Here is a 144,179-nt window from a genome sequence, read left to right as displayed (position 1 = left end):
TGTGATATTGGTGTATGTACAATGTCCATTATGGTTGCAGTGTTAAATATCCGCCTGCTTAGTAGACCAGCCGCGGTGGTAAAGTGGCTAAGGTACTTGGCTGCTGACCCGCAGGTCGCGGGATCGAATCCCAGCTGCGGAGGCTGCATTTTCGATGAATGGAAATATGCTGTAAACTCGGGTGCTCAGAATTTGGTGCACGTTAAAGAACCCCAGGTGGACGAAATTTCCGGAGTCCTCCGCTACGCGTCTCTCATAATCGTATGTTGCATTTGAAACGTTGAAACTCACATCATCATCATCAGCAGGAGCAGCAGCATTATCAACACCATCATCATCATCATTATCATCATCAGTTAAGCTGGATTATTGGCCTTTTCCCGCCTTTCATTATGGAAAACTCTATGTTTTACCTACAACAAGCTGTCCACGTGCTCCTGTAGACACGTTCACTCGTGTTTTCTGGAAGAGTAACGCAGTCTACGTACAATTCAGTATTGTTTCGGTTGAAAGGACCATTTAGTTTCAGCGGTAGGCTTTTTGAGGACGAGAATTCAGTGACTTTCTCATCTTGGACTACCGCAGCTGTCGGTTTTGTATTGGTCTCATCGTCTTCACGCGACCACCCAGATACTGGATAATGATAGAATGATGCTGCTTTTATGAAAAAACAACGAATCAGCTGAAACCCATCACATATTACTCGTCCAAAACCAAAACTCTTCGTTAGTCCGCAAGAAAACACAAAATAATCACTATTTCGGTAGTTGCATACGTGTATTGGGTCACGACGCAATATGCGTGTATTTTGTGACGACGCCTCAGTGGGCATGGCTATGCCGCTAGAAAAATGGGCTAATGAAACGATTATTTTATGCTGTACAGGCCGTTTTGTTCATCCTTGCCGGGCTATCGAAACCTTGCCCTTCCAGTAATGAGGTTTCGCCAACTTCAATTGTCACTGCTGACTGCTGCCAATTGCCCTCATCGAATTGAGACAAGCTGAATACGCCTGCTTTAGAAGAATGCATGTGCATGACGTCATTGTTGGATTGCCTTTTTAAAGACAGGCTGCACAGTTTATCCTTCAGTGGGCGTGGCAAAGCGACTGAAAAGATGCCGCTAACTAAACGTTTCTTTTTTCCTGTACAGGTTAGTGTTCATTTTCAAATAATAGCACTGGAGATGAAATTTTCCATGTAATTGTGCAGTGCCTACTGACATGTCTTAACATTGCGTATGACTGTTATTTTGTTTGAAAGTTATCGCTGTGAGGAGATCTGGAGCGAAATCCCAAAGTAACTGTTGATGAGATGTATAAAGAGCTTTTGAAGATACAAAGTGATATCCGGGCCAAGCTTGTATGCGTTATAGCACGTTTAGAAACAACGGAATCAGTAGTAGGCACCTGTGTAGTAAGTCTGAATATTTTAAAGCAACTGTTAAACAACCACAGACTTGACGGGGCGTGAGTTAATCGATTCAGTATTCTGTAGATTCCATTCAGCAATCAATTATTATTCATCACTCTAAACTGGTTGACATTGAGAATCCAGGTCGACGGATTACTCTTCTTACATTCGGTATTAGCGCCGCTGGCAGTGAATCTGAAACAGAACTATTTGAGAAGTTATTGAAGGGCGTATTTCATGATGGATTCGGGTGAATTGCACGTCAATTGCAAGGATTCACAGATTAGGCAAGCCGGAACCGAGCAGTCGTCCTGGTGTACTTCATTTCCAAGATTATACGGAAAAGCAAGCTGTGTTGCATCAAGCACGAAAGCTGAAGGGAACCATAATCTATCTTTAAAATATTTACTGCCCTAGCACCCTCCGCCCAACAAAGCTACTATGAGCAACCGCTAAGGTGAACAGAGAAAGCGATAGCAAGGTTGCTCATGTTCATGATAAGGTTGCATTGATATCACCTTTTTTGTGGGGGGGGGGGGGGATGAGTCGCCTAATGATAGCAGGAAAGTGTCACATGAGAGTGAAGCTAGCGCTTAGGAGAGCACCAACTTCACTTATTTGGCTTTCCTTCAACGCACGCAATATAGCCAATCAAACTGGACAGCAAGAAAATATTTTACCCGCACGATCCACATGTGTAATAAAAGAGTCTTGGTTGCATGAGCCATTTATGATAGCGAGGTAGTGCCACCTAATTACCAAATTCATCGATGTGGTCAAGGTTCTCGTGGTGATACAGTGGCTGTCATCACCAAGCATGGCATTGATGTAGCCATTGCTGAGCATATTTTAGTTAGAGAAAGTCTGCTTTTGAAATTTTTTTCTTGGTATGTCATTTTTTATCTGTGCTGTTTATCGATGTTCTACTACTGAGGATTCTTCTGTGACTGATTTTCTATTTACAACTAGTATGCCTACCAAGCAAAAATCATATTTCCACAGGTAATTTCAACCTCCCAGCAGTTGAATGGGATGATATAAATTATGGTTTTTCTTCTTCAGCTGACACACGTTCATACGTAATGTTTCTTTTGCCTTGAGCAAATGGTATGACACCCCACAAGGGGGAGTTACATAGTTGATCTGCTATTTACAACAAAATTTTTACAGGAGTGACTACCACATTTGAAACAAGTATTTCTGATTATAGAATAATATTCTTTGTTTAGGATGTATTTATCAACGTAAATCTTTGACAACGCCAGTGGAATGTGTGGTATGAGATTGCAATTGAGCAGATGATGTTGCCGTAATTGTATATTTAGATACGTATCTCAACACATCTCTTAGTAATGCTGGTAGTGCCTGGCAACGGTTTGGTGGTGTTGTGGACTTCTGCACAAAAAACTTTGTACCGCTTAAATGAATATGAAAGCGATCACATAACACATCACTAAACCGTGAAAGTACACAGGTAGAAAAAATAAAAAGGTTGTGAAGAAAACACAAGACTCGTACGCAGTATTTTTCGGAACTCAAAAACTTGTAAAAGAGTTAGCCATGCTAGGCCTTATATTTAATGACACACCACCGTAGTTCACCAAGTCGTACTTTTATAAATTTTGGCGCTGCCTTGAACAAAGCAATGAAGAAGTTTCTGAATTACTAGTTGAGGATATCTCAATAGCTGCTCCGCCACCAATTGCTGATCATTTTAATAAATAGTTTGAAAGGGCCTTTTCACAGAATCACAGAATTATAAACTGGCAACCTAATACCTATAACCCCAGGTGATGTTCTCATAACTTGTGAGGGAGTTCTGCAAAAGTTACTTAAGGTTAATTCTAGGACATCGTCATGGACTGACGGCATTGTTCATTTATTTCTACGTCGCTATGCAGAACAAACTACTGACATTCTTACTGCCCTTTTTAAGGCATCACTCAAATGTGAGGAGACACTGGCTGATTGGACTACAGCTCGTGTTGTGCCAATTTTTATAAAAGGTTACCGCCATTTCTTGTCAAGCTGCCGTCGTGTTTCTATCACTAGTAGCTGCTGTAAAATATTCGAGCATGTTGTTTCCAATTGCGTTAACATGTTTTTCATGAGAAAATGATACTTTGTCGTCATATCAACAAGAATTTCTGAAACTTATGTCTACTGTAACTCAGCTTGTGCCTACAGTGCATAAGTTTGTATTCGTTCTGAATATATATGGGCAACTGATGTGTTTATTTTTAATTTTAGTAAGGCCTTTGACAAGGTGTCTCATGGAAAGTTTTTGTTTAAGCTCGGAAATATTGGGCTTCTTTCGAAAATTGTTAAGTGCATTCACGTGTAAGCAAAAAAAACTGAGAGTCAATTTGTTGAAGTCAGCGGTTGTGCTTCCTCTTCTTTGCGTGTTTCTTTTAGTGGGCCACAAGGTGGAGTGTTATGCTCGTATTATTCCTAATTTTTGTTAATGATTTATTTGATGTGGTACATGAGGACATATCTATTCGATTATTCACAGGCTATTGTGTTATTTCTAAAACAAATATGTTCTGTTAATGACCACATGTACTTCAGCAATCTCTTACAAGTATGGATGAGTGGTTCCAAAACTGGAGTATGGAACCTAATAGTGACAAAACAGTTCTCGTGAGGAAAACAAGAAAGAAAGCTCGCAGCGTTTACACTCATTGTCGCCGCAATAACCCACTCAAAAAGTAGAAAAATACAAGTACCTTGGAGTCATTTTAACGAAAACACTTGCATGGTCAGATCACAATCTAAATATATGTACGGCTGTACATAGAAAACTGTGGTTCATTAGAAGGAAACTTGAATGCTCCACGAAAGAGGCCAGATTATTGGCTCACAACGTTTGTATTAGAAGAAAGCTTCAATACGCTTCAGTTTTTTAGGACCCTCAATGTAAAAAAGATGTTGTCTTGCTTGAAAACGTTCAACGAAAGATTGTCAGATTCATTTTCAGCAACTATAGAAGACATGACTTGCCAACACAAGTTGAGCAACCTAATGGCAATCAAACAATGAAACCTCACAGGAAAATTATTCAGTTAACGTTCCTACACAGAATTGTTTCTGGTAAAGTTACAAAAAGTTTTCCCAACTGTGTAAACATGTATCTTCTAGAAAAACAACACAGACCCATGAATATTTACTTGTGCCAGTTTTTGCTCGTACTACTGCTTTCGGAAATAGTTTTTATCCAGGACTATTGCTGACTGAAATTCCTTACCCATGAAAACTTTTAAATCCAAAGATATTGAAAAACAACTCGAAGCTTTTTTTTGTCTAGTTTAGTTTTGATCGATGTATGAATATGGCGTGTTGGCAGTGCCCTGGTGAATTATTCGTTGACTTTCGCTGTGTATGCTCATTGTTTGTATGTCATAACATTGCTGGCTCTTAGCCAACAGTCGTCTGATTATGTGCTGAGACAGTGTACAGCTTTTTTACTTTTTCTTGTTGTTGCCCATTCTGCTAGGGCCTAATATAGGCATGCAGAACCTGTAAATAAGTAAATAAATCAATAAAGAAAAATGAATAATTTACTCTTTCGCTTATCAAAATTGCACATATCTGCGAAGCTTAGCTTCAGAAGCTTGTTAATATAGCTCCTTAGAGTTGAACGTTGCCGCTTCTTTTTTGTGCTCATAAAGAGGAAAGAGAGAGGCTATCACACGTCACCTTGTGAACATGCGTAACATTCTCGCCTAAACGCAGGTTCCACTTCACGTTTTCTACTAGAATACGCTCCGGCTGCTCCGCCAATGAATGAGAACCAGTACTGTCCTGTGGCACCACGTCGTACCTTCTCCCCTTTTTCTTTAGTCCGTGCACTACCTCCAGGATAAGCATCGGCAGCGCGTCTTGAGGAAAGGTGCGTTGAAAGAGCTAATCTCGGTAGACTAGGTCTGTTCCATGCCAGCCAAACGACTCCTATGTAGGGAAGCCAACTTTAACGTTAAACCTCGTGTTCGCGCAGGCCCTTTCGCTAACACAGCGGAGAGAGGTCAAACGGAACGTCACTCGCTTGCTTGTGCTCATATGTGTTTTGCATTTTCCGGGAGAAAAACATATCTCAGGTTCGAAAAAACCTACCCCCCACCATCCCAGAAAAATTTCTGAGAAAGGAGGGGGGTTAGGTGGAAGTTTGCCCAAAACTACAATTTAGGCACAATGACTGAGAGTATGCTAAGAAACCAGATAGTGTTCCGAATTAAATCAAAGAATTTGCAAATGCAGCTAACGAAAAAATACTTGACACTGAGGAAGGCGGATTTATTGGCGCTGGTCACAGAAGCCGCCAAACAAGATGCCAAAATAATTGCCACGGCGTCAGCAGAGCAAGAAAACACTTCTTTTATAGTAGAGCAACAGCATAAGTCGGCAGCTCGGAAGTTTTAACGTCCCAGTCATGAAAACAGTGAAAATACTGTGTTATACCGAAATACGGCATGCCCGGTTCACAATCTCATGTGCTTTGGATGCCCCTTACAAGGGCATTTGTTACGTACGTGCAAACAGTAGAAAACCACGAACCAAACGACGGGCGTAATAGCGTCGGATACAAGTGGTGAAAGCGATAGGGATACGTCGTAAATTTTGTCCGTAACCACTTTTAACACGCTGTTACTGTCCATTCAAGGAGTTTTCAAGTGAAATAGAATGAAAATAAATATGGACATAGACACCAGTTCTCCAGTCCGTGGTACCGAAGAACAACGTCCACGAAGCTCTCCGTCAGCACTGGCCACCTTCAGACCCTTTTCTAAAAAATCTCATCTTCAGCGTGATTCCAGTACGTTTTTTGCACTGGTACATGCTCGGAAAACTGGTGCACGCTGGTATTTACTGGTAGTTCACTGGCCGCCAGGGGAAAGTACTTCACTGGGCGCCCTGGGTATTTACTGGTACTTCACTGTGCGTCATGGTACTTCACTGGGCGCCATGGGTCGCACTGGTAGGGGCGCTGGCTTAACCACTGTGATACTGCAGTGTGCACACTGGGAAGAACTGAAAGCGCTGGAATTTTCACTGGCAAGCGCTGGTGCATACTTGATGACGCATTGTTTTTACTATCGCAGCTTGCACATTTATGTAACGCTTTCCATGGTATATTTCGGCGTCATTGAATATAAAATGCTTGAATCGACGGCACGGATAGATGCTACGCTAACAGATCCCGGGCATAGTCCTGGCGCTGGACGCAACTTCTAAGAGAAGCATGAAATTGTTTATGCCACCAAGTTGATGAAATGTAAATGAGCTCTCTCAATCGCTTCGCAAGGTTTTTCAGTGAAGGCGAGAGAAACAGCTGTCGTTCGAATCTGCCACACCGCGTAAATAGATGTCTGGTGATGCTTATCTTTCCGCTTACTTAGGGTAACAGTTAGAAATGTCCCAAAGCTCAAATGCAGGAACTTCAACCATCCCAATTCACCGCGTCGAAAGCTGTCTTACTCAGTGCCCGTCCCAGCGAGAATTATAGGCCCATCGTTCTGGCCGTGTTGGTGAATCTGTTACCTGCGCTTCTTGCTTCGTCTACACCCAATTTTACAGTGTAAAAATAACTTTGAAGAATAGTTTAGGCATCCATAAACCTAAATAAAATATGTTGCCTTGTGTCGACGTCAACACAAAAAGCGCTGACGATTGATGCATCGCACTTCCAGCCACGCATGCAGGCCGTCACCGAAAGCAGCCGGTCGCACATAACCAGTTCTTCTCTGACTGATATGTAAGAACACGTCATTTCCAGTTGGTAATTTGGTACGCCTTCGTGAACAGATTTCTGGCACACGTTGTCAGTGTGTCAGCATTAGTATTTCCTTGGATGTTTTTTTTTTAGTTATTGGTGTTGATATAATTGCAAATCTGTACACTGGCACGCCCGTTGTATACTTCTAGCAGAGGCCAGAAACCCAGCTGTCGCTTGGTATTGCCACTATGAAAATACATTTCTGACAATGATTGACGTTCTATTTGCTTCATTTATACAGTTTAAGCAACGGTTAGAAATGCTGCGAAGCACAAATGCAGAAAATTAAAGCATAAAAACTCAGCTGCGTCGAGAGTGGCCTTACCCAGTGCCCTGTCCCAGCGAGCATTAGTCCTATCATTCTGGCCGTGTTGGTGTACATGCTCCCAGCGCTTTTCGCTTTGAGTAGGCACAATTCTAAAGTGTAGGAATTAGTGTAATTGATTGATATGTGGGGTTTAACGTCCCAAAACCACCATATGATTATGAGAGACGCTTTATTGAAGGGCTCCGAAAATTTCGACCACCTGGGCTTCTTTAACGTGCTCCCAAATCTGAGTACACAGGCCTACAGCATTTTTGCCTCCATCGGATATGCAGCCGCCGCAGCCGGGATTCGATCCCGCGACCTGCACGTGAACATCCAAGTACCTTAGCTACTAGACCACCGTAGCGGGGCGTAAGAATGAGTGCAAATGACTGTAAAGTTCAGTTCAGATATCACCGAGCCTTAATCAACCATTTTTGCGCGTGTGCGATGCCCACACAAGGAGCGACGACGATCGATGTGTCGTGCTTTCAGCAACGCAGGCTGGCACTGAAACCTTCTTTCTAAACGCAGTATCCGGTACTTCTCTGACCTGTATGTAAGAACAGAAAATTTCAGTTGGTAATTTGGTACGCCTTAGTAAATTAGCCCGCTGGTATACTCTTTCAGCGGATCGCTTTATTATTTTCTTCAACGATTTCGTAGTTGCAGGTATTGATATAACTGCAAATATGCACACTGGCACGGCAGATGTATACTGCTATAATGTCGCTAGTGCAAAAAAATTACTCAATATTGATTTGTGTGAGCACGTATTAACCGAATAAGGCATTTTAAATCATCTGTACATGTTGACCAGTGGAATGTGCAAGAAGTGACTATCAAAGAAAAAAGAAAAACAATTGGACGCAAAAGCCGACAATATGTGGCTGCTCCTTCAGCCAATTTGAGATTTTTCAGAGTTAAGGTGTAGATTCCTAAAGAAACTTTGCGCTCTTCTTAATATCCACATTTCATTCATTGCCCGGAAGCCATTGTACATTGTCGAATTAACACGCAATTGTTGTTTGAAAAAAAAGCTTGCGTCAGTCTGAACTCTGCTTCTTGTAAACAGGAAGGCGAACTGTGTTTTTTTTTGGATTATCAGTCATTTTAAAACCCAATCACCATGTTCTGGCGTGTCTTAGAGGGTAGAGAATTCGCATGGGAATTCGAAGGTTACGAGTTTGAATTAAGTCTTGGGGGAATTTATTTTTTTCCTATTTTTTGTGTGAACATGAGCAATATCGCTTCTTTTAATTCTCTAATTATTTGTTTATTTATGACAAACGGGCATCCCCCGTTTTAACTCTGGGAAGCCATTTTGCGCAGAATACACAGCGCTTGCCAGCGCTGATACCAGCGTGATACAGTGCTTATAACCAGGCATGGTGCTGAACGATAGGACACGATGGCGCTGGTTTTTGCAATAGAGGAGGCATCAAAAACCAAGCTGTCTCGTTACCACTGAAAGCTTCCAATTCTCAGAGTGCTGCCTCTGCAGGTTTCCTACGAGGCAGCAATTGTTTTGTACAGTTTAGTGATGTTAGGCTGCCATGGGCCTAATCTCCGTGGTCGTGACTTGTTACAGAAGCTGAATGGCGAAGGATACTCCCTCTGTCATGTTGATTCACTCACAGTTACCAAGAGCACGGAAACTACCATCGAAGAATAATTTGCAGACTTTTTCCCAGAAAGCATTGGCCTCGTCAAGAGACCACCTGCGCGTTTCTGCTCGGGCATGGATCACCGCGTAAATTTTGCAGGGCAAGAAATGTTCTATTTGCATTGCGCGAAAATGTTTTGAAAAGTTAGACAGATTGGTGGCCGAAGGAGTTTCATGACCTGTAATGCACTTTGAAGGTGCCACGTCGATAGTCTCATTGCTAAAAAAGAATGAGGCAGTAAGAATTTGTGACCATTTGAAAGTCACGTTCAACACAACGGATAGAACACTACACTACCCACTGTCCATGATAGATGGCATAGTTGCTAATTTGCGTGGTGGTGAGCATTTCAGCATCTTAGACTTGAGATTTGTGTATGACCAACATATGACCAACCAACGCGACATTTGGCCGAAGACTCCGGTAAGTTGACACTTATCCTCCCTCACAAAAGCTTTTTTTGATACAGTATGCTGCCTTTTGGTATTTTTTTTTCGCTCCCGCAATTTTCCAGAAAACACTAGCAGCCCTCTTGTGAGACGTAACTGGAGTGCAGGCACACCTGCACGGCGTTCTCGTGTCGCAGAAGAACGGAGAGCACAACAACCTAAGGTCCGTGTTGCAGTACTTCCTCGAAGACGGTATCAAGCTGCGTTTTAAAAAATGCAGTTTCCTTAAGCCACTCATAGCTCATCTAGGCCATCGTATCGATGTTAAGGGTTCACATTCAATCGAAAAAAAGAAACGTCAAGGCTATCAGGTTAGCTCCGGAGTGGCGGAGCATTAGCGAACGTCGTTCATTCGTAGATTTGGTAACGTTTTATAACAAGTTCATGCCAAACTTGTCCATCATGCAGGCACCATCGTACAAGCCTATGTAAAATGCAGCCAGACGGGTGTGGGGTGTGAAGCAACAAACTGCGTTCTAGAGTGTTAAAGACTCGCTTTTCTCAGCACCTGGGCATGCCCATATCGATCCTGACCGGGAGCTAATGTTAAAACACGACGCGTCACCGTTCGGAAATGGTGCCGTTCTCTTGCATGACATTGATGGTGAGCAGCAGCCTAACGAATACAGATCGTGAACGTTCACAGCTGCCGACGAGAACTAATGTCGAATTGAGTGAGATGCACTCGCTCTTGTAGTTGGTGCCAAAAGGTCTTGAGATTACCCTCTCAGCCGAGAATAAGTTAAACGCTAAGCATTTCTTAGCGAATTTCGGCAACTTTGAGAGTACTATCTATCTAGCTGGTTACGTTTGGGTGCTCTCGTGGTCACCCCCTTTATTTGGCGCGACCCAAAATTCGCATGGAAGGGTAAGACGGTTTGAAGAATGCGACGCACTGGTCAAAACAAGAAAAATGCCACAATCTGCCACAAAATGCCATGGGCAGCTATGTGCTGCTGGTATGCGGGTATGTGCCACAGGTGATTGACACGTAGTATCTACCCGAGAATGATGAGGACATGGGGAAACTTCAACGCGCGAGCAATAAGAAACACGAGCGACATCGGTAGCCTCGACACGACGAATGCAAAGAATAAATATCCGTGTTTCAGCTGGAATCAAACCTGAGTATTCTACGAGGCAATGAAACATTTGACCATAGAGCTACGCCAGGTCTCAGAACTATTTTCAGAAAACGCTTATCTTCGTGAAACGTCAGTAGTGCTTGCAGCGCTGCCTACCCTGTTTTAGAAACATTACACATCTACTCTTTTCATACAGCCGTCACGTCAGGAACGTCAATTGTGGTTAGTTGCTATGCGTTGAAGTCGATCTAAGAAGCAGTGTCCAGGGCCTGTATCTTGGCGAGCATCAGCGCTTCATATCAACTTCTGATGTTGCTAACAGACATGTTCAAGTTCGCATCGTTGCGCATGTGCAAAGAACTGGTTGAAGAAATATCTGTAACTCTTCAACATATGCCTGTGCGTTCAACACTTGTACATAGATTTAGCGTCACTTCATGACGCACCACTCATTAAAATAACTGCCACACGGTCCCCTTCTCTCCACATTCTTTGCATAACGTCCATTCTCAGGTACTTGAGATCTACTGAATTTTCTCGTTACTGATCACCAGTCGCTTCTGGGCTTACTAACATCAGATCGACAAACACCCGCAATGGCTGCAGCAGAATTCAAAGTTGGGTGCTACTCCTAGACGCTTACAAATATCGCGTGCCATACAAGCCGTGTGTACAGCTCGTAATTGCTGATATACTCATTTGCTTCAACCTTTGCTGTACATAGCCGGTGCCGAGGAAGACGCAATGGAGTGCATGCTGCTGCTGCACCAGTTGTATGAACTGGCGGTTCTGGTGAAGGAATTACAAGCCTCAACGGCAGTGAACGTCGCACTTCTCACTTTCAACGGTTTACAGGTATGTCGTCAATGGCTGGCAAAGAATTGTAAGCAACTGTAAGTGAGGCATTGCAGAATATCACAAAAAGTGACTTGTGCTATCGGTTCATCAGGGCGCTAAGGTACATTTTAAAGCGTATATATGAAGCTATATAGGTATAGTAAAGGAGTTTATTTGTAGAGCAGAACGCAGAAGGCGAAGCAGTCAGCAGCGTCCGGCCAGCGCAGCAAGCACGAGCTCATGCTGATGGCGATGCCGCTGAGGCGCCGAGAAATGCCACTGAGGCCCATCTTCTTCACTACAATCACCCTCCGCATACAAAGGCGCCATCCTGGCGTATTAGGGAGAAGAAACGACTAATGGGTCATAGTATGGCTTGAGGCAAAAGACTTGAACAGCGTCGCGGCCGCGACAGCGGAGGTCTGTGGATGGGATGATGGGCTCCACGATGTAGTTGACGAGTGACGTTTCCTCTACAACGCGGTATGGTCCGAGGTATTTGGAAATAATTCTTGTGGAGTGGCCAAATGCAGTAGCAGGTGTACGAAGTTATACCAATGAACTAGGTGGAAAGTTTGGAGCCGAACGGTCTCCCGGTAGGCATGATTGCTGCTGCCACTGGTCCTCGGTAGAAAAAGAGCGGGCAAGTTGGCGGCATTCTTCAGCATGTCAGGCAGCTTCGGACAGAGTTGTAATTTCGGACTAATCAGGTTTATATGAAAGAATAGTGTCTACTGTATTAAGAGGTTCTCGTCCGTAAAGAAGAAAGTAAGGTGAAAACCCAGTGGCAGCTTGTACGGCAGTATTATACGCGTATGTGAGGAACGGGAGAACTCGGTTCCAATTTGAATGATCAAAGACGGCGTACATCGACAGCATAGTGCCAAGAGTATTGTCGAAGCGTTTCGTCATGCCCTTCGTTTGAGGGTGGTACGCTGTACTTGTGCGGTGCACGACTCGGCATTCGTCGAGTAATACCGTCAAGGCGTCGTAAAAGAAGGCATGGCCTCTGTCGCTTAAGAGCTCGCGAGGGGCACCATGACGCAGAACGTAACGTCGCAACTAAAACGTTTCAACGTCCCGGGCTGTGGCAGTCGGCAGCGCGGCTGTTTCAGCATAGCGTGTCAGATGGTCTATATTAACGATAATCCAACGATTACCAGCTAGAGTTGATGGTAGTGGTCCGTAATTGTCAGTGCCGACGTGATCAAAAGGTCGACTAGGACAAGGAAGAGGTTGTGACGGGTAGACGTGCCCGGGAGGTAACCTTCGTCGTTGGCACTGAGCACACGAGTGAATGAATTTTCGCACGTAGTTATACCTGCCACGCCGAAAAAATCTAAGCCAAAGCCTAGCGTATGTCTTGAAGAGGCCTGCGTGGGCGCACTGTGGGTCAGCGTAGAAAGCTTCGCAGATAACACCTCGAAGATGGCGGGGTATCACAAGGAGACACTTACGACCATCGGAAAGGAAGGTGGTCAATAAAGAAGATCATCCCTTAGGCAAAAGTTGCTAGTCTGGCGGCGGAGATCACCAGACGGCGAAGGAGTGAGATGATCAGAAAGAATGATTATGAGGCTACTGATCCAGGGATCTTTTCGCTGTTCCACAGTCATGTTGCGCAAGGTGGATGACGCAAGTGCATGCTCGAGGGAAGAGAGGCAAACACCTTCATCCGATATGGGTGAGCGAGAAAGGGCGTCGGTGTCCATGTGCTTACGACCGGATCTATAAATAACGCAAACGTCGTACTCCTGAAGTTTGAGCGCCTAGCGAGCAAGTCGTCCGGAAGGGTCTTTAAGTAAGGATAGCCAACAAAGGGCATGGTGGTCAGTGACCACGTCGAATGTGGGACCATACAAGTAGGGGTGATAATTTCCAAATGCCCAAAGAATAGCTAAACACTCTTTCTCGGTCAGGAAGTAGTTAGCTTCGGCTTTCGTCGAAGTTAGGGTTGCGTAGGCGACGACGTATTCATCAGACCCCTTCATTCGTTGTGCGAGCACAGCCCCAAACCTAATACCGCTGGCATCAGTATAAACCTTTGTGGGAGCGGCAGGATCGTAGTGGGGGAAGATGGGTGGGAAATTTAGCAGGCGGTGTAATTTGGTGAACGCATCGTCGCATGTTGGTGACCAGGTGGAAAGGTCCTTGTCACCGCCAAGAAGGTCCGTAAGGGTCGCAGGTATGGAAGCAAAATGTCGAATAAAGGGTCGGAAGTATGACGACAAGCCGACAAAACTTCTAAGTTCCTTTAGGTTCGTTGCATCGGTGTTAGTATTCGAGAAAAACAACGACGAAGGTGCGGGACAAGACACGTGCGATTACGAGGCAACTGTGCGCCAATCAGCTGATGACTTGTGGTGGCCCATAGAGGTGGCGTACCACGATTGGGCCACGTGTGACCATTACGTGGCGGCAAGCTTTGTGGCTGGGGATGAGCCGAAGCAGCGGCAGACGGGAGACAGCGGGCCGAAGCGTCGGACGCAGGCGATCCAGGTTCCGGCCAGAGAACGCGGCCGTCCACGCTACTGCCGTCCAACCACCAGCTGCGGTGGCATTGCCGGCACGAGTACTGCATCTCGAGGCGCGGCCTGGCCTGCTGTTCTCTTCCTTGCCGAGGGCATCGCGGATCTCGGCGAGGCATCCCCACGGTCAGCCGTTCGGCACAGCAATAAACGTGGCCTGTCTAATGGTCACGGTTGCGCCGAGCATCGCGTCTCGGCGCACGCTCTTCGCTTGACAGGCTGGCCATTCCCCGCTTGGAGCATCGCGTCTCCGACGCGGGTTGACTGCTTCGTAGCCGCACCCATGCCATCAAGCGCCGGTGTCTCCAGAGCGTCGCACATCGGCAAGGGACGAGCGATACGTTCTGCCGGCGAGACACGGGCGTGTGTACGGAGGACCTGTATACAAGTCTGGCAGCCGCTCGGATCCCTCCAACTATCGTGCCATTTCGCTTACAAGCATTGCCTGCAAACTCCTAGAACATATATTATACTCACAAATAGCATGTCATCTAGGTAATCATTCCTTCTTTTTCCCCAATCAACATGGTTTTCGGCCTAACCTATCATGTGATACTCAGCTCTTTGAGTTTGTTACTGAGCTTCACTTAAACTTAGACTCATCCTTTCAAACTGACGTCATTTATCTTGATTTTGCGAAAGCTTTTGACTGTGTCCCCCACCAGCGACTTCTGACCAAGCTCTCATGCCTACAGCTGGACCCCCTAGCGTTGTCATGGATCCGATGCTTCCTGACCAATCGTCTCCAATACACGGTTGTCGGTAATCACTGTTCAGCCACTACTAACGTGATTTCTGGAGTACCACAGGGATCCGTTCTTGGTCGTCTGCTCTTTCTCATCTTCATAAACGACCTTCCTAATGGCATTTCATCTTCTATTCGACTTTTTGCAGATGACTGCGTTCTTTGTCGTCGCATCGCACACCGAACTGACCATGAAATCATTCGGCGCACGCTTCTCGCTGGACGGGCTGGCCATTTCCCGCATCGAGCATCGCGGTTGCGATGCGGGTTGACTGCTCCGTAGCCGCTCCCATGTCATCAAACGCCGGTGTCTCCAGAGCGTCGCACATCGGCAAGGGACGTGCGAGACGTTCTGCCGGGTGAGACGCGGGCGTGTGTACGGAGGACCACGGAGCCGGGCGAGGTTCAGTGTGGCCGATGATCGAGGTACCAGGGGAGTGCTGGCTGAATCGAGGATCGCTAAGCGGTGCGCTGCTCGAGAGGACGAGTTCCTGGCAGCGTTCCTGGGCCGCACGTGGGACCCGTACGTGTCGGTCAGGTCGAGCTCCGGTGTGTCTGTTCGGGGTCGAGTCCGTCGGCCTGTACAAGGTCTAAGGACGGGGCCTGCTGAACTGCTCCTACCTGGGTGCAGTGGCCGGGAGCAGGTTCGTGGCGAGGCCTACCGGGTGTGGTCCTCGTGAGCCGTGGCGTGATCCTGGACCTCAGGAGTTGCGACCCTGACTGCTGGGTTGGTCACGACGTCCGACTCAACGGCGCTGCACACGGTAGCGCATTCATGTGCCGTCAGCTGTTCCAGCCGTGCCACCTTTGCCCTCGCGCACGTCGACGACCGCATCATGTCGGGACGACGGGGACCCAAACTGTGAGACAGCGGTTTCTTCTTACGAACCGAGAACTATACGCGCTGGACACTGAGTTAGCGTAGCCGAGAACTCTGCGCATATTATTGGCGGTCTGACTCTCGTGCATGTTGCGTGATGCTTTGCGTATGGGGTTGGACATATAGTTTTATTTTCTCCTGTCACTTCCTTCTCTAGTGTACAATAGAAAGCTTCTTTTGTTCGCTTAAATTGTTTATGTTAATCCTTTCTCGTCCGCTATAAACAAACATGGTGACGAACGTCCTTTACCATTACAATTACTGGCGTCCGTGACAGGACTAAGCTTTCGCGGTACATCTGAGAGCCTCACGTTGTTTTTGTGTGGCAGACGAGAATGAACGACAAGAGAATGCTAGTTGAGATAGGGAATGAGATGGGGCTGAGTGGAGAGGCTTTGCTGGCATGGGTGAGCGCCGAGGAAAAAGAAATGAGGGACCAGAGAGCGAAAGATCGAGAGGAGGCACGTCTAGCAGCACAGGTGGAGCATGAATGTGAAATAGCTCGCATGGAGGCTGAAAGGCTCCTGCTCGAGGAGCGACGTCGTGTCGCAGAAGCGCAGCGTCCGAGCACGAGTTCTGCGGACGATAGTATGGATGGCGGTCAGAGTTTCCACAGCCCACACAAAATGATTCCGCCCTACAATGAGAGTAGGGACGAACTGGATGCGTACATCCAGAGATTTGAGAGGGTTGCCACGAGCCAAGGCTGGCCAACCGACAAGTGGGCCCTGTCACTGAGCTTGTGTCTAACGAGTTACGGCTACGGAAGTCTTAAGGACATTGTAAGTGAACAGCGCTTGACATTGTGAGTTGGCGTATGGCGTAGGCGCCTTGCAGTTTCGGAAGTCGTTAGACTTGAGGGCTCGAAAGCGCTGCTTAGTTTCATGCTACGCTTCCAGAAGCATATCGAGTAAGCTTGACTTGATAAACTCAGCCTCTGTGAAGACTGAGTGAAGGCAGCCTATACTAGAAGACTGAGTTGCCGTTGTTTAAGAACTCATGAGTGTATACCAGGAAGTTCTGGTCCCTTGAGTACATAAGAGAATGAAATCTTGTGCAGTGATTGGTTTTTGTTGCCCGTATGCATGTTTAATTTAAAAAGTTATCATTCTTCTGGACTGTATCATTGTAAAGACAGATCGGCGTTTCCATTAGTGTCATCTCCGGATATTGTTGGAAGTTGCATGTTTTTCTGTCCCTCATCACTTTGTTGTGTGAGAAAAGCTGTTTTGTGGAAACAACTTTCTTGTGTGGGGGTTATTGTGACGATTCGAAAAAAACAACGACGAAGGTGCGGGACAAGACACGTGCGATTACGAGGCAACTGTGCGCCAATCAGCTGATGACCTGTGGTGACCCAAAGAGGTGGCGTACCACGATTTGGCCACATGTGACCTTTACGTGGCGGAAAGCTTTTTGGCTGGGGATAAGCCGAAGCAGCGGCAGACGGGAGACAGCGGGCCGAAGCGTCGGACGCAGAAAATTCAGGTTCCGGCCAGGGAACGCGGCCGTCCACGCTGCTGCCGTCCAACCACCAGCTGGGGCGGCATTGCCGGCGCGAGTACTGCATCTCGGGGCGCGGCCTGGCCTCCTGTTCTCTTCCTTGCCGAGCGCATCGCGGATCTCGGCGAGGCATCCCCACGGTCAGCCGTTCGGCACAGCAATAAACGTGGCCTGGTTAATGGTCACGGTTGTGCCGAACATCGCGTCTCGGCGCACGCTCTTCGCTTGACAGGCTGGCCATTCCCCGCTTGGAGCATCGCGTCTCCGATGCGCGTTGACTGCTCCGTAGCCGCACCCATGCCATCAAGCGCCGGTGTCTCCAGAGCGTCGCACATCGGCAAGGGACAAGCGATACGTTCTGCCGGGCGAGACGCGGGCGTGTGTACGGAGGACCTGTATACAAGTCTGGCAGCCGCTCGGATCCCTCCAACTATCGTCCCATTTCGCTTACAAGCATTGCCTGCAAACTCCTAGAACATATAATATACTCACAAATAGCATGTCAACTAGGTAATCATTCCTTCTTTTTCCCCAGTCAACATGGTTTTCGGCCTAACCTATCATGTGATACTCAGCTCTTTGAATTTGTTACTGAGCTTCACTTAAACATAGACTCATCCTTTCAAACTGACGTCATTTATCTTGATTTTGCGAAAGCTTTGGACTGTTTCCCCCACCAGCGACTTCTGGCCAAGCTCTCATGCCTACAGCTGGACCCCCTAGCGTTGTCATGGATCCGATGCTTCCTGACACGGCCGACAACCGTGTCTCCAGTACACGGTTGTCGGTAATCACTGTTCAGCCACTACTAACGTGATTTGTGGAGTACCACAGGGATCCGTTCTTGGTCCTCTGCTCTTTCTCTTCTTCATAAACGACCTTCCTAATGGCATTTCATCTTCTATTCGACTTTTTGCAGATGACTGCGTTCTTTGTCGTCGCATCGCACACCGAACTGACCATGAAATCATTCAAAGCGACTTACATCAAATCGAATCCTGGTGTTCCAATTCATTAATAAAACTCAATATTTCGAAATGTAAAGTTATGCAGATATCCCGTAAGCGCTCTAACAGTAATTACACGTATTCCTTAAACTCGATAGCTTTGTCCCTCATCGAATCTTATCGTTATCTCGGTGTCACAATAAACAAAAAATTGATATGGTCCGATCATATCACCAAATTAGCAGCCGACACTACTAAATCACTTGGTTACATCAGACGTTCCCTTTCCTTGTGTCCCTCATCCACGCGAAAACTGGCTTATGAAACATTTATACGAAGTAAGCTTGAATATGCCTCAGCTATTTGGAGCCCTCATCAAGCATACCTCATTAACACTTTAGAATCTATACAGCACCGTGCGGCCAGATTCATCTCTTCTAGGTACGGCCGTGATGAAAGCACCAGTGCCATAAAGTCATCATTGGGACTCGAGTCATTGTCGTTCCGTCGGAAGATTGCAGGGCTGTGCTTGTTCCATAGGCTTTACTATAACTTCCCACATCTTCACGGTAAACTCTTTATCCCGCCAAGCCGTATATCTCGTCGCCTTTTTAACTCGTGCAGCGTCCAGCGTTTGCACGGTTCTACGTCTTCTTTTAATCAATTTTTTTTGCCAACAGCCATTGCAGAATAGAACACTTTGCCAGACTGTGTTGTCGTTGAGCGAAACCCTATTGCGTTTAAGCAGTTGCTCACTGATCATCTTACGCTGTAAAATTCTTTTACACTGTTCTTTCTTTTCGCCTTTATATGCCTGATTCAAATTGTAACACTTTTTTTGTGCTGTTAAATAAGTCTGCATTTCTATGTGTTATGTTTCAGTATTGTGATCCGATATGTTTTGTAACTCTTTATACAACTTCCCCCCCCCCTCATGTAATACCCCTAGAGGGGCCTTTAAGGGAAAAATAAATGATGATGATGATGATGATGACCACGGAGCCGGGCGAGGTTCAGGGTGGCCGGTGATCCAGGTGCCAGGGGAGTGCTGGCTGAATCGAGGATCGCTAAGCGGTGCGCTGCTCGAGAGAACGAGTTCCGGGCAGCGTTCATGAGCCGGACGTGGGACCCGTACGTGTCGGTCAGGTCGAGCTCCGGTGTGTCTGTTCGGGGTCCAGTCCGTCGGCCTGTACAAGGTTCAAGGATGGGGCCTGCTTAACGGCTCCTACCTGGGTGCAGTGGCCGGGAGCAGGTTCGTGGGCGAGGCCTACCGGGCGTGGTCGTCGTGAGCCGTGGCCTGATCCTGGACCTCAGGAGTTGCGACCCTGATTGCTGGGTTGGCCGCGACGTCTGACTCAACGGCGCTGCACACGGTAGCGCATCCGTGTGCCGTCAGCCGTTCCAACCGTGCCATCTTTGCCCTCGCGCACGTCGACGACCGCATCATGTCGGGACGACGGGGACCCAATTACTGTGAGACAGTGGTTTCTTCTTACGAACCGAGAACTATACGCGCTGGACACTGAGTTAGCGTAGCCGCGAACTCTGCGCATATTAATGGCGGTCTGACTCTTGTGCATGTTGCTTGATGCTTGGCGTATAGGGTTGGACATATAGTTTTATTTTCTCCTGTCACTTCCTTTTCTAGTGTACAATAGAAAGCTTCTTTTGTTCGCGTGAATTATTCATGTTAATCATTTCTCGTCCGCTCTAAACAAACATAGTGACGAACGTCCATAACCATTACATTCGGAAAATCGGCGACTGCTCGAAGCTTGGCGGGTTCGGTAAGTATGCCGTCCCGCTATACGACGTGGCCAAGAATGGTGAGCTGCCGGGGCACCAAAGCAACACGTGTTGAGGTTGAGTTGAATGCCGGCGTCAGTGAGGCGTGTGAGGCTGTGCTCGAGACGATTGAAACGGGTGTCTAAATCAGTGGAAAAGACAGCTACGTCATCTAGGTAGCATAATCAAGTGTTCTGCTTGAGTCCTCGTAAAAAAGTGTCCATCATTCATTTCAAAGTTGCTGGAGCAATACAAAGGCTAAAAGGCATAACGGTAAAGTAGTATATTCCATCGGGTGTGACAAATGCTGTTTTGATCGGCCAGATGCTTCCATTGGAACTTGCCAGTATCCAAAACGTAAATACGTAAGTGAAGTATTCTGCTCCCTGCTCCCTGTCCTTCTTTTTAACAAGAACGACCCGGCACGCCCAAGGATTGTTAGAAGGCTGTACAATACTCCGCTATAGCATGTCAGCAACCTGGTCGCCAATAACATGGCGCTCCAACGCCGAAACTCGGTAGGGACGCTGCTGTAGAGGTGTATGGCTTCCTGTGTCAATCTTATGAGATATGTTTGTTGTACGACTGAGGCCAGAAGCATGGTTTTCAAAAAAAGTGCAAAACATTTGCAGCCGGTCACCCAACTGGCTTCATTTTGAAGAAGACTTTGCGACATCAGGAGTGGTGGAAGGCGTCAGGGAATGACTGGTCAACCACAGAGTCAGAAACGATTGCGCTGAGGTCTGTAGAAAGTAACCTAGATGGAGCGTCAAAAATGTAACAGGCGTTGATTCTATGCACGTGACCGAAATATTCACCATGGTATGAAGGTAAAGGCCCTTCTAGCGGGTTGTACACGAGCCTCTTCGTGACGCCATGGGGGAGAGTAAAGCGAGCAATGGGCAGTTAACATTCACGTTGAATGAACAGGACAGAGGGCCTAAACAGAACATCACCATCAAAGAGAGTTGACCAACGACCTGAGCATGGATGAACTCTTGCATCAATGAGAGAAGAGGGGCATGGTCTTCCCCTATGCCATGGGTGGACAGGCTCCGTCGGGCACCGAGGAAAGAGCCGTCGGGCACCGAGGAACGTGAGGTAGAAAGACGCTGCCTGTGCAACTCGTCAAAACTCTTGCATAGCTTGGTAAGTTCTACGACAGTGCGATGACTCTTGGAAAGCAACATTTGGAAAGCGTCGTCCTCAATGCCCTTCATGATGTGCTTCATCTTAAGCTCTTCGGACATCGACCAGTTGACTCGCTTGCAAAGGTCGAGAACGTCCTCAATATAGCTTATGAAATTGTCACCAAGCTGCTGGAACCGAGTATGCAAGCGTTGTTCATCACGGCGTTTGCGTACCTCAAACCGTCCGAAAACTTGTGTGAGGCTCGTTTTGAAGACAGACCACCTAGGGAGTTCCGCTTCGTGGTTTATGAACCACAGCTTGGCCACGTCTGACAGGTAGAAGGAGACGTAGGCCAACTTGGCCGCGTCATCCCATTTGATATGAGTACTCACTCGCTCGTACATAGAAATCCAGTCATCAACGTCCTTGTCTTCTGTGCCAGTAAAAACAGGGGGATATCGCAGACGCAGAGAACCGGCGCAGAGGACAGTATGCGGTGCCGGTGAAGGAGTTGGAGCGGCGCTTGCGTCGGTAGGCATAATGGACCGTAAAATGCGATTCCGATGAACCAGAGCAATCGAAACACAGCAGACTCCACCATTGCAACGGGTTTTAATTGCAGAGCAGAACGCAAAAGGCGAAGCAGTGAGCAGCGTCCGGCCAAGCGCAGCAAGCATGAGCTTATGCTGTTGGCGATGCCCCTGAGGCGCCGAAAAGTGCCGCTGAGGCTCCGGTTCTTCACTACAGTATATATATGTGTATGTAGGTGTATACATATATGGAGGGAATCTCGGGGGTCGGTGTAGGAGAGGACGAGAGAAGAGTAAACTATATACCAAAAAAACGCAAAGCGACAGGCAGGTGCCACCACCGTGTGGTCTTAGCAAAGCGCTGAAAACACTTGCCTTTTTTAGCATCGCGTTGCGCTGCCAGCGCAGCGCGTTAAGCGCTACGGTCCTTACAATTACATATGTGCACGTTCTCTAGTATAAAGACACTCATACAAAATACTCATGTGTTGTTATGGTGCCTTAAGTATTCGCAATAATTGCTTTTTAATTGAAAATCGCACATGCATGAACGCTGAATTTCGAGCAATATTGGTGGGCGCTGCAGATGGGGTTGGCCGTTTGGGGTATAGCTTGCTGCCATTTGGGATATGGCAACAGTGATCAAACATACAAATGCACAGACAGACAAAAAGAAAGACACACAAACAGACAGACAGACAGACAAAAATATTTTGTGGCCTGGAATACATCGGTCCAGCTGGCAGCACATTATTTGTTGTTTTATTTTCATTTTATCTAGATTAAATTTTGCCCACACAAACCTGTCTGTCATTACAGAGGCCACCATGTTGTAGTACCATCAGTTGTCTATACGAGACCTTCTGAATTGCTGCATGCTGCCCACCAGGGTGTTTCTACCATGAAAGCGTCTGCAAGGTCAAAGTTCTCGAGGCCCAGGCTACATTCAGAGAGTTGCCTCGAGTCGTAAAAGCTGCCTTCAGGCGTTCTCTATGCCACCAGCTGAGAAACCAGTAAGCTGGCCGGGAATGCTAGAGAGATGGTCCAGGCTACATGTCGACTTCACAGCACCTGTTCAGGGCAAGCTGTTGTTGACAAGCATTGAATCTCATAGTAGATGATTAGAGGTCATCTCCTTGGGGCAGCAATCCCCGGAGTACTGTCGACGCGCTGCACACACTGTACAGCCGTTTCAGGTTACCATGAACAGTTGTCTTTGATAACGGTGCGCAATTCGTCGTTTGCGGATTCGTCGAGCCTATGCATTGAAATAACATCATTCACATTGCCACCCGTCCTTACCAACTTCGGAGCAATGAAATGGCCAAAGGCGTGGTGCGTACTATCAAAGACCGTTCGAACAAAGCGGATATGACCGACCTTCCCACATCATTAGCGAGGTTGTTACAAAATTATCGTAACGCACCACAAGAATAGGCTCGTTCCCCTTGCAAAATTTTTCCGGGTTACAAAGTGAGAACAAGGCTTGGTATGTGTTTTCCCCCATCGAGCCACCAACAGCTCGGACGACATTGATAGACTGCGAGCAATGGGCAATCGCGCTAGGCAATGCCGTGTCTGTTCAAAATTATGGAGCTGGTGACAAGTGGACTCGGGCAAGGTCAACTCTACAGAAGCTTCAAGAGTGGTGTCTGTAAAGACACACCGCGGCATCGTGCGGTGGGTATCGTGCACCGTCATGGAGACCAAGTTCGCAAGTGAATACTGGGCATATGCTACAATATCAAGCGAAGATCAAGCTGAAGTTGAATGTAAATAGGTTGTATAGGTCGCAACGAAAAGTGATCTGAAACCTATTGCGACAGACATCAACAACCATGGGACGATTGAAGCGTGACTAGGTGAGGGGGGTGGAGCAGATAGCGACAACAAAAATTAATTAAACGTTTATTTTCAACCGTTTTAGTTTTATCTATTAAAATATTAGATCACTTTAATAAAGCTTCGGTCTTTGGCATGTGATTGAGCATCCCACTTTTTTTCGTTTGGTTTCAGAAACAGTGGGCCAATGCAGGCAGCCTGGTAACATAGGCCAAAGGATTTGAGGCCGTATCTAGGCAATAGCTGTCAGAGCTTGTGCTTAGTTGGGCGTGTTTTTGGTTCGGCGCATTACAAGGAGGCATCGCTCACTTTTCGTGGTGTTTTTGTGCTTAACTTCAGAAGCTTACTTATTTTTTATGAGCATTTCATAGCTCAACTAGCTCACTTAATAGGTATACAGCCGCTCCTGTGGCTGCTGTTTGTTTTCGCTGGCGTACTGCCGGCATGCCCTCGCCATTGGTGACTGTGAACGCGACAGGCTAAGCAACAATAGGCTGCACTCTACTACTGCCAAAGCTATATAATCAAAACTGCTTTCTCATTGCAGTGCTTTTCAAGGTTTGGGCAACGTGAGTTTCTTAACTATTATGCTATTGTGCTCGTGAACAGTTGTCTCGCACTTGCCTCTGCTAACTTTCTTGTGCATATTGTAAGTACGTCACTTGGCTAGTCAAACAACTTTCCTTCCTCAATCTTTGTTATTTTTGTTTTTCTCTCGCATGCAATTAGCGAGACACAATAAGGCGCAATGAAATCACGTAAAAATGCACGTAACAGGTCACCAATTACGAAAATTTCAATTTCGCTTCATGTAGGCCAAATGCGCAAAGTTGCTGCCAAATTCGATTGTGACGTCAAAATTTTTATTTTTGTTGCGGTTAGTTGCCCCCTCCTAACGTAAATGGCGACGGTTCCACCAAGCCACCGAATACTGAATCCATTGGTTTCTATACAAGTCACGCTACCAGTTTAGATATACCTTGCAACGACTACGAGGAAACCGGTGCTCAGCCAAGTGACGGAATGGCAAGTATATGTTAGCAGCGCTGTAGGTCGCACCAATGTTCAACCTCAATTAAGTCGTTCCTACCGTGATTGATTGATTGATATGTGGGGTTTAACGTCCCAAAACCACTATATGATTATGAAAGATGCCGTAGTGGAGGGCTCCGGAAATTTAGACCACCTGGGGTTCTTTAACGTGCACCGAAATCTGAGCACACGGGCCTACAACATTTCCGCCTCCATCGGAAATGCAGCCGCCACAGCCGGGATTCGAACCCGCGCCCTGCAGGTCAGCAGCCGAGTACCTTAGCCACTAGACCACCGCGGCGGGGCGTTCCTACCGTGAAAGAAAACCCATGGAGCATTATAAATTCTAGGAAAAGGTAGATGTTGCAACTTACAAGCAACCAGTTCCTGATGCACAGTCAAACGCTGAACATGACTCGTATCTTTCTATCTTCCTCCTCCACCACCTCGTTTCGTTTAAGTTAGCATGCATCGCGTAAACGCACGACTTTTGATGGTCAATGCCTGTTCCTTCATTGCAGTGTGGCCTAAACAGCCGCGTTCGCAGCAGGCGGGTCCAAAACTTTCACACTGAAAACTTAACGTGCGCATCTCCGAAGCGAATTGTGATTTTGGCAGCAGCGGTTGCAGGTGGCGGAACGCTGACTTATACTCACTTCTTTGTACCCGCAGTGTGAATGGCCCCTTTGTGAACTTCAAGCTCGCGCTGCCTGTTCAACGCATCTGCTCTTTCGTCATATCGATCAAGCGTGGAACCCTTCTGCCGATCAGCGTCCTGTCCGCAAGCGTGGATTACACTTGGATTATCTTCGTGCGTGGACTGCCTGCGCACTGCCTTCAGCATCTCGGACCACTTCAGCATAAAAGCCAACGCAACCTTGGCCGCGGCTTTCATTCGGCAGCAGCGGTTGCAGTTGGCGGAACGCTGACTTATACTCACTTCTTTGTGCCCGCAGGCTAGTTTTTTTTTTGCTCATTGTCACTCTGCTTTTTTATATTTTGCAACTGCTGCTGCCAGCATACCTGCGTTGTTTTTTCTGTGCTTTTGTTGTACATTAGTCGCAATGCCTACTTGTGCTGAGTTGGCCAAAAGGCTAGAAAAAGTTGAGGCTTTATCCGAAAGCAAGCTGGACGAGGTAGCTGAAAGGCTACTTGTAAAGTTTCAAAAAAAGATGCGTTCTTTTGAACCGGATGTAGTGACTCTTAAAGCTGAAATTTAGAGCCTCATATCTAGTGTCACCATGCTGAATTCAGTGATAGAGGCAATCAAATCAGAAAATTCAGCCCTCGTTTCAGCCAACAAGGATCTGGAGCGTAAGAACGAAATTCTGAGCAAAAAAGTTGCCCAAATAGAACAGTATTCCAGGGCGAACAACGTAGAACTGAAGAGAGTTCCTTACTCTCAGGGTGAGGATTGTTCTGTGATCATTAGAACCATTGCCTCGAAAGTTGACTGCACGATTTCTGACTCCGATATCGACATCGTTCATCGAGTGCCCACAAAGGCTGGGTCTACCAAAAACATTGTCGCCAGATTTTGTTCTCGGGCAAAAAAACAAGAATTCATAAACAAAGCGAGGAAGGCTCGGCTCACTTCTCGTGACCTTGGCTTTTCTGGCTCTCATTCAAACGCTGTGTTTGTCAATGACCACCTCACTCCAGAGAACAAGCGGCTTTTCGCAAAGGCTCTATCACTCAAGAAAGAAAAACGTTGGCAACATCTATGGACTGACAATTGCCAGATTAAAGCCAGAAAGTCGAATGAAAGCCATGTTTTCGGTATTTCTTCAGAAGAAGACCTGTCTATTTTCCAGCAGACCGGCTGAACCTTTTTTTATAGCTTATTTACCGAACAGTTCAGCGCATATCTTATAATTTTTTTTCTCTCGTTCCTTTTTCTCTTTTACCGGTTCTTCACAATGTATTTCACCGCGGATCAACTTCAGCAGTTTTGCTGCGATCGATATTTGCCTGTTGTTCACTTTATTGCACGTAGTCTTAAAAAAATTTCGATAGCATACATGCCTTTTTGTCGTCATATCAATTGAACTTTTCTTTCATGTGCGTCTCTAAAACATGGCTATCGCCTCACTACAAAAATATGTTCTGTTTCCCATCATACGTTCCCGAGTATTGTCATCGATTGTCTGGTAGTTTTGGCGATGCAGCTATATTCGTATCTGCATCAATTCCATATCAAAGAAGATATGATCTCGGCCTTTCTGCTGAGAATACCGAGTCCGTATGGATTGAAATTCCTAACCCATCTTTGCCATCTTGCGGTAATAAGACAATCATAGGCTGCATATATCGTTCACCGTCGTCCTCTGTTCCCGATTTCTGTTCATCACTTTCATCCATTTTCAACAAGTTAACTCTTGAAAACAAGAATGTCGTGATCCTAGGTGACATAAACATCAATCTTCTCGATGCAAGCACCTCAGCGTACTCTGATTACACTGCGTGCTTTCTAGGATTTGGCTACGAATCTCTAATCTCGGTTCCTACTAGATGCGTACTTGGTGCGTCCAGTTCTTTAATTGATCACATTTTATCAAATTTCATTCCATCCAACAACTGTGGCGTCCTCGAAGCCAGCTTAACTGACCACTTCCCTGTAGTTTGCCGATTTGAATGTGCCATACCTAATCAGTTAAGCTCTTTTCAAAAAACTATATTGGATAAAACAAATTTCGTCAAGTGTGTAGAAGCCATAGAATGGTCTTTCTTAGAACTGCTTAGTGATCCTGAAGATGCTTTTAATTCTTTTTCATCTGCTGTCAAAAAGTGCTTAGACGATTCTACCAGCTTTGTCAAATGTCGCAAGAACTTTGCAGCCCCTCACAACCCATGACTCACATCTGGCCTAATGAAGAGCTTGCGAAGGAAAAACAATTTATATAAAAAGTTAAAGAAACGGCCTTTCAATGCTGCCCTGCGATCGCGATATAAAAAGTACTGCAACCTACTTAACAAAGTCCTTGAAGAAGCTAAAAGAAATTATTATACGCACAGGATACATAACGCTGGTAATAACAGCAAAGATCAATGGAAAACAATTAATTCATTTCTAAACAGATCAGTAAGTGAGCCAGCTATAACTGAATTACGGTCATCAGGGGGTGTTCTTAGAAATGCAGACGACATTGCGAACGCCTTCAACAAGTACTTCGGTGCTAACACTTCCCTCTTGCCTCATGATTACCAGCCAACAATTAGGAAATGGCTTCAGTCTTTTTACCTCTTTCCAACAGGCCCAGATGAGTTGGTGGAAATAATTAATCACATGAAAATAACAAGTGCTGGTCTCGATAACATTCAGCCTATTCACCTGAAATGCATCTCTCACGTAATCTCGACCCCCTTAGCCTATATCATTAACCTTATGTTTAAAACTGGCATCTTCCCATCACAGCTTAAAAAGGCCAAGATAATTCCAGTCTTTAAAAAAGGTGATAGAACTTCTATTAGTAACTACCGACCCATTGCCATTCTTTCATCATACAGTAAAATCATAGAGAAGTGTATTGAAAAACGATTATCTAAATATCTAAATAGGTTTCGTATTTTATCCACTCAACAATTTGGTTTTCGTGCAGGCTATTCAACAGATTTCGCACTACTCTCCTTTACCGATTATATTAAACACGCACTTGACTCTGGATGTTTTGCAGGAGCACTGTTGATTGACCTCTCTAAGGCATTTGACTTCATAGTTCATAACATACTATTAGGTAAACTCAACTCAATAGGTGTCGTCGGTAGTGCGCAGGAGCTGATTAATAGCTACTTATCTAATAGACAGCAAGCTGTTTGTGTCTCTAACATCCTCTCCACTTTTAAATCTATTGACAAAGGTGTCCCGCAAGGATCCATACTGGGCCTGCTTTTATTCTTAATCTATATTAATGATCTAACCTCGGTTTTAACACACAGTCAACCTTTCTTGTACGCAGATGATACAACTATAGTTAATAAAGACAAGTCCATCGATGCGCTAACTAATAAATTGTCCTCTGACTTCTATAACATTCAGAACTGGTGCACAGCTAATGGTTTAACTATTAATACCAATAAAACACAGTTCATTGTCTTCCATTCTAGTCCTAACCCTCTTTCACCTACACCCGCTATTACTATCAACGGCCACAGACATCTTAGTACTACTAAGTGCAAATTCTTGGGAGTAGTTCTAGATGCTCATCTCAAGTATCACCATCACATTTCACTTATAAGACAGAGGATTGCTCATGGTACCAGAACACTAATTAAAGCACGACCATTCTTCAATTTGCAGACTTTGCTTAAACTGTACTACGCCTTCATCCACAGTCATATCACGTACTGTATCACGTCATGGGCGAATACCTATCCATCTCATATCCTTCCACTCGAACGTCTCTAAAACCAAGCCATTCGCATCCTAACATTCAGTTCACCGATCTCCTGCGCATCCCCACTTTTTCAGCAACATTACGTTCTAACAGTGCGTAATTTATTCAAATATAAATTGGGGATTCTTGTATATAAGTGTCTTAACGGCATAATAGCAGTCAACGTTTTAGAGAAATTTCAATTGTTAAACTCTAATCCTACCAGGTTTGCCTCAAACAACAACTTTTTACTACCACATGCACGCACTAACTACGGCAAGGATACTACCTTATTTGCAGCTATCCAATTTTGGAATTCAGTACCACTAAGCACTAAACAACTGTCATTAGCTGCTTTTAAAAAAGAACTTAAACATCTCATCCCGCAATCATAACTCATCTTCATTTTTATATCGGCGTTCTCTTACATTTACAGCTATTACTGTGTGCGTTATTTTCACATTTATTATCCATGCACATTGGAGTTCTTTTAATAGCTGTATATCATTAATTAACGTCATTCCGTTCCCGATTCTACTGCCATTTTTATTGTATGTTTCGTTGTTTTCGTAGTTATGCACAATTACTGAACATTGTTTTGTTACCATTTTACTGGCATGTTTTATTGCATGTTTGCGTTGTTTTTGTTACTATCAATAATTACTTAATCGCTTTTTTGTTGCCTTTTTGTTGTACCTAACAGCATGTCATTTTCTAACAGGAGGTCCCCTTTCAGCCTTGTGCTGTGGGACCTCCTTCTTTATATACTACCCCAATGCGTGTATATCTTTTGCGACAAATAAAGGTTTGATTTGAAGGACGTTTTGCTATAGACAGCACAAAGACACTGGAATAAGTGAAGGGACCCATATACTTAGGGCAGGTAATGACCGCAGATGTGGTCCATGTAAATAGAGTAAACCGAAGAATAAGGGGGGCTTGAAGCACAGTTAGTAGGTATTTAATGGCCATTCAATTCTTCACATCTAGGAAAAACTGCATAACTGCTGCATGTTGCCGGTAATTATCTAGGGAGAGAAAACTTTATTGTGACGATGAGGAATCTACTTATATTGGGGAATTGCGCTGCGCGCAATGGGGAAAATGTACCTGTAACCTTGAGGGACAAGCAAGAAATAAGCCTGGAAACAAACGAGTTTTGAATATGTCTTAGTCCAAATAACGGAGAAGTGGGCATGAGTAGTGCATGCATCGAGAAGCAACACAACCGCTCTGGTTACAGGTAACAGACTGCATTTCAAGGGAAGGCTAGTTCATGAGAAGGCAGAAAGTGGGGGGGCAAGGGAATAATAATATGTTTTCAGCGATAACCTGGCCACAGCAAGGAGATGAAGAAGAGGACGAAGAACGGTTTATTTTTGAAGAAATTACTTACAAAACGTTCGTGCGAAAACATTCGGATCCGTAGCCGACATGGCTGGTTAAGAGTCCGCTATAGACAAGGCATGTTATTTAATTAGCTAGTACAATCTTTACAGAGATAGCTCATTCACATATCACAAAATCGACTATGGTCGTGTAGGAAAAAACAGAAATACTGTAACATGAACATACATTTCCACTGTAGTAACATGGTAACTCTAGTAACTCTTCGATATAAAGAGTTTTCTGAGTCACTGCGTCTTATTTGGTAGATGTTCGATTAAGGCAGCGATAATGTTCTAAATTTTAGCAGCAACAAAGGAACTTTAGTTCTATAGCCGTAGTCATTGTATACTATTGGCAGATCAAGATTTTGTTCTTTGGCCTGCCTAGTTTGACCTCAGGGTTTTAAGAAGCTGCGTAAAATGGTACGTTCTTATTTATTATTTTTTGTACTAATATTTATTTATTTATTTATTTACAGTACCTACAGCGCCCGCGAGGGGCATTAGTGTAGGGGGGCGATAACGATTTCGAAATGCAGAAAGGCGACAGTCCATTAACACTGAGTCGAACATAAAAGAAATACAGATACATAATAAAGCATACAATGGTGACACTTAATACTTAATACAGCACTTTTTATTTGGCTAAACCCATTAAGAGGTATTATACTGAAATTTCTGAAACGTTGAGCTGATGGTGCATTTTTGGGTGCTGACGCAATTGTTCGTACAGCTCTGTTTCGTCCAAAGGTTTTGACTGAGCAAAGAGGCATATCTGTAGCTCCATGATTCGTTGCAATAGGTTTGGTAAGAATGAAAAACGTTAGAGTACAAAATACAGAGTATGTGTGCGCTAAATTATTTTCTAGTCTTAAATAATGTAAAGCACTTAATGCTGAGTTTTCTGCAAAAATTGTCTATGTGCGATGTCCAGAGGAATAAATAGTCTAATGTCACACCAAGATAAGTATTTGCATTCACTTTATCAATGGGAGTTTCCCTAATGAACAGACCACGCGTTTAAAGTTATTATCTTTAACGTCTACATGCTGTAAATTGATGGAGCACATTGTTGCTCACTACATAACAGACTTTCTTGAACGTAACGGCTTACTTTCTGAATTTCAGCACGGTTTCCGTAAAGGGCTATCGACGCACACACAGCTGATAGCTACGGTGCACGAAATTGCCTCTGCCCTTGATTCGGCCAGCCAGATTGACATAGTATTCCTCGACTTCAGCAAAGCATTCGATCATGTTCCTCATGGTAAGCTTATAGGCAAAGTGCTAAACATTGGTGTACCCGATTTTCCTGTTAACTAAATTAAATCTTACCTTTCCAACATGACTAAATATGTGGAGATCTCTTGGTGCACGTCAGGCGCATTCCCTGTCTTATCGGGTGTTCTACAGGGAAGCGTCTTGGGCCCAATTCTCTTTTTAATTTATGTAAATGCTATAACTTCAATTGTCTCGTCTGGTGGTCAAATACAATTATTTACAGATGATTGCATAATTTTAAAAAAAATTACATGTACTGAGGATCAAATATTCTTAAATGACAGCTTGACACGTGTTGGCCAATGGTGCACGTCGTGGTCGATGAAGTTAAACTCGGACAAGACTGTTCTACTGCGAATCACAAATAAAAGAGAACCGCTTAAGTTTTCTTACTGTATCGATGGAGTGACTGTTAAAGAAAACTCAGAATACAAATATCTAGGGGTGACAATTACCAATACGTTATCGTGGTCTAAGCACATTGAAAATACCTGCGCAGCTGCTATGGGCAGGCTTGGGTTCATAAGGCACAAACTTAAAGCTGCCCCTACAGAAGCAAAACTGTTGGCTTATAAGACCTTAGTGTTACCTAAGCTTGAATACGCCAACATTGTTTGGGACCCTTTTTCTAAGAAAGACAAGCAAAGGTAGAAATGGTTCAGCGCCGGGCAGTGCGTTTTATTTTCAACAAGTACAGATCCACTGATTCCCCATCTTCGTTGATGTTGCAAAATGGAATTTCAACCTTAGAGCAGCGACGTAAACTAGCCCGCCTAAAATTTTTGTTTTCTCTTTTTCATGGCCACCTGAAGCTTAACGCAAACCCTTATGTCAAGCTGTTCTTACCTCGAGCATCGAGACATCGCCACTCACACAATCTTCTTCCTTACAAGGCCCGCACAATTCTATTCAAATACTCTTTCTTCCCGCGGACAATTGCGGATTGTAATGCATTACCGAGTTCGGTTTTCTCTGCGCGAACTGCGGCCGCTTTTTCAGCGATGGTGATTGCTGCCCTAGAATAATTATCATCTTTGTTTCAGAGGTTTGCTGACTGATTGCTGGTGCTTTTCTAGTTTTTGTGTAGCTCTCGAACGGTTGAGGATGTTTTAGTCGTGGGTTTTCATTGTTTGTTGGGAAAAGTGCGTATTTGTCTTTTACGAGCTCTACTGCATAATACGAGCTCTACTGTATAATGGTTTTGTTTTGCTTGACCTAGAGACAGTGTGATAGTTGCAACTTTCTAGTGTACAATGAGTTTTGCACTGTGCAACGTTTTTTTTTTCTTTACCTGAAAATGTGTGTATAAATGTGTGTATGGGTGTATTTGTTTATATATCTATACTGCACGTGTGTATGACCAAAGCATGGTTATTGATATGTATTCACCGCTACCATGCGATACATGTAACTTTCCCATCTGCCCTCCTGCTTGGTCCTTATAGGACTGAAGTATGTAATAAATAAAATAAATAAAATAAAAATAAATAAATAAATAAAGTATCACTTTTTGGTTAGGCAAAAACTATATATCTGTTTTTTGTATTCGAATTAGGTTCTTTTGTTGAAATGACTGAGAAGTCATTTGCAGCCCTTGATTGGCTAAACGGTTCAGTAGGAGCAACATGCAGTGGGAGTAGTCAAACTAACTAACATGATTAGTTACGACTCACGCAAGCTATGTATAGTCCTGTGGTACTCGGGATACGGCAGCAAACGCCAGTTGTTAATCTCGATAAAAGTGACACCTATGTTTTACGGCGAGCACTGCCATAAGGTCATACTTTAAGGCACCCTTTTCACGTATGTGCTCTCGACATGGTTGTTCATTTCGTTATATGTATACAACTACCAGTATAAAACAAAAATATCTAACAGTATATGCACCTCTTCGCACACTGTTTTGGTATGCAACTACTGATTTAAAAACATATGAAGAAGTTCGTATATTCATGCCGCTGTTTGCGCCATATGTCGCAACAAACTGACTACCCCAATGTGGGGTATATGGTTGCTTTTTTTGTTAGGACGTGTATGTACAAGGTCGGGCTCTTTAGGATTTTGTACAGCGCCAATAGATGTTTCCTGGCATTTATTTTATTTCCAATATACGTTGGGACGTTGTGATGTCAATTTGCATTGCGGAAGTGCTGCTTCATATTGTTACGATAAGGAGACCGAACCGGAGTAGTAGACACAGATATACTTAAGACCGGTTGTGTGAGAAGCGCCAGCGATAATGTTTAGCTCACGCAAGTCTATCTTTTTTCTCCTTTTGATTTCAATAGCACTGGTACGTAGGAAGGTCCCCAGTGGCAGAGGCACCATTCAAGAGTTTTACAGGTTGTTAGCTGGCGAACTGTTGTAGGGCTTGATCCGCGAGACGTTGACAATATCACTAGATCACACGGCAGTTTATGATGGAAAGATGGTACTGATGTCATAGGTGACAGGTTTTACTTCACGCCGTAAGGGTAAGTTCCTGTGTAATAAGACAAACGTTTTTCTGACATGCCCACCCGACGACAATGAGACCACAGTAATACAAGAGTACCAGGAGCGAAATGTGCGTCTCCATGTACCGCGTCGTACCGACGTCGTTGGTTGGTCTGTGACACCATCGGACGAATGTGGGTGAGCTGACGGGAATAATCCGTTCACGCTATCACGTCGCGGGCATACTCGCTGGTGCCCCACAGGGCCGTCTGCGCAAGTAGGCGTTTAGTGCGTAGCGACCCCACGAACCCGAGCTAATGGGGGGGTTTCAACTCCCTCCCACGCCTAGCCGTGCGTGGCTGTGCCGTGTCCGGGAAAAAGAGGATCCTAGAGTTTGAGCGGATGCCGGGTGATTAGACCTTTAAGGCCCCCCGGCAGAGGCAACACATCCCTTTGGCCCCGGCTTCACGTAGACGGCACCCCTGGCCGGACCCACCCAAGGGAAATTGGCCGTCGCCTTTTCCTGTCTCTCCCTTCTTACATCTTCGTCTGTCTCTCACATTTTTCATCTCTCTTGTCACCTTCTCTTTTCCTTTTACTTCCAAATTTCTTGGCGGCAAAGGTTGACTGTGTGTGGATGCCCAGTCTTGGCTATTCCATAATAGGTAATAGGAGCGCTGTACAGCTGGCGTCGACAGAACTTGCCCTGCATCTCCTGCCACTTTCCCTGGTTGGGCTCGGTGGTGGGCGGCTGGCACCGCTGCCAAACCCGAACTTTATAGTCTATTTGTGGCAAATGCTTCCCTCCCTCCTGATAACTCCCTGAAAAGGTGGTGCACCGAAGAAACGTTCATGCTCAGTACACCAAAACCAGTCTACAGTAACCAACCATATACATCAAAACCAACAAAATGAAGATGGTCTGTGAAATTTCCCCTTTACTAGTGTCGAAAACACTTAACGAAGCAATAGGTACAGGTTATGAGGTGAGAAAGATGGGAAGTGGGAAAATCCTTCTAGAGATTCGTGGCAAAACTTAATAAGAGAAACTACCCAGAATTGTAACAGTTAGGGACACTCCATTTTCAGTGGGCTTACACAGGTCTATGAACACAGTCCGTGGGGCAATTTCTGATGATGATCTTATCAATCTGAGTAAAGCGTACTGTTAGAGGGATGGCAAGAACAGGGTGTTGTGAAAATACAGAGAATAATAATCAGGCGTGACCACAAACAGACCCCAACAAAACACGAAATATTTACCTTCGGAACCAGTAACGTACAAGCATCAATAGAAACCGGCTATTGAAAGCTCCATTTAGGACCATACATTTCCAAACCTCGTCGATGTTTCAAGTGTCAATGTTTCGGGCATGGATCACAGAATGGTAGAGGGCGCGCCACTTGCGCAAAGTGCGCATCCAAGCAACACATATCCGACAACTGCACCTCAGAAACAACTCATTGCTCGAACTCAGAAGGAGATCACGCAGCCGACTCACGAACATGCCCCACATGAAAAAAAAAGAGAAACAAATAGTGGAATTTAAGTCCAAATTTAATCTATCAATATAACAGGCACGTGAACAGTTCACAATACACAACCAGTCGTTTCCCTCCTCCGCTGATGTCACGTGCCGGGACGCCGCGCCACACGTTTCTCCACCAACGAATGTGACACAGAGTGTGGCCGCAGCAGTGCCACCAGCGCCCCCGGCTAGAGAAGCCTGTACTGCTCCGCCGTCTGACAAGCAGGGTCGGCAGAACCCCGTGTCTACTGGACCTCGGACCACTGCAAGTGCAGTTACGTCCGAAAGTTCTGATAACGTGCCTGCCAAGCAGGCACAATCCGCCACCTCAGAAGAGTTGATGAACACAAGTCCCACTCTTTCGGTGCCTCAGACGCCGAAGGATAGGCGCAACTCTTTGGAGCACGCAAAGAAAGAAAAACCCCGAATCACAGGGCCCCCAAAAGGCCCTATAACCTAACGCAATAGTTTTGTACACACAGCACCACACAACAATAAAATGACACAAAGGCTACACAGGAACGTCAGAGAACTGTTGAGAAACCTCGACGATATTCAAGAACTTTTACGCAAACATGCACCTAAAATGCTGTTTTTAGCACCAATTTTTACACCAATTTTTATATCATTGCGTTATTTTTCGGAAAGACCGGAATTATCTCAATGTGCCACCTTGTGGTGTTGCCATTATAGTAAATCAAGCGATTGCATACACACACTTGCCGCTAAAACATCCCTTGAGGCGGTGGCTGTTTGAGCAGTTCTTTTAAATAAGCTCGTCACTATCTGCTATTTCTATATACCTCCTTAACACCGTCTTGAAAAGTGTGAATTCTAGTCCCTCACAGACGAACTTCCAGAACCCTGCCTTGTCTTAGGGAACTTTAATTCACATGGTAGCCTCTGGCGTGACTCTCGCTGCGATGCGCGAGGTTGCCTGATTCAACAGTTCCTTTTTATTCCGGTGCGTCCCTCCTGAATCGAAAAGAGCCAACATATTACAAGATCGCTAACAATGTGTACTCAACAACAGACCTCAGCGTCACATCCCCATCACTCCTGCCTCCACGTAAATGGGAAATCAATAATACTTCATACGGTAGTGACTATTTTCCTATCGTTGTCAGCATTTCAATAACAAACACATGTGCTGCTCAGGTTCCCGAATGCCTCACCGACAAAGCAGATTGGGAGAACTTTAAAGCAACTTGCTGTATTGACTTGGACTCATGTGGCGGCGTTAAACATAGAGGATGCTGTGTGCTACTTTACAGCCTTATTGGTTGATGCAGCAACAAAATGTATTCCTCAAACATGTGGACCGTCAGGCAAACGATGAGTACCATGGTGAAATAATGAGTGCCGTGATATACTAAAAAAACAAATAACGCATGGAAGGTGCTTAGAGACTCGCCTACAGCCGAGAATCTTGTAAACTTTATAATCATGAAGTCGCAAACAAGCAGGACGCGCCGACAGACGAGAAGGAAAATTTGGCACAAGGTTTTATGATACATTAATTCATACGCAGATGAGGCGAGAGTCTGGAACATGGTTGGTAAGGTGGCAGGACGAAAAGCACATTGACTTCCTCTAGTGAACAGAGAAGGGGAGTGTTTGGATGACCAGGCTAACACTGATGGAGCGCACTTCGAACAGGTCTCCAGCTCATCACACATAGTGAAAAGTTCCGACGATACGAAACCAGAATAGAAAAACAGAGATGAGAGCACGAACTCACAACACAGGAGACATACAATGAACCTTTCTGTTTGGCTGAACTACAAGCCTCACTTCCCTGCTGCAATATATCTACCAAAGGCCTGGACTGTGTGGCATATGAAATGTTAAAACACCTGCTCACTGAAACCCAGACAGCGCTCCTCTTTGTGTATAATGCAATATGGCCTTCTGGCAAGCTACCTTCAGCCTGGAAGGATGCTATTGTTATCCCTATTCTAAAACAATGCAAACACCAGGCCCCAGTTTTCAGCTACAGGCATATAGCGTTAACCAGCTGTCTTTGCAAGGTATGAGAAAATGAGTTTTTCCGATGAAGGCGGAAATGTTGTAAGCCCGTGTGCTTAGAATGGGGTGCACGTTAAAGAACCCCAGGTGGTCAACATTTCCGGAGCCCTCCACTATGGCGTCTCTCATAATCATAAGGTGGTTTTGCGACATTACACCCCACATATTTATCTATCTCTATCTTTGAGAAAATTATTACCAGGCACCTGTTGCACTTCCTCTAAATTGTTGGCCTACTTGACCCGTACCAGAGTGGGTTTCGAGAGGCTCAGTCCACCACTGACCACCTTGTCCGTATTGAGGCACAAATTCGCGACCTTTTTGTTCATAAGCAATTATTTTCTTTCTGTGTTCCTCCATACTTAAGGCATATGACACAACATGGCGCTTCGGCATACTGCGAGACCTGTCACATTTAGGTGTACGTGATAGGATGCTGACTGTCAATTCCTTGTCCGAGTTGGCACTGTCTTTTCTCTAATATTTTTTCAAGAATTAGGAGTGCCACAAGGAGGTGTATTGAGTTGCACACTTTTCATAGTTAAAATGAATTCCTTGCACCTCTCCCTCCCACGTAACATTTTTACTGCATATTTGTCGATGACGTACAGATTGGTTTGAAATCGAGCAACATCTCAATGTGCCAACGTCAAGTTGAACCAGGGTTGAACAAGGAATCTCAATGGACAGATGAGAATGGTTTAATACTCAACGCGCAAAAAAGCACTTGCATCTTGTATTGCCAAAAAAGGGGCCTCCATTCTGACCTCGACATGGAACTGCATTGTCAACTTCTGTCAGTGAGGACAAAGCACAAGATTCTTCAGCTAATATTCGACGCAAAACTAACCTTCGTCCCACACATAAAGTATTTAAAGGCAGGTGCTAAAAACAATGAATATTTTGAAAGTGTTGTCACGCACTACGTGGGACAGTGACAAGAAATATGTGATGAACCTATATGAAAGTCTCGTACGCACACATCTGAATTATGGTGCTCTAAACTAGCAGTCGGTAATACCACCAGTCTTGAAGATTCTCGACCCTGTGCAACATCTAGGCATTCGCCTCTCTACGGGAGCTTTCCGAACTATCCCTGTGGAGAGCCTGTAGGTGGGTTCGAATGAATGGTCACTCCACCTACAAAGATTTTACCTGTCTTTTTTGTACTTACTTAAGGTTAAGGCAGGCAAGAAACACCCCTCTCATTTCACAATTAGTGATTTGTCTTGTTCTTGCTTGTTCAAGAACCGTCATTCATTGAGGCAGCCCTACCCGCTCCGTGTAAGGAGCCTGGCCGAAGAAACAGGTGTGCCTCTTCTCGGACACAGTTTGATGCCTCTAGCAACATATCTGCCCCCGTGGCAGTTGCAGCCTAAAGACTGTGATGTCACTTTGGTTAAAGTCACAAAGCCCGCACCACTTGCACACATACATAGATACTTCCTAGAACTACGATATAAATACACATACCCTGAGTTCTTTACCGATGCGTCAAAGTCCAAACACTTCTGTGTCATTTGCAGCGGTAGGCCAATGCTTTTCTGAGGCCAGCGTTTTTCATTTTGATGCAATCATTTTTACTGGAGAAGCTTATGCAATACTGGTAGTCGTAAAACACAAAAAGATAAAATACAAAAGACGGTATTATACGCAGATTCTGAAAGTGTGGTTGAAGCCCTGAAAACTCGTGAAAACACAGAAACCCTGTGCTGATCTCACTTTCCTCACTTTTGCGCACACTGTACACATCAAAACAGCATGCTGTTGTCTGTTGGGTGGCAGGGTACCGTTATATACAACAGAACGTTTTGGAAAACATGTTGGCTGTTTCCGCCAACGACACCACTTCCAATGCATCAATACCTATCCCTAAATTTGAAACTTTTTCTAAAACGAAAGCTTAGGTAGTATTGGCAGAGCACGTGCGATAGACACAAACAATAAACTCCGTGCTATCGAGCCGGAACTGGGTGATTGGCCGCCACTATCAAAATCATGGCACACAGAAGTACCACTTATAAGGCAAAGAACAGGACATACACACTCTACACATTCATTTCTTCTGCCTACTGCCTGGCTCTCGGCTGATGATTTTGCTGCTTATGGCAGTTGGCATTACTTCTTGGTTACCCGGCGGTGGTGCACAGTCCCAGAGGAGGTGTCTCTGGGTGGCTCGCGCCTTCTTGCAGTGTTGGCATACATCAGTAGTGTAAACCTCCGGGCAAACGTGCCTTGCCCAGACGGGGGTCCATATGGCTTGTACTTGCAACTGCCGTAGTGTGGCTGCTTCTCTGTGTTGTAGGCCTCGATGAGGCGGTGGGTAGATGCGTCTGCTCGTTCTGTACCACTGCAGAACGTCGGCGTAGGTTGTCATAAAATACTCTCCGTCGTCAGAGACGTGGTCCAGCACGTACTTAGCATCCTGGAACGCCAGTGGCCGAGAGCGGCGCCCCCACGGGTTTGACGCGAGTAGGTTGCTGCTCTGGGACGTCCGAGCACGCTAGTGTCTCGCTTTAATCCCTCTACCCCTTCCCCCTTTATGCCGGATCGTCAATAAAGTTGTTTCACTCCCTCACTTCTGTCTACTGCCGATCGATCATGGTGTGAGAGATGTGGAGAACCACATACGGTTCTCCACATTTTCGTACAGTGCAATGAGTTAGATGCTCTAAGAAAAAAGCACTTTTTACTGCTCTACCAACAGCAGCTTCCACTACACCCTGGTACGCTCATCGACAGCGATCCGCTTTTTAAAGGGCAAACTTTTCACGTTTTTAAATGTTGTTCACAGCTTTCACCCCATGTATCAAGGTGATCCGTAGCACGACCTCTATATCGCGGTCGTGGCTGCGGTGACTACATCTCCGTCATGGTTTTATTATCATGACATTTTGCCATTCACTTTCACTGCACACATTTCACGCCACTGTGATTTTCTTACTTCTATGTTTTCAACCATGTTAGCGCGAAGAATTTTAAGGTCCCTTTACAGCCATGCATCATATCATTGTTCATATCTTTAGTCTATTGAAATGGCGCTCTTTCGCCATAAATTGGCCTTTGTGCCATTAAATACCACTCATCATCTTCATCATACTCGCTGGTGGACGAGGTATCAGCTGAGATGCTTGTGCATAGTGGTAAAGTGGGCTCTCTTCAGTATAAAAGGTATAACGGCGAAGAGCCCGCTGTGCTACGACGAGCATAGTTGTGAGAGTACGAGCATATTTGTGACGAGAAGAGCCCGCTGTGCAATGGGGAGCATACTTAGTAGAGTACGTTTAATGCTTTCTGTGACGCCGTTGGTTTCAGAGTGGTAAGCGGTGGTCAGTGCATGTTGCATGGTAAAAGAACACAGGATGTCGGCGGTGACTTGGGATAGAAATGTGCGGCCATGGTCTGCGAGGAGTGTTCTCGGGGCGCTGTGAACCAATGTAACATCCCATAACAAAAAGTCAGCGACGTCGGTTGCACAGCTTGTTGGTAGAGCTCGCGTATTAGCGTAGTATATTCTGTAATCACCGCTATTCATTTGTTTCCCTAGGCTGATGAGGAAAAAGGATCAAGCAGGTCTAACCCAACACGGTAAAATCGTGCCGTGGGTATTTCGATTGGTTGAAGATGGCCAGCGGGTGGCAGCGATGGTGTTTTACGATGTTGGTATATACCTCACAAGAAACGACGTATGGGCGTACTCAGCTAGCAAAGCCTGGTCAAAAGAAACAGCCCCTAACGCGCTCGTACGTGCGAGATACATCAAGCTGTGAAAGCGTCGTGAAGTTCGGTGAGGACGCAGCGCCACAAGAGCTTAGGCCTAACAATGAGAGGGGGAGGCCCATCAGGTCGGAATTTTCGGTGGTATAGGACAGCCTTTTTAAGGAGAAAGTGGCGGTTTGAAGCGTCATTTGGGGAAGATTCGGTACAGCTGACTTTGCCAAGAAGTAGTGAATCCCGCTTCTGTTCTGCGCCAATGTTAAGGAATTCGGACACTGACAAGATGGAGTGCTCTGCGGGCGCGTCGGTGTCCTTAGGATCATCTACAGGATACCGGGAAAGACAGTCGGCATCATGATGCGGGTGGCCACATTTGTTGACGACCGAATGAGAAAACTCTTGCAGGTGCAAAGCCCAGTGACTAAGGCGCCCTGAGGCGTCTTTCAGAGAGTTCAGCTGGCAGAGCGCGTTGTGGTCAGTAACTACTCAAAAGGGGGCATTCTTATAGATAAAGCCCAAGTTTTGCCACCGCCCAAACGAGAGTCAAGCACTCATGCTCTGTAATTGAATGATTACGTTCAGGGGTGGATAGGGGGTGGCTGGTGTATGAAATAACGTAATCATGGCCACTTCATAATTGTACTAGCACTGTACCAAAACCAGGTGCCTCTACACGGATTTGTGTAGGGGCAGCAGGGTTAGAGCGTGCCAGAATCGGTGAAGGAGTGTAAGAGCCACGAGACTCGAGAATGCAGAACCCTCTTCAGAACCCCGAGAAAACGGTACGTCTTGCCTGAGAAGCAGCGTTAGAGGCCTTGCTATGTGCGCGAAAATTTTTACGAAGCGTCGGACGTACGAATATAGGATGATAATGCTGCATACTTCCATCGCAGATTGTAGGACAGAAACGTTTGTGAAGGCACAGATTTTTGCAGGGTCTGGTTGTACACCATTTGCGTCTACTAAATGGCCAAGTACTGTGATTGAGTGGTGTTAAACTAACATTTGGGCAAGTTGAGCAGGAGGTCAGTGTGACGGAAGATGCCTGAAACAGCTCAGAGGTGCTCTATATGAGTTTAAATTGTCGAAAAAACGACGGTGTCATCCGAGTAGCACAAATATGTAGACCACCTAAACTCTCTGAGCAGGGAGTCCACCATTCGTTAAAAGGTGGCTAGAGCTGTATAAAGGTCAAAGGTTATAACCTGGAACTGATGTAGGTCATCGGTGGGGATGAACGCAGCCTCTTTATGGTCTATTGCATGTACCTCCACCTGCGAGTAGCGTGAACAAAGGTCTATGGAAGAAAATTTGCGGAACAAATGAAGGCAATCAAGGGCATCCTGTATTCATGGCAGAGGGTCCACGTACTTTTTTGGTAATTGCGTTTGTGTGTCAATATTCTACACAAAAACCCCATGCGCAGTCTTTCTTGCCGAGTAGATCTACAGGAGAAAGCCAAGCATGGCAGGATGGCTCAATGATGTCCTTGGCGAGTATTTTGTTGACCTCACTTTGAATAATGTGAAGCTCAGCTGCCGACACCTTATATGAACGCCTGTGAATAGGATGTACATTGCCAATGATTATACGGTGGGTCACACCAGTATTTGTCCCCAATGTACGGACGCTGAGGTCGAAAACGCTAATGTAGGACAGCAGAACCCGGTGGAGCTCGTCAGAAGACGAGACGAGCTACAATGCCCAGGAAATTCGAACCCTGAGTGGCGCAGGAACTGGGGAGTTATGGAGTCGCCCTCTGTCGGGCGCGCCTCGAGTGCACACTTCGCAAGACGCCACTGACGCGCCAACATTGAATTTGCTGTCGGCGCTCAACAAGAACAGAAATAAGAACACCGCGCAGAAGCTCTCCACTACATTTCTGAGAGTAGTGTCAAAATATGAAGTGTTATAACTGCGAAAATGAAAATGTTTGACAAACAGAAGGCACACAGAGTTTTAGTGACTGTCTTTGCTGAAAACGGAGCGCCCTCGTCATGAAGTCACCGCAATGAAGACCTCTGAGTTGGATTCTTACGTGAAAAGTAGCCAGTCGCTGCGTGCGAAGAATATTAATTATCTCGGTAGAGGAAACTGCCAGGCTGTATGACTAAATGGACCATAACAAAAGAAGCCCCAAGCCAGTGATCGCACGTGTTCGCGACATTCGACGGTGCTTGTGAGTGTATACATGAGCGTCTTGCATGTGGGTGTGTTTCTACTGATAGTTTCCCTTTCGCTGAGAGTGTGCTTTCAAGCCGTGCCGTGAAGGCTAGGCTGCGAAACATGAGTTTGGGGGTAGACAACTATCGTTGCGTGGAGACTATCGGAGCAGTTTGAAAACAATTTTCTTACAACTACGCATCTGGCGCCCCAATTTCTGATAATTCAACGTTTTTTTTTCATAATTCGTCATTGTTTGAGTATCATTTGGCGTTCTGCAGTGCAGTACATAATAATCGGTTTTCAAAGCGAGCACTTGACACTGCATCATATACTTTAGTGCATTCGTTTGGTCACATAATGCTTAAGCGAATACGACGCGCTTTTGAAAATGCTTCCAATATATCTTTCATTTTGCATTCCAATGAACTTGTCACTGTCTGCGATAAAAAGTTTTCAGAGGAAATCTTCATGAGTTCGAGATTACTCGTGGAAGGAGAAGTAGTCCCCGAGGTCATTTAGTAGCAAAAACGCTAAGAAAACATAACAGTAACGTTCGTCGAACATGTTTTACAAACGTCGGCAGTGAACCAGAACCCACACAAAATCAAAATAGCGGTGAAAACAAGATAATTTTATCGCAGCAACCTACAGCTGCAAGACAGGGTAACAACAACGTGTAAAGAGCAAAATTCAAACTTTTAGTGCGCAGCATTATTTGGCGAGTTGTCCAATAATTATGACAGTGTGCCGTGTATAACGCAACCAGTGCAGCATTGTTTTCTCCCTTTATTAAATAAGGCTCTAAGAAAACGCATGGCAATGAAGTATGTGAACATCACTTTGAGACTAGCAGATACAAACTTGGGCCATTTGAGCACGTACTGTTTATCTTTTTTTAAACATTTATTGGCCAAATTTTGTCAGCCTTTCACAGGCCGTTACAAGAAGTGGGTCGAGAGATACACAGGGGAAGTGCACGTACAAAAAGTCAAACTATACGGTGATAATAGGCAAAACAACAAAGTGTGGTACGCCTCACAGTCATGGAGGAAATGATTACAATGTACACTAAATCAAACTAGACATTTATACCAACAACCAAAGTAACAATCAATCTGTAGGCCTTGTAGTCAAAATAGCAAAAAAAGGAAGTAAAGGAACGCCACTATGGTATAGTGTACCAAAGTACTCCACCACTTTTTGCACAAAACTTACCACGCTATCCATGCCAACAATATCTTAAGGTAACCTGTTCTATACTTAAACAGAAGCCAAGAACTCAAAATTTGAATGGGTCGCAGCGTGTGACGTATGCCTGAGGTGCTCTTCATGACAATTTCTACGGGAATGACGATGCCGCAGTTTAAAGTGTTCGGGCTTGTCTATAGTGATGCAATTCTTATAGAGCAAGAAAAAAAATTATACTCGCTGCTGGCAAGCAAGCGTAAAAATTCCTGCGGCATTTCAAAGAGCAGTGAATCGATGATTACGGCAATAATTTTAAAAGATACAAGAGTGCTTTATTTTTCATTCTTTCGAGTCACTCTGCAAGGTATACTGGCAGAGGGTTCCAAACTATACGGCCATATTCAAGAACCGAACGCGCTAGAGTTTAGACGTTATAAATGTCACGGATGCAGGAGCCGCAGATAACTTTCTGCGCAGAAACCTGAGTGTTTTCAATGGTTTTGAGCGTGTGTTTTCAATATGACCACTCCGCTTTATGTTGCTTGGAATGGTTATACCAGAATATTCCTAGAGTCTGTTCGTGTGATATCAGAGCCCGCTATTTTGTAAGTGACTGTACGAGGTATATTTTCATGGCTAATAGTCATAAACGTTTTTGTTCAAGTTTACTTCCGTAACTCAGATAACATACCATTCAGTTATTTTATCTAGAGATGCATTTAGAAGCATCTGATCGACCACACCACGCACACAGGTGTACACAACCAGGACATTGACGAATAAACGCACTTTCATGCCTTCTTCAACACTATGAACAACGTCATTGGTAAAAATATGGAACAATAGTGGTCCTAGCACTGATTCGGTGGTACTGCAGAGTATACGTCAAGTAAATGAGGCTTAGTTTTATTATTTGAGATATATTGTGCATGGCTTTACATTTCGGCAGTAATCCAGGCTCAACACTAATTAGCTTAAAATGTATCAAGCGGCCATATATGTTTGAGAAATCCATGCATATGACGTCAATTTGGGACCTATTGCAAGGTGCTGAAATGAAGATATTAGTTATCTCTAAAAGTTGTGTTACAACAGACAATCCTTTTCTAAAGACATGCCGCGTTGGAATCAATACATTATTATGTATCAAGTATGTCACGATTTGGTTGGTTACTAAGTGTTCGAGTAATTTGCAGCAGCGACTTGTTGGTGATATCAGCCGGTATTTATCTACAATCGTTTTCTCGTCTGTGTGAATGGGGCTAACCTTTGCGCGTAACTAGTGCATAGATAGCATTGTTTCGCTAAGACTTTCAGTATATATGCCGTGCAAGAAGGCCATTAACTGCTCTGCATATAGGGCACTTTCTTTGTATGAATTTCCAAGAGCAAGCTGAGCCAATCGGACTTTGTAAGCATAATTTCTGGCACAAATATTAAAGGCTCAGCCAAAAGTGAGCCTATCATGGGTAAACAAACAGGTAAGCGCGGACTGAAAATATTTAACGTATTTGCAATAATAGTTTTATTTGTTACTACTGAGCCAGTAATTTCTCATTTACCTGACTGATCCTCTGGTTTCGATAGATACCTCCGCAACTTCTGGGGACGGTTCTTCATAAAATTCACTATGGAATTTGAAGAAAAGTTGTCTCTTGCAGTTCTGACTTCCAACTCTGGAGTTCCGACTCATAAGCCCGAACTATCACGGACTCATGAGTCCGTGATTGTTCACGTTTGTCTTCATAGGTCACAGGTTCACGTATCTGTTCACATTACGTCTGGGCAATGCATGATTGACTGAAAGAATGTTATTGCCAACATAAATGCCGCACACACTTGCCGCATATCACTTGCTCGCTATCACTTGCCCGCACAAGCAAATATTTTCGGGCAGCATAAGAGCCACTATGGGGTGTTTAAAACCATGTATCTATATATTTGCTACTAAAAGAACCCTACCTAATAATTAGGTACAGATGTCATGCCTCAGGTAGGCGTAATATTTGCCTTTTGGTTGACACTGCTCCCAAGTGTGAACGCAGCCGCCAGTTCAAGATGGATGGGCGTTAAGCAACTGCTTATTATGTGGCTGGGTGGCAGAATAATGTGACCGACAGACAGATATGACTGGGTTCAAGGTGTTTAGGTTTCGATTTGTAACATGTAGGCACTGTTTTTACTTGTTTTCTTTGTTTCGTTTCTCTATGTACATGTTACAAGTACAATAAAACTTCCCTTCTTCAAGTGTCCAAAGAAAGAATACAATCTTCCGAAACCTTATAGTACACACTACTTGTGGGTTCTAAAGTGAACTGTTGTGTGTTATTCTTCGGCTGTGCCGTACGTGCTTGCGCTGCGCTAGCGGGGATGCCTTCCCCTCTAATAAAATACCTTGATTCGCCACGCCATAAGTTCCCTTTTACTGTTAGATTTGAGACACACGCTAACGCCAACGCAAGCGCTTTCCGCTAAACTAAAAGTTGCTTTTCTCAAACTCTCCTGCTCTTCTTGTCACTCGTCAAACACCACTCGTGTAAGTCACGAACAACTGTTTCACTGTACGCTGCCATGTAATGCAGTTGAGATTGTGGCTACCAATTATCCATTGTTCATAACCACACAACAAATCATTCGAAACTGCGCGGCGACGACGCAAAACCCACGACAGCCAACCCAGACAATCGAATTGATGCAGTTTCCAGGCATCGCCGCTATTAGGCACCACTATGACATCCGTAAAATCGTTGCCGTTATGGTTACTAGCGCATTGTCACTCCACGTCTGGAGCATGGCGTCAGGGCCCACGGAACACTTGATAATACTGCCAATAGAGCAGAGTGAAACATCGGCAGTATATTGACGACCAGTTGAGCTTTCGTACGCCTGTTTGTCATTGAAATAAAATAACTTCCACGCCTTTCACACTTGACGAAAGAAAAAGAAACTTCTACATACACAGCCCTTAAGTGAATGAAACATCTTTAGTATAAAATTTTATGTCATTGCTCCTTTGACGTCGAGGAATGCAGCCATTCAGAGCTACGGCGCTTCCCTAAGGCACAGGCGCATTGTTTTCAACACGCTATTGATTTGTTTACACTCGGGATTTGTGAGTTTCATAATATTGCCTCGACAGTTAACTTCGTCGCATACCTAAAAGGAACCAACACTCCCTAATGAAAGTCAACCGTCTACTTTCAAGCCGACACCAATTCAGACAATCTTGCAAAACGTTGTAAGCGATTTCTGTGTCCTTTCAAACGAGGTTTTCCATCGTGCTCTTGCAGTGTTATTGTTACAATGCCTTAAATTTAGCACGATGAACTTATTTTACTTACTGGCAAAGTTTCTCGATTGTGAACGCTAATTGGCTGGTGAATTATCTCTAGGTATACACCAGGCTGTTGAAGTCTAAGTGCATGCCAACACGGTCGACTCACCGATTACGTCGGCCGGAGCTGTCCACCGCAGTCCGCGTTCGCATTGGAGAACGAGGAGCTGGCAAGTGGACTGCAAGTCAAGCTTTTTTAACCGACGCCTATCAGCGTTGGGCCCAAAGATCGCATGGCACCCCCCGTGGCGCCCGTTGGTCGATGGCGCCGTAGCGGCAGGGGTGCGGTTCGCCGTCGACGAGAGGTCACTGGCCCTAGAGCAACACACTTGGAGCCATGCGAAAAGTACAGAACACGAAACACGAGGAAAGAGTTCGCTTCCAGACTACTTCAGTGACTTGTTCAGCGGTGTTCTGGCCATTCACAACTGAGCCGTGGTTGTTGCAAAAAGAAATGTGATGACGTGTGGTGAAGATAATGGAATGGCTCGGTAGTGGTCTTTTTGGTAAAGCTACTCTCAGAAAAGAGAAACGCTTGTAGAGCACTTTGAATAAGAGATTTAGGGAGCAAATGCATGACCCAAGTTACTTCTATGATTGCGGGCGTATCATGAGCGAACATGTTTCTTGCGACGCTGTCGGAAGCCATGAAAGTGTCGCCGAAATAAAAACGATACTCTGCTTGTGCATAAGCAAAGCAAGTGAGCCAGTAACTTATGCAGCTTCTTACCAAATGAAGCAGCATGGCTGCTATGATGATGGTACAATGATTGTACCTTTGATGGTACACTGTAAGGCGTCCACGCTAGTTCACAGCAAATCATTGCAACAATTAAGGTGATTTATTGCAGTAATGAAAAGCTGTAGCGCCAATGACGACAATTTTTTGTATAACTACGCGTAGAGTGTGCTTGGAAATGTAGGCACTGCGCCCAAACTACATCATTTGCACTTAAGGTATGATGATGGAAATGTTGCTGGCCAGGTAAATATATGACGGAGGTGGGGCAGCGTGCCTATTAGGTATATAACACGACATAGAGCCACCTTGAAAGGCTCGCTTAGATTATTCATGTATAAAAGATTGGCAGATCCCACACACAGTGCGAATCGATGATATGCGAAGCACAAATGAGAAAGGTTGGTATATGTCACTTTAAAATCAGCACACGTTAAAAGGTGGAGGTAAACAATGCCGTAAATGACTTTCTTTTCATATGATCGTGCTTGGATGTGTCGCTTACTTTCCTAATCTATTCACGTTATATGATACCAAATTTAGTATATGTGGAGTTAGCGAAACTGCCATGAGCACGCTATGAGCATGGTATGTTGTCATGTTCTTACATGACACGTGTGTCAAGATTATCATGTTTGCACCAGCCATATATATTGACGTCACGTAACACCAAATTCGATATATGTGGAGCTTGCCAAACGGCCACGAGCACATCATGAAGGGCCTAATATACTTTATTGTAGCGTTGACGCGCGCGAACACTGGACACATTAGCCGAATGCGAGCACTCTATAGTCTGACGCCAGACGCGACCAGCGCGACCAGCGTCCGTCAGCGCGGCCACCGGTTCGCGTTGCGTCATACCAAATTTGGTATAAGGGAAGCTAGCGAAATCATCGGCAGCCCATCATGAGCGTAGAATGTAGTCATGCTGTTACATGACACGCATCTCCTGATTATCATGTTGCACCAGTCACATACCTTCTTTATACATTCACGTACTGTAATACCAAATTTGGTATATGTGACGCTAGCAAAAATGCCGCGAGCGCATCATGAGCGTTGCATGTAGTCATGTTGTTACATGACACGCATGTCATGACATTTATGTCAGGGTCTGTCACTTGTGTTCACCATGCAATTCTGTCATACCATACCACTTTTGTGACAGGCCAAATGAACGGAACCACTGCAAGAGCTGCAGGACCCTGAAATGTAAATCATGATATTTATGAGATACATATGACGATTTTGATGTTATGACTAGTCAAATACGTTCTTCATACAGTCATGTTATTCCATACTAAGTTTGGTATCGATACCGATATCGAAAGGCCAGGAGCTAAAAGTCGTAGGCGGCTGATAGATAGATAGATAGATAGATAGATAGATAGATAGATAGATAGATTAATAGATAGATAGATAGATACGCTCAAAGTTGCCCCGCCGCGGTGGTCCAGTGGCTAAGGTACTCGGCTGCTGACCCGCAGGGCGCGGGTTCGAATCCCGGCTGCGGCGGCTGCATTTCCGATGGAGGCGGAAATGTTGTAGGCCCGTGTGCTCAGATTTGGGTGCACGTTAAAGAACCCCAGGTGGTCTAAATTTCCGGCGCCCTCCACTATGGCGTCTCTCATAATCATATAGTGGTTTTGGGACGTTAAACCCCACATATCAATCAATCAAAGTTGCCGAACTTCGATAAGAAATGCTTCACATTTAAAATGTTGCGTCATTTATACATTTTCAGACCTCACGTAATCTGGCAGCGCTGTGCTCCATGTTAAGATAGCCGGGACGCGGTTTTGTACTCATTCCTAGGCGCATGCGTGCTCCATGACTGCATTGATGCCATAGCCTCTGTTTATTAAAGCCATTTTCGCCTTATCGCTGCCTTGTCTACGTTGGCGAGCTTTCAGAATATATACCCGTGTAATTATGAAATCCTAGAATTCGTCCAATTCATTATTCTAATAAACCGCACTCACTTTTTGTAGCAACCATACCGCACCTTGTCTGGTACGGTGGCTTCTAGATCAATAGCTTTCTGAGCGCCAATCGTTGTAGTCCTGTCTCGTAACAATCCGATGTCATCACTGATTTTTTCAGCGTTGAAAGTACCGCTGGCTCAGGGGTTGGCCAACCTTTCTAGGTGGTGGCTGAATTGCGTAATAGCGACAAAGCCTGACCTCAAAGTAAATCAGAAAGCTGTGTTGTGGAAGGGGGAGGGATTTCTTATAAAAAAGTCGAACTAACAGCAATATGTCTAATTGCAATAGAAATAGCACCTGCAAGCAGAGATCAGCAGTGAAAACGCAATTAAAGGTGAAAAGTGTCGTTTCTGCCTTCGTATATTCTGTGGCAATGAGGGAGACTTCCGATATCCTGCCAAAGGCAGCATGTGACCCAGGACTCGCAGTTTTCCGACCCTTTTGTTAGCTGGTGCACCTACATGTTACTCATTGGACCTTTAGTGGAAGTCTAACACTCGCTATCGGAGGGAAGTTGAGCTTTGCTGAAGCGCTTCGAGCACTTAACGTGCCAACGTAAAGCATACCACACAACAATTCCACAGGTTTTGTTGAGGATTGGGATAAATTTTTACAAAAGTTATAGTGAAAAGTGGCTGTGAGGACAATAGTGATTAATACTTTACGTCTGGAGAATTTGTTTTCGCGTTGTTCATGTCTGGCGATTCCGTATAAAAAGCCGCAAACACTAAATGCGTTGTCGAAGCTGGAACAAATCAATACACAGTCACGGATGTTAGAAGTGTTGTCGCGCATCAGAAAACGTGCCAAAGTTGCTACCAAAATTCTTGCTGACCACATGACCAGCACATAATTTCATATGTTTGCCGAATGGCTATGGGTCCAAACAAATTTTTGATCTATCTTGTTGGAATTGAAAACAAAGCGAAATGAAATGAAAATTGAAAAGAAAATGAAATGAGCTAACTAAGCACCGGTAGCAAAGGCAAGGCACATTCTTGTTAAATGTTCTTGTTCTTGTTCTTGTTAAATGTTCTTGTTCTTGTTAAAATTGGTCATAACCCACGTTTTCGAGCGTAGCAGCGCCTCAACGTACCTAATCAGCTACCACTGCAAGTTCGTAAGCAAAGATGAGGTACGAGAATGTGCATCTGTTTTCCATGTATTCAATATCCCGTGTACAGTGCGCGGACCACCGCCATTCCTTGAGCCACCTCTCATATAGACTCCCAGCCCGAACAGGTGTCCTTCTCAGTGTTAAAGAGAACCTTAAACACCGAGAAAGAGTGAGCCCCCTCCCCCCCCCCCCACACACACACAATTAGAGGGCGGACGAGCTCATGCACACGCATACACATTCACAGGCGCACACACATACACGTATACACACATACGGCCACACACATGCGACCGAAACGTACAAATGCATGGGCGTGTGCATGTGCACAGGCACGCTTAACACAAACACGGACTCACACATACACGCGCACATGCACGAACACATACACTAGCTCACACATACAAGCACACACATACTGATTGTTATATTCGGGCAAACATTATATGTGTGTATATAATCCATAGCAAACATGTAGCTTATATTCATCGAAAGCTTTCGTAACATGGATTGCAGTAAATTGCCATTATAGATGAAACGCGATTTGCTTCTGCTGTCAATCTGCTGTATTCGAAGAACACCTTCACACATTCTAAGTCAATTAGGCCGTCAATTAAAGCAAGGTCCAAATATTCGTGCAGTAGCTACGCTGCTTGGCCGCCAATCCGAAGGTCGCGGGTTTGATGCCGGCCGTACGTGGCAGTCGAACTAAGACGGAGGCGAAAAGGTACACAGGGCAAAAGCCTGTGCACTGTGCGACATCAGCGCTCTATAAAGAACACCAACTGGTCAAAATATCTGGAGTTGTTCACTACGGGCACCCGCATAATCAAATCGTGGTTTTCGGGACGTAAAACCCTAGATATTATAATTCCGTGTTCTACTTTTGCTGCATATTCTATCTAATCAATCGTCACCTACACGTTAATCAGGCACAGAAGCACCCATAGAGTCAATTTTAGGGTGCTATCAAGGCAAGCATCCAAATAAAAGGCTGCTTTTTTAATTCATCATTTATGCGTGGTAAATGTTGTTGGAAAGTTGCTTCACCGTAAAAGCACCCCTTTTACTCCCTTTTGAGTGTAAACATTTTACTGTACAGGAGAGGCCCCAACCAGCTAGCTGTTCACTCTGAAAAGAGAGTGAGTAAAAAGGGTGTCTTTTTGTCCCACAACAATAATCATCATCTATATTGCGTTCCATCGTTGCGCTATCGCCCCGCGCCCGGTACATTCCGGTCATGATAGGGCACGGCACCTGGCCGCAAAGGCACGTGGATAACCCGTTTGTGTTCATTGCGCAGATAATCACAACCCAACTGCTGATAACCGCAGGCCACGGCTCCGGTGAGCTACAAAGCCTACGGATGAATGACGCGCATGCTGCGCATCTAATTCCAGTCCACCACTTCACCGAGGCAGTCCTGCTGACATCGCACAGCACCAGCACATTTCATCATCAGCTGCCCTCGTCGACCACATCGAGCGCCTGTTCGGACTTGGATTCGGCGATGGTGGCGCACCGAGCCGTTCGTGCTATAAGAAGAGACGACACATTTCCGTGACCATAGGGCACGGCACCTGGCCGCAAAGGCACATGAATAACCTGTTTGTGTTCATTGCGCAGATAATCGCAACCCTGCTGCTGATAACCGCAGGCCACGGCCCCGGTGAGCTACAAAGCTTACGGATGAATGACGCGCATGCTGCGCATCTACTTCCAGTCCACCACTTCACCGAGGCAGTCCTGCTGACATCACACAGCACCAGCACATTTCTTCATCAGCTGCCATCGTCGACCACACCGAGCGCCTCTTGGGACTTGAATTCGGCGATGGTGGCGCATCGAGACCTTCGTGCTATAAGAAGAGACGACACATTTCCATGGGCCATAGGGCACGGCACTTGGCCGCAAAGGCAAATGGATAACCAGTTTGTGTTCACTGCGCAGGTGAGAAAACGCTTTCAGCATTGCATGCGTTCAAACGAGCCTTGTTTAATTGTGCTGCCGTGCCCTGGGCTGCTGTGTGAACTTTGCTTTGACATAGCGCATCTTGCCAAATTATTGCTACTAGCCGGTGATGTAGAATCCAACCCGGGTCCCGACGCACCGGAAATTTCACGGCAACTTCAACAAATCCTAAAGGAGTTAAAAGAAATTAAGGAACAATGCTTAAATGCAATAGACAAGAAACTGGAACAGCTTACAACCCTGGATAAAAAGACTTCGTCTTGCGCATAAATGGTCACTAACCTACAGAAAGTCGTTTCAACACTAGAACTAAGGCTGGACGATCTCAAAAATTGCTCCAGACGATCAAATTTATCAGTATATGGTATGTCAGAAGAAGCCAAAGAAAGCGAAGACACGTTAGAATTTGCAGTAAATTAAAAGGTTTTCAAAAACACCCTCAAGCTTGATGCTGTAAGTATCGAACGTATTCACAGACTAGGCAGGCCAGATGCTTCTAAAACAAGAACAGTAATTCTCAAACTTCTCGATTTTAGGGACAAAACAAAAATCTTGAAAAATTGTTTCAAGTTGAAGGGGTCAGGATTTTCTATTTACGAAGACTTTTCACCACGCGTACGGGATTTGCGAAAAAGATTGTGGAATTTAGCCTAATCAAGGAAAGAATCTGGCGACAAAGTGGGTCTAATTTATGATAAACTGCGAATAAACGGAGATATGTTCTAATGAGACGAGGAGAATAATGTAGTTTCCTTGAAATCTGCTTCTGTCAATCCTGACACAAAAAACCAGCAGCGAAGCTATCGAAACCTTCGCTCCCGCCGAAACTAACATCCCACATGTCCTTTTTGAACATAAATGCCCGTAGCATATTGAAAAAAGCAGACTCCCTTGAAGCCTTGCTTCTTACTTTTGAGCCCGATTTTCTAACACTAACGGAAACCTGGCTAACAGGAGATATTAAAGATGATGAGATAGCTCCTGCCAACTACGCTATCATCCGGAAAGACCGGACGACACGAGGCGGAGGTGTGGTCATTCTAGTCAAAAAAGATGTTCCGTTTTTAGTGTTACCCGATGTTGCGAGCACTGAGGCTATCTTTCGTAAGCTGAGCTATGATGTGTGCACTGTAGTTGTTGGTTGCGTATATCGCAGTCTTTCTTCCGACTTTGAGAATATACGCCGATTGCATGAGACCACAGAACAACATGCGCCGTCATCAAGATTAATAATCGCAGGTGATTTTAACGCGCCTGATGTTGACTGACACACAATGCAGCATCATTCATCCTGTGCGGATGTGTTATTTGATTTTATGTTATCGTTCAACCTCTCACAAATAGTAACTGAACCTACACGTATGCAGGGATCCAGCTCTTTCATATTAAACCTAATATTTCTCAGCCATCACTTCATAAGCGAAGAAACTAATTTATGTCTTCAAGATGGTATTTCCGATCACAAGATCACATCTTGCACCGTACCCCTTTATGACACCGTTACCCCTCAAGAAATAGTCGCGTGCCCTGACTACAGTAAAGCTAAGGACACTAATATACTTGATCACCTCGCTGATGAATATGAATCGTTTGTTGAACTTTCCCGCAACAGCAGTACCGACATCGATGCCTTGTGGCTCGCGCTAAAAGCGATCAATTCTCATTGTTTAAATAAGTACGTGCCGATTATGAATAAGCAGCCTAATAAGCGTAATCCATGGATTACACGCGATGTTATACACGCCAAACGTAAAGTAAAGAGGATCAGAAAACTGCTGAAAACCAACCCAATAAAATACACACAGCACGATCTCAGCACGGCTATTGAATACATGAAATCAAAAATTAAGGCAGCTAAGCAATTCTACTTCACAAATACACTCACTAACTTTTTGAAATCAGCCCCAACGAAGTTCTGGAACTACATAAACCGGAAAACTCGCAATGATGACGGAACGATGGATGTGGACAACCGAAGGCCTGCTAACCCGCTTAATGACTACTTCTGCTCTATCTTCACGGAGGATGACGGCACACTACCACAGACACGTCCGTCGGAATTAAAGCCTCTAGATCAGCTATTAATAGCCGAAGCAGGCATACTTAATTTACTGCTCAAACTAGATTATGAGAAATCATCAGGACCTGACAATATATCAAATGCATTCCTTCGCAGATACGCTGAGTGGATGGCCAAGTACCCATTAATAATCTTTAACAAATCATTGTCATCAGGGACCCTCCCTAACGACTGGAAAACAGCTAAAGTAAAACCTATTCATAAATCAGGAAGTAGAACCGAACCCTCTAACTACAGACCCAGCTCGCTGACATGCACATCCTGCAAACTGTTCGAACACATCATCTTAAACCACATAACCAAACACCTTGAAAAAGAACAAATACTAACACCCTGTCAGCATTCATTTCGAAAAGGTGTCTCCACAGTCACGCAACTACCTAAACTTGTACACGATGTATCGCTGAGTGTCGGCCTACCGAAACAAATCGATCTTATCTTTTTAGACTTTTCAAAAGCTTTCGACCGGGTATCACATGACAAACTAATTCATAAACTCGAACTAACCTTGGGGAAAGGGCCCATTGTCGATTGGATAAAAGATTATCTTAGTGACCGCAGCCAGTTTGTAGAAGTCAGCCGGGAACAATCCCATAAATCTAGCGTAAGATCTGGAGTTCCACAAGGAAGCGTTCTGGCTCCATTTTTATTTCTTATATAGATAAATGATCTGCCTTGTAATATTCCTGTCAGCGTCAGACTTTTCGGTGATGACTGCGTCTTATACAAAGTAATTGACTGTTATAGTGACCATCTTGCATTAAACAACGCTTTATCTTTAGTATTCAAATGGTTTAAAGAACGGCAAATGACACTGAACGTAAAAAAATCTGCTGTCCTATCAATAACGAGACAAAAACACACATCTGATTTTAACTACACTATGGGCAGTGCCACACTCAGCGCAGTGAAAGAGTATAAATACCTTGGCTTAACACCAACCCATGACTTTAGATGGGAACGCCACTTAAGCAACGTCACCTCATCTGCACTGAAAAAAATTGTTTTTTTAAATAGACGTCTGAGACTAGCCCCCCTACCAAAAAGCTATTAGCATACCAAACTTTTGTCAGATCAACTTTGGAGTACGCTAACGTTGTTAAGTTTCCTTCCACTAAAGAACTCATTTAAAAACTCGAAGCAGTCCAAAGGAAGGCACTAAGATGCTTTTATAATAAATATAAGCTAAAAGATTCACCCAGAAAATTGCTAAAACAGGCCGGCATCCTCGCCTGACAAAACCGAGCCAAGCTTGCGCGATTAAAAATGATGTACCACCTAATTCACAAAGACATAAAGATTGACAGTTCCAAATACTTATATTTAACCCAAACACGACAAACGTGGCACAAACACGCATTATCATTACATGAGCATGTCATCCATACGGAAAGTCATAAATATTCATTTTTTCCTTTAATGACACGTAAATGGAACAGGCTGGATCCTAGCGTAACAACAAGCGCGACGTTATCTTCCTTTTTAACATTGCTTGAAGATCAGCTACATGCTGCACAGTTATGAGCCTCCTGTATCATCCTTACTTCTGTATAACTTTTTTTTTACATCAGTGCGTTTTTGCTCCTGTTTTCCCTTTGTATGCCTCTTTGTTCACTTTTTTTCGCTGTTACACTGTACGCATAATTTCGTTTATCCTACATACGGTTACTTCGTTTATTTTCACCATTTTTACATAAATGTATTTTTTACTTCAGTTTTGCCATTATACACCTCTTTGATCACCCCTTTTTTTACGAATTAGGATGTACTATTATTATGATGTACTATTACGTCTTCTCGTCTGCCTTTGTTAACCGCCAATATTTTTTATGTATAAGTGAATATTTGATATTTGTATTGTCATATTGTAACAATTCAATACGCCTTTCCTGTAAAGATCCCTGATGGGATCGACTGTATGAATAAATAAATAAATTAATAATGATTGACATGTCCTTTATCCGGGTTACATGGCATTCTCGATAGAAAAGTTGCCAACGTCGAGTTTTCAAGAAAGGAAGTGCACGCAAGCCTGATGACGATTATTGTTGTGGGACAAAAAGACACCCTTTTTACTCGATCGTTTTTTAGAGTGTAGTTCTTTTATTGAGCGGTACGCTAGCACATGTTACAAAATCATAAACGCACATGTTCGATAGTCGCATATGTCCTATAGAGCAGTCCTGAGTTCCGCAACAATAATAAAAGTCACAATTTCGCTACTAGGGTGAAGCCATAAAAGGGTTAGCAACAAATTAGAGTATGCCATAAAGAACCACAAGCAGCTCGATACTTTTAGCACGTCTCCACAGCACAAAGAAGGGCACTCAAAAAAACGCATATCTATACGCCGGAAAAGTATGAACTCTACTCGGTAACAAGTTTTTGTGACAGCACGGCCAAAGCTACGTAGGCAGAGCTGATGCACATGTGTTACTGCACCAAGTAGCCCTCTTGTGTCCACCGGGTGCTTCGGTTTTGATTTTACCAGCGCATTCCGCCTCATCGTGTTCTCGCAACAGTACCATGAGAGCCAAGTTAGACCTCCTTGCATGTAAGAATGCTGCTAATTATCATTTGTGCGCCAGCCGCGTGTAGGTTATTAAAGCGTTAACGACATTCATTGAAAAGATAAGCATATGTATATTTGATCTGCCAGAGTTGTATGTTCTTTGAGCCGTAAAATTTATACGATTTGTGAGAGCAGTACGACTTTGGTGGTGGTAACAGCTTCATTGAAAACTGTCAAACTTGTGGCCTGGGCCAAGGCCACTCCCGAGGAGGACCGGAGACCATGTCTCTTTGCTATCTCACAGGCTTGCTGGATGGCCCACGGTTCATCCTAGAGAATGGAACTGCGCAGCGCGGCCATGCACCGCCCGACACTTTCATCTGGGTGTGGGGTGGTGCATTGCATATTCTCAGAGAATGGGCCTAAGTGATGTTGGAATGCAGCCGCACCATTTGGTGGTATCATCTGGATATCATCTGGATCTCCATCTGATTGATCTAATTGTAGGCTTTAACGTCCCAAATTTATCATATGGTGGGTATATACTACTAAAATAAATGGGAATGAGAGAAGTCTCGGTTTGTTATTGCCTCCCATCTACTGCTTCGTATCTATCCATTGTGGGGCTTGGTGGTGGATCAATACAGCGAGATTTTTTGTAAAAGTTCATCAAGTAACAGTATCCCGTCACTCTGTTCCTCTCCGTCGAGCCCTCCCCTGGATATTCATCGCCTGAAAAGGGCCTTTCTACGCGGACGCGGAACGTGAGACCTTGTAATACGCGATTAATTTCCCCATTTTGGTACAACGAACTTGCGCAGGGACGTGTGAGCTGGAAACCGTACAATATGTTACTCTTCCGTCTCTTCGAAGTACATAGTTTGCGTTGGCATTAAATTTAGCCGTGGCCTCTACCGAAACTCTGCCTTTTGCATAATGTCTGACCACCGTCTTCGAATCACTTATTACATAGCGGATACTAGGGCGAACGCTGGCTAGGGCTGTTGCCACTTCTTCCGCTACCTAAAAGTTAGCTCCACGTAAACTACATAAGCTCGGTCACTAATTGTTCACTAGGTTGACGTCATAAAAAGTGCTTAGGCGTCCTCGAGATTTTTCAGTGCTGCCATAAAGGTCTCAAGCACTATAAGGTGTGAGAAGAACTATATTTTGGTTTCGTTCATCATAACTTTGCAACGTAATGTTCAGAGCTATATTAGTGGTCTGCCGTCTACTTTCAAAACTCGAATTGTGACTGGATGGCTCCCTAAATGGTTGACTCTAAACGAAGTGAGATAAGAGAACGGGTGCGGCGCCACGCCTTTTTCTCTTGAAAGAAGAAAACGTGGGCTTCGTTCGGTGCTTGGGTTTTCTGCAGGAAATGGGAAGGCACTGCCGTGACCGTGGTTATTCGTAGGCTTTTTTGCTTCAGGCGGTTTCAGGAACCAATTATTTCAAGAGTTTATTCTCTCCCTTTGTCTGCATGAAGGGGGATCACATACAATTCATCGTGTACGACTGTGTGCTGCACTGACCTGAAGACCTTCGCCAACAGAGTTTTGGGCGAAGGCACTCATGTGTCGGAACAGGGGAGACAGTATGGCAAAAGTGGTGGAGGGGGAGGGTTACGAGGTGATATTGCAGTGAACAGAAGCATCGCGCCATCGTTAATACACAGAAAAACTGAGAGAAGCGTTTTGTCGAACATGCTTCCGAGTTGGCCGAAGGTTACAGAAGTTAGCACAAAGACGTGAAGGGTGTGAAGATAGCAGACGGCTGGAAAGTGTAGCTCCGTAGTTCCGCTTAACAGCGGCTACATGAAAAGCAGCGAAAAACTTGCTCTAATTTCGGTAAAAGGCATAATTTCATTTCCATTTCATTTCGGCTATATGTGCCCGATTGCATTCTCATTCGATTCATCCAAGCACTTTCCCCATTCCATTCCGAGGTCGCAAAAATGTAGAATGATTCCGGAATCATTCTAGTTTCAGGGTTGACACTCCACAACACTGCTGTAGAGTATTTTCCCGCATTTACAAGTAATGCTGCAGTTAAGTGCATACCTGAAGTAAGTGTAGGGGGACAGGCAAACGTCGAGTCCTCTGGCTGAATGATAACTGGGGCAATGCTGAAAAAACTAACGCGCGAAGTCTTTCACGCGACTCTCCCTCAGCATAGAATCTTATAAATAAATAAAAAAATTAATCACAAGGCAACAGAATTCACCGCGACGCCAGAATAGAAATCTGGCAGATTTTGATGTCGGGCGTAAACTCTTATAGCGATGATGCCAAAGTATGAAATTGTCTGAGGAAAGTACAAGGTCAATCAGTTTTTTTAGTGCGTTAGTGGACACCAAGGGCGAAAGCATGAAAGATGAAGCTGACGCTCTCAGATCACATTTCGAACACGTATCCAGCTCTACACATTATTCCATAGCCTTCCAAAGACACAAAATGAGAGTGGAACGAGAGAGGATTAAGAGAAAATCTACAGCAATCGGATAGAATAAAGCGTTCCGCTTAGCAGAGCCACAGGCACTACTGAACTCCTGCAGCAATTCTGCCCAGGTTGGCATCGTATTATATACAATATGCTGACACTTATCCAAAAAAACACTAAAAATACTGCTTTCCCTCTTTAATATAATGTAGTTTTCCACAATCTTCTTGGAACGAAGCCGTCACAGCGCCTGTTTCAAAATAGAGAAACGATCCCTAGTTGCAGGCCCATAAGGCTAACAAGTTGTATGTAAAGTTTTTGAAAAAGCTAATAACACTCGTTTAATACAATTCCTCGAAACAGGCAAATTACTAGACCTGTACCAGCGTGAATTTAGAGAGGGTCGATCTACAACCAACCACTTTTTACGCATTGTGGCTGAAATTTGCGAAGCATTTGTACATAGTGTTTTTTCTCTCTGTATTCTTGGACATGGAAAAACCATGCAACACAACATAGCGTTTCGGAAGACTGATGTAGCTATCACACTTGGTTGTGCGAGCTAGGAGACTAATCATAGTTAAATTTATTTATCCGATCACACACCTTGTGTTCGAGTAGGCAACGTCCTCTCCCGACCATTTGTTCACGAAACGGGAGCAACACAGGGTGTGGTCCTGAGTTTCACCGTTTTAGCTATTAAGCTGAATTTTCTACGTATCTGCATCCCACACAACATGTTCTATTGCACATATGTGGACGATGTCCAAGTAGCTTTTAGGTCATTTAACCTCGCAATATGTGAGGGCAATCTTAAGTTCTGTTTGAACAAAGTGTCTAGGTTGGCACACTAAATCGGGTTCACACTGAATCCACCAAAGAGCACGTGTGTGCTTTTTCGCTAGAAAGAGGGTTCCACCCCCGTCTCGAAATTCACTTGCACGGCTAGCACTCACCTGCAGCGGCAAAACATGAACTTCTAGGCCTTGTTCTGAACTGTACACTCCCCTTTATATGACACATCAGATATGGTAAACACAATTCATAATTTATGTTTTTTCATGCGCCGCATGGTAGGAACAGAAAACGCCTGAATAATCTGTATAAAATCCTCATACGGACGCTCCTGAACTATGGAGCAATAATATACCAGTCTGCAACGTCAAGAGCTTTAAAAATACTTGATTCGGTTCAACGTTTCGGAATTCATCAATGTACAAGTGCTTATTGCACTAGCCCCGTGGAAAGCTTGTACATTGAATATGAGGAGGGGTTGCTAAACCTGCAAAGCTCTTATATGTAGCTTCTATACATCTCAAAGTTAAAGCAGACAACGAGCACCCCTCCCACTCTACCGTCAGTAATCTGTTTAGTACTGCGCTGTTTGAAAACCATCCTTCGTTTCGAGAATCCTACTCGCGTCGTGTGAGGGGTCATACCTGACGCAGTTGCAGATTATATATTGCGATGTGCCTTAGAGCTTGCAAAACATGTGCCTAGTGCACATATCCACACACACTTCCTGGAACTGCTGCAAAAATACACATGTCCCGATTTGTTTCTTCACAGATGCCTCAAAGTCTAATATTTTTGTGTCCTACACTGCGTTCACTCCGCCGTTTTCGCAGGCTGCTGTTCTGCATACCGATACAATAGTCTTCACTGCAGAAGCATTTGCTATACTTGCGGCCGTCAAACACATCGGACTCAAAATACAAAAAGCAGTAATTTACACGGATCCCCGAGCGTGGTAAAAGCTTTGAAACTCTTAAACATGAAAACCCCTTTGTCACTCTTATACATAATTTGCACGCTGTCACAGAACGAGCGCTAAACAAGAGCGCGCCGCCAAACCCTTGCGACAACGGGTGGCAGAAACGCCGCGAGGTAAAAAGAAAAAAAGAAGAAAGCAAACATCCAGGGCTCCCGGGCGCGCGCTCTCCCCGCAGAAGCACGGCTTCGCAGACGATCCTCCTCACCCCACATCGGCGGCCCAGCAAGGCCGCGATTTTTCTAGAACGAAGGAGGCGGGGTCAGACCGAGTGAATCATCCTCCGGAGAGGGCAGTCGAATCGTCTCGCACCTCTCCCCAGCCTTCGTTGCGTATCGCGCCGACGAAATGACGAGAAATTTCTGGAAGGTGGCGCGGAATGTATTTAATCGAGCGGCCGAGACGAGAAAGCAGGAGAAGACGGAAAGTTAGCGCCGGAGCGCGTAGGAATTCCGCCGTGTAGTCGGCGAAGGTTCTGCCCGTAGTGACAGAATAGGAGGAGACGGAAGTGAGCGCCAGAGTGCGTAGAGATTCCGCCGTGTAGTCGGCGAAGTTTTTGCTCCGTAGGGACGGCTCGAGCTACAGGCAAGAGCGTCGGTTTACCGCTATCGAGCGAAGACGCGGGCAACAGCTGCGTGTGTGAAGCCGACGGATTTCCGGCGAAGAAGTTTGAAGCTTGGAGAGTGGCCATTTGAGGACGCGAGGTTTCCTGGAAGAGAAACTTCGAGGGCTGCGGAACGACAACAACGCTGAATTTTGAGTGAGTGATTCTCGGAAGAGTATCATCTCGACTTTGGTTCCAAGAACTTTGGACTGAATAGGTTTTCTATCTCTTTAGTCCTTAAGTGTCTTGGTTGTTCAATGCATGCGACTGCATTGTAGTGCGTATTGTTGTCTGTGTCCGTTGTTTTGAGTGTGGCTGATTGTACTGTGTAGTACTTTGTTTGATTGGTGACGTATTGTATGTAACTATTGTGGAGAGTGCATTTTTGTGTATTATTTTCGATCTGCCAATTCCGAGAATATAATATTTGTTTTGTTTATCAACTCTCGACTCTGACTTGTTCTTTGGGCCACAGCCGGCGTCCGCTGGCGCACCAATAAGGACCACTTCTAAATTGTCCACGCTTTCGTGGTGCGGTTCGGGGGGCCGATACTTCGGCTCTTGGAACTAGCCCGGCGATCGCCTCCCTAATAAACGGGACATGTGTGACACACGCACGACCAGCACGTCGTAGACTGCTGTGTTTTAGGGTACCATGAGATCTAAGACAATCTGACGGCGGACAGCTAGATGCATCCGCCCACGAAAGCGCTGTAAATACGTGCACATCTATCCATGTGCTTGACCCAACACCCTTTTTTAAACGAAAGCTTTGAGCTTAGCGGCTGAGCACCTGGGATAGGCGCACCCAAAATAAGCTGCTCGTTATCAAGCCGTATATCGGCAATTGGTCGTTGGTATTGAAATCACGCCGCGCACAAGTAACACAAACAAGACTGCTAAAAGGACACACACATACCACACATGCGTACCTTCTGTCCGGGGATGATCCACCCAGTTGTGAAAGATGTGGAGAACTACTTACTGTGCTTTACATACTGATCCAGTGCAAGGAATTGGACGATATTGCAAAGAAGGATTTTATTTCACCCACTAGCAGCTATTTTCAATGAATCCTGCCACGTTCATCAACAGGAACTCGCTTTTGACATAGAAGTCGCGTTCTTTTTTTTTTTGAAAAATATACATAGTTTTTATGTCATGTACCCAGGGTTTCTATAGAACGACTTTTGAGCAGAGGTCACAGTTGTGGTGACTGCTATAAAGAAAGCACCTACCTCGTGACCCTGGAATTCAAAGGCATTGACGAGGCATTTTTTCGAACTCCTCGTTTCTATGGTTTTGCTACCACTACCAAATTTTAGTGATACTGACAGCGCACAAGTCAAGTTGCTTCCCAAAGTTTTTAAATATACGTTTTACCTGTTCTTAGACGAAGAGATTTAGGTCCCACGCAGCCACTTACCATCACCACCATTGCTCACGCACATTTCCCTGAATTTGATTGTATCTAAAGAATCATTGCTATTGTCACATCATCTTTCATGGCGCTTTTTGGCCTAGCATAGCCCTTGCGCCACTAAAAACCCCATATAATCATGATCAAACGCGTTCTATTCAGCTGTTTTAGGGGCGAAGCTTCTTATAGCAGCACCCGCTCGTCCCTCGTGGCTGGGCCTTCGTAGTAGTGTGTAACAAGTATTACATTTTGACCTCCAAGGTGTTGCCTGTGAGCGATTCCTTCTGTGCGTTGTTGAACAGTAAAAGATAGGGCTCAATGTACATGCCAATGGCTGCTAAGGGGCAATGAGAGACAGGAGAATACGGCTTTTAGTTAACGCCACACTGCGATTTTTTTTATTGTTCAACAACTCACAAAACACAAGAAAGGGTTGCTACGTTATAATCGGTGGGCGTAACCTCGGGTTTTTAAATTGTTTAGCGAGCGTTAGGCCGCAGTGCCATGAATAGAGTGAACTAGTATATACCATGAACTCGAGGTGGTTAAAGGAGGGAAGTAGACACGAAGCGCAAGCCGTAAGAAAGTGTGCGTGTGCCGCAACTCGTTCAGTCCTTGAAATGTCCGCTGGATGGCGGTGCTTCTTTATGAGAAATATTTGATGAAAAGATGCGAGATGGTTGTACTTGGAGTGTTAAATACGTGGACGAACGGACAAACAGACAGATGCATCGATGGACGCACGAATGGCTGCACGCACAGATGGACGCATGGACGGACGCAGGAGCGAATACATGGACGAATTAGAGACGGACGCACAGAAAAACGTGCGGACTCATGAACAGACGCACGCACGGACGAGAAGATGGATGCATGGGCGGCCACAAAGACGCACGCATAGATGAACGGAAGCAAGAACGAATGAACGGAGGAATGCTTCGCCCCACTATCCATCGTTCACTTGGATATACTGCCATTTCTTTTCACCTGAAGTCGACGTCGGTTTTTGTGAGGTGAGGTAGCGGCTGGGCGATCTTTGAGAATTCCTAGACAAAATACCTTTAATGAGCGCACCGTCCGAGGAATCGATATATTGTCTTCTTGTCGGTGGACAGTAGGAAACCGGTGCTCGTGGCCCCTCTGCCACTTGCACCCACCCTGCTCTGGCGCCAGACCCTTTGCTAGAATTCAGGTGCTGAACCATGAAATGTAGTTGGTTCCACGGTTTGCCAGAGGAATATTGGTGCAGGTGGCACAGGGGCTCTCATCATCGTGCTGGTCGAGGTCAGGCTTTTAGCCTTCCGGGTAGGGTCTGATAGAGGCCCGAACTCCGGTGGGAGCCCTTGCTTCCAGGGTCTGGCTCGCTGCCCAGCGCTGGCGCCGTGTCCCCTTCACGGAGTGGGCTCGGCTCACCGTTGGAGGGGGTTGTTGGATCATAGGCCAGAAACCACTTTCACCAGATGTCATGACGCAGACGAAAGGAACAGTCTGGATGGTCAGATTACTTTATTTATTAGATTTGAAGCAGCTCTCTTATTGGCCTGTGTAACAATGTCCTTCCGTTCATACAACTCTCCTCGCCGTAGATGTGGGTGCCGCGCCAAATAGGTCACGCCCTCCTTGCAGTGCGTGGTGACGTCTCTCTTCCTCAACTGCTGTACGCTTGCCGGGTGTCAGCTCTCTGCCCCGCACCCTCTCAACCACTCGCAATTTTTAGGCCTATTCCTCACGAGCGCATCATCTTCCACGCGCCAATTTTCTCCTTCTGTCGGCAAAAAGCCAAGAACCGGCAGGTGCACACGCTGCGCACACCTCGAGAATCTCGCGCTGCGGACATGTGGACAACGCGCTGCTGCTTGCCACGTGATCGCATAGACGGGCGGGACAGCGTCAAGGCATACTTCCTGCTTGTGTGCGCGCACCTTTCCCGGCTGTGGTCTGCGTTGCGAGGGTTAGCGAACCGATGACGTTCGCTAATGGCGACGTCAACAACGACGAGGCGCGAGCCAGAGTGGCCATACGCAAGCGTCGGCAGTAGAAGACCAGCGACACTGACGAGGTGTGAGTAAAGAACACCGGTCACGTTCTAGAATACAGATGGCGTGCGGGTAACACAGACAAAAAGCGAGCCAAGGAAGCTGAGCGCACACGTCTTCAACGTGTCCCGCCTACCGTGTCTTTGCGTTTCAAACACGTGTTTTGTCGAGGAAACGCTACACCGAGTTTTGCTTCAGACCTTTCTTCCAGCACCCGTGCCTACCAACGTTTCAATTGGGTAAACGCCATGCACACCACTACTTCTTCGCATCCCGTCAAGTTTCCCTTCAGGGAAATGGTCTAAAGTTTTTAGCCGAACTAGTAGCCACGTTAAAGGGCAGTTAGAATACGGCAAGACGATTGCACTGATTGCGGCGAACAGAACGTTGTCATTTAGGGCAAAGCACCTTGTGGTCTCGGTTGCTGGCCTGCATCCTCGTTTGCTGCTGCCTTGACAGCGATGCTTGGGGGCAAGAGAGGGCGCTGTTGCTTCAGCGCTGGCCGAGTGGCGAAAGAAAGCGAATGGTGCGTTGACTAAGAAAACGCTCTTGACTCACCGGAAATACCAGCATGAGAAGGACGCGAGCGCACCCCATCTGTGAGTACAGTTCACTATATCTTTGAGAGACAATGCCGACAAACGCAGCGTCTGCTATCAAGTTTCTTGGATAAGAAAATTTGACTGGTCGTGCTGCACGACCATTTATCGGTCAATACGTAGGCATAGGCACTAAATAATGACCTGCAATGTAGTGAGGGCGTGAGATTTTTCTCGTTCATAAATATATATAGTCGAACAATAAAGATTCTCAGCTTGCGGGGTGAGTAAAAGTAGAGTGTGAATCACGGTATCTAAGGGGAGCCTGGTCTGCACTTTGAGCAGTGGAGCCCTATAGGATCCGGCGTTTTCACCCCCACCACACTACTACCCAGCAAACAACCGAGGGCGTTAGTGGAGCCGAAACAACCTGCTTTGGATGTCGTTCGAAATTGAAACCAACCAGATAAGCAGAGAAGAAAAAAATAACAGCTTTCCCAGAAAGTCGAAGCAATTATTGTAATAGCGAAAAAATTAGAATGTCACTGAAAGAATGACAACGGAGTCTAAGCAGCGAGTGTTGCGTCCTTTGTGTACACGGTAACTTCAAAACATAATCGTTCCGGTGAAAGATCAATGCGTGCGATTTTCCCACCCCCCTTGAGATAAGCACGCGCACGTGTGAGCCTTTACCCCTTCCCCTCCGCAGGTAAACCACGGGTGGGAGATGAATGCATGAGCATGCGTCACCGCGTCGTGACAATCTGGCCACGCGCGCTTATTGTGCCATCTCTATGGTAAGGCTGAACATAGGATACATCCACCGAGATCGTCATCACCAGCGGTAAGTGGTATATATGAATGGCTTGGTGTTTTAATGTAGGAGGAGGTGTTTTATCGTAGCTCAGTGGCTAACGCTACACATGCACAAGCATGAGGTCGGACGTTCGATTAAACGCGCTGGAGTCTTTTTTTCTGAATAATATTTCTTGATTGATTTGTGGGGTTTAACGTCACAAAACCACCATTTGATTATAAGAGACGCCGTAGTGGAGAGCTCCGGAAATTTTGACCACCTGGGGTTCTTTAACGTGCACCCAAATCCGAGTACACGGGACTACAACGTTTCCGCCTCCATCGAAAATGCAGCCGCCGCAGCCGGGAGAAGAATAATATTTCTTGCATTTTTCTATATACATACGTATACATACATGGTGAATTACAGCCGACGTCGACGCCGAAGCCAGTGGGCCAGCAATAAAAAAAGGAAAGCAATCCCTTTCCTCGTTTTACATTAGGAGCTCAAGCGTCCTTTCCAACATATTTCACTTTTTTGTTTTAGGGGCGAAGCTGCATTGTTGATACTTGTTCATTGGCACTAGGCGCCGTATCCACCTCTGATGATGGTGTGTAAGGAGGCCCTGCTGCACGTTTTGAACAGGGTAAGAAAACTCTGCCGATCAGTAGCAAAAGGTCTTGAAAACACGAGAGCTAAATATTATAGCATGGTCCGCGGCTTGGAGTAAAAATGATTAAAATATTAGTCAGCTGAAAATTGCTTCTCTTCTCTCGACAAACGCGAAATACACTCAGAAATCACTCGTTAATACCCCATCCATCATTTATTGGCTGATGTGAACATGGCACGCTCGGCCGTTACAGAGATTGCCGTGGGAGGCCGCGACTTGTCCACGATTGCGTGCGCGAACACTGAGAAAGCCAAGCATTCGAAGAAAAAACAGAAAAAAGTGCACGCTTGACGTTTTTCTTTGTCCCTTCCACACCTCCCTGCTTAGCTTCCAGCGCGTTTGTCACGACAAGAGAAGACAAAATTCAATTGCAACATGCGACAAATCTTTGTATTTTTAGTAACCCTGGGCGGATACTTATTTTTTTTTGTGCCATTAAAGTCGTCGTGAGGCAATAAGCTCTTTCAGTGAATTCATTTTATGGTTTCCTGTAAAGAGTGTTTCAGGGCTTCTTTAAAACGGTGAGGAACAAGAGTGTTGCAGACCACACTTTTTTTCTGCGATCATGGCACAGCACATGTAGGTTAACGAGTTCCCGTCATGACGCCGACAATCACACTCATGCCAACGATTACAAGTGCGTTCCAGAACACACATTGTTTTGCTGCGATCACAGCACAGCACACAGTACACACTGTGTGGCGTGACTATGGCGAGAAAGGTCATTAAGATAATAGTAATCAGAAACGACAGACGCTAAATTGGAAAAGCCACATAGACGAGGTTGGCTGTAAAGCGTCACGTGCCTTAGGGTGGTTACGAAAATTGGGAAACAGAAAAGGAGAATTGTGAAGGAGCTCATTGATAATGGTTTAAAATATGTATGTGCCACCTCATATGGAATTTGGGTGTGTATTATTTTCTGGCAGCGCGGCATACAAGATGAGACAGTTAATATTATAAGAAGACAAGCTTTGCGCTTGTGTCTTGGACTCCCCAAATTCCTTGCAAGTAATGTTTTGTATGTGAAAGCGCGCCTTCCACCTTTGTTAACTTGGTTTAGAATACTTACTGTTCAAACTTTCTAAAAAATACACGATTCGCCTCTGAGACGCGAGTCTTACGTTTGTACTCAATAACCAAGTGCCTTTTGTGGAACGCTATGGTCTAGACTACACTCGCCTCAGATTAGGTTCGTCCAAGCGCTGATAGAACCTCTCATTGTAAATATCTATCATATTAACTCAACAAAGACGCCTAATTCAAAACTTGATATGAAATTTGATGATATTTTCCCCTCTGATACAAAACTAATGCCCCTTTGATATTTAATTATTCAGTTACAAGATTACTTGACTCATCTGTCCATAAACAACGTTATTGCGATGGATGCATTCATATTAAACGAAAAGGCTTGAGTAGGCATATTCCGCACTTCTCTGTACTGATGTTTTCAGTTCGATTACTAAATTTTACGCCTGTATTCATCGCTGAATTATTTGCTATAATTGTAGCACTTCATAAACTTCCTGCAGGCGAATCAGAAGCGGTCATACTTACTGATTCTCTCTCAGTATGCACTGCACAATCTGCAGCAAAAAAATTGACATTATTGGGCATGATTGTAGTTCGTTACCAGCAAACCTGAGAGACTTCCACTTGCTATGCGTACCTGGCCACTGCGGAATCCATCTAAATAAGATGGCAGACTCGTTTGCCAAAGCAACTTCAAGCGGAGCACTCTTACCTATTTTACCTAAGTTCACCTATGTAACAGAACTCAGATATAGAAATGCTTGCTCGCACAATGAAATAGAAAAAAATTTTCATTGGATAAAGTCAGAGACTTCGTACATCCAAGATTTTGCTGGAACAAACTGTGGTGTGTATCTTGGCAGTTAGAAATTACAATCACCAGATTACAATAGAGAATTCCGCACCTGAATTATTACCTACATAAAGCTAGCCTCACAGCATCTCCATTTTGTCTTTTCTTTGCTAGGAATTGGAATCAATAGATCATTTCTTTTTATTCTGACACCAATATTCTTATCAAAGGAAAAGATACCTGATCAGACCAACTGAGAAGCTAGGTTCGAAATCAAACATGGGAGTAATTTTATCCTTCGGAGGGATTACATTAGGTTATAGCCGCAGGAAGGTTTCCTCTGTTGTGTGTGCGTACATAATGGCAACAAAAATATTACCTTGTTAGTCTATTGTTATTAATAATTTCGGCTCCGATACTACCAGGATGCCTGACTTCTAGCTCTTGTAGCATTTTCATACATTTTTTACGATTTCTTTTTGCTTTACACTGAAATTCTCTCTAATGAGTTTAAGTACATAACTAACTCACTTATTGATCCTGCCACCCGGTTCTTGGCCAATCCCTCTTTGTGAGCAAATGCCAGCAAAACAAAAGGCTCATCATTCCAATCATCATCAGACAAAGTGCCCAATCCCCCTTGAAGATATGAGCCAAGATCTGCTAGACAATACAGGCTTGTCCAGTAGATGACGTCTCTTTATGCTCTACGATGCATTTTGTATGACTTGAAACAACCAACCACCAGGTGAACGTGACTAGCCCTCGTGTTTGTTAACTTTGGGCTATATTAGATACAACAAATTACTAATAATGACTACAAAATGAAATTCACAACTCAAAACCACTTACCATTTATGACCAGGAAACATTGTCTCTAACTGCATCTGCCTTGTCAATCGTTTACATGCGTGAGTGGTCAATCTCATGACTGATTTACGGTAATGACGCATGATTCAACGACTTCACCTACAACTCATTGTTAACTTCATGGCTATGCGGTGAACATTTTTAAGCTCATTCCAGAGTTTGTGAGAATTATTAATAGATTAGCAAGTCTGGTGCACTGACGCTGTCAGAGCATTTTGGAAACAATTTTGTGACAAATATATGACATAGACGCGCTTATGGAGAGCTCCGACGTGTCATCCCGACTGGTCTGTGTCTTTTTCATTCATTTCGTGTACGTTTTAATGGCATTTGACAAATTGCCGCTCAATGCACACTTGTCGGCAACGCCAGTCATCAACTGCCGCTGCTTCTGTTACTCATTTCAATGCATTTGTTGTATTTCATGGTCTAGCAAAGCGTGAGTGTACTTTTTTTCAATAGCCTTCCTATTTAGAGTTCTCTTTGCACTGCAAAGAATTTCGTGCATTCTGCAATCAATAACTTTATGCACCAAAGCTTCAAGACTTTGAGATAGCTGATGGTAGGAGAAGCGGTCTGCGCGTCCAAGCTTTTAATTGTATGCAACACTGAAGGAGAAGTACGAAATACCGTAATGTTCACCGGGCTTTTCTGCATACGTATTTGAGTAGAAGAGCCCACATAAACTTAAGTTAGTGGTGAAACAAGGGAAGTTATTGCAACAACCTGCAAATTTGAACTACATTAACAATACTACGAATGAAATGTTAACAAGCAACATTGCTTGGCGAGTTTTGAGGGATTTTGGCAGCAGTAACACATGTAAGGCAAAGTACATAGATAATTCTCTCATAAATAAATAAGTCTGAAAGACAACACATGGTTGCGGGGAGGTCAAACTTCAGTTTCAGTGAAGTACAAATTAATTTGGGTTTTCGGCACTTATAGTGGCTCAGTCGGATGAACAGATGAAATTTCCATGGCCGGAATGATATTCATAGACCTGTGGATTATCATTCGAGCCCCGTAACAACTAGACCACCGTCGCATGTTCAGCCACAGTGTCAGACTCGTACATTCACATTATGTGCTCCAGTTGCGGCCCCAATCTCGACCATGCTGCTCAGCTGATGTATTGAGTGCCCCCTCCTCTTTTTCTGGTGGTTCCACCATGGTGGTATGTAGGTTAAGGTACTCGGCTTCTAATCTGTAAGTCGCGAGATTGAATCTCTGCTGCGGCAGCTGCATTTTGCATGGAGGCGAGAATGTGGTATGCCCGTGTACTCAAATTTGAGTGCGCGTTAATGACCGTCAGGTGGTCTAAATTTCAGGAGCCCAACACTATGGCGTTAAATCCCACATATCAATAATATCAATCTCTAATTGGTGGGTGGTGCACTGAGACTGCAAGACATCGAATTCACGGAAGCGGCTGACATCACTCCCGTTGTTACCAATTTCAGCAGATAGGGACCTATATAAGTCTTAGACTTTCGTACAAACGCCCTCTCTCTGGTAACCATGTGACTAAACCTGTGTTCTCTTTTATTCACGCACATTCCTCTCGGAAAACGATGTGTTAGGGTTCCATAGGTGGTTCATAAGACCTGTAGTCACACAGGTCTTATGGACCTGTGCGCGGGTCACACACGTTCACAAGGCCTGTGTGATTCAAGCCCTAACATGGCACTGACACTTGCAACGAGTTATCGCACCATTCTGTTTTATTGGTGGATTTTGGCTAGATTTTGCCGCCGGCTTCGACATTGGTGACCGGCGTCGTTCACCGTGCATGTGTACGTATCTGTATATGTGAAAACGCAACAAAGGAACGCCATTCTCAAAAAGAGTTTGGTGTGAGGAATTGAATATCCGATCTGTTTCTTGTGAGTGCATGGCGTTTGCCACTAAGCTAATAGGGACGTGATATCCCAATGTACAAATGGCAAACTATTTTTAGTGGCGCGTTCTCCCTGGTGACACCGATCTCGGGAGAACTAAGATGTTTTTCAGCATTATCAGTGAGATGGCGAAAGAGTACATACGTCACTAGATCTTCACGACGTGGTGACGAGCGCTGATGCGTTTATCTTTCCACGGGTACTTTGCCCCGGTGAAGGTGAGGGTGGGGTAGAAACTGACGCACTCACGCTCTTATCTCGCGGTGGGGAGAGTCGTACGCGTTGTGCTTTATCCTGAACAATAGAGTTGCAGTTGCCGGGCGCAAAAAGGTCACTGCACAGTCTTCATTTGCGAAAAAGCTGCGCTTCTCAGGCACAGCGAAGTAACAATTGAGACACCTAAACTAATTATCATGTATGTGTGAATCAGTTTTGTGCGCCATTTGTGCGTGGTCAAAGTGTGGCACATTTTGTTCTGCTTGCCATTGTTCATGTGAAATTCCAACTTCTTGCTATCGCATTCATTGCTACGCCTGTGTGGCAAAGCTGTGACTTCTTTCTCGAACTTTCATAGAAAGACTTGTAATAAGCACCTCCAGGGTAGCCACGACTATATGGCTGTATTCGTTACGGCACTCATAACTATAAAAAATTAAGAATTTCATTGTTAAAAGTGATATATTGTTATATCCTGTGCAGGTGTAAGTGCATTACACTCATTTTCTTCTCTTCCACATTCCACTCTCCAGCAATTCCATTCTTGTGAATTAAAGTTGGGTTTCCAACGCAGAACTACGTTCTAGTAGGGAGGACAAACAGCACTCCTGGTTTTGTTGGGAATTTAAACATAACCTTCTTTTCCACAAGTTTAAGTACACCAAAATCCAGCCAGTATGACTAATATCAATAGAAGGATTTGTGCAAACGAATGTGCTACATCACTGTAACAATTCTGTGGCAGTGCTGCAAAGTATATGATAAAAGAGATGGAACATGTAGAGCAAACGCGGAAAAAGTGCCTTTCGCGTTGAACACGGCTCCTGCTGCGATAAAGAGTGTTCTTATAGAATCCCGTTTTTGCTTCCTCGCCAAAGAAAGCGACACGAAGTGTTGCATGAAGAAAAAGCTTGTTCGCTGCAGTGGTCGGGTTCCGACTTTCAGCCAATCAGCGGCCGAAGAGTGAGGCTGTCGTTTTCTTGTATCTTACTTATCGTTGCCCGCTCCTAAAGAAGAGGCACCGCGGAACTCCTGCTTCCACAACTCTTAAAGCCACGAACCAGAGAAGAAAGCTCTGCTTCTCTGCTATTATAAAAGCCTGTTCTTTCGTTCAGGCGTGTTAAGAATCTGTCTCTGTCTCTGCAGAAAGATCAAGGCACATGGATCGAGTACAATTGCTATCAGTTTAGCGGCTGTGTCGATTAGAAAAAAGGTACAATTTAAGCAGCTCGCCGAGAAGGCTTCGTATCGTGTTTTTGTAAATATCACGAGCTGACGCTGCGACATAATACGTCGAAAATCCTTTGTGCCTGCCCCACCACTGCAAGGTGAGCCGTTGCAATCACTTACTTTACTTCTAGAGTTGCATTTTCGTTTGAAGGTATCAAAGCGGCAAAATAAGGAACAAACAGCCTGTCAAAACTGTGTTTCAGTGTAAACACTAAAATTATATAATATTCACATATTAGGTCACAATAGGTCTGTTGATATATTTCACGTCACAGATGACACAATACGAGAGAACGCAGTATAAATATTGCAAAAAAATGACAAAGCTTTCACTAAGTCACAGATCAAATGAAAGTAGCTTCTGCTATTTCAGCATTGCGCAACACCACTTGTGGTATCGATAACGTATCTGCCTACTCTGCCAAACTTAATAAAGACAGTATTGTCCCGCCGTGGTGGTGTTGTGGCTAAAGTACTCGGCTGCTGACCCGCAGGTCGTGGGATCAAATCCCGGCTGTGGCAGCTGCAATTCCGATGGAGGCGGAAATGTTGTAGGCCCGTGTGCTCAGATTTTTGTGCCCAGTAAATAACCCCAGGTGGTAGTTATTTCCGAAGCCCTCCACTACGGCGTCTCTCATAATCATATGGTGTTTTTGGGACGTTAAACGCCACATATCAATCAATTGTTAAATGGAGAATTCCACCAATGCTAGCACACTTGACAAATGTCACATTCACAACTGGCATGATTCCCACTAAGATGAAACTCGCTAAGCTTACTCCGCTGTACCAATCAAATGAAAAGACGGTAGAAAATTATCGACCAATCTCGGCACTTCAATTATTCAGTAAAGTTCCTGAAAAATGACTTGCATTCAGATGACAAGTTACTTAAAAAAATTTAATGGTCCTTCTCGTCATTAGTTTGGTTTCAGAAAAAAAATGCTCAAGAACAGCGATTTCAACGTTTGATGATAGCATTAGGAAAGCGACAGATTCCGGTTGGTTAATAGAAGTTTTTATTGACTGTGCAAAGGCGGTTGACTCATTAAATCATGCTATCTTTAAACGTAAACCTGATCAATTTGGCACTACGCGAACACCTCTAGAACTCCTCAGCAGGCACTTAAAAGAAAGCAGACAAGTCGTTCATATGGGCACACTCAAAATCTCTGCTAAGTTAGTTAATTGGGGTGCCACAGGACACCATACTGGGACCGCTACTTTTCCTCCTATTTGTAAATGATTTACTCTGACAACTAGACAAAGCAACTGCACGGCATAATGAGGATGACATTAAACTGCTGATTTCTAATTAGAACAAAACTTCGTTAAATACCAAAGTTACTGCTGAACTTTATAATCTTCACCGCTGGTACACAACTAAAGTGGTCACATTTTATCCTACAAAAACTGTATTAATCATTTTCACTTCGATATCTGGCAAATCATAGCACGCAATGACATTATTATAATAGCACCTAAAATTTTACTTACATGCTCGCAAGGTTGTACTGTGTCATTTATGTTTTGATGGTTTAATTACAATTACCATTTACTACTGAACTAATAAGTGTTACTTTATTTCTTGTATTCTGATATTATTACTATTTAGAGTCTTTTCAATGAAGTTGCTGTTAAGTGTTTTTCTGTTAAAATTTTGTTAGAGACCCTATACTAAATTTGCTGGGTGCCTAAATGTGTAAATACACGTGCCATTGAAACGACCAAATGAACATCAAACTTCAAAATTCAAAAAAATGTCACGCAAAGCTTCAAATACTAATTGGACACTTCCCTAGACTAATCTGGTTAGTTTTAGGTTGCTTCTAGGCGTTTGATATGTGACGGAGATTGTTTCTAGATTTGCCTATGCATTGTTTTAGCTAGGTGACCGTGATGCTCGGTTTTCGTTCTGTAGATTCTCAGTGCACACAGTTTTGAGTACCAGTTAAACCGCGTACAATAGACACAAGGCCGGACAAACTCTTCAAACAGAAACTTAAGCTCAAATCAAGCGTTTGCACTTATCGCAGATCTAAGAGTATGTCGTCACATGTGTAAGCCTTCCATCGCCTCGGGGTCTTCGGGCAGCTGCCGTTGCTTTTCCCGTTCCCAAGTGTTCTCTCACTGTACGTACGCGGGGTCTTCGGCTCGACGAAGGCACGGCGAAAGAGCAGCTGAGAAAGGGCGACATATTATTTAATGAACGAGTTGAAAACACATGCAATGGAATTCAATTATACTTATTAGAATGAAAGCTTTCAATCCTATAAATGCAACAAAGCAGTTTACAAGTGTGTTCAAGTCCGCTATTTCTAAAGCGAAATTTGATTTTACACCACTGCCCTGCCGCTGTAGATATTCCTGTGAGTTGTTCTCTTTAGCTTCTTAGTGAAAGCTCATGATTCTCTTGAAAACAAAACAAAAAGAATGCTTCACCATCAGACCAAGAAGCTCTAAACTTGTGTGTATGGTTAAGCTGGCTCTCATCGCCATGCTTTTCACCTGCCCCCTCCTCCTCAGCTTTTTTCAGCCTTCAGAATGATCATTTGTACCACAACAAGAATACCTTCTTTTACCTCGCAGTGCTGGGTCATCAAGATCGGCTCAACAATGACACGACATTCGCTGTCTTCATCGGCACTGACCGTTGCCCTATGGTTCACCACGGCGGTTGTCAGTGCCACTTGGGTATCCGCTTCATCCCTTGACAATACCGGAGGTGGTGTAGCCAGCTGCCGGCTGCAGGAGACCAGCATCCGCATCACGCGCGATCATAGCGACGATCAAGGAAGCCCCGTACGCACCTGTGAGGGCACTGTGCTCGTGAGTCGCTGCGAGGGCACCTGCGTGTCTCAGGTCCAGCCGTCCATCACGCTACCACATGGTTTTCTCAAGGTCAGTCCAGTGCATACGCAATGATCGTCTCAGGAACGTATAACACGAGAATGTGGAAGCATAGCCCCCTGAATAGCATATAAACTTACGTGCTGCCTATGCAATCGTTTGAAACGACATAAAGGCGAAAGTGAGGTCTCAGATAGTGTACGGATCTTGCCTCCACCTCTGGAATCTTTTTTAACCCTAGCGCCGTATGAACGCGACAGCGTTGAAGAGATGGTTTCACACAGATTCCAGCACTAGTTTCAGCGTCAGCGTCATTATATGTGAGCAAAAACTCATTGTTGTGCATAAGGCGTTATTCGAGTTAGGCACACGTGCAAATAAAAAAAAGAAATCTTCGAGTTGGAATGCTTCCCAAAATTTCTGTGTGAAATTCGGGCTTCCAAATGCAAAGCTATGCCCGAACTAGAAACTGGCTCAAAAGAACACTCGATGTGAACTTCGTCTAGTGCGAGAAGTGTCATTAACACGTACAATATTGCATTGAAAGATGTTCATGCACTCGCACCATGCATCAAAACAATTACATTGTGGAACTAAATCTTAATTGATCGTCATCAGCATCAAAAAGATCAAGAAAATGTGCAGCTGCGAGGGTGTGTGTGCTGTATTACGCTCATGGGTTAGATAGTTTTCGATGGAGGAGAAATGGCAGAGACGATTATGTACTGTGCGATGGATTTTCACGTTCAATAATTAGCAAATACACAAAATTTTCGTAGCCCTCCACTACGGCCTCTCTCACACATATATAATGGTTTTGCGGCGTCCACCACCAGACAATATTATTATTTTATTATCATATTACTATACTATACTAATTTATACATTACATTATTATACATTATAATTATTATTTATCTATACATTACTAAATTGTGTGTAACATATTACCTGGTTGTTTTTTGTCAAAAAAAACCGAACACTCGTGGAGAAATCCAAATACAGTGAGTTGACAAATGACGCCTCGAAGCCCCCGGGAATTCACGGTTAGAGTAATGGTAAACGTGATGGCTTTAGTTTAAACTTCAATAAAGACATGTAGCACGCATTCATAACTTTCCGGTATAATTACACGTGTCCTACGTATTGCATGTTGCGCCTCCCTAATGTGCCGCCAGTGCTCCTCTATTTTTTTCAATGTAATCCGGATGCGCCCGATCCTGCCGTTCACCTCCCTCTCCTATAGCTCTTCTCTGTTCTCGCCCGTTGCCAAGCCTTCGTGTGTGCTTTGTGGCCATGGCAGAGAGAACCCGTTTTTGAGTGCCTCTCGGCGGGAATCATATTGCCACCAGCACGTAGTGGGTCGACCGCAAGAGCGGCTCTAAATGTGGAGGAAAAAAGAAGATCGCGTGTTTTTTCTCTGCTCGAGAGCCAGCCACGACTGACGCATCCTTCTAGAGCTAGCTGCTCGGTGGTTTAATAAATCGTCCTGTACTTGTGTCTCATCGTGACAAACTGGTGGAGTTGCTGGGTAGTCTCATGAATACTGCAGAACCCCCCCCTCCCCCAGGGAACCGTGATACGAGTCCAGAGCCAGTCAATACTCCCCTGCATCGGACGAGCCACTGAATCAGGGGATTCCCTGCGGAACTCGACGATACTGCTCCCACCACGTCGACAAATATGACAAGCGCTTCGGTGCAAACCTCATCACCCAGCACGGGAAGCACGACGTCGAACCGCTATACGCCGGAAAGCGCACGGGCACCAGTGACGTTCAATGGCACCGAGTGCGAGGACGTTGATGACTGGTTGGCGGACTTTAAGCCCGCAGCCACCTTAAATCCGTGGGACGACGCGGTGAAACTGGGTCGTGTCTATTTCTATCTCGAAGACGGGGCACGTACATGGTATAAAAATTGAGAGGAGCAGCTGGCGACGTGGCCGAAATTCTCTCGTAGGCATCTGCAGACCTATGCCAGTGCTGATTGCCGAGAACGAGCTGAACGAGCTATTCTGGCCCGCGTCCAGTTGCCAAATGAAACTGTGACCACGTACGTCGAAGACATGACGCGCCTCTTCCGACGGGCCGATTGAAGAATGATGGAGGACAAGAAGTTGCGTCACTTCATGCGTGGTGTCAAGGACTAGCTTTTTGCCGGCCTCGTGCGAAGCCCTCCGACGACGGTCGCGGAGTTCTTGTCCGAGGCCGTGACAATGAAAAAAATGCTGCAACAGCGATTCAACCAATACGACAGGCAAGTCAGTGGCATGTCCGCTGCCGACATTTTTACCGCCACTAGAACCAGCAACGACAGTCAACGTGAACTCATCCGTAATATAGTGAATGAAGAGTTGTAAAAGGCTGGTGTAACACCTCATCCTACGGTTAGCTCTATCGCAACTGTGATCAAGGATGAGCTGCACCAGGCCCTTCGGGACACTTTGCCTCCTGATACAGCTGCGCCCGCTCCTGCTGAATACCGCCGTAAGACAACCTACGCGGAAACCTTGAAACGCTCGCTGCATCGCCGCCATTATTCGTTCATCAGGTTCCTGCTGTTACGCTTCAGTCAGCGCAGCACATACCATACCACGAAACCACGTACACACCACCGTCCCTAGTGCTTCTGTCGCCCATCGTTCGGTGCAACCAGTTCAGTACATCGACGATCGGCACACGTCTCCTCAGAAGTCTGATGTTTGGCACACACCTGATCGCCGGCCTCTGTGCTTTCACTGCGGAGAAGCTGATCACTTGTACCACCGGTGCTTATATCGCCGTCTTGGGCTTCGCGGCTTCTCTGCGTACTCACCGCCACCCCGTTACGGCCATAGACCACAAGGATTCCAAAACTACCTCTCCCAGCAGCATGCACCACCATCGGCCGGACTCCAGTCTCGCTCGCCATCACCGAGGCGATTTTCATCAACGCCCCAGCGGTATTTTGCCACATGGTCTCCCAGCCCCCGAAGGAAAAACTTCCCGAAGCGACCTCTGGGGGCGGGGTCACTGAACGTCGAAGCGCTGAAGACCTCCTATTAACGCAGAACCGTACAGACACCGGTCTGACATCACCTGCTGCTGCAAAGGATAGCCGACTTTCACTCGACATAGCAGTGACAATTGATGGTTGTACAGTTCATGCGTTAATGGACACCGGTGCGGACTATTCCATACTGAGCAGTAAACTGACAACGAAGCTGAAGAAATTCATCACGCCGTGGCATAACTCGCAGATTAGGACAGCTGGTGGCCATGTCATTACTCCACTGGGCGCCTGCACAATTAGAGTACAGATTCAAGGGTATACATTCGTAGCAAGCTGCCTTAATTGTTCTACGCGAATGCTCCCATGACGTCATTCTGGGAGTTTACTTTTTACAGAAAAATGAAGCTATCATTAATCTGCTAGAGCGCCGCGTCACGTTCTCAGCCCAGCGAGCAATTAACGTGCAAGATGACGGAAGGCGTGTCGACGTACTCCATATTTCTGAACAGAGCGTGACGCTTCCTCAACGAGCAAGTGTTCTAGTCGACGTAACATGCTGCGGTGTGGGCGATGGTGATGTGGTGGCCAAAACGAATTTAGAACGTCTCCTGCAGCAAGGCATCCGTGTAGCTAGAAGTGTAATACGCCTTGGGGATGGCCGATCTGAATTGCCCGTAACTAACTTTAGCAACGAGCATCGACATATCTTCTGTGACACTTTGATAGCATTTGCCCACGAAGTAGCAAACGTCACCAACTGTCTCACGTGAGAACTAGTGGATACCGCAGACACGTCAATGAGTAATATGGGCATCAATCCTGATCTGTCCACCGATAACCAGACTGCGCAACGAGCGCTCCTGTTCGAGTTAAGGTCTTGCTTCTCAAGTTGCTCAAAGATCCGCCAGACGTCCATCACTCAACACAGGATCATCACGTACGAGGACGCACGCCCGATACACCAGAGCCCCTACCGCGTGTCGGCTAAAGAACGTGAAGCGATATGTACGCAAGTCAGCGAGATGCTTGACGATGGCGTTATTGAACCATCTAACAACCTGTGTTAATCTCCAGTCGTACTTGTCAAAAAGAAGGACAAGTCGCTACGTTTCTGCGTCGACTACCGAAAGCTTAACAACGGTACCAAAAAGGATCCGCTGCCGCGTATCGACAATTCGCTGGATAGACTTCGTCGCGCCCAATATTTCACTTCTCTCAATATCTAAAGCGGGTACTGAAAATCGAGGTAGATCAGCGAGACCACGAGACGAGAAGACAGCCTTCGTGACTCCAGATGGCCTATACCAATTTCCAGTACTCCCTTTTGGCTTGTGTTCAGCGCCGGCAACTTTCCGGCGAATGATGGACACTGTCTTCACAGGGCTCAAGTGGCAGACTTGGCTTGTCTACATTGATGATGTGGTGTTCTTCACTGCCACGTTCGAGCAGCACCTTCACCGCCTGCGCAGCGTGCTGGAGGCTATCCGATCGGCGGACCTCACACTAAAGCCACAGAAGTGCCACTTCGGCTATAAAGAACTAAAATTTCTTGTGCATGTAGTTAGCGCCGCAGGAGTCTGACCCGATCCGGACAAGCTTTCCGCTATTGCCGAGTTACCAGCTCCTGTCGATAAGAAAGCCGTCCGGCGCTTTCTTGGTTTGTGCGCCTTCTATCGCCGGTTCATTCATGGCTTTTCACACATAGCGAAACCTCTGACTCGTCTCACAAGGGACGACACGCCGTTTGTCTGGGAAAACGAGCAACAAGCAGCTTATGATCAGCTGCGACAGCGCATGCAATCAGCGCCCGTTCTCACTTCTTTCGACGTTGATGCTGACACGGAGGTCCATACCAACGCTAGTAACATTGGGCTCGGTGCAGTGCTCGTTCAGCGTCAAGAGGACACCGAAAGAGTGATAGCCTACGCCAGCCGCTCTCTATCTCGTGCCGAGGCGAATTATTTCACTACGGAGAAAGAGTGCCTCGCAGTCGTATGGGCAATCACCAAGTTTCGCCCGTACCTTTATGGTCATCCCTTCAAGATAGTGACGGACCACCACGTCCTCTGTTGGTTGGCAAGCTTGCGCGGCCCTTCAGGACGACTAGCATGGTGGAGTTAGCGGCTGCAGGAATTGGACGTCACCATCGTCCATAAGTCCGGCCGTAAGCATGAAGACGCTGACACACTGTCACGCGCACCCCTTCATGTCGTCAGTCAGGAAGCAGAGGTAGACGAAGGCTTCCTGGGCGCCGTTAGTGCATCAGACATAAGCAAACGGCAGTGAGATGACGCAAAGATTCGTCCAGTTATTGATCATTTAGAGGGCCAGGACCCAATCATACCACGTCATTTATCCCACTCGTTGACGTCGTTTTAACTGCGATACGGTGCGCTATACAAGAAGAACGCTCATTCGAACAACCGTGCCTACCTCTTGGTGGTTCCTTCAGACATGCGAGACGACGTCCTCTTCGCTTGCCATGACGAACCCACATCCGGTCATCTGGGCTACTCAAGGACACTTGCCAGAGTGAGCGAGAGGTACTATTGGCCAGAACTTTCGGCCAGCGTCAAGAAGTACGTCAAGAGCTGTCAGGAATGTCAGCACCGAAAGCAAGGATCTGTTAAACCAGCTGGTTTGCTTCAGCCCATTGAAGCACCCTGCATGCCGTTCGAACAAGTCGGTATGTACATTCTCGGGCCATTTCCCCTGTCTGCGGACAGCGACGAATGGGTGATCGTCGTGACCGACTATTTGACACGCTACGCTGAGAAGCAGGCGATCCCACGAGCCACGGCTTCTGAGGTAGCACCATTTTTCATGCATCACATCGTGTTACGACACGGTGCTCCTTCCTGTATAATAACGGACAGAGAGACGGCATTAACAGTGCACGTTACGGACGAAGTTTTCAAACAGAGCAACACCAGACACCGAAAGACAACTGCGTACCACCCGCCAACCAACGGACTTACTGAGCGTCTAAATAAGACCCTCGCAGACATGATCTCAATGTACATCGACGTACAGCACAAAACATGGGACCGGATCTTGCCTTACGTGACCTACGCGCATATTACCACCGTGCAAGAGACCGCGCGATTCAGGTCATTTCGGCTTCTCTACGGCCGCGAAGTGCAGACCATGCTAGGCTCTATGCTATCGTGTCAAGACGAAGACGAGTTGGAAACTGACGCCGAAGAATTCGCAGAGCGTGCTGAGAAATCCCGGCAGCTCGCGCCGCTGCACATCGGCCAGCAACAGCAGGCAGACACACGACGCTATAGCACCCACCACAGAGAGGTGTTTTACAACCCCGAAGACCAAGTTTAGGTGTGGACGCCCGTCCGCCACCGTGGCCTTACTGAAAAGTTACTGAGCTGGTACTTTGACCCATATAAAGTTTTACGCCGCGTCAGTGACGTCAACTACGAAGTGGTCTCGGACTCAACACCGCATGCACGGAGCAGGACACGATCGAGGCCGGACGTCGTTCATGTGTTGTGCATGAAACCATTTATTGCGCATTGTTCATAACATTTTCTTTACCATACAGCGTTCTTTGGGTTTTTTGTTTATTTTTGTGAACTTGCTTTCTCGTTCATTGACTTTTCCTATATTGGCACGCTCTTCAATTTCTATTTCACGTTATCTGAATTTCTAATTTCTTTTTTTTCACATGCCTATGTCGTAGCATCACACTACTGCTATGTACTTTTCCTTGCTCTTTTAGGACTTCTTTTTTTTGGAAGGGGGGATAATGCCACCAGCACGTAATGGGTCGACAACAAGAGCGGCTCTAAATGTGGAGGAAAAAAGAAGATCGAGTGCTTCTCATCTGCTCGAGAGGCAGCCACGACTGACGCATCCTCCTAGAGCTAGCTACTCGGTGGTTTATTGAATCGCCCAGTACTTGTGACTCATCGTGACAATATGAACTAATGATTTATTCCGTTCCGTGGAAATCCATGCGGTGGCGTCTTTTATAGCTCGTGTTCACAATGTTGGTGGTCCCGCTGGCTCTTTAAAGGAAGCGGTGTTTAAACATGGCATGTCACCGTTCATGGCGCTGTGCGGGCAACCTATGGGGAAGCGTCACTGGAGCGCTATTGCATGCGCTGACCTTAAAGAGGCTCTGATGTAGCGTCGTCATTGCTGCCGCCCACCAAGACGGAGCACGAAGGAACAAATCAGACAGACGTATGCCATTTGAATGGGAAAGACGTCTATTACATCTAAGGGGGAACTTGCTCCGACGCAAGCAACTATACTCATCATGTATGGTATTGCATCACGACCACTCTGTAAACTAAGGAAGACCGAAGGCTCTCATTGAAAAGTGTGCGTTTGTAAGGCCATTGAAATAAAGAAAGGAGGCCTTGGTGCCGACATTTTACTAATAATCACGCAGGCAGCCGTTTTTACTTCGCAATTGGAGAAGCCAATGCAACGCTAGCACGTAAATGCAATTGTTTTCAACGCTTTGCTAAGACGATACGGTGGTCGTACCTACCCATCGTCTTGCGTTCTACACATTCCTTATCACTTCCGAGATGGGCGCGCACACCACACGCTTCGTTTTCTAAGATAACTGCCAGATAGTGCTCATGCATCACGTGTGACGTGACTTGATGCACTCGTTCGCCTCCTCTGCATGCTCGGGGCACTCTAACGCAGTGCCTCCAGAATACCATTCACCGATTTTCTTGCGCAAAACAAAAATTAACGTTTTCTTCGCTCTCTCCATACTCAAGACTATCGTCTTTCGATGACATTTGCAGTGTAACAAGAAAATAAAGGGCCAATTTTTTTCTAACGAGTATTTCACACGGAGTAATTGGCCGCGGAATTCATTGGAAGGGACATTCGCCACCCATGCATCGTAGCTGCTAAGCACTTGGACAGAACTCGCTCAAGCCACGACCTTACGTAACAACTACACCTTTGCGATTCTTCATACGCGTTTGACAGTTAGGCGCTCAGACATGACATTCCTGCTGCCTGATCAGTTTGGCTGGGTATCTGTTACCAACAAGGTTCTTTTGTACGTTGGTTGATTTGATTTATATGTGGGGTTTAACGTCCTAAAACCACTCTATGATTATGAGAGACGCCGTAGTGGAGGGCTCCGGAAATTTAGACCACCTGGGGTTCTTGAACGTGCACCCAAATCTGAGCACACGGGCCTACAACATTTCCGCCTCCATCGGAAATGCATTGTACGTTGGTCAGTTGTGCTCTGAACCTTGAAGAAATCAAAGACTGAATGCATGGTTTACTTGAGCTGAAACGACTATACGTTTCTTACATGTAGGGTGAGCGTGAACAAAATTAAGGCATTGTTCCACGTGTGTGTACTTCCAATAGCCGGGCTTTGCAATGCTACTATCTTTGTGATCAAAGAGAGCACCACAAAAAACAGTGTGGTTGTTCGCTACGTACTCTGCCGTAAACTGTAGGCTCGGCTTCAATGAATTAAGGTAGACAATGGCCACTGAAAGTTACACCGGCGAATGATACAAAAACAATCATCTACAGCTTGCAAAAACTATTTGGGTGCAGGGTTAAAAGACGACAATGCAGAATCCTCGAGGACTTCTAGAGCGAAGTTCGTGCACACGACCGAGACAGCTGCTTCCGCGGCTGTCCCAAAGATTTGACATGACTGCTCACTGAAGTTGAAGTGAGTGTTACTGAGGCAGAAATGGAAATTACGGCACAAATTATGGGCTTGGATCAGTGTACAAGGGGGCAGCGAGTAGGCTTGTTCCAGAAACTTCCCAAAACATTGAACCATACAATCGACAGGTACGCACTGAAACATATACTTAGCGTTGCACGAGAATATTATGTCATTCCCCTTACCGTACTTGCTGTACTGTGTATATTAACGTGGTGCCAAGTATAGATGCCTCCTCAACAAGAACCAATATGAAACATGCACTGCTTGTGGATAAATCGGACATCGGGTGGATCTTTGCCTACAGCTTGACAGCAAGAAATGTCTTGGCTGGGTGCTTCTGAATCCAACTGAAAACCACCAGTGTGACCCAAGGTGTCGCCTTGGCGGGAAAGGTAATTTACAGGAGACAAAAACTACAAAGAACGGTTGAGGACCCCGTATCTTTTGAAGAAAAGTTGGTGAGAGAAACAACATTTACAAGGCAGTGAACAGGAAGAATTGAATGCTTTGTCAAACACTGGTGTAACACAGACCTAGAGGGAACAGCACACATCAGAACATTCAACGGAGGATAACGGCAATGCCACCCAGGGCACAGGAGCATGATGCAGAGAACGTTCCTGCTCCTTTCCGCGACTCACCCAAGGGAAAAATGAAAAGATGCAAAACACGGGCCCAGATTTATATCCAGATCAAGGTCCACACATCAACACAAATCCAGGTCACGGGCCAAATAGAAAAGAAGGGCAACGACGTCACCTCAAGGAGAGTATCACGAGGGTCTGGCGGTGGTGTCGCAGCCGACCGACGGTGAGCTGAGTGGGCAAGTTATCCGGGGAGTCCCTCCCGTCTGGAAGTTTTCATGAGGCAGTGGCAGAAGGGTCCACCCTAGGTGAAGAGCTAAACCGTGTTAGGTCAACTTTAGAGCAACTCACCCGCGATAACGCAAAACACAGGGACGAAATAAAACAAATAAAGAAATATAACACTAGACTCAGGCAGAATCAACTCCACGAGTGAACTAGCCTATAGCATCGTTTAGTCGAATTTTTAGTCCTTTGTCTACAAATGAGCCAGGAGCACATGCAGCAGAACAAAGAGCAGAGGAAATATCTCCCGTAGAAGATGAAGACCTCTCAAAACGCCTAGAACAGAAAGTCGAGAACGTGCCCAGAGAACTAAATAAAAGTAATGCAACAACGATTCGCAGGAGGATTGCAGTTGCAGCTCAGAGAAATAAAGGAAAGAATAGATAGCATAGAAAATCGACAAACGGTGGTGGGGAACACGCAAACTAACTTTAGGTTTATAGAAGCAGGAATGATTAAAAGTGCTAATAAACCCTAGACTGGCCGACTATGACCGAGGTAATCAAAGTCGCATAGAAAGGAACCCTTCCTAAATATGGCATGACCTAATCCGAATAAAATTCGGTAGTGAAACTGTCATGGGTGTCGCTGAAAGCGGGGTAAGTTACAATTGTTCCTCAACAGAAAAGATGCGCCAAACTTCGTCGCCCTGAAAGAAAGAGGAGAAATGGCTACATTGTCGAATTACAAATTTTATGGTACTTTTGACAAAAAACGCCTTGGAAACCTTCATGCGAAAAAATCTCATGGTGATAGAACATGATCCAGAAATCTGCGATTTCGATCATGTTCTTGTTGAGTTGGTTTCATTGCAGAAGAATGGTGAGAGTGTATTCATATTAAACCTCTATGGCAGTCCTAGACAAAAGACCAAATTTAGGTCGCTCTTCAGGAAACTGATCAGCACTACAAACAACCGAGCAGTTATTATAATAGATTTCAGTGTATCACATGCAGTGTGTGGTTATGCCAAAAAATCTCCAAAGAAGAAATCTCTGTATTGACTCTAAACAGGAGGGCCCTGCGTTAATAACTGATCTTTTTCGCTAACTAGGATTCAAAATAGCGTATTTAGAGACACGTCTCCGGAACCCACGTTTACCAAGCATATAATTAAACGTCATTGGATCAACAAACAAGAAAATGTGGACAGTGACCACTTCATAATTCCGACCATGTTTAAAATGGGTCCACGTAAAAGAGAAGACAAATAATTAAAAATGGTTGAATGGAATAATTTTTAAAAAGTCAGAGAGACAGAACCATGTGATGTCATCGAAGGCTTAGATGAATAACTGGGAAGTTTTCAGCAAAATATTCTACTGGCAACTCAGACCATACCAAAAACTGAAAGACTAGAAAACACGGACAGTATGCTCCTACTTATGTAGGAGGAAAATTGAGTCTAAAAAAGAGTGAGAAACGCAAAAACACAACAAATGCATCAAGAAAAGATAGCCACTCTCAGTAGACATTGAAAACTACGCCGATTAACTATACAGAAAGCAATGAGAGGAAAATTGTGATGCGATGAAAAAAATAGGTTTCTCCAAAACCTGGCCCTGTTAAGATGTCTGAGAGAATCGGAAGAGAGCAAGACAGTACAACGACCAAACTTTGTTAGACTTGCACATAAATATGAAGGTACGGAGAATGACTGATTGAGAAAGTCAGGCAAAGATATTATGATGATACAACCAAAGAGCGATTAGGCTCGTACAAAGGGAACAAAAATAATTCCCGAGACCGACTCTTAATAAGAGGGTGAGGTACGTTCAGAAATAACGAAACTGAACACAACATCCGCACTGGTCTCCGATGAGATCACGAATAATACGCTCAGGAATTTAGATGATAAATCCATCACAGCCCTAACTGAATATATGAACATGAGATAGGAAAAAGGTAAGCTACCCAAACAATGGAAAACGGCAGTAATCATAATGATTCCGAAGCCATGCAAAATATTTGATCTTGATAAGCTTTAACATATTTTCCTGACATGCTGTATAGGAAAGTTGTTAGAGCATGTCAGTCTCCCCTGCCTGTAAAATTATATCGACGACATTGAGCTCGTCCCGCATACGATGGTAGGCTTTAGGGCAAAACTGTGCACACGGGACATTATGCTCAAGCTTAAACATCAAACAATTGATTGGCGTCTCAATAGACACAATACAGAGGTCATCGTTTTCTTGGATATTAAACAGGCCTTCCACGTGACATCACATGAAGGAATGAAGGGAAGAAAATGGATAGGAGAGAAGGAAGAAAGATGCGCACAATCCCGAGCATACTTGGGGGAGCAAACGCAATCCACAGGCGGTCGCTCAGCTTTGTTGTGTTCAAGTACTGTAGTAGCACTTCAGTCGCTTTCTGCGCAACAGATGACCACTACAAGAGCGAGGGATTATCGGATGCACCGTCTTCTGCCGGCTTTCGATTCAAGGAGAGTAGACGATGGTGAACCGCTTCACCGTAATCCTCGATATATTCGGGATTTGCAGGCGTGGTCGCGTGTTTATATTCGTCCTGCTAAAACATGGTTGGCTGTTCAGCCGTTGGCTACTCTAACTCTAGCGTGAAAGGCAAACGTATGTATTGGTTCCCATAGAATGAAAAACAAAATGAGATGGGCCGTGGCTGTGAAGAGAGCCACAGCGACAGCAAGCCTTTGGGTGCCTAACGTTGGAGCTAGAGTGTGCGAAGACCACTTCTTCACGAGTACGTGTGTATTCCGCAAAAAAAAAACCTTACGCGAAAATTCGCTGCGAATACTATATTGAAAAATAAATTTTCCTGGAGGCATGGCTAGCTAAAATATCATTGGAACTCTTGGGCAAAACTCTACCTGCCATACAAGATGAGCGCGGACCATTGTACCCATATATATATGTCAACAAACGCGAAAACTTCACTCAAGAGTAAGCTTACAAAAAGCTCTGGACGAGTCCATTTGCGTTTTCCTTGGTCAAACTGTGCGCCAGAGTGGCACACAAAGGAAGAAGTGCGTTAAACAAGCGCAGGGTTTCGATTCTTTCGCACAATCTATGTCTAACTGTATTGTTTATGTGCCACCGTGCAGCGCAGCTTGACTAGGATCAGCGTTGAAACAAGCATCTGGCTTCGACTAAAAAATAATTCTTTCAGCACTCTGAAGGCTAGAAAAAAAAGAAGATATCCGAATGCACTCGATAAGGTATTCGCTCCATGCCGATCGACCGATAATAACGGCCGCATCTGTGATCCCGAAATGAACTCTTAGCTCACTGCTACAGTTAACCCCATCCCCTGAGATCTTTAAAATGGTGCTTTTTTATCGGCAGTAGCGTATCATACAATGAAAACTGCCTTTTGTATCAACTGGTCCGCAGGCCGAACCGACAGTACTCTCGAGCACCATAATACCATTGTAGATCATTTTGGTGCGATAAAAAAGTTTCCTTCCCGTTCATTGCTTTCGTACCTTGTCATCGTCGTAGTCACAATTAGCAGAAAGAAAACACCTGCTTGTAAAGCATGTATACGTTGCACGGAGAGGTGCTGCTTTCAATGAAGAGGTACAGAAATGCACTTCCAAGCTGTGTGGCGTGTCGAAGCGGAATCAGTCGTATCCAATAGTTCCCTGTGATTGCCTATATCACCAGTTGCCTATTGAGACACACGCCCAAGGTCCGAGAATCTTCTGCATTGAGAATGGTGTAGAGTTTAGGTGGTTCAAAACCATCTTGAGCTCGCATCGTTGGGTATCGTAACAAGTGCAGCTCCACAGGACGTGTTCGATGGCCTCTATAGCTCAGCAGGAGTCGCATGTAGAGGTGTCTGCATTACCGATGCAAAAGAAGTACGACTTCGTATATGCAACACCTAACAAAAGGTAGCATAACAGTGATGCATCTGAGCGGGAAAGTTGCGATGGTAGCTTTAGCTTGAGCGAAGGATCGAGTTCATATAAATTACACCTTTGAATGTGGGTAGATGATCAGAGCGTGTGTGTAGGATCTCGAGTCATCAAGTAAAGTTGTCTTGCCGCATCGGTCCTTCACAGAGGAATTGGGACCACACGTGTTCTTTTATGGGCTGAGCAGGCTGCATCATCAGCTAGGTGAGTTAGAGTAATACAGATATGCCCAGGCAGTCGCTGATATATAATATTATGCCCTCGTGGTGGAGTTTGATGAAAGCAAAGTAAAACTCAACCTTCTGCCCACTCTCTTTGTTCGCTTGAGCAGAGCTCTCTCAGCTGTGTAGCGGCTTTTGCTGTAGAAGGGAGTGGAAGGTTGGTTGGATAGTGTCCGCCTTGTCTTGTCATAGCTGCTACTGCTTGTCAAGGATGGAGACCTGCACCTTTCGATACGTTGCAACTCGACTTTATGTACGGGAACTTATGAACATATTTACAAGACTCTTCCAGCGTATGAACCGTCGCATGTTGCCTCGGCAGAGCCGATAGTGCAGAACACTTTTTGCTGCGACCAGAACGTCCATGAGGAAACGGGAGCCAAGTTTTAACCCCTCGGTTGCCCCTCCCGATTTTCCTCACGACCAACCAAAGCAATTCAGTCCGTTTATTGGACAGACTAAACACTTGTTGCCATCCTCTTCTCTCGCTCCCCTATTCAAGCACTCGACTGCTCGGTCGGAGAGAGAGAAACGAAAGAATTGGCCTGCACACTACGTTCCGCAAATTGTGGGAACGCACACAATGGTGGCGCCGTTCGGCTGTAGGCCTCCTACTATTACTGCGAGTTGACTACGCTCTCCAGCGTGAGAGCCATCCCGCGGACTGTAATCCTGATACATGGGTGTCTATACACTGACTTCACTTCGCCCGCCGGCAATCCGCTGGCCGGGGACCACCTAGCTGGTTGTTAAAATCGGCGACCGACCACGGTCTTCTTGCCCGAACGGGCGTCATTACTCCGGGATTATGATCTCCTGAGAATCGGCTGTTTAAGAAGCGCGCCCTTTTGCGACAAAGAAGACTCACCTCCTGGCCTGAGACGCCAGACCTTACAAGCCCTTCCCAAGATTCGCACAAGCGCTCAAATGCAGCTATGCGAATACCCACAACATAAAGGAATGGCGCTGAATGTGTTCAACCCTGCAGCCACAATCTGCAATTCCTTGAATGACAGAGACGTTTCTGCAACGCGTGCAATATTCTCTCTGCCTATACCTCGGGGCCCCAAAAAACGGGTGCCACCACAAAGCAACGACAAAAAGAAGAAAAATAAAACGAAATGAGGTCGCAGTGTACACAAGTACAATCGTTCAACTCCTGCATGCTTCTAGTTATACAAGCACACAATAAACACTTCCCCAAAGTACACACACCCTTTCGCACATGACACTGATATGTGGGGTTTCACGTCCCAAAACCACCATTTGATAATGAGAGACGCCATAATGGAGGGCTCCGGAAATTTCGACCACCTGGGGTTTTTTAACGTGCACACAAATCTGGGCACACGGGCCTACAACATTTCCGCCTCCATCGGAGATACAGCCGCCGCAGCCGGGATTCAATCCCGCGACCTGCGGGTCAGCAGCCGAGTACCTTAGCCACTAGACCACCACGGTGGGGCACCGTTTCGCGCATGGTGCTGTTCAAGTTAAATACCAGACACCATAACTCCTTATTGCTTACACAAACACAAGAAAAAAGACACTTCACTGAGACACACACATCTAAATTTACGTGCATGGTGATGTTCAGACGTCTCCAGGTTCGCGCACGTCACTTTTAACTAATAAAGTGTCCACCACGTGCGTAGTTCTCTAGTGTTTCAACGGCCCATAAGGAACTGCTGCCATTTCTTGAGCGACCATTACGTGCCTTCGACAGTGGGCATGCGGCGGAAAACATAGTGGGTAGTGGCCAAAGATCATGGTCTTCAGTGCGCTGAAAGGCCAGAAATCGAACGCTTCCGAATTCCAGCTGACTGACAAGGATTTGCGGCATTGAGTTGGAGAAAACCAGTGTCGTGCAAACTTGATCGTCACCTGATCGTCGCTCTTCGGCTGCCGTGATCGATAGACCTCAGAGGTGGGCATGGACAAGTTCACTACGAGCCAATAAGGCTGTTTGAGATTTACTCTTATCTATGGCGCTGCCTCGCACAGTGTACCTCCCTGCCGCCGAGACGCCCCATCCGCCCACACAATCTTTTCCGCGACCCGCTCTACCGCTAGTCCAGAAAACGGCCGAGCTACCTCCGCGTAATTGACCCCGTAGCTTAGGTAGTGTCCATACGGTGCCTTAAATTCTATCAGATTCATCCCTACGGTTGGCAGAATCAAACCCTTGTTTACCGCAAGCTCCTCACTATCAGGCGCCCGACAAGGGGAACCTGCAACACGCCCTAAGTAGCTCTCGGAATGAAACTCCACGCAACACTGTTCTCACACGAGAAGTCTCCCCACTTCCCCCATTATGATCCTATGGGTACGCATGTTCTTTCGGGTTAGCTTCTCTTCTTTAAGAACCTCTAGTTGCCGCCCTGAACTCGCATTAGGTTGGCCGTCGTACTGCACCCTGTGCCGACTAATACTTTCAGGGTCTCGTTTTCCGGCATCGGCCGACCGATCGGAACCCGGGCAAGTACCTGCAGCACACGCTGCAGCCGGCCGCGGTTCATACTCAGCATCGCTCAATTCCACGCCTTGCTCGAACGATACGTCAACTTACCTAACTTTTCGGCAACAAAAGCGCAATTCTTTCGCGTCTTCCAGCTCTCGAGGTTCCGCCGGCCTCTGTGTCATGAACAAACACTCGTGTTGTCATTCAACAGTGCCTTCCACTTCCGCGTCCTCATCGACTATCTGCGGTGTTACCTTGGCATGCTCCTTTTCGCGGAACTCCTCGGGTGCGCCTGTACCTTTCCTACCCACCGCTTGCGATCTGTAAGGCGACGCGCGGCTGCCCTGGGGTTTGTCGGCATTCCTGCTCCTTACAGCATCAGCAATCATACCCTCTATAATCGCGGCTTCCCCCTGGCTTTCAGTGCTCCCGGCTTCGAACTGCCGCTCTTTGCCCGTGTTTACCGGGCCACTCTTCGGCGTGAGTCGTGTGCCGCCTGTCTCCTCCGCGCCTTTCGACATGCTCTCGAAAGTGCATTCATTTTAAAGCGATTTTCACGCTTTTTCTGACAGCAGGTATTCCGCTCGTGCTGTAAGCCGGTCCGCTATCGCGCAAAGCGCGGAAACCGTCCCCTTTGGGTCAGTGCTGATGCTGCTTTCGCTAGAAATCGTAAACGGCACCACCGCGAGCTTCACTTTCACTCTATCACCGAACGCAGATTTTAAGGTAATAGTGCCTTGCTGCTTCACCATCTCCAGTGCGATCACGCTTTCTCGCAACACAGCGATCTCCGCCCCCGTGTTCAAAACCACTCTGATATGCCTATTCTTACAATCAAGTGACACTGTGATAGGGTCACCATGCTCTACCACCGGTTCTCCCATCGAAACGCGCGCCAATAAGCTCTCGCTCTCAGCGCCCAGAACCCTTTCGTCGGCTATTTCTGGCTCTGAGGGCAATTCCATTTTTTGGTGCCCTGCACTACCGCAACTGCAGCATGCCCTGGACTTACGTTTTCCTTCTGCGCCAAGGTATTCTCCGGCACCGCTATTTTTTGCTGTCTCAATCTGAGCTCTAGCTTTGCTCGCGCCCTGCAATTCCGCTGGCTTTTGACTCGCCTGTCTCACAGCGCTGGCCGAATCCTGCACTTCCTCAAACGTTCGCAGCAACGCGGATATCTCTGGAGTGCACATCCACTTTCTCCCTTCTTGGAGTGTGACACACCACATGGCCTCCTCCGACAAATTTTTCTTTAATTGGTCGGCAACCAAAAGCTTCACCACGCCCTCGAATGTCGACGCCCCCCTCGCATTAAGGTATAAGTCGAGGCAGCTCTCTGAACATGTCGAAAAAGGTCTCAACCCTTCGTTCGCACGCTTCCCTGACCCCGAGAATCTTCTTAGATATTCCCCTGCCAAAAGTTTGAGCTCGTCTAGCACCATTTGCTTGATTGCTTGGTAATCTTTATGTTCTGTTGGGCTTAGCCGTGTGGACCAAATTAGGACTGTCTCCGCTACCAACCGGCAAACCAAACGTCCCCGAAACTCTCCCGGTACATCGTACACTTCTAGGACACTCTCCACGGGCTCAATGCACACTAGTGCTTCAGCCTCGGCTGTAATTTTGGGTAACACTTCAGTGAGAAACTTTGAGTAGCGTCTCAGTTCCCTACCCCAATCTCGTCTGCCGAGCTCAGGTCCGCTCCACCAAGAGCTTCCAACCATCATCTGCGACAGCTTCGCCATCTCCAACCGCAATTCCTGCAGTCTACCCTCTGGCGTGAGATTTCCGAAATGGTCATCTCTCTGGCACTCCCGCGCACTACCCTCTCCCTGGTTTGCCGAATCGCTCTCATCTCCCGACTCACAACTCATGGCCTGCGCTAGTCTTTCCGGGTTTACGTGGGCAAACCTCGTGTCCATAGGACGCCTTAAAACTCAAGAAAGGCAGCGGCACCCCTGAGATGTAAGAACACCAGAGGACTCACCACTTGTAGAGTCGCTGCTCACTGCTCTCTTGCCTTGTCCGCCTTCAGATGCTCGTCATCGCCCGATATTGCCAGGGTTGTCGCCGGACTGATGAATTGATTATGACAGTTTCTAGCCCGCTGACTTCCTCGGGTCGATGGTTGCCACGCCGCAGCCTACTCAAGTTGGTGGCTTGCTTTTTTGTTGGACTAGCCGCTGTCTTGGCTTTCGTCTTCCGTGTTCTCCGCAACACGACGAAATCCTTGGAACGCAGAGCATTACTTGTCGTTGTTGTCTCGATCTTGTCTGACTGCGCTAGTAAAACTCAACCTTCTGCCCACTCCCTCTGTTCTCTTGAGCAGAGCTCTTTTATCTGCGTAGTGTCTGTTGCTGTAAAAGAGAGTGAAAGGTTGGTTGCTTAGTGTCCGTATTGTCTTGTTGTAGCTGCTGCTTGTAAAGGATGGACACCAGCGCCTTTCGATACGTTGCAACAACTTGATTTATGTATAGGAACTTATGTACATATTTACAAAACATTTTCACCGATGGAACCGTCGCATGTTGCCTCGGCAGAGCCGATAGTGCTGCAGAACACATCTTTACTGTGACCAGAACGACCGTGAAGAAACGGGAGCCAGGTTTTAACCCCTCGGTTGCCCCTCCCGATTCTCCTCACGGCCAACCAAAGCAATTCAGTCGGTGTATTGTACAGACTAAACACTTGTTGTTGTCGCTCTCCTATTCAAGCACTCGACCGCTCGGTCGAAGTGAGAGGGACGAAAGGACCGGCCTGCACACTACGTTCCTCGAACTGTGCGAACGCACACAATGGTGGTGCCATTCGACTGTAGGCCTCCTGCCATCGTTGCGAGATGACTACGCTGTCCAGCGTGACAGCCGTCCCACGTACTAATCCCCGGATGAATAGGTGCCGATATACAAGCTGTCCTCACGTCACCCGCCGGCACTTCGCTGGCTGGGGATCACCTCGCTGGTTTTCAAAAGCTGCGATCGACCATAGCCTTCTTGCCCGAATGGGCGTCCTTACGCCGGGATTATTGTCTCCTGACAATCAGCTCTTTGGGAAGCGTGCCCTTTTGCGACAAAAAAGACTCACCTCCCTGGCCATAGACGTCAGACCTTACAGGCAATATCTTATTTTGTACACGCATTGCTAGTGATTCCTCTTACGCATGGTGAATTGCAAACTCTGAATTGCTACTTTCGAATTGTGGATTGCGACCCACTTTCCTGGATGCTCTTGAACGAGGTATGGTAAAGCGGTTCTTATAGCAGCAACCTCAAATGCCGTAGACGTAGCCATATGCGACAACTTAAATTTCATTGTCCGCCGGAATCACAGGGGTACCTGATAAGCACCTGGATGAGACCGACCCATCAGTATATATCTGCCTTCGGTGCAAGTACAGCTTATGTAATTATAGCAGTGTTGCTTGCTTCAACGCTACTCTGAAGTGATCGCTTTTCTTTCTGATATACGGAATTTCAAGGCGTACCTGTGGCTCATCGATACGCCATAAGAGACCTACAACTCTCGTAGCTGGCGTATATCCTGACGAAATGCGGTTTAGGTGCTTGGTTATGATGTCTGAAAACGTAGCAAGTGGTTTTTCGGATGGTAGAAGGGCGACGTGGTGGTCGGGGACACGGCAAACATGTCAAATGTGTGCTCTGAGGCAATCAACAACGTTTATGTCCTGACCGGGTGGTTCTCGAAAAGCATGATTGTGGCATAGGTAGAAGCGCATCTCGGCAGTCCTAGACAGATACGCTATGCCTGGCTCTGCAAACTCTCCAGTGAATTAAGATATTATTCAAGCATTTGTCAGTACCGGCAAACTGTAGGGCGATAAACCCAGAAATAAGGCCCTGTACATATGTAGCATGAAGGCCACACATGTTGACGATGCTTTCCCGTACATGAATTTGAATATATGCACAATACGTGGCCATCTCTTCTTCAAGTACGCGCAATGCTGGCTCCACGAAAGACTCATGTCGATTATTATGCCCAGGAAACGATGCGTCCATGCATATTTACCACTCTGCCCGTTTATTTTTTTATTTATTGTTTTATTCAACAATACTGTCAATCCCGTCAGGGATTTTTACAATAGTGGTTTGGAAAGTGTCAACAAACATTTTATATTCTTATACTTATACAATTGTATGGTACAAAAAATTATGGTATAAAATGATAACAATTATGGACCTACATTATTAACGAGGCACATATATCAGTCACATGTGCACACTCTGAAAAAAAAAACACGACAAAGAAAGAAAAAGGTAAGCACGCAACATAAAAAGTTGGTACCGAGTTCCATCATTCTAAACCACAAAGGTACTGGCAGGGAGGACAATTATCAGTACAATCCTGATAACGTCGCTATCATGTAGCTGATAGAACGGCTTGGCCAGCAAGTTCGTAAAATTTGTTGACAGTGGGCTGCACAACCACCGTCTCGGGTAAAGCATTCCACTCTCGCACTGCCCGCGGGAAAAACGAAGAACTAAAGGTATTGTTGGTGCATAAATATTCTTGCCGTGTAAGGTGATGCTTGTGACGGGTTTCTCTAGAAGTGTTGAAATAAATGTATGTGTTCGCATCAACTTTAAGTTTGTTGTGTAGGATTAGGTACATAAATTTGAGGCGGGATAGCATCGCACGACTGGCTAGCGTGTGAAGGCCAATATCTGTCAGCATTTGCGTAGGCGAGTTGGTGTGCCTATATCTGTTACAGATAAAACGCGCGGCTTTGCGCTGGATGGCCTCAATAGTGGCTATTTGTTTTTGGGTATACGGGAATTATGCCACGCTCGCATATTCTAAGATAGGGCGTATAATCGTCGCATAGGCCAAGAGCATGTTTTCTGTTGTCGAGTATCGCAAGGCACGCTTTAAAAACATTAGCTTCCGCATCGCTTTGCCAGTCACGTGATCTACATGCGCCGACCATCCGAGATCCGACGATATGACGACGCCCAAGTTCTTGTACTGAGTGACTTTTTTAAGGATGATGCTATCATGATTGATTGATATGTGAGGTCTAACGTCCCAAAACCACCATACGATTATGAGAGGCGCCGTAGTGTAGGGCTCCGAAAATTTCGACCACCTGGGGTTCTTTAACGTGCACCCAAATCTGAGCACACGGGCCTACAACATTTCTGCCTCCATCGGAAACGCAGCCGCCGCAGCCGGGTTTCGAACCCACGACCTGTGAGTCAGTAGCCGAGTACCTTAGCCACTAGACCACCGCGGCGGGGTGATGATGCTATCATAGCCATACGGGAAAGTAAGTTTGGATTTCTTCTTTGTTACTTTCATTGCAACTGTTTTATCGAAGATGATGACCATTTGCCAACTCTCGCACCATTGTGCTAACAAGGCGAAATCATTGTTCAAACTTATCTGATCTTGCTGGCTTTGTATTTCTTTATACGGGACGCAGTCATCTGCAAATAACCTAATTTTAGATTGAACCCTACAAGTTATGTCGTTTATAAACAAAAGAAACAGGATAGGAGCCAAAACTGAACCCTGAGGTACTCCAGAAAGCACCGGCATAACTTCAGAAGTGCTGGCGCCTATCTGGACAAATTGGCGGCGGTCAGTTAAATAGCACTTAATTCACCGGAAGATTAGTCCATCCCCTAGAATATGTCTGAGTTTTTGAAGAAGCTTGGCATGGCAGACACGGTCAAATGCCTTTGAAAAGTCTAGTCGAATTATGTCTATTTGCGTCTGGTCGTTTATTGCTTTAGCGAGATCATGCAGGATTTCTACAAGTTCGCTAACGGTAGACAGACCAGTTCCGAAGCCATGTTGATGGGGATAGAGACCATTGTTTTCCTCGACAAACTGGGTAATATATTTTAGTATAATATGCTCTAAAATTTTGCAGCAAGTACATGTGGGAGAAATAGGCCTATAATTAGACGGAGAAGAAGGATTACCAGATTTGTAGACAGGCACTATTTTTGCCAATTTCCATTCGGCTGGCAGGCATTGTTCTGAAACAGACTTGTTGTAAAGAAGACATAAGTATTTGCTTACGGGTTAAGCGTAGCGTTTCAGGAAGAAGTTCGGGATTCCGTCTGGGCCGGTGGACTTCTTATCGTCTAACTTCAATAGGAGTGAAAGCACGCTTCTTCGGTTATGACTGGTGCACTTAGCGTCTCATTTCTCTCTATATTTCTGGCCTGTAGGCATGCGCAAGGCCATTCTCAGGAACATATACGGAATTGAAAAAAACGTTAAACGTTTCTGCTTGTTGTTTTTCTTCCTTGGGAGACAGTGGTTTTGCACTGCTTTCTTTACATCTAATATATCGCCAGAAAGTTAGGGGTGAATGTTGGATAAAGTTGCCAAGCGTTGTACAGCAGTATTGCTGCCTTGCTAACTTTGTTTCTTCTTTTAGTAGCCTGTTTAATGAATTTACTTTTTCATGAAAGTCCGGGTCCGGGAGGACCCTGTTAGATTTCCTCAGTCTTTTTATTCTTCGTTTTATGTGAATTACATCGCGCGTGATCCATGGGTTGTACTAGTTAGTGTTCTTTTGATTTTGTGGGATATATTGCCTCAAGTAGTGCATAACATGTGCTTTGAACAAGAGCCAAATCTCATCTAAGCCAGCCGAGCCATCATGACCAGTTCATGGAAGTTGTAGTACTCATGGGCTAGGTAGGTCATAATGGCATCGTCATCTGCTCTGTTAAAGACGTACACGGACTTTCTAGTACAACGTTCAGCAACGTTTTCTGGAAGTGTTAGTGTACACAAAACCATATCACGGTCAGATATTCCTTCAAGGACTTCGACGTTGTATTTCCCTTTCAAAAAGAAATCACTCAAAAAAACGAGGTTTAAGATGGAGCTTGAAGTGCCCTGCACACGAGTAGGCTGAGAAACAACTTGGGTAAAGTTGAAAGTGAACAAAAGACTTAGCAATATATTGTTTGTTACACTTGATGGGCATAGAGAGTTCCTATTAATGTCGGGGAGATTGAAATCTCCTCCCATTATTATGCCGCTCCCCGCCATGTGATCTTGCATATAATCTAGAAGCTGATCAAGATATGACACCTCGGCTTGGATGTCTATATACCGTACCAACACAGACTTTATTCTGGCCTAGCTGAATCCTACACCAGACCGCCTCTACACCCGCAGCGTGTGGCATCAATGTGTAACTTTTGCCTTGTTTTAGGAGCAAGGCGACACCACCGCCTCTAGCTGGTCTATCTTTTCGGATAATGAAATAGCCCGGTGGAGCCACCTCACAGTTTCCAATATTATAACGTAACCGAGTCTCAGTCACACAAATAATGTCGGGTTCGAGTGCAATCAGGCTTGCTTCAAAGTTTTCGTTTTTAATGATAAGGCTGCACGCATTAAGGTTAAGCACAACTAGCGTCGAGGGCGGTTTCGAGGTCGCCCGGCTTGTTCAATGTCCCTGCTTTCGTTTTTTTTTGCGACTTCCACTGTATCGTTACTCTGGTCATTTCAGGTGTACAGGCGAATATTATATTTAACTTTATCGGAAGTCAAAAAACTTTGTCTTTCTGGTCTCGGTGTTCCTTTGTTCTTTTCCAGTGCTTTCTTTTAATTTCTCTGACTACGGGCGTGAAATCCTCGCTAATTTAGAATTCCGTTCCCTTTAGCTTTTTGCAATTTTTAAGTATATTGTGTTTATCCCGATAGTCAAGTAACTTTAAGATTACAGGTCTGTTTTTAGGACTGCCAGTAGCGTTCCGTCGCCCAAGACCGTGAATTCTTTCTATGCCATCCCTTTTTATTCTAATCTTATCTTCAAAGATTCCTTTTTCAACAGCATCAAGCAGACCCTGGTGCCTTTCAGTTTCAAGTTCCTTGACACCATACACAACGAGGTTAGACCTACGGCCTCTGCTATATAAGTCGTCAATTTTTTTGGTCAAAGATACAACCATAATTTCAAGTTTATCAATTCTTTCCACGCATTCAAGTACCTGCTATTCCATTTTGCGTATTTTTTCTAACTTTTTATCTATAGCTGCAAGGTTTTGGTTGGTCACCATTTTTTCATTGTTTATCTCCTGGATATTCTTTGCAAATATTTTGAGCTGTTCTTCAAGCACATTGTCACGAGGCCCAGGATTAGTCTTGACGTTCCCCGCCAGCAGCAGCAACAAACGCAAGGAAGACTATAAATTACAGAACCATTCAAGCAAGAGGTGTGGGCACGGCAGCAAAACCAGGAATACATAACAGCTACGAAAGCATTTGCCAAATCGCTTTCTCACCTGGACGGAAAACAAGAAGGGGTTTGAGCGATGCATTTTGTCATTGCTGCCGCGCCCACTGAAAGATCCCTCGCCAAGACAGTCTCTTAAGTAGCAGCTCCGTGACGTCATGGTCTCGGACGATGTTGCACCGTTCGCTGGGAAGTGACCGCCAACGCCATCCGGTGCCCGATGATAAGGCCCGGTATGTCTAGTGTTCGTGGGTAGGCGTTGAAAATCCATTGATGAGTTGCCCGATGTCGGTCCAGCTGAAGAAAGCAGCATGTAAAGCATAAACTGGACGGCAAACAAGAAGGGGTTTGAGTGATGCATTTTGTCATTGCCGCCGCGCTTACTCACAATACGTGGCCATCTCTTCTTCAAGTACGCGCAATGCTGGCTCCACGATAGACTCATGTGGATTATTATGCCCTGGAAACGATGCGTGCGTGCATATTTACCACTCTGCCCGTTGATGTAAACAGCATATGGCTTCATTGATTTGCGTGTGAACGCACTCAAAGTGTGCACTTTACAGTTTATATAGTCGAGCCTTATTTTTCAAAGACTGTTGTGAGGATCGCTGCCCGGTGTATTCGCGAACGCATCTGAGGACGAGTAACTGCCGCACTCCAGAGGCAAATATCATCGACGTATATGGATGGGCACACTAACTTTGTCAGAACGTCAACCAGACCAATGAGGGCGACATTGAACAAGGTGAAGCTTAAGAAAACTCTCTGAGGTACGCCACAGTAGGTGTGATGTTCGGTCGTATTGCCATCATCTATTTGCACAAAAAAAGCACCTGGCAGTTATATAGTCTTTTGTCCATTGAAAAATTCGTGCACCGATGTCCATTGCTTCGAGGGAAGTGAGGATTACATCGTGAGCTACATTATCATTTGCGCCCTTCATGTCAAAAGACAGTGTCACTAATATACACTTGCTACTTTTTTTCTTGCTGAACAAGTGTCGATAAGTCAAAGACACAGTCGGTGGAGGAGTGGCCCCGATAGAAGCCTGCCATGCAGGATTGTTAGTTGGTGTACCGTTCCAAGCACCACTCAAGACGAAACAAAACCATTCTTTCCATCGCTTTTCCGAGGCACCTTGCAAGGGCAATAGGGCGATACGCTGTCAAATCCAATGGGGATTTTCTGGTTTCAGAAGTGGTAAAAATTGATTTCTTTTCCACTCTCAGGGAACACTGCCTCTGAGCTATGAGTTATTAAAGCATGGTAAAAGTTCTCGTCTAAGATGTCCCTACGCACTATAAGTAATAACACCAGGACCTGCCAATGACGTGCTCTTGTAAGTAACTAAAGCACCTTTGAGTTCTTCAATGGTAAATGGAATGTTCATTTCTGGTAATCGAGTCTCAGAAACGGTTGCGGTGCCGATGCTCTCGTTCATAATAATCCCGGCAACTCTCGTGCAAAATTCCTCAGCCAGCTCGAGTTCTGTTCTTCTATGATAGATTGTCCAAAAGTTAAAATGGTGCCGTTGCTGTGGTGAGTAGCGAAGACCACAGAATGTTCTCCTTATATAAAACGGCGGCTTATGGGGTACAGAGATTCGCGGGCTGCTTTCCAGCGTTTGCTCTCCAGCTTGTCAATGCGTCATTGAGTCCTTTCCTGGAGCTGCCTTGTACTCTCAGGTCGTAAATTTATTTTGTGCGTCAGTATCGTCATTCAGCGCGCCAGAGTGTAGCTCGTAATCTTTCCAGTTCAGTGTCAAACTCCGTTATCCTAGACCACAATGATAATTTGCATTTGAATGTTTGCATAGCTTCCACTGTGGTATTTTCTAGGCTGCAGGCAACGTCTTCTTGGCAAGCGTCTTCAACACTTGACGTAAACATTGCCCAGTCAGTGCCAATTACTACACCGAAAGGAACCAACGGTTGAATATAGGCATGCGTTTCCCGCGCGATTCGCAGAATTCAGTCTTCAATTTTATAATGTAGCATTTCGAGCCGAGTGTGCACCGTTCAATCAACACTCTCCGGCGTCCATTTTGTTTCGTCGTGGCTGGGAAGGGCAACACAAGAGCAAATAACTAGACCACTGATACCCCAAAAGAGAGTGATGCCAGATCTAATTCTCCCCTGTCGGTGGACCGCTTAGAGGGCTCCTCACTACTTTTGGGAATTTCGAGCTGACAACTGTAATGAATGCATTGAGTACTCTGGATTATCTATATTAAGATTTTACACGCTACATGTCAAGAAAAAGTACAAAATTTCTACTGAATGCCACTTGCCTTCTCGTGGGCGTGCGCCCCGAGAAGGGCAAGTGACGAGTGACGTACCGAAAGGAATGCTCCTGGTTTTACGTCACTCCTTTCGTTGACATTGGTGTTCTGACGTCGCTCACCAAGTAATCTTCATCAGAACTTTATTAAGTGCTAGCTATATTTACAAAAATAGATGCAAAATGTTCCGTCTCCCTATGATGTCCTGCAGTGTAAACGCTACGTATTAGGAGTATTGCACATGACAATATTCTAGTTGGAATGTGTAATTTGTGTCTTCTGTTGTGTAGCATGGATGAGGAGTCCTTTGAGTTGGCCTAGCTGCTTCATATCATTTTGAAAGGGAAGCGCGGAGAGAGAGGAAAAACAACGACATCGTTCTTGGTCACTATGTCTTTCTTTTATACGTGTCTTTGCGCTACCTTTTCAAAGTGAATATTACGAATGAAAGCTGAGAAAAGTGAAAAACCCGCAAATAGATTGTCAGCTTGTTAATATTTTATTTTGTTTTCAATGGCCGCGAGATGCTATACACTGATCGGCCCTCATTTCGCGCGCATCTCGGTAGACCACATACAAAGGTGCTCCGCTGCTGACTCGATTGTCGCGGGTTCGATCCCGGCCGGGACGATCGCATCTAGATAGAGGCAAAAAAGTAGATGCCTGGGTACTGCGCGATGTTGGTGCACGGTAAACAGCACCAGATGGCCAAATTTCGAGAGACGTCCACTACTGCATCTGTCACAATCATATCGTGGTTATTTTCACGTAAAGCTACACATACAACCGAGAGTACTAATGCCACTATGTACTACAACTACTACTACATAATAATATTACTACGACTACTACCCCACTTTGTTTGCGTTGCTCTTCTCTTCGCTGCTGCATCATGCCTTCGCCAGTCCTCACAATGCCTGGCTTGTGTTTCGTGCGTTGTCTCTGCCCGACGCTTCAGCGGAGTGACGTCGTGCATTATGGTCACGCTACATTATGCATGCCGACCTCTCCAAAAGAAAGTGCACTGACTGATCCATCCCACAGAAACGGGTAATACACCACAGAGAACGCCGAAACGACACAACATCGATGGCGTATGTGTGCGACTAGGCTGGGAAACGTTATGCGCGCGTGACGTTTCTTACGCCTGCTGTTCTTGGTGCCTATGCATCATGTGATCTTCCAGCCACGATACCAAAAAGAGCAAGGAAAACATAGCCTCGCGATAGCTGCATGGAGCGAGATGCAAGAGATTCAAGCTAGCATTCAAGCGTCATGGTTTCACCGCTCTTAGAGAAGTAATTTAAAAATTCATAGTGGTAGAACGCTTATTATTGCGCACGCGAGAACTTCTAGTGCCTAACTACCGCTTCTTTGACTCCCAGACAGGGATGCCTAAAGAAATAAATTACATACAAAACAAAAGCCGCGTGCACATCACAATTTTTTACTTGAAGGTGCTGGAGCAGATAGGTTACGATGTCATAAAAAACACGCCTTTATTGATACAGCAGACTCGTTTTCTTAGAAACCATTTTGTTCTGTCATAAAACGAACAAAAACAAATTATTGTAAAAATTAGGTGTGATACGATATATGAAAGTCTTAATTATCATTGCAGGAATAGAAGTGTTTAGGTACAATCATGTTGGAATGCAAATTTTACTATGAAATGCTTGACATAGGATCTTTAACCGCAAGTTAATTCGACGCGTTGATAGTTTTTTCATCCTAGTTATTTTTTTTGTATTGCTGCAGCTGTCATTTTTTTGAGTAAAGGCTTATTAAGAAAAACCTTGCCGTACTGTTCTGTATTTTGTCATTTTTCTCGCTAAAAGACATTAGAAAGGATCTCCTACGCCACAAGCGTATTCAGGCATAAAGTGAGTGTATGCCATATGAGCCCGAAACAGCCCGGTGCCTGTCTCCGGTTTCGCTGTGTAAAGTATAACCATTTGGCTGCCTTCGCCACCACTGAATGAACATTAGCATTACATGAGTGGCCGTTCATAGTTTTTTATTTGTTCTCTAGCCACCCGCGGCTTCACAGATAAACCTACTGTTCTACCCAACCAACGCACACACGTTTTCAGGGCAGTTCCTCAGTTCGTGAAGGACACAGGACAGCTGTCTGTAGAAAGCCGACGTCACGTCTTCGGCCATAGACGCCACTCTTATTTTCTTATGAATTTTTTTTAATTCTCTCTCCTCATTCTCCTGCAGACATTGACACGTGCTTTTACTTATGGCCGTAGAAATAGCGTCTTTCGCACTCCTCATGCTCATCCTTCAATCGCTACCAGCATGTTAGCTCTGTCGCGCATGTTGGCCAGCAAGCGCCTTTTCACTGTGGTGAACGGTTGTTTTGCGGAAGTTGCTAGAACAAGAGGACCTATTTGAAACTCATAGAGTTCGAAATATCAATGTCGCATTTTTTACATAAACAACAGTTTCAAACCGCACTCGAAAACAAAATTAGGGCTTAAATGACGCTCATATAAGCGCTAATTTGGGAAATAGGCATTTAGGGGCACTCATAGGCATTTGGGCAGGCACCCCGAAAATAGGCGTTTATAGGCACTATAAAAACAGTGTAAAAGACCTTCTTAACCTCTAATTTATCCTCCTATATCAAATAGCACGATAGGAACGCAAAGAACAAAATAAAAATTGCCTGCTATCAGGTCTCTAATGATCACTCCCATGAGTCTCAATGTCGCGCAACTATTTAACTTTGTGAAAGAAGCGCTGTGACATCAATGTCAGGTTCAGGCAGCTGCCATACGAGGGATCCCGTAATTATGTTGGGTTACCATAGTTATGAGGCAATGGTCGTAGTCGGAAGCGAATGTAACAATAGTCCTGCCCCTCGCATTCATTCTTGTGCTTCCCCAAAGCATGTGATAGGCGCTAAAGACAGCGTTGTTGATCAAAGGCCCATTGGTCTTCATTAAAATGTCTTTTAACCTCTCGCAATCAAATCTAGCAGATGTACATACATATCCACAATTAACTGTAAATAAAACAGCATTCTTCTTTACACAAAGACACACGTACTGTTTTTCGTAATTTGAATATACTGAAAGTGAAACGTAATTAAGCCAAGTCCATGCGTATGTAAACAGTTACTTTGCTTCATTCTTTCAAGTAGCTGAAGAAAACGCTTCATAACCGGACAATGTAAAATGGCGTGGATACGTTTGGTCCACATGAGACAAGTATAGAGAATCTATTGCTCCGAACGAATTGACGGAAGTCCACAATATGGAACTTCATGCCTCTGTCACATGATTGTGAAATCAACGCACATTTAAGTTCAGTGCAGAAGAAACAATTTGCTTGAGCCGCTGTATTTATACAACGTTAGCAAGCACTGAATTAAGGCATCCAGAATTTGCAGTGCAATCTTAGCAGGCAGAGACTGTATGCTGATCAGTAGTGTGCGAATCGTGGCAAATAATAATTACAGTGACTTGCGTTCCTTGGTTGGAAAGATCCTAACCGGGATCTCGAGCTGACCATCACGAAACTCCTTTGGTTTTTTAGTTCCGCGTCCCTTTGAAGTGCAGGCCAGTCTGTCGCAGTATGCTCACTGGCCTTGTCCTAGACAGCCTTTCCCGTAAGCCCCGCCACGGTGGTCTAGTGGCTAAGGTACACGGCTGCTGACCCACAGGTTGCGGATTTGGACCCCGGCTGCGGCGGCTGCATTTCCGATGGAGGCGATGGAGGCGGCAATGTTGTAGGCCCGTGTGCTGAGATTTGGGTGCACGTTAAGGAACCCCAGGTGGTCGAAGTTTCCGGAGCCCTCCAGTTTGGCGTCTCATAATCATATGGTGGTTTTGGGACGTTAAACCCCACTTATCTATTAATCAATCTTTCCGTAACACGTGGTCAGGAAGTAAAGGATGTGGTAATGAGGAGAGAGGCGGCCAACGCGTCAAAGAGGTAGCGGGCGTCATTGAAGACCGGCGTCGACGTGAACGACGCCCCCTGACTATAGGTGCGGCTTCTCGATGAGTTGAGTGATCAAGCACCATCTCCTTCAACATGGCAATATCCTTCTGGGTACGTGGGCAATGTTTTGATGCGGCTTCATGGGATCCATTGCAATTCGAGCATTTCTTGAGAGTAGGGACACACTTTTCCGCATCATGGGGATCAGCGCAGTGGAGGCATACCGGTAAATTTTCGAAGATGCTGCTCACATGTCCATGTTTCATACAGTTAAGGCACTGGAGAAACTTTGGATTGGAAAGTCACACAGGATGTCTGAAGTACTCCACCCTAAAAAAGGAGACCAGGGATGTGCTCCTAAATGCAATCTTCAAAAAGCGAGACATGCCCAGCTGTGTGACATTAACAATAGGAACATCAGTTGTTGACTTGACAAGAACTAGTGATTCGTTTTTTTTTTTTGAAATAGCCACATATATGTCGCAGATTACGTCGGTTACTACACAATTTCCAAAGAAACACGAGAGCACACCTGTTTGCCGTCTATGTTCATCGCACTGCGCAGAGCACCCAAAGCACTTGCACGCAGGATGTCAACAGCCAGTATATTCTTTCTGGCGTTCATTGGTACGTTCGCGTTCTCATTTGACACGACCACTTCCAGAGACTGTCTCAACTGCCTCGACACAGAGTGTCTGTTAAGGCGTTTCATGCTGACGGCAGGACGCGCAGGCAGAGACAGGATGCTATAAGTGTTTGACTTTGGTGTTTCACTTACACTTTGAGTACTAGAGGCTGAGAATATCCTCGTGTTCCTCCACTTCGCTTTGCGGTTCCGTACAGGTCGTAAACGGTCATCTGAAAGATCAACACTACTGAGCGAGTAGATATTGGTATCTTCACTGTCGCTGTCACTTGCTTGCCCAATCCGCATCCTGGAGGCAGCCGCCGCTGACGCCGCTGGTGTCGACAGGCGTTCGGCTCGGTGTACAATCATCCCCTTCAAAGGAGTAGCGAAAGCCAATCAACAGACATGAATTTCCACAGAATTAGGCGGGAGTTAGCAGAAGGAGCACTTATTCAAAACACACACAGATCAGAAAATGGTTAGTAACCTTACCGATGCCAAAAAACATATCCCGCGACCATGATCAGGCAGGGAGAGCTGAAAGAGCGAAAATTACACATAACAACGTAAAAGATTTACTTAAAAGAACATGTCTAGACGTGGCCAGATGCACAAGAAATGACAAGATGACTTAAGCAGTACTGGACTACAAAAGAATGATAATATGTGTGGTGTTACGTCCCAGATTCTCCATATGATCATGAGAGATGCCCTAGTGGAGGGTCCCGAAAATTTTGACCACCTGGGGTTCTTCAACTTGCACCCAATTCTGAGCACATGGGTCAACACCATTTCCGCCTCCACCGGAAATGCAGCCACCGCTGCCGGGATTTGATCCCTCGACCTGCGGGTAAGCAGCCAACTACCTTAGCCACTAGACCATCGCGGCGTGGTAGGACTACAAAAGAAATCATAGGGTCAGCGGCTCGGTGAGAACGAGCTTTGCAGCATGAAGAGGCGGAGGAAGCTGCTATTGCACTGGCCATAGCATCCACAACGAATTAACTAAACGTTAGCGACTCGCAGACAGCTGTGAGAAACTTTCAACGAACGCTGACATCCCAAATAGCGTTAGAATATTGGTTGGACACAAAGACCAACGAACAATATATATAGTCTGGGCACCCACTCACTCCTTCTGAATCAGAAATAAGGCTGCATACCAGACACCTCGAGGACTCGCTGACCGCGCCTGAGAATTTCCCTGCATGTCGAGCTGAGAGGACGACGAGAGAATTGAGCAGGTTACTACTTACAGAGGTACCACGCAGTATTACAGGCTAAGAAGGAAAATTTATCCTCCCGCACACTAGTCATAGAACAAAGGATAGGCAGTAGCGTGGCGCCTACTTCAGGCATATATTCCCATTCTGTTAACAATGAACCGCTGGGTGCCCAAACTTCATTCGAACAATTGTAAATTTTGCTACAACACGGTGGACTTTAGCCACATTTTACGGGCATGCCCGCAGTCCCTCATGAGAGGCGAATTCACAGACGGAAGTGAATAGAATACCGCGCTCCTAAGCTCTGACTCTCGATTACAAGCCTGCCTAACACGACAAGCCGAAGACACCGCCAAGGCCCACGGGATCATGGGTGTCGTCTAAGATTGCACCCCCCCCCCCCCCCCGTGTGCCTGAAAGGAGAGGAAGATCTTTCTGCTAATTGAATAAAGTTTGTTCATTGTCATCACCATTCGAAATAAAAGCTTTTGCTTGGAGTTTTTTGTGCCTTCATTGCTGTTACCGCATGAAGAAAGAAGTGTGATAATATGTTGCCAACTGCAAATACAACAAAATCATCGACATACATTTTAGTTCTGATTTGGGCCACCGCGATTCTCAAGAAGACGTGACGTACGTTCTGTCCACGACTGACGACCAGCTTTTCAGCGCTTTCAACTGCTCGAAGCTGAATCTCCAAGCTGACGTTACAGAGCATGTTGCTCTTCCATGCCTTGCGTGAGCGAACCAAACGGACATTGTTCGGTCAGGGAGGGTGCGTGGGAGTTCGGCTTGCTGTCTGACGGAAAATGTGTGATGTATAAAAGTGCCACGCATATCGTACAGTGCTTGCCGAAGACGTCATATATATATGCAGCAATAAGAAAACTTACGTCATGTATGCCGTTTCGCTCTGTCGCAAATAACCAGGCCTGCGCTTGCTTCGTGGTTTTCTCAAAATTACGCAAGTTGTCTCTCGCACGCAGCTTCTTTGTGTGCGATTGGGCTCTAAAGCCAATTGCATCGCTGTACTTGCTTTTTTGCAACACTAAAGTATAATCAAGTGCCTGCTTTGACTTTCAACAATAAGCACTGCGCAAAGTATTACTCCGCTGATTCATATGTAATTGAGCATCACTGCCTGTCAACACAACCATACGGTAAAAGCACGTGCAATGCAAGTGGTCATTGAAACTAACAATATGTTGAAGCGGTGTGGTCAATGTGGCCTGCATGTTTGGTGCGGCCGAAAGTCGCATATTGCTTATTTGGGTATCTCTGCATGCAAGCCGCATTGTCCGCTAGTTTCAGTGCTTTTCGGCAATTTGTTGATTACGCTAGCATTGGTTCAACAAGAATAATAATTACGCTGTCTGACTCCACTTTCAGCTATCACTTACACCATTTTAGGTCTGCTCTATCCCAAGTGTGGAGTTGTAAAGACAGGTAGTAAACGTCACATCTTTACAGAAGTTATTAACAAAATGGTAAACGTCACACAATACCCGCAGACGAATATATGGATACATTTAAAAAGAAAATGCATAACAACGGATAAATGCTTTCATTTCAGAATAAATTCTGAGGTACTCAGTAAATTACATGCTTTCAGGTCAGTATATGAGAAGTGGCATAGTGGCGCGGAGCAACTTTTGAATGTCGTTGTTGCTACTGGTTTCTTTTTTGGAATTTCTTTCCACAAAGCAAGAACCAATGTAGTCATGCAGGAAGCAAACAGCAGCTTGTTTTAGCTAATTGTTTCTACCTTCAATTCACGCAAAACTTGAAATATTCCTGCTTTCCCGTTGCAAACACGGAGAAATACACAAGCTTTAAAATATAAGGACAATGTTGAGGCCTGCCTATAGCAGTCTTGCCACGCTCCCATAAAAGTTTCTTTGCTTTCCGATCATGTCGCCATAACATTCTAAAAATGCAGATAAAATACCATGCATCGAAACACTTCAAGTCGTACTCTTTTTGAATGTAGGACAGATCACTAGATGCAAATCAACAACAAAACATTGCAATGCCTATGCTTACTGCCTCAATGCTTTATCGTCATTGCATGGAGTGCACGATAAAAAATGCTTTCTATCTGTTTTTAAGAGAGTAACTACTGTTTTATTTATTTCAGGCTTCATCTCCCCACTTTGGAACATCGGTAAGGGTGTCTATCCACGACTGCCGGGGCGAGTCATGCATTACATGTACTGATTCGTTTGACGGACAAAAAATGAAATTCAAATATTTGGCCCGTGTGAAATTCAGCTCGTATTTTGAGGCCGTATTTAAGAATAAACATGACAGAGCGTTAAAAAATAGAAATCACGCAAAAAATGCTTGCCTACTGACTTTGCTCCTATCCCACATGCTGACATACACTTTTGCGCTAGAACACACTATTATAGCTTTCTAATCATCAAGTTGTTTAAAATGGTATGCGTTATTTTAACTGTATAGTTGTTTGCCCAAAATAAGAATGCGTCACAAGCTTCCAGCCTTTGCGTAAATGTAATGTGCTGACGCCTACCTATATTTCACATAATGAAAAAATAGAGAAGGCTTAGCTAACAAAAACAATTACTGCCATTTTAAAGTAACATGATTGGAAGCACTCACAGCATATTTGTTTTTGTTCGTATCGCAACGGGGCAAGGTGCTCACCTACAATCTTAGCATGCATGTCAGAGCAACATAATAAAAGCAGAACACGTTCCTTGGACCAGCCAGGGTTTGCGGCCTTTGCTTCGTATCCCACTACTTTGCTTAATGTCCAAAATTTTGTGTTGACGAGTAATCTTAAAGGAATTTGAAATATGTATATAAACAAAGCATTGACAAGAGACATTGAAGTTTGCCAATAGAAACAACACATAACACTAAGTCAAGGGGCATTAGGTTAAGGACAAAATAAGCTTGAAGAGTGACCTAGTTGTTTGAAAAATAATACCCGAATGCGCGACTTAGACACATGAAGACGAATAAACATCAAAAGTTTCAGAAAGTTGCCTTTGAAAGCAATGTGCATTGCGCAGAAAGGTGCATACTGACTTGACGTATTTGAATGTGTGAGTTATTTTATGATATAGAAGTGCGAATAAATGCATGAAAATTCAGGAAGGTAATGCAACGCAAAATAGAAGGGTAAGTTGAACAGAATTTCTGTTGCCTACACTTAAACCAAGGAACAAAGATTAGATTGTCCCGCCGCGGTGGTCTATTGGCTAAGGTACTCGGCTGCTGACCCGCACGGCGCGGGTTCAGATCCCGGCTGCGGCGGCTGCATTTCCGATGGAGGCGAAAATGTTGTAGGCCCGTGTGCTCAGATTTGGGTGCACGTTAAAGAACCCCAGGTGGTCTAAATTTCCGGAGCCCTCCACTACGGCGTCTCTCATAATCATATAGTGGTTTAGGGACGTTAAACCCCACACATCAATCAATCAATCAATCAATCAATCAATCAATCAAGATTAGATTAGTACGAAAAGTTGTTCACTGGGAGGCATTTGTGGCGCTGCATCAGAATTAACACACTGGGTCATTGTGGCCTCACCAATACGTCACGCAATTTCTTATGGTTTAAGTAATGTTGAGCCGTGTTATATTGAGTTCACAATAAACCACCACAGGCAGTCAGTATTAAATGGAAATTCATGCAACCAATGTAGATGACTGAAACTGAAGCTTTTTTTACGATAAAACTTTTATCTTGACGCTACTTTGTCTCATGGCAGCGTTCTACTGCGATGCAAAACTTAATAATAGGAAGTCAACGTACGTCAGTTTATGATAACCAGCTTTATTAGTTTAATTCAATGCAGTGTTTCGCTTCGGTGTCTTTCAGTAAAAAATTTCAAAGATAATTGCAGTAATCATACAAGGCAGAATAAAGTGGTGGAAAGTTTTCAGAAACAATAGGCTTATTTTAGGCAAAGCCTTCACCTAAGCAAATTAGTAAAATTGCAAGGCAAAATGAACAAGACATAGCAGTTAAAATTTTCTAACACATTGAGTTAGATTGTTCTATGCTTCTGACAAATTAGTTGTTCCCTGTCAAAACAGAGAGGTATTCAAACACTGTGTTGGGTTTCACCGCTTATTTACACTGTATTTTCGAAAACAAAGGCATTCGACTTTTTTACTGAACCCAGGTTGAAGGATGTTAGAGGGTAGGGCTAAGTCGATCAGTGACTGAAATATTTAGGAGCATCATAATTTTTTATCCAAGACGGGCAGTTACGCGCGCATTGACAAACCAACAGTGTCGTTATGTTTTCTTTCAGTTTATTACACTCCACGTGCATTATAAGGGCACCAAGATTGTAACAGGGTGTGATATGTTTACGAGATTTATTTGTGAATACTGACCTACTTCGCTTAGTAAACAAATCGAAAGCACAGAAAGGGTCAGAAAAGCTCGTGGAATAACGAGGTTTGTTAATGAATACACATCAGCGTAATTTTATAGCCAGCAATAAACAACATCGTCATTCACCCAACGCTAGGCGTACGATTCATAAGCACGTGAGCGAGGGGGCAGGAGGGAGGCAGAGGGGGCGCCAAGTCTGCTCCCTCCCTTCACTCAACATTATTTGTCCCGCGATCTTTTAAATGTGCAAGGCTATGAGCAAGTTGGTTTTTCACAATATTAGCGGCCGTGTGCTGACGATGCTGTTTGCTCTTCATCCTCACCTTTGAAAGTTAGTGACCGAAGACATAGTGCTGTGGGCAGCTCGTCATTTCTTCATTTCGAATTTATCCACATCAAAGATTATTTTCGAAATAGACACACCGTGGGAGGAAGGGTGGTGGTGTGTTTAGGCTGCCTTCATCCACTCGCAAACGCCCATGGTGAAAGCTATGTCTATCAGACGCGAGAAATGTGAAAAGAAGGCTTACTGTCATTCATAGTAAAGGTAGGTTTCGTAGGGGAGCAAGAAACGCATTTGAACAATGAAAGGACGAGTGAGGTAAAGCTGATACACCGGAACACTAACGCGATAGAGTTGCAAAGGTTGAAAAAAGGTGAGGGAAAGAATCCAAGCAAGCAAGATGACAACGTGGTGACGATGAAAGAAAACTGTTAAGATGGGCAGTCATTGTATTAGCAACGATTTCAGAACATTATTATTTGACAATTATTCTGGCAGTACGACTGTCTAATTCAGAAAAAAACAGTCTTGAAATATAATACCCAGTGAAAAAAAGCAGATGAAAGAGAGCCAAGATGACACGAGTCTTAAAAAAAACCACGTCAGAGATTCGCGCTCGCATGTATATTTTTCGTTAATAACATATGTACTTCGTTCAACATGTGACTTCAATGACTACGCTGCGCCCTGTCTATCCCGTTTTAATGAATGTGTTCATCGATAAGTAATATTAGGTGGTGTAGAGTACCGTACTTCCACGGAAGCGTTCATGCTGCCCGTGCAAAGAGGACGCTGTTAATTATAGTATCAAGGGCTGAAAGCAAGTCAAAACGAATGCATGAGAGCAAGAATTTTAGTATTTTGTTTGTAGAGCAAAGGTCTCGTGCTGTGACTTCTGCTTCTTTTGTTGCATGGTTTCCAAACGTCTCTAGCGATATCGTCAATTTTAATGAATGATAAAAAAGTGCCTCCACTTGGCAGCAAGCATAATTGGTGCAACCATAAATTCTCTGCGTAAGCTATCCGTCGTCTAATGTAACAACATATGCATACTTCAATTCTCGCGGCAACAACATAATGCCAACTGCCTTTTAATGAACGAGTGCAAACGATTGCAACAGAGAGGTAATGTATGAACTATTAAGAAGATATTTTGGTAACAAATAACTGGTGGTCAAAATAGCCTTGGTGTGGCGCATCAGTACACATCTGACGACGTCGCATAGTTTCTACAGCACGGATCAGCCAGTATAATAAGTATAGGTCAAATTGTATGGGTAAATACTATGCTCCGTGGAGTGTATAGCGAGTATAAGACTAAAGAGGTAACATGGTGAAGTGCTGTCAGAGGTATGTGCCCAACATTGTGAGTGGTCATGCACGCCGCTGACTTCATAGTGAATGTTCTGTTTTTTTTTTGGTTGGAGTTTTCATTGGAACGATCCTTGGATTTCGCAGTTTTTACTGCGGGCCCCTGTCATCATGTACACAATGATGATGAAATAAACGTATTATTATTATTATTATTATTATTATTATTATTATCATACACATCTTAATCTGAATCAACGATTAGAGATCAATAATTTGTCGGCGCTACGTCAACAACCGCCGAGCATACTCCTTCGATGCCTCTTTTTGCAGGAGTGCAACTGCTGCCGCGAGACATACATGAACCGACGCGAGATTCAGCTGCAAGATTGCTTTGACCCCAATGGACAGAAGCTCTATGGAGCTGACGGCAGCATGACTATATTTCTTGAAGAGCCCCAAGACTGTTCCTGTCACAAATGCGGAGGTTGATGCAAGAAAAGCGTGGTTTCCCGAAGCGCACTTCAAATGATCGAATAACGCGCGATATAGTGCTTAACGCAGTCACTGTTAGCACAAGCTTGCTACGTGCTTAGTGTCACATACTGATGCTAGCCGCCCTGATTGCAATGACATGATAGAACGAATATGATCACTTTTTTATTGATTCAAAAAAGTGATGCTCATCGCAATGTAGTGGTTTTTATTTAGCTCAAGATATCTTTCATTGATGTTCAGTGACTTCTCAACTTGACATAATCCATGTAGCTTGCCAGTAAAAGTAAGAAAGAAACATCCAGACTCGCATCACCTACGTCTCGATATAATATGCTCAGTACCACTGCACATTAAAAATTGCTTACGGTGCAGTGAGCCTCAAATATTGCCAGACAGTCCACCTGATTTCAAGTGTCTAGTTGTCAGCAGCATGCTACCGTGATGTACTTTCATTTGTCAATGCGCGAAAAATAAACTTGTGATCTTTGAAATGATCTGTTGAGTTGTCCACAATCTCCCTGTGTACGTGCGATTAGGCTTAGGATCGCCTTGTCATCACACGGACGCTTTTGATGCCGTGCGGAGGAGGCCACGCGAAAGCCAACAGAAAAACAAGAAAAGAAAGTTGTGTGTGCTGATGACAACAAGGTAGCACGCGAAGCGTCTAACATCGAGAGTATGCGATGATAGCGACTAATTCGCTGCATCTCCTCGTCCAGTTCCACGGGTGTCTGTTACAACGCTTACGCGCTGCCGTGTCTGAACAGACATCGGGTGCCCTGTGAGAAGTGAAACGCTCGCGTTTTGTCAATGACCGTAGCTAGAAAAATAAACGTAATCTATTCATGGCTGTAAGCGATAATTCGTGTGCTATCTTTCCAAGTACAAGTAAACAACACTCCAGGTGCACCACATTCATGAAACTACGCAAAAAAATGATGCATGAAGTGTTTGACGGTGTGCCACCAATGTCTTCCACTGTTTACGGCGAGCAGATAACTTACACTTTAATGATGCTGTGCTGCTGCACTCCGGCATATTCCAGATTATAGTGGTGACCCTAAGACTGGATTGTAAAGCTAGACGCATGTTCCTTTCTTTAGAATAATCTTATTACAAAAACCAGGAGCTGTTGCTATGACTGCAGAAGTATTCAGCAGAATTATACAAGAGCAGTGATAAAATGGTATTGTGAGAGCTACGTCGCATGTTCCATGCATTACGGTATTTTGATAAAACCGTAATGCGATAACAATCATACGCTTACGCTAAGATGTGTGACCATGTAATAAAACGAGAGAAATTCACCGGGTGGGGTTTCCGTGCTATAGTGCTTCTCAGGAAACACGGGGCAGTTATTTAGTTCTGCGGTGTTTGCGTGAGCTAACATAAAATGAGTTTTAGCATGACGTAACATCACCACACGTGCAAAACAAACAGAAAAATAGAGAGATGGTTTTAGCGCGACCCTCATTTTGTCTTCGCGAAATCCTGAAATCAAAGTGAGCTAGGTGACGATAAAGACGACCCTCTGGCGTAGCAGACGTCCATGGAAAGCTTCTGCAAAGCAGCTTTGAATACTTGGAGAGTATAAAAAAAAGGAGCACGCGTTTGATGGAAGTGACAGTACAGTGTCTAGAAATATACTGCCTAGTGTGCTGAGCGCGCGCATTTTGTACGGGAGAAGGTGGCCCCGCATGTGATGACTGCACTCAGATGCCACAGGCGGCGCTGCGTGTCAAGAGGGTGCATGATTGCACGAAATTCCTGTCGTCCTGTTGCTGCCGGAGCCTCGCAACGCTTAAAATCAGTGTGTGATAGCTGCCATCTTATTTACTATGACGTTCGACGGCGCCGTATGTACACTGCAACACCCTGAGATGTTAAAAGCTAAGCGGCAATGCAAAGAAAAGACGTGTATTGTGCCACTGTGTCAAAAAAGTTATCTGTCACACAAGAAAAAGGTTCCTTGTTCCCCGCACTAACAAATCCAGCACGGTTTCCTGAATGAAAAAGTAGGATCAAAAGGCAAACAGAAGGCATACTCCGAAGGCTATCGTGTGAGAAAAGCATTCTGAGAGTGACTCCATCGAACTATCTTTTCGGACTAGGGTGCACGGTGTCGGGAACGAAATCGCCGTTTAAGCATTATTCAAAATATTAATGTTTATTTTAAAAAAATGAAAAGCACCTTTTCGAATTTCATTCACACACTTTATCTCCCTTTTCAACGTCGGACTCTCTTTCCAATGACGTTTTGAGTATCATATGCGGCGAGTGTCAGATTGTTTATTTACATGTTATCATTCTTTGTTTTCACTTGAATCCTAATGAAATGCAGGCTAAGATGCAAAAGTTTTTGGGTCTTCTGTCAAAATTCTTGCTCTCAAGAACCAAGCACATTTTAAAAACAACTCTTGTGTTTATATTGTGCATGGTATTTAAAATTATTTCTCATGTGTACTGCAACCACTTTGAGCACCTATCTACCTATCTATATGTTTATCTATCTATCTATCTACCTATCTATCTATCTATATATCTATCTATCTATCAAATCGCCCACGTTTGGGTGCCCTCACAATCACCCCCACCCCCTTAACGTAAGGTAAACCAAAATTAGTGTGGGTGGGTAAGATGGTTTGATGATTATGACTAGCTAGTCCTGACATGAACAATTTCACAATCCCGTCACGTACGCTACAAAACCCTTCTCGCCACATCTTTTTAAAGCGTGAGCGTTAAGGTGGCATTGACAACGTTGGCCCTACAAATGCAAATAATAAACGTTTGTGTCCTAGCAGAGGTATCGAAGCCAAGCAATCTGTGTGGAAACCAAGTATTCTACTACAGAGCCACACCAAGTCTTCGAAATACTTTGTAAGAAGAGCCAAATGTTTGTGAAACGCCGATGATGGTTCTATTGTTTACTATCCGATTTCTCGCATATATTTAGCGTGACTTCGTAATGTTTCACCTAATAAAAATTTACTACAGAGTCACCTTGCATAGCATTGGTTTCTAAGTTACGTGGGATCTGCCTCTTTTTTTTTTGCGGGCAGTAGCGGATGGCGAAACGTATGCCACAAAATCACCTTCATTTGCTATTTAAAAGCGCTAGTACAGTGAAAGCAATCGAGTAGTTCTTATACAATAAAGCATTATGTAAAAAACACTCCGAAAATGCTGGAAAATTGTTGGCCTTGCGCGTCTCGGCCTCCTGAAAGCTTCCCAGCGCTTGCGGGCGCAAGGATTGAACGCAAATGCACCTACTCGCACAGCAGCGCACCATGCGGGCGTTGGCGGCAGTCATCAGCTGCGGGGCCATCTCTTAGCCCGCGGTCAGTACACTAGGCAGTTTATTTCTAGGCACTGTAGTGACAGCCAGACACAAAACAAGATAATGTGCCTGTCCATTTCTGTCGTGCCGTGTTTGCGCACTTTTTTCGTGATTGTTCGTGATTCCTGGTCTGTACTTCTTAGGCTTGTCACAAGTGATGATGTCGAGTTAAGTTCAGGCCCGAGCTCGACTTCAGATGACAAACTTGAGCAGATTTTACAAACTTTGAAAGAGCACTTGAAGACGTCAGCTGATATGGAACGAGACGACAGATCAGTCCAAAAGGAAGTAAAAGAAAATAGCACTGCCATACAAAATATCGAAGACCGCCTAGCTAAACTCGACACCGATTGATTGATTGATTGATATGTGGGGTTTGACGTCCCAAAACCACCATATGATTATGAGAGACGCCGTAGTGGAGGGCTCCGGAAAGTTTGACCACCTGGGGTTCTTTAACGTGCACGCAAATCTGAGCACACGGGCCTACATCACTTCCGCCTCCATTGGAAATGCAGCCGCCGCAGCCAGGAGTCGAACCCGGAATCTGCGGGTCAGCAGCCGAGTACCTTAGCCACTAGACCACCGCGGCGGGGCTAAACTCGATTCCTCTCTTTCTAAAATTGATGACGCACACTATAGAGCAACCAAAATAAACGAGGTTTTTGCGGCACTATCTGGAATGGTTAACAAAATGGAAAATCAGCAGCGCATCAATATTCTTCGTATTTTAGGCCTGCATGAGCAAGATAAGGAAACGCAAGAAGACCTGGCCAAAGTGGTACGTGACAACGTTTTTTCAGTAATCGTTTTTTTTTTTTGCCTAACAGCGTAGAGCGCATGCGCCGAAATGGAAAAAGACAGTCGAGGGCGCGACTGGTTATTCCTCAATTATACGACTTCGAAAAAACTGCAAATTATGTGAAACTACAAATTTAAAGGCATACGCGTCTCAATCAGTGATGACTTTTCAAAGCACGTACTAGGTCGTAGAAAGAGCTATAGAGAAAGCGCCAGAGAAGACGAGTGGAATGTGGGTCCACCTGGTTTACGATAAGCTTTACGAAATATTTCGAATGATTGACGAGCCCACAAGCGCTCTAGGTTGCTGATTGGTTAAAAAAACGGTGGCCTGTGCTGTCATCACACGATCCGGTCGCTGGTCGTGAAACATGGCGCTCGGCTGAAACGACAAAGTGAGTGGCAAGACCTAGTCAACAGCCGCGTAAAAGAAGCTTATTTGGACTTTATTGCAATTAGCACTAGACTGAATGAGCATCGGCGGATATATTCATCTAAAGGCAGTAAGCCGGCGCAACCTTCCAGCCCTCCTCACTGGCTGCGATCGCCGAAGGAACCTGGCGGAAAGTTGTGTTTACGCGAAGTTCGGAGACCACTGATTTCGTGTGTTTCGTGCCATCGTTCGCTTCGATTTGGGAACCGGAACGTCAACATCTGCAGGTGTCATCTTCGGATGACACATACTTATCGCCAAACGTGTTCGATCGCTGCAAACAGCATTTGTGATTTGTATGCGTTCCGTGTTCGTGGTTCATTCGCGAGAAGTACTGGGTGATGACACAATCTGAGGTGATAAACTTTATTGCCGTTATTCGACATGTTCTGCGACGTGTACGCTGCGTTGCCGCTGGGAATATACTGTGGTGACCGTGTCGCATCCGAACGGCTTGATCGTAACCACAGTTGATGAAGTTTGCTCAGGAGATACCGGTCGGGGTATGAGCCTGCGGGGTATGAGTTATTTGCGGCGTGTGTGTGCTCTGAATCGTGCCGTACATGGGTGCTGTCACTGCAGCTTTAATGTTTATCTGGCATCTCGACACAAAAATTTCATGAAACTTTAATTTGCTGTCTAGGCCACATATGGGTTGTTTCAAGTTCTTTCTGCACTTTGCACGCTTTGCTATCATACAGTGTATTAGATATGTGCAAGATTGTTGGAGTCATAAATGACAACTTCAGGTAGCTTTTATGTCTAGCGCGTGAAAATAATACGCACAGAAAATTTCTAATAAGGGAATTTGTGAGGCGAAGCACTTGTCGATGGTCTTCAACCACAGAGAAGGCTTATGAATAGCCAAGTGAAAAAAAAAATCGGTGCAGTTCCTTAGGAATTTTTATGGTATAATCGAACGCTATATTGTCACAGGCTAAGTAGATGCCTGAGGATGACGACGACGAAGTGCTCAACGTGAACGTGCTCGGACTGCAGCAGCGCTGTACGCATTAGCTCGCCAGTATATTCGCTAGTACGCATTTGCTCGCCTGTGTATACTTTATTCCCCGTAACATCATTGGTGGAAGGTGCGGGGTACCACTCGCTATACAGCCCAACGAGCTGGATCTTCGCAGCGGATGGCGCATTGCAGTACCACGATGACTGACCAGGCTACTCAATGTCAACAAGATCCGTCTGCCCCGCAGCCAATCGTTGTGGTGCAACCTCGTGACCCAGGCCCATTCAACGGCACAAGTGGCATAGACGTCGATGACTGGCTGGTTCAATATGAGCGCGTCAGCAGCAGCAACCATTGGGATCCGGCGCTTATGTTGGCGAACATCACCTCCTACTTGCATGGCAAGGCAAAACTCTGGCTAGCTGGGACGTCTGTAAGCAGAAATTGCGCTATCTATTTGGGAAACCCATCGGACGTCAAGTGGCCGCAAAGAAAGAGCTTGCGACTCGTGCCAAGACATCCCCAGAGCCGTAAATCGCGTACATCCAGGACGTGTTGGCTTTGTGCCGCAAGGTCGACAAAGACATGCTCGACGAGGACAAAGTCGGACACATCCTGAAAGGAATTGCGGATGACGCCTTCAATTTTCTTCTGTGCAAGGACTGCTCGACGGTGGAGTCGGTCATCGAAGCATGTCGTCGCTTCGAACAGGCAAAAAGTAGGCGCATAGTTCACCGATTTGACCGCCTTCTTAACACGGCGGCTACGTCCTCTTGCGAAGATTTGCCCACACTGCACCAACCACCAGCGCCAGAAAACGTCACCAGAATAGTCCGTCGGGAACTCGAGGCTATGGCTCCCGCTATGTCTAGCGTCAGCGCGCCAGGACACAACCTCGATGCTGTTTCAATGATACAGGCCGTGGTTCGCCAAGAGATCGCGAACATGGGCATTTTGCCACCGCATCGAAATGCCCCTGCTACTTCCAGCTCGGCTCCAGTCCTTGCGGCTGCCACTCCGAACCATACGTTCGCGCCATGACGAAACCCAGCTGAATGGCGCACTCATGATGATCGGCCCATATGTTTTACGTGCCATCTGATAGGACACATCACTCGCCATTGCCGCAGCCGTTAGACCTCATCACCTCGACCGAGCTTCTATGATTGGCGGCCTCGCTCTGAACGTGCACCTTATGCCCCGTCCTACCGTGCTGAGACAGGTGCAGAGCATAATCCAGAACGTCGGACCAGCCGCTCGCCATCGCCCGTGCGTCGCCAGTCCCGGACACCTCAACCCCACCGTTCTCGGTCTCCCTAAGACCTTCGCTCGGAAAACTAGCCGGTGTAGCCCGCGGAGGTGAAGCAGCTTACACGACTCGGACTGCAAATCCTCTGATCACTCCCGACGAGCGGTGCAACCTTCTTACAATTCTCGTTGACGGTTTACCTATAACTGCTCCTATTGATACCGATGCACAAATATCTGTGATGAGCTCAGACCTCCGCCACCGCCTTCAAAAAGTTCTGACGCCTGCGATTGCACAACCGTTCGTACAGCGGATGGGAGTACTCCTGCTGTGCCTGGAATGTGCACTGCGCGATTAACAATTTCTGAGCATCAAACTTCAGTTCTGTTCGCTGTACTGGAAAATTGCCCTCATGACCTGATCCTTAGACTCGACTTTCTGACTTCACACGCTGCGCTGATTGACTGTTCCAAAGGTCTTCTTCGGCTCGAACTACCATCCTTTTCGGAGACCGTCTCTACCAGCCCACCTCCTCTACGCTCTGTCGATTTCCTCAGACTTCCGCCGCAAGCCGCAGTCCAAGTCCCACTCTCGCCATATCCTGCAGTGCCCGATGGTGAATATGTTGCTGCCCCAATTTCTGACGTCGCCATGACACGCAATGTTGCACTCCCCAACACGGTGGTTACCGTTAAGGACAACCGAACTTCATTTCCCGTCCTCAATTTTGGCTTTTCAGCGCAAGTTATTCCTCGCGGCATGTCACTTGCGCATCTGACACCATTGGTCGACCACACAGTTTCCGCCCTAACCACCGATTCGCCACCACATTTTTCATCAACGTCGTTCTCGTCACGTTCCTGTTCCAACCTTTTCAAGCCAATGCTATCTGACAAGCTCACCTCTGAACAAGTCTCTGCTTTCTGCCGTGTGCTTGCTTCTTATCAGGACATCTTTGACTTCGGCGACCGCAATTTGGGCCAGACATCCGTGGTAACCCATCGCATTGACACCGGTGACGCTCGACCCATTCGCCGACGACCCTACCGTGTGTCAGCCCCGGAGCGTGCTATTATACAGCGAAAAGTCGATAAAATGCTTGATAAGGGCATAATCGAACCCTCATCTAGTCCCTGGTCCTCACCCGTTGTACTTGTTAAAAAAAAGGACAATAGCTGGAGATTCTGTGTTGATTACCGCCATCTCAACCATATTACCAAGAAAGATGTCTATCCCCTACCGCGCATAGATGATGCACTCGATTGCTTGCACGGCGCCAAATATTTCCCTTCAATAGACCTTCGCTCAGGCTACTGGCAGATCGCTGTGGACGACAAAGACAGAGTGAAGACGGCCTTCGTGACTCCTGATGGACTTTATCAGTTCAAGATGATGCCTTTTGGATTATGCAATGCCCCCGCGACATTTGAGCGCATAATGGACTCTCTCCTTCGAGGCATGAAGTGGACCATCTGCCTCTGCTATCTTGACGACGTTATTGTTTTTTCGACTACTTTAGATGACCATCTTACCCGTCTGTCCACAGTGCTTCATGTTTTTCGACGTGCCAACTTACAGCTTAACTCGTCCAAATGTCGCTTTGGGCAACGCCAAATATGCGTACTCGGCCATCTTGTTGACGCTGCGGGCGTTCAACCAGACCCTGCGAAAGTCCGAGCAGTTCGCGACTTCCCCACACTCGCTCAGCCTAGGACGTTCGAAGTTTTCTGGGACTGTGCTCCTATTTCCGTCGTTTTGTCGAGAAGTTTGCTGAAGTAGCCCGTCCTCTAACCTGCCTCCTCAAAACGGATGTCGCATTCACCTGGGGCCAACAGCAAGCAAACGCCTTGTCGTCGCTCGTTGACATTCTCACCTATCCACCAGTCCTAGCACACTTCGATCCATCTGCCGCCACGGAGCTTCGTACTGACGCTAGTGGCCACAGCATAAGCGCAGTGCTGGCGCAGCGGCAACAAGGCATGCACCGCGTCGTCGCGTATGCAAGCCGACTGTTGTCGTGCTCGGAACAAAATTATTCAATCACAGAACGCGAGTGCTTAGCTCTCGTCTGGGCCATTGCGAAATTCTGACCGTACCTGTATGGCCGACCATTCTCAGTTATTACGGACCACCATGCGCTTTGCTGGCTCTCCTCACTCAAGGACCCTACGGGACGTCTGGTCGCTGGGCACTGCGCTTACAAGAGTACACTTTTTCCGTATCCTATAAATCCGGACAACTTCAAAAGGATGCCGACTGCTTGTCCCGTTACCCAGTCGATCCCCCTGACGCGAGGGAAGATGAGCAAGAGGCCCTCGTTCTTTCAAACACCTACTTCACCGACATAGCTGCTGAACAACGCCGCGACCCCTCTTTGCGTGCTATTGTCAATGGTCTACACTCTCCCCACCCTGACCACTCTTTACAACTGTCCGTTCTTCACAACGACATTTTGCACCACCACAACGCCCGCCCTGATGGTGCTGAGCTTTCACTCGTTGTTCCTGTGCATCTTCGCTCAGACGTTTTGGCCCAGCTGCATGATGCCCCCTCCGCTGGACACCTAGGGGTGTCACGCAAGTATGACCGCATTCGCCGCCGATTCTTTTGGCCTGGCCTCTACCATTCTGTGCTGCAGTACGTTGCGGCATGCGACCTCTGCCAGCGCCGCTAGACGCCTGCTCTGAGACCTGCTGGTACCCTCCAGCCCATTGAAGTACCAGATGAGTCATTTTTCCGTGTCAGCCTCGATCTTCTAGGACCCTTTCCCGTGTCGGCCACCGGTAATAAGTGGATTGCTATTGCTACCGACTACACAACGCGGTATGCCGTTACACGCACCCTCCTCACCAGCTGCGCTACTGATGTAGCCGATTTCATTCTTCATGACATCAATCTGCGTCATGGTGCTCCTCGTCAGTTGATCACCGACCGCGGCAGCTGTTTTCTAACTAAAGTAGTCGACGAGCTCCTGCGATCCTGCTCTACCCACCACAAGTTCACTACAGCATACAATCCGCAAACCAATGGCCTCACGGAACGCCTCAACTGCACCCTGACGAATATGTTAGCGATGTACGTCTCCAAGGATCACAAAGATTGGGACATCCACTTACCTTTCGTTGTCTTCGCATACAACAGTTCACGTCATGATACAGCTGGATTTTCCCCTTTTTACCTACTGTTTGGTAGGTAAACTATGACGCCCCCTCATCGACTGCTTATGCTCGAGATGCCCTGGCCCGAGCTGTCATTGCCCGCCAAGTCGCCCGGGATCGTTTATGTGCCTCGCAGCTTAACCAAAAGAGTGCTTACGATCGCCGCCACCACGACGTACAGTACTCTCCGGGCTCACTCGTTTTGCTGTGGTTACCATCACGTCGTGTTGGTCTCTGCGAAAAACTAATGTCCCGTTACGTTGGCCCCTACCGCGTCATACGCAGGGTCACCAGTGTGACCTATGAGATAGCTCCACTCCATACCACGTCAGTACCAGCTTCAGTCCCGACCGATATAGTGCACGTCTCACGGCTTAAATCTTACTACTCACGCCTCGAGACTTGATCGCACCGGGACGGTGCTTCTGCCGCCGGCGGGTAATGTCACGGGCTAAGTAGATGCCTGAGGATGACGACGACGAAGTGCTGAACGTGAACGTGCTCGGACAGCAGCAGCGTTGTACGCATTAGCTCGCCAGTATACTCACCAGTACGCATTTGCTCGCCAGTGTATACTTTATTCCCCGTAACAATATGAATACAGTAAACATTTAGCGTATCTAACCAAAATTATGAGTACAATTTAAAGTCTGCTAACATACAACTGTCAAAACAACTTCTGTCAAACTTTCATGGCAGAAGGGTTTCTTGAAGGGCCAGTTAATACATGAGGCATAAGGGAACAGCGCGAAAATCAGGACGAAAAAAGAATGAACACACGACCAAGCACTTGTGTCATGCGTTCATTCTTTCTCCGTCTGGTTTTTTGCACGGTTTTCTTCAGTTATGCTGATAGTTAGTTATGGTGCTAAAGGCAACCGAGTTAGCCAAATTGAAGCTTTTCAGTACCTTGCAGACAGGCTTTTGCTCCTTCTGTTGTTATTGGCATACCTTATACCCATGAACCTTTCATTTATTGCAAGCAAAATTGACCCCTATAAACCAAACACATTTTTGGAGGCTCCTCCCAGTACTTTTTGATTGCCAATTTTGTTTGCACGTGGTGCTGGGTACTCTGTCCTTAAACTACTCATACGAGCAAAATATTCTCATGAGCAATTTTGCGCTGCCGCTAATAGGCTGAAATAAGGGCACTGGCAATAGACGTCTTCAAGTGTGCTCGACTTGAAACATGACGCACAAAAGTGGTGACTGAGCATGAGCTGGGGCCTAATCACTATCTGCATAAAAGATTGTAATATAATTGTTATTGTGATTTGAGGGCGAGAGTTTATCAGGATTTGTGAAATTATCTATCGAAACACAGCAAGGCAGTGCCAGGTTTTGGTTGTAATAAGAAACATGCAAAGGCACAAAGTGTGCCTTGTACGTGAGTGTCATGTGCTGTCGATTGCGCGTGTTTCATGACATTGTTAACTTCAAAAGTAATTCCATACAGGTGTAATCTACATATGACTCATGTTAAATGAACACAAACGTGGAACATGTTGAATTGCTGTGTTCAGCTTATTCCATTTTTTGTGCGTTCGGTGTCCAGAGTACACAGGAAAATTCAATAGTTTCATTGCCTCTTCATCGCGGCCATGCATGTTTTATTGTTTGTGAGCTAATTTGCTGTTCGTTTTGCCCTAAGGTGAGGGCATAGTTTTCGAGGAACCGATATTGTCTTTTGACGTATATTTGCAGTGGTTTGCAGCAGCTTTAGGTGTTGTTTTATATGTTGTGCATCGTGAAATGTGTTTATCTTACTAATTAAACATGCAAGCATACGTCACGTGTTGTTGAACAAGCCATAACAGCGGGATTTATCTGCTTCTCTCACGTACTATCTGTTTGAAAAGTTAGCTACCTGTTTGGTTCTTCAGGTATATCTTTTAATGACGGGAAACTACAAAGTGGCTTGAATTGCGTATGCTGACAGGTCTACACACTACTTGTAGGTGTGTTTTATATTGAATCTTGGACACCTTCATTTTTATTTGTGGACGCCAATTTGAACTGCACGATATGCATGCGTATGGTTTTGTGTTCAGAGTGGAATCATAACTTCTCGGTTCTTGCAGGTGCATAATTTGAGTACAGGCATTTGTGATAGCAGATGGCTTGTGAACACATATTTGGTGAGGAATGTGATGTTTATTTTGATGTTTCACATTTCTTTGTGTTCTGATAGAAAGCCATGTTTATGTAAGCATTCAATTAGGTCATTCGAATAGCTGGGCTACAACCCTTATTTTGAGAACACAATCAGGCATGTTCGGATGATTGCAGTCATAAAGAGCCCAACCTAGACAGTCGTTTCATGGAAATTTTGTACATTTATTAGCTATTGATTGCGGATAATGCAGCAGCTGAACTCGTAAAGTATAAATGAAGAGTTTGTTGTACAAATGTGAGCCCGCAATATAACATATAATGTGGGACATTATGCGCGAACCCCACAGTATATTTATAATGCACTGTAAGGGGATATTGTGGATTAGTCTTTTTGTGTTCTTTACCATAAACAAAACATTAACCTAAATTAGGTGCTATAGTGAGCGCTATGGCAGAGAACGTGGAAATGTGTGGCAATAGCCTCAAACACGCTGCTGCGTGGTTGAGGCTATTGCATGCACGCTGTTGCATGGAAACAATGAAAAGGGTGTAAAATCTGAAGACTTCGTTCGTAGCTGAACGGGCTTTTAGAATAAATGCGCCTGGAGAAATCAAGCAGTGCGTCACAACGCTGCCGTTTATTCCAGTGAAAAGGTGCCAAGATTCTTGTGCCACGCCCCTTCTTAGTTTTTCTGTTCTTGTAGCGCACGTTGTGTTCACTGTTTTAACAAAGGACACCATGGCTCCACTAAACGTAGCCACTGCCGCCTTGCTAATGCTGAAACAAAACAGCAGCTGATTGTATCACTAGCTGCTCGTGACTTTAATAGAATAGTCAAGCATACGGCAAAAACAGCTATTTCTCTGTTTATCCACTCGTGTTCTCTCTCATACTGTTCACAATAGTATACTGGCGCTCTCGCTCTCTGTCCTCATTAAATTGCAGGCGCAATCAGCAGGAATCAGACCCGTTCCCTTATGCTTAGGAGCACAACACTTTGCCTTCCAAGCTACCAAGACACCCACATTGGAGTGATGAGTACATTTGTCAAGAACCTGATGCGGCAAACAATTATTCTAGGTTTTCATTATTGCCTCACTGCACATTCCAGAACTACTTAAGTGTTTAAATACGTACTGTGCTTTATTCATCAAGCTTGTAGTCGGTGTCACCCCTTTTCCAACCACACTGGCAGAATACAAAAATAGCTATTTTTCCTTATTTCCACATTTGATTTCATAAGTATTTATACAACAAGCAAAATGATTTTGCTGAACGTGCAGAAGATTGATTTCACTACACTGCCCCACAGAGAGTGCCCCTACGTCTCCAGCCTTCAGTGCAGAAGATGTCCAGCTCAAATAAAAAAAATACGCCGGGACAAGCGAGCCAGTTCATAAAGTCAGTGGGGGTTTGCTTATATCTACCGCATGCACTGCCGGTAAACGTTAAAAATCAATGATAACCTTAATGAAAAAATTTAGAAAAAAAGGCTTTTTTGTGTAGATGGAGCCACATTATGAGCAGAACTGAAATTCGTCATTACACAAAGCTCTGCCATGCATGCATTTTCCTCTTCTCTTTATATACAGAGCTGAGGCCATTTTTTAATTTACAGTGGCCGGAATCCAGTCGTATCTCTATCAAAAACCACGCTTTGAGCGTATTTTAAAAAAAAATTTAGTGCACTATTTTGAACGTCAAAAAACTGGTATAGCTTATTCAAACTATCTTAAATGCGGCGTCCTAAACACTTCTTTCAGTGTGAATGAGGCCTTCTTGTTTTTCCTAGAAGATGTATAACTGTGTCGATGAGCTTAGCTCGTCATTGATAGGAAGTGGTGCTAAGTTCACTTGGGATCAAGTTTCTCAGCAGCTATTATTCTGAAGAGAGTTTTTCATCACATCCGTTTCTGTAGTACGGGATAAAATTAACTTTTATTGAAATGGCTTCATACCTACTCCCACTTCACAGTATTCGCTTACACTCGTACTCGTGTCTACATACTCACTCTTCACGCACTCATACTGACTCATGTCTTTTGAATGAGTGTGACTGAGCATACTGACCAGTCAGTATACAAAGTATAATGTAAATGCAAGGTCAAAAGCGGTATCAGTGTCGGTACAGAAGCAGCAAGAGCTAGCCGGATGTACGGGAAGCGTCGCAGCAGCAATCAGGCAGTCCTAGCTCGTGCTTCGCGCCCACGAGTCGATGTCGCTGCAGTAGTGGGCATTCCTCTTCACTACACTTCGTCCCCCGTCGGGAAAAGGAGCCATCCTGGTGACTCACGGTGAACAGAGTACGAGCGTGTCGTAATAAGGTTTCAGCCGCTGTACGTGAACAATTTCACGTCCCCGAAAGCGCCGGTCTGTGGATGGCGTAACGGGTTCGACGATGTAGTTAACTGGTGAAGTCTGCGAGACAATGCGGTAGGGTCCCTGGTATTTTGAAAAAAACTTCGAGGAAAGGCCTGTGGGCACAGCGGGAACCCAAAGCCACACATGAGTGTCCGGAACAAAGTTAGGGTACGGGTGGTTATCGTCACGCCGAGATTTTTGTCTCCATTGGTCGGTGGTTGTGAACGACTGGGCGAGCTTACGGCATTCTTCGGCGCGGCGGGCAGCTTCAGAGATGGGCGTAGACTCGGAGGAATCGGGGTGGTAGGGCAGAATGGTATCTAGTGAGGTGGAAGGGTCTCGGCCATATAACAGGAAAAATGGTGAAAAGCCCGTAGTCGCCTGTGGAGCAGTATTGTAGACGTATGTCACAAAAGGCAGAATGAGGTCCCAGTCGGAGTGGTCTGAGGCAACATACTTTGATATCATATCCCCCAGGATACGGTTGAATCTTTCCGTCAATCCATTCGTCTGCGGATGGTAGGCGGTGGTAGTCCGGTGAATAATACGGCATTCAGCAAGGAGTGCGTTGACGACTTCAGAGAGGAACACACGTCCTCTGTCGCTGAGAAGTTCGCGCGGTGCGCCGTGATTGAGAATGAAGTGCCGCAAAAGAAAAGAAGATACGTCACGTGCTGTGGCAGCAGGCAAAGCGGCTGTTTCTGCGTATCGCGTCAGATAGTCGACCGCGACAACAATTCAACGGTTTCCGGAAGCCGTTCCGGAAGCCGTGAATGGAAGAGGCCCGTATAGATCGATCCCAATGCGGTCAAAAGGCCTGGCTGGGCAAGGGATTGGCTGGATCGGACTAGAGGTATGATGAGGCAGAGCTTTCCGTCGTTGGCACTGTGGGCATGACTGAATGTACTTGCGCAAAAAGGTGTACATGCCTCGCCAATAAAACCGGGAGGAAATCCGAGCGTATGTTTTGAAGATGCCCGCATGTGCGCACTGAGGGTCAGCGTGGAAAGCTCAACATATTGCAGCACGAAAATGGCGAGGTATGACAAGTAGCCACTTTCGGCCCTCAGACTTGTAATTCCTGCGATAAAGGAGGCCATCGCGGACCTCAAAGTGAGCCGCTTGACGGCGCAACGTTCGAGAAGATGGAGAAGTCGACGGATCTGAAAGGAATCGCAGAACAGAGCTGATCCAGTCATTCTTGCGTTGCTCAGACGCCATGTCACAGTTATCTGGTAACGCAACCATTTCGTCCACGGCAGATAAACATGCAGAGCTTTCAGCGGACATAGGTGAGCGTGATAAAGCGTCGGCATCAGTGTGACGTCGGCCAGACCTGTAGACAACACGCATGTCAAACTCTTGCAACCGCAAAGCCCAGCGAGCTAAACGGCCGGAGGGGTCCTTCAACGAGGATAACCAAGAAAGCGCATGGTGATCGGTGACTACGTCGAATGGGCGACCATATAGGTATGGTCTAAATTTACGTAGAGCCCATATAATTGCCAGACACTCCTTCTCTGTCTAAGAATAGTTCTTCTCCGCTTTGGTGAGGGTACGGCTTGCGTATGCGACTACGTACTCCTGGAATCCCGATTTACGCTGCGCGAGCACGGCGCCGAGTCCAACACCGCTGACATCGGTGTGTACCTCCGTCGAAGTAGTCGGGTCGAAATGACGCAAGATTGGTGGCGAGGTTAACAGACGGCGCCACTTTTCGAAAGCATCGTCACAGGCGGGTGACCAAGCGTAACTTTTCGAGTCACTGCCTAGACGTTCAGTCAAGGGGGCAGTGATCATAGCGAAATTCCGAATAAATCGGCGGAAATACCAGCAGAGGCCAAGAAAGCTGCGCAGATCCTTCAGAGACGCAGGTTTAGGGAACTCTGCCACTGCCCGAAGCTTGGCTGTGTCAGGAAGAATACCCTCTTTAGATACCACATGACCGAGGATGGTGAGCTGACTTGCGCCGAAGCGGCATTTCTTAAGGTTGAGCTGAAGGCCGGCGTCAGTTACGCACTGCAGCACTTCATTTAGCCTGCGGAGATGCGTTGGTAAATCTGGTGAGAATATAATCACGTCATCCAAGTAGCACAGGCATGTTTTCCACTTCAGGTCACGCAAAAGATTGTCCATCATCCGCTCGGGTGTTGCGGGTGCGTTGCAAAGAGCAAAAGGCATGACACAGAATTCGTAAAGGCTATCAGGTGTGACAAAGGCCGTCTCAGGCTGATCTTCAGGTGCCAGAGGGACTTGCCAGTAGCCACTCCGTAAGTCAATAGAAGATAAGAACTCCGCACCTTGGAGGCAGTCAAGGGCATCGTCAATTCTCGGTAACGGGTAAACGTCCTTTTGAGTTATTTTGTTAAGACGACGGTAGTCAACACAGAAGCAAATTGACCCGTCCTTCTTCTTACCGAGGACGACTGGAGATGCCCAGGGGCTGTTCGATGGCTGGATGACGCCACGCTTGAGCATGTCAGCTACTTGGTTGTCGATAACCTGGTGCTCAGCTGCGGACACGCGATAGGGTCTTTGACTCAATGGCGCATTGGTACCCGTGTTGATGCGGTGACACACTGCTGACGTGCGGCCGAGGGGAGTATGTTGGCAGTCGAAGGAATAACGGAACTTGTTCAGTAGTCGTAGAAGCTGAGCACGTTGCGAAACGGTTAACGTGTCGGCGATGGAGCTGCTCAGTACGTCCGGCCTAGTAATCTGCGGCGAAGAGGCACAGGTCACTCCGGCGACTTCAAGTTCGGCGGAAGGACCAGCCGGCATGTCGATAATTGCAGAAGGGTCGAGACTGTAAACACGCCCGACGCACTCACCCCTAAGTAGTGTTACAGGACATGACAACAGGTTCGAGTTGAGTAGTCTGCTGACGCCGTCATAAAGTTCTGGAAGGGCATAAGGTAGCGGCGAACACTTGCGACGAACGAAAAGAGCAGATGGCGTGAAAAGGGCACTAGACACGGCGAGAGAGTTGCAAGACACCATGGTAAGGGCAAAAGAATGCGGCGGTATGATGACGTCTTCAGCAACAAATAGTTTGTCCCCGGTTTCATGAGCATCATATAATGGAGCGTCGTCAAACACTTCAAATGCCACCTCAGCGCGAGAGCAGTCGATGACGGCCTTAGAAGTGCATTTACCTCGGCACAGGCAACAGGGCTCGGCAAGGGTGAAGTGTCACGGGCAGATGGCAGAGCCGCGCAATCTTGCTCCTGGATGACCTGGCGAATGTTTGCTGGCAGAGGTGACGCTGGTTGGCCGGCTGTTGATAGCAGCGATAGCTGACGAGTGACCTCAACACGAACAAACTCCTTAATCTGCGATAGCAGCGACTGAAGGTCAGATGTGGTGGTCAGGCTGGAGAGGGTGCCATTCGGGACGTCAGGGCATCGCGTGAGAAGACGCTGTCGTCGCAGCTCGTCGAAACTCTGACACAACTCAATGACCTCAGAGACAGTGACAGGGTTCTTGGAGAGCAGCATTTGAAAGGCGTCGTCGGAAATGCCTTTCATGATATGTCGCACCTTGTCAGTTTCTGCCATCGACCGGTCGACACGCCGGCAGAGGTCGAGGATGTCGTCTATGTAGCTGGTGAATGTCTCACCAGTTTGTTGGGACCGGCCTCGTAGGGCGTTGTTCTGCGCGAAGTTTGCGCACACCAGGGCGTCCAAAAACATCTGCGATGCAGGTTTTGAAGGTAGTCCAGGTGGGGATATCCGCCTCATCGTTTCTGTACCGCAACTTGGCAACATCCGTTAAATAAAACATCACGGTGCCAAGCTTTGTGGGATCGTCCCATTTGTTAGTAGCGCTGGCTCGTTTATACGATTCCAGCCAATCCTCAACGTCTTTCTCGTCGGTTCCGCTGAAGATGTCGGCTTCTCGCAAGAGCTGTGCACCGGGACAGCTCCTGCGTGGCGAAGCCGGTGGGGGTGTGAAGACAGCGTCGTCAGGCATGACGGACGGCAGCTTTCGGCTCCGCAGTTCCAGGACTGGGGAAGACCGCAGCACATCCACCAAATTATAATGTAAATGCAAGGTCAAAAGCGGTTTCAGTGTCGGTACAGAAGCAGCAAGAGCTAGCCGGATGTACGGGCAGCGTCGCAGCAGCAACCAGGCAGTCCTAGCTCGTGCCTCGCGCCCACGAGTCGATGTCGCTGCAGTAGTGGGCATTCCTCTTCACTACAAAAGCTATGCTCTAAAGAAACGAGTTGTAAATTATACAACAGCTCCAGCAGCCTGAAGTGTCTATATGATACACAGTCTTGTGTTTTTAAACAGGTCAATAAATAGGTCGATAACTTCATGCTTTAAGGCTTGTCTCTTCCCACTACGATTGTTAACTAACAAAAAAGATGATCGAATTTGTTGCTGTTCGCCACGTTAACCCAAAGAAACCCAGGTGACCATGGTTTAGCCAATTATGTTGTGTTTTCATGCTGTGAATCAATAGACGAAGTACTGATTAAAGTTCCGCAACCTACATGTCACTCATATTTTGTTTACCCTGAACAATCTGGAGATCATGCAATGGCAGAATATTTATGTATTTTGTGAGCATCCACTACGACAATCAACAACGTATCAATGTGTATTTTGTGTTTATTATCATTTGGACGCTATGTTTTTTTTTGAAATGGTCAAGGATATTCAGACCATTTATTATGTTTCAGAAAAATGTGTTTGAAATTGTAAGACTAAGATTGTAAGCACTGTTTCCCTTCATGCAACTCATATGTTATTGTTGCAATAACCCTCTTTCTGCATTACTATCGGGTGAAATGCAGGCAACAAATTGAGGAATAAATCAGTAAATGCTAGTGCATCAGTAAGGTCGCTCAATGACATTCATTACACTGCATTTCTACTAATTCAGTGAAGTACTCGCAGATATTTGCGCTATTTTGACTGACAAGCCGAATATAGAGCACAAAGGGAGGGAGGGGGGTTGCAAGTGACGTAAACTTCCACTATTAATTATTACTTACTATGTGGCCCTTACCTTTCAGGTCAATCGAAGGCATGCCTTTCAAATATTCATGGTTACTGTACTTGTTTATTACATTCTTCATATTTGTATCAATAATGGCCTGGGTAACAGTAATAATAAACCACCTGATTTAAGCAATATTGGTTTAAAGGAGGTACCAGGTTCCCACTGCCTGAATAGCAATTATGAGATGCATAGTGCTATATATTGGCCTCTTCCCAGTCTGTAGCAGTGTACGTGTCCCACAACGTATGTGTGCAGTTTCCTCTTGAGCCTAGAAGAACACCTTAGTGGGTCGTTATGTATTATTGCTCAAGTCATGACACGAGCAATCTCCTTTCTGGGAAGATGTAGTGTACATGTGCCTGATTATTATACAAAATTTCAGTTTTTCAGCAAAATTCACCCCTGGAAAAGTTGCAGGGTGAAGGTGTGGGTCACCAGTTACGTATCTGACACAACCACAATGAAAACCACTGAAGAAATAAAACGGGCACTCGCCGCGTCCCGCGAAAAATAAAGATCTATGACATTTTGGAGCCACTATGGATCTCTCCTTCACAATGAAGAGACAATGACTTATTAAGTGTAGGGTGGTGCAGAGTGCTCGTCTTTATCTCGGGGAGATTAGCTTCCGTCAGACTAATTGCATTTTAGTTGTTTGGATGTGCACAGAATTTAAAAGCGGCTTTGTCAATAGGTGCTTCTTTGTCACAAATATGCCTCTAGAATCACAGCTGATGATGTCATTAAGGTTAATTTATTGATCCGTTATGGCATGCAGGCTTGCCTTGCCCTTGATGAAATCATTCGGGTGCTGCGGCATTCGTCTTTAAAAATTTCATTATCTCACTTAAGTGGGATAATGAAAACCAGTAAATAATGAAGCCAAGCAATTGTACAAGGGACCTAAATTGCACTGTCGCAAATAAATAATTGTGATATGAGAAAGACAGACTGAGAATTTGTTAGAAGGCAAAGAGGTCGGCCTGAGCTAGTGATATGAATATAAATAAATCAAAGTGGACGGAAAGACAACTTGCCCCTAACAGGGACTGAACCAGCCACTTTTGGATAATGTGGCAATGCTATACAACTTGAGCTACAGCACAGCCTAAGGTGCACCATTTCAGTGTTACAGGTTTGGTTCTTGCCAGTACAAATGGTCTTTTTGTCCACTTTGTTGTTATTCACATCTGCATCACTATTGCTATGATACACCTAAACAGTATAGTTAACACTTTTCATACCTTTATTGACTTACTTCTGGTTTTCATTAGGGTGAGGTAAACAGAAAAACGAGCCTTTTAAATTCCCTTCGTTTATTGATTATATACTTGGCTCGTATAAAAACCAAGAAAACGGGCAATCCATCATCTCCCTTGGTGCTTTCAGCTCACATTTCGTATTTAATCGATCGACGTCCGTTACAATGGGCCCATATCGAAGAGCTATGCACACGTGGGTTGTAAATACCTATGAAAAGGACAGCGAGCTTTTTTCATCACACTCAGACCTTGATTTCAAAACAATTATGCTAGTATGGCTCTTGAATAGATCACGGATGACACTGATTGCTTGTCATTGCCATCCTGGCTACAACCGTAAAAAGAAATGGTAAACACTTGAGAATACAGACGCCAGATTACTCGTCCTTCTTTCTATCTCCACTGTACACTGTCATATATGATTGCTGTATTTGCTTGTGTCATTTTAGGTGAATCTTTCTAGGTAAGGGAGCCTCGAAACATGTCTACGCACATTATAGGAATGTTTGCCATTAGGCTGTCTGACGCTGTGCACTTTTTGTTTTGTCAAGTTTATTAAGTGTGTGCAAGCCCACTGGTTGATTGATTGATTTGTGGGGTTTAACGTCCCAAAACCACCATATGATTATGAGAGACACCGTAGTGGAGGGCTCCGGAAATTTTGACCACCTGTGGTTCTTTAACGTGCACCCAAATCTGAGTACACGGGCCTACAACATTTCCGCCTCCATCGGAAATGCAGCCGCCACAGCCGGGATTTGATCCCGCGACCTGCGGGTCAGCAGCCGAGTACCTTAGCCACTAGACCACCGTGGCGGGGCAAGCCCACTGGTCTGTGTGTGAGTCCTAATATTGCACTACCTGTATGGTCTACTCTGGAATTCCCAGTTTGATAGGGTGAGGAATCCAGCAAAGGGAAAGGAATAGTGAATAGAGAACAATGCAAAAAAAACTGGGATAGATCTGTAGAAGCTGCGGGTACTTTTAGTACAAACGTCACAAAGCTGCAGTTCAGAAAGAAAACTTGCAAGCGAAAATATACTTCACGTTAAAACTGCTATGTTCACCTGCAGATAAAAGGTCACAAGGGAAGAGGGAGGGAAAGTTGGACATCATGTTTAGGCGCGCAAATGAGACCCGGCCACAGCAGGTTGCCGATCTCTGGTTTGTGGCACTGTCTCTTCGTGCCGGCGCTGTGCGTTTCATCGGAGCGGCTCGCGGCGCTGCTCTAAAGCAGTAGCGTTTCTCGGGAGAGAGAGGGGAAAGGAGCAAATTAAGTTCTGTGTCTGTCTGTCTCAACCTTCATGTCTGTAACATCGCGGTGGATGACATGATTGTCGTCAGCGTGCCTCGCTGTTGCCGACACGCTCCCTACCTGAATCATCAGGTGTGAAACGTGTGCGGAAACGTTGAGTTCTAACAAGTGGGAGTGCAGGCACGTTTCAGCACTGTAATTTCACGCCGGACGCAAACTAGTGCAGATAGGCTGATTACATGCTAGATACGGTAGCTGAAATGAATATCAACAATCGCGCAGGTTGAAGCCCCTCTGCGCCTACCTCTTTAAGTCTCACGACAATAAAGTTGTGTTATCTCTCTCTAGCGTTTCTAGCGTCCACGACCGCAACCATGCAAATCATGCCACTGTAGAACAGAACGTAACAGTGCACGTTCTTTGTTTAAATTGAATTCGTACGGGCAACATTTTGCGTCGTCTGCCACTGAGCACCTCTGCTTCGCCGAATGTTTGCCAGCACTTCGCGAACATCGCGTTGGCCAATCAGCGTGCGCATGCATTCCGCTCATGCGGGCTCACCGTGACAGCCTCCGTCTTCAGACCAGCTGAAAACCAACACGGTCTCAAAAAGACGGAGCGGAACTGGCCGTGCTGGCGTACCGTGGTTTGGCCTTAGCACCTCACTCTCCCGTCCGCTCGCTCCTCACGACCGCTAATGGGCTGGGAACCTCTCAAGGCGATGACAGAAGTTGGTGAAGGCGATGTCTCATGGCAACAGTGCCCTCTGTCAGCGCAAGAAATGCCTGTGCATTTTCTTACGATTTCCATAGGGGAGGTGATGGCCTTTTTTTTCGTTCAGGCATCTTGCTTCGACCGAACAATAACTAACATTACTCATGTTTTCAAAAAATGTGGTCTGGGCTTGAAATTCATGCATGAGTAAGCATGCATAAATTTTTAGACATACAAGAGTTTTTAGACATATGTCAAGAATGACAAGATGAAGAAAAAATGAAGAGAAAGAAGTTGTCTTATTTGGCAAAACCAGCTGTCTGGTCGGCTCCAAAAATCAAGTTGTAGCTATTAGTGTCTACTTTGTTGTTGATTCTTTTTTCTCCCAATCTAAATCTTTGGTTTCTTTCTTTTTTTTAACAATTCACTATACAACTCTCCTTCCCACCGTTTTTTTTTCTTTGTAAGCTATAATGCAGTTACCGTCCATATGACACTATATGTTCTCTTGGCCAATCCCCCAGAGTGGGTACAAGCCATGGATTAGAGGATACAAACAAACAAACAAACAAACAAACAAACAAATAGGTAATTTAACATGCTGCAATGAGTGAGAAGAAGAGAAAAAAAGAAGAGGGCGCGGGGCAAGTGAGGAACGTGAGAGCCGAGACGTGGCGTTCGAGGGGCCCAGGGCTGTGAATGTTCGGATTGGGTCTCGCTCCAGGCTCCCGCCCGAGCACTTGACTCGGCGAGCAGCGCAAGGAAGTACCGCTGCCCCTGGACGGCAATGGTTCTAGCCAGAGCACCTGACTCGGTGAGCAGCTCACGGAACAAGCGCTGATCCTGGACGGCAGTTTCCCGCCCGATGATGATGATGATGAAAAACATTTATTGTAAAAGAGAGAGGTGCGGGGCCAAAGCATGACCTCGCTACATGGTCGGCGTCCTTAGTCCGGGACACCGCATGACGAGGCCCCTACTCGCGCCCATCTCACCAGAGCCCGTTGAGACTCAAGTGATGACCAGTTGAGAAGGGCAGTCTCCCATGCCTCTCGGGAAGGGGTAGGGGAAGGGCGTAGGTGGGGATTTTTTGGACATGCCCACACCATGTGGAAGATATCACACGTCTCCCCACAGTGTGGGCACCGCCCATCTGTGTTCGCATCGAAATGTTTTAGGATTTCAGGACAGAGTAGAGTACCTGTCTGCAGGCGCCTTAGAGTTCGCTCTTCCGCCTTACTCAGCCCCTTTGCAGGAGCCGGGTAAAGGCGGCGAGTGTCGCGATAATAGGTCAGAATTTCTTTGAACCGCAGCAGCGGTGTACTGGCCTCCGAGTCATAAGAGCCAAGGTGAGGAGCCCGGTGGGTAAGCGCTCGGGCGGCCACGTCAGCGGCCTCATTACCTCGTAAGCCCTGATGGCCAGGAGCCCATACGATGCGTTTCGAGGCTGGATCAGCGAGAGCCCGTTTTAGAATTTGGCTGGCTAGAGGGATATGTCTCCTACCAAGTAATGAGCACATGCTTTCCGGGAGTCCGTGATGATAACTCTTGAGTTGGGGTCCGCAGCAGCAAGTGCTATCGCGACTTCCTCAGCGCGCTCTGGATTTTGTGCTCGGAACGAGAGCCCATTGACATGCTTTTCCCGGTGAACTACAGAGGCCGTGTAAAATCCCGTGGGCAAAGACCCTGCTATACCTACGTAGAATACACCAGGTCGGGAGCCGTGTTGCCTCTCAAGCGTCCGAGCCCGCGCCTGTCTTCTGCTTTCGTGCGTGTGCTTATCCATGTTACTGGGGAGTGGAGCGACCGAGAGCATATGCCGCCAAAGTTCCGGAATACGCTCCGCCTCCTCTGCAGTGCAAGTGTGCTGTATATGTAAGCGGTTTAGCAGGCGGCGCCCGGGAGCCGTCTGCACGAGCCGCGTATATTGATTCATAAGGTGGGCCTCCCGCAACTCCTGGTAGAAGTTGAGCACACCTAACACCCTCAGTTTGGCGTTGGAAGTGGCCACCAGGAGATCCAGAGCTTGTTTAGTAGCCTTACGAATGATGGCATCTATTCTTTCGTCTTCTTGCTTGTTAGTGCGAAGGTATGGGACGGCGTAGAGGATCCGGCTAGTCACGAAGGCATGGGCGAGCCGAAGCGCGTCCCTGCCCCGCAGACCACCCCGCTTGTTAGAAACGCGGTGGATCATGCGCCCTACCTGTTCGCCTATTCTGTTGAGTTTCGCTATAGTGGAGTCCAGTCTGAGTCTGTGGTGAATGAACAGGCCCAGAATCCGGAGCTCCTCCACCTCTCTGATGGGAACCCCAGACAGGGAGATGTGTATGGCTGACTTATCTCTTGGCTTCGCTCTAACGTGCAGAAGCTCTGATTTGTTTGGAGCACATTGGAGTCCACAATCGTTGGCATACGCCTCGACTATGGATGCGGCCTGCTGAAGGCGTTCCTGCATTTCACCAAGGCTCCCTTCAGTGGTCCAGATTGTAATATCGTCGGCATATACTGCGTGTTGTGTGCCTTCCACCCTGGCCAATTCGCTTGGAAGGCGCATCATAGCACTGTTGAAAAGGAGCGGTGATAACACTGCTCCCTGTGGGGTACACCGTGTTCCCATTTCCTGCCCGAGCACCTGACTCGGCGAGCAGCTCCCAGAGCAACTGCGGATATTGAGCTGCAGCTTCCCGCCCAAGCACCAACCTCGGCGAGCCACCCCGGAACCACCTCCGATCCTGGGCTGCAGTTTCCCGCCCGAGCACCCACCTCGGCAAGCAGCCCCGAAACCACCGCCAACTCTGGTCTGCAGTGTATCCTGCCCGAGCACCTGCCTCGGCAGAAACCACTGGAGCTACCGCTGTAGTGGTTTGTCATCATCGTCGCCACCGTTGAGCATCGATATGGCGTGTCATCACGCCTGAGAGAGACTCCCAGCGGACCGGAGGCCACGCCACAACTGTAAGCGCGAGAACTAGAGAACACCAACGGAATCGGACGTTGAAACGCGCGTCATCAAGACATCTCCTTTTCTGTGTTTTTCAACGTGTGCGTGTGTGTGTAGTTGTTTCGTTTTGTGATTTTCATGGTAATGAAGTGGTAGTTTTCGTTTGGTACCATCAGCCTCTATGGTTCATTTCGCAACGCCCGACGAGCGAACCATGCCTCAGCATATACTCGTGACAAGATACAATTAGAAGTACAAAATGATCTTCTGTGTTCAAAGTATAACCTTCGTTCAGCAAACTGCCCCTGAATTTTATTTCAAGGCACATGAAAGGTATTAGGAATGGCATTGCTTCTTTCTTGTTTGCGCTTTGCACCATTTAGGTCTCACCGTTATCAGATTGGCACTAGTTTCCCGAAACAAGTGATGAGGTTAACAGACGGAGAACTTCCGGACGCTAGCATCCCCCAAGCTTTTTGCAGGTTGACCAAGCGAGCTGAAAAAAACAACGGAGACATTATCACTACTCATCCAAACTGGAGCAACGAAACCTTCAGCAGTACTTCCGTACATACACAGATTATCCCACAATTTGAAGAACGTTACCAGCTGGTTTGGTGTGAGCGTAGTTTTTCGTCGCCTAATAGGCTGAATAAGGTTTGTGGGATCATGGAACGGGAACTTAGGTAGCACGTGTCAGGATTAACGAAATAATGCTGGGGGGCAATCAGATAACTGCTTTTGTACAGTCTAGGAAGCGTGTATTGTGTATATTTTGCTATTTCCTGTGGTCATGTATCCATAGGCCCAACAAGTAGATGAATTGACATTGGTTTCTTGGAACACAGATGATCTTTGCAAGGGAATGTATATCAACATGTGTCCCAACTTGTGCATTGCCATTGCGCACCTATCTTTCGTGAAGCAAACGTTCTAGCGACACACAGACATCAAACCACTCAAGAAATAATTGAATCATGTAATGTCAAAAAAGGCAAGCAGTGCATTAAGGTGCTTTCTTGATAACATGATAGCGAGGAAACGTTCTTAGATAACAGAATATCTTAACTTTTATGCTGTTGCAGAGGACACACTGGATGAATTGAGGTTTTTAAAATGCTAACCATTTCTTAGCGAACTTCGGTGACATTAAGCGTATCTATCTATCTATCTATCTATCTATCTATCTATCTATCTATCTACCTATGAATCTATCTATCTATCTATCTGTCTGTCTATCTATCTATCTATCTATCTATCTATCTATCTATCTATCTATCTATTTATCTATCTATGTACCTATCTATCTATCTATCTATCTATCTATCTATCCATTCATCTATCTATCTATCTGTCTATCTATCTATCTATCTATCTATCTATCTGTCTGTTTGTCTTTCTGTCTATCCTTCTATCTATCCTTCTATCTATCTATCTATCTATCTATTTATCTATCTGTCTATCTATCTATCTATCGTCTATCTATATAGCCGCCTACGACTTGTAGCTCTCCATACAGCTTCGTTAACGGTATCAATACTTAATTTGGTATGTCATAAATAGACCGTATGACGAGCATAACTGACTAGTCATAACAAGACTATCATGACATGTATGTCATGAATGTCATAATTTGCATTTCATGGTCTTGCTGCTCTTGGGGTGGTTCGGCTCACATGACATGTGACAAAATTGGCATGAGTTGTCATGACTGCATGGCAAACACAAGTTACAGATCCTAACGTGGAAATCATGACATGCATGTCACGTAAGCCATGAGCCATGACACACGCCATGGTCATGGTAGGCTCGCAGTCGTTTCGCTAGCTTCAATTATACAAAGTTTGGTGTTACGTGACATGATTGGATTACGCAGGTATGTGACTGGTGCAAGCATGATAATCATAAGCAGCGTGTCTTGTAACCAGATGACCACATACCACACTCATGATACGCGTTTGGCTGTTTCGCTAGATTTTATTCAACTAAATTTGGTATCACATGGTTGGAATACATGACGAAGGTATGTGACTAGTGCAAATATGATAATCATGGTATGTGCGTCATGTGACAACATGACTACATGCTACGCTCACGATGCGCTCGCGGACGCTTCGCTAGCTTTACATGTACTGAGTTTGGTATTACGTAACGCAAACGAATGGTACATGTAAATTACAT

At 45.6% G+C, this 144,179-nt stretch overlaps 2 protein-coding genes across 3 annotated transcripts in view; one reads left to right on the top strand and one right to left on the bottom strand.

Moving 5' to 3' along the window:
• Burs (Cuticle-tanning hormone bursicon) overlaps positions 1-48,109 on the bottom strand; it is a 50,452-nt gene extending 2,343 nt beyond the window's left edge. Inside the window, exon 1 of the mRNA XM_037429605.2 lies at positions 48,003-48,109. Within this exon, the coding sequence (XP_037285502.2) occupies positions 48,003-48,046 (44 nt within the window). The 5' untranslated portion in view covers positions 48,047-48,109. The remainder of the gene's footprint in view (positions 1-48,002) is intronic.
• A 5,001-nt stretch (positions 48,110-53,110) lies between these two features.
• Pburs (bursicon subunit partner of burs) lies at positions 53,111-116,884 on the top strand. 2 transcript variants are annotated; one of them, XM_075877001.1, is made up of 4 exons: positions 53,111-53,687; positions 77,216-77,527; positions 112,064-112,090; positions 116,226-116,884. In XM_075877001.1, the coding sequence occupies exons 1-4, from the start codon at positions 53,334-53,336 to the stop codon at positions 116,382-116,384; spliced, it is 852 nt and encodes a 283-aa protein (XP_075733116.1). In that variant the 5' UTR covers positions 53,111-53,333; the 3' UTR covers positions 116,385-116,884. The 2 variants fall into 2 exon arrangements, with proteins under 2 accessions (XP_075733116.1, XP_037285504.2); XM_037429607.2 differs by lacking the exon at positions 112,064-112,090.
• Positions 116,885-144,179: the final 27,295 nt, after the last annotated feature.

Source organism: Rhipicephalus microplus, chromosome 1 (assembly GCF_043290135.1).
Source record: "Rhipicephalus microplus isolate Deutch F79 chromosome 1, USDA_Rmic, whole genome shotgun sequence".
In the NCBI taxonomy this organism is placed as follows: domain Eukaryota; kingdom Metazoa; phylum Arthropoda; class Arachnida; order Ixodida; family Ixodidae; genus Rhipicephalus; species Rhipicephalus microplus.
The sequence above is the reverse complement of the archived record's forward strand: the minus strand, read 5'-3'. Positions and strand labels throughout refer to the sequence as shown.

Bases quoted from the DNA above. Each gene is read 5' to 3' on its own strand.
- Pburs (XM_075877001.1), top strand. From the start codon at position 53,334: ATGAATAACCTGTTTGTGTTCATTGCGCAGATAATCGCAACCCTGCTG. The intron at 53,688-77,215 runs GTGAGAAAACGC...TTTACCTCGCAG, and splicing joins AGTTTGTGTTCACTGCGCAG to TGCTGGGTCATCAAGATCGG. The intron at 77,528-112,063 runs GTCAGTCCAGTG...TATTTATTTCAG, and splicing joins TACCACATGGTTTTCTCAAG to GCTTCATCTCCCCACTTTGG.